Source organism: Sturnus vulgaris, chromosome 1 (genome assembly GCF_052056855.1).
Source record: "Sturnus vulgaris isolate bStuVul1 chromosome 1, bStuVul1.hap1, whole genome shotgun sequence".
NCBI lineage: Eukaryota > Metazoa > Chordata > Aves > Passeriformes > Sturnidae > Sturnus > Sturnus vulgaris.
Window position 1 is genome coordinate 10,372,563 of NC_142243.1, and position 133,883 is coordinate 10,506,445.

General features: G+C 40.9%; 3 protein-coding genes and 1 long non-coding RNA gene across 8 annotated transcripts; 2 read left to right on the top strand and 2 right to left on the bottom strand.

The window, feature by feature from the left end:
• Positions 1–6,495: 6,495 nt before the first annotated feature.
• On the bottom strand, positions 6,496–61,011 carry LARP4B (La ribonucleoprotein 4B). Of its 3 annotated transcripts, none has more exons than XM_014872256.2 (17): positions 60,870–61,011; positions 42,618–42,752; positions 31,384–31,531; positions 31,029–31,190; positions 28,960–29,041; positions 28,371–28,507; positions 26,921–27,024; positions 25,035–25,145; positions 24,475–24,528; positions 23,912–24,121; positions 20,835–20,941; positions 20,107–20,361; positions 18,702–18,747; positions 15,586–15,750; positions 11,630–11,751; positions 10,894–11,005; positions 6,496–10,349 (listed from the first exon to the last, which is right to left on the bottom strand). In XM_014872256.2, exons 2-17 carry the CDS (start codon positions 42,696–42,698, stop codon positions 10,068–10,070), a joined length of 2,178 nt encoding a protein of 725 aa, XP_014727742.1. In that variant the 5' UTR covers positions 42,699–42,752; positions 60,870–61,011; the 3' UTR covers positions 6,496–10,067. The 3 variants fall into 3 exon arrangements, with proteins under 3 accessions (XP_014727742.1, XP_014727740.2, XP_088015411.1); XM_014872254.2 differs by having other exon boundaries at positions 20,107–20,244; positions 60,870–61,010; XM_088159285.1 differs by lacking the exons at positions 42,618–42,752; positions 60,870–61,011 and adding an exon at positions 33,521–36,974.
• A 537-nt stretch (positions 61,012–61,548) lies between these two features.
• LOC148225071 (uncharacterized) lies at positions 61,549–72,223 on the top strand. Of its 2 annotated transcripts, none has more exons than XR_015801305.1 (3): positions 61,549–64,771; positions 65,942–66,152; positions 69,899–72,223. It is a non-coding gene; the product is annotated as an uncharacterized LOC148225071 (long non-coding RNA). The 2 variants fall into 2 exon arrangements; XR_015801311.1 differs by having other exon boundaries at positions 61,549–62,567.
• A 38,192-nt stretch (positions 72,224–110,415) lies between these two features.
• Positions 110,416–121,406, top strand: GTPBP4 (GTP binding protein 4). Its single transcript, XM_014872258.2, has 17 exons — positions 110,416–110,548; positions 111,213–111,383; positions 112,568–112,671; positions 112,749–112,885; positions 113,497–113,597; positions 113,978–114,070; positions 114,575–114,766; positions 114,852–114,917; positions 115,635–115,724; positions 116,126–116,236; positions 116,494–116,571; positions 116,680–116,731; positions 117,309–117,409; positions 118,279–118,476; positions 119,373–119,438; positions 120,525–120,659; positions 121,171–121,406. The coding sequence occupies exons 1-17, from the start codon at positions 110,501–110,503 to the stop codon at positions 121,321–121,323; spliced, it is 1,896 nt and encodes a 631-aa protein (XP_014727744.2). The 5' UTR covers positions 110,416–110,500; the 3' UTR covers positions 121,324–121,406.
• Positions 121,407–122,669: 1,263 nt separating this feature from the next.
• On the bottom strand, positions 122,670–128,609 carry IDI1 (isopentenyl-diphosphate delta isomerase 1). Of its 2 annotated transcripts, none has more exons than XM_014872260.2 (5): positions 128,495–128,609; positions 127,332–127,492; positions 126,261–126,353; positions 124,884–125,014; positions 122,670–124,336 (listed from the first exon to the last, which is right to left on the bottom strand). In XM_014872260.2, exons 1-5 carry the CDS (start codon positions 128,587–128,589, stop codon positions 124,019–124,021), a joined length of 798 nt encoding a protein of 265 aa, XP_014727746.2. In that variant the 5' UTR covers positions 128,590–128,609; the 3' UTR covers positions 122,670–124,018. The 2 variants fall into 2 exon arrangements, with proteins under 2 accessions (XP_014727746.2, XP_014727745.2); XM_014872259.2 differs by having other exon boundaries at positions 127,332–127,495.
• Positions 128,610–133,883: the final 5,274 nt, after the last annotated feature.

Below are 133,883 nucleotides of genomic sequence, written 5' to 3' on the forward strand. Positions count from 1 at the left end.
AATAAATGCCCCATATTGGTGCCAGCAGAGCTGGGCTGGTGGGGCCAGGGCAACCAGCCAGGCTGTGCAGCCTCCCCCCATCACTGGCCACGGCCCTGCTGGCACACAGGGCTGTAGAGAGCACCAAACCCCTCCTCACCCTCCTCATTCATTCTGAGGAACTGTAGCTTTATTCAGCTTTCCCCTGACTGTCCCTTCCTTTACCCCTGCTCACTGCTAGTTCAGACTCCTCCCCATGCCCCAGAGGAGCAGGGAGAAGAGCCAGAATGGTTGGCTGAAGCTGGACAAGGGAAGAGGCTGGGAAAAGGGTAATAAGGTCAGGACAACGCTGGACTAGACTGCTTGGGAAGGTAGTTTCCATTGTGGAAACAAAATGAATGCAACAAATAATCTGTCTGGCATTAAGGGAACAAAAGGAAGGCAACAGATTCATTTTCTGAAGGCCTTTCCAGAACTTTATTCCCTATTATACTGAGCAATCCATACTTTCAAAAATTTACTGTCTCATAATAGCAGCCACTGGTACTAGAAAAAACCCAAAGAAGTACTCATCAACCCAGAGGAGCAGTGATCAGGGTTATAAACAGCCTCTTTGTCTCACTTCAGACTTTGTCAGTATTACACAACCTCTTAGGAGAAACAGAGTTCTGAAATTTTTCATGTCTCTAGTTATGCAAAGGTGGAAGACAACTAGAATAATTCTTCTTTGCGTGGAAAAGTTCTGGAAGACAGACTGCAGCTCGAGTGTTGGCTCTGGTTTAGGGCCAATAAAACCAGCAAATTGGAGCCAATCCAGAGGATATCACCAAGGTATGGGGCTGGAGCACTCGCCCTGGGCAGGGAGGCTGAGGGAGCTGGCACTGGTCAGCATTGAGGTGGGATTATCTTGGGGAAATTTACCTGCAGCACCCTCTATACCTATGGGGAGCCATCTAGGAAACAGAGCCCAGATCTGTATAGCAAGGGAGAGGGAGAACAAGAGGGAGAAGGCACAAGGGTGTAAGGAGAAAGTTCTTCCCCAAAAGGGCAGTCAAACACCAGAGCAGATTGCCCAGAGAGGTTGTACAGTCTCTATCCTTGGAGGCTTTCAAAGCCCAAATGGATAATGCCCTAAGAAACCAGCTCTGATCCTCCTCTGAGCAAGATATTGAACCGAAGACCTTAGAATCACAGAATATTCCGAGCTGGAAGGGAGCCACAAGGATCATCAAGTCCAACTCTCAATGAAAGGCCCATGTGGGGATTGAACCCACTTCTTTGGCATTATTAGCACCATGGTCCTCATGAGATCCCTCCAGACCAGAACTCCTCTGTTTCTATAGTTTGTGCTGAATGGGAAAACTTTAGAAGCAAATAGAAAACCATTCCATGAGTTGCATCCACTTCCTGACAAAGACTGTCATAAAAAACACGCTGCTCACGTTTGTATTAATAAAGAATTGCATCACTTGGCCATTTGCACATATGAAATCAAGTTCACAGATCAAGTATTTGTCTATACAAGCAGTGTAAATGTGTGTCTTCACATTTCAACAGAGCTGAAGAGCTACTCAAGCAGATCCAAGACACAAAATTCAGCTGATCAAGATGCAGATGATCAGCTCTCCAGGCTCCATTGGCTATTGATCCAATCTCCATGGACCAAGCAGAAAATTCAATTTATGTACATCTGTAAGCTGAGTCCCAACTACTGCCTAGTGGTCTGTAACTTAATTTCTGCGTATTATATACACATCCTTTGCTCTTTCATTTTGTATTAGCAGACAACAGCCTAACACAATCCCCCATTTAAGTGTTTACAAGTCAAGAAGAATGTCTCCAACATCTTTTCTCTCCCCTCCAGGTTATTTGTACACACAGACAAGATCTCTCTGAACTGTCTCTTCTCCAGGATGAACAGTCCCAGCTCTCACACTCTCCTTGTTTGACAGATGCTCCAAATCCCTTCATCATCTTCAAAGCCCTTCACTGCACTCACTCCAATGTGTCCATAAGTTTTTTTGGACAGGGGAGCCCAGTGCTGGACCCAGCAGCCCAGGTGTGTCCTCACCAGTGCTGAGCAGAGGAGGATCATTGCCCCCTGACCTGCTGGCAATGCTCTGAGGGCTGCCCAGGATGTCACTGGCCTTCTGTACTAAGGGCATTGCTGTCTCATGTCCAACTTGTTGCTCACCCAGTGCCCCCAGGTCCTTTTCTATAAAGCTGTTTTTCCAGCTGTTTTCCACATCCCAGATGGTGCAAGGGGTTGTTCCTGCAGCAGAAGGTGAAGGATTTGGCATTTCCCTCTGTTGGACTCTGTAAGATTTCTGTTGATGCCCATTGTTCCAGCCTCGTGGAGGTCACCAACTCTACAACATCTAATACAACGAATCTTTGACAAACCATGGCCAGAAATATGGTAGACAATCAGCAATGCATCCTCTTACAGTTAAAGAGCAACCCTCAACAGAAATTACAACTTGAAGTTACAGGAAAAGGGGATTGCACACCTTATTTCAGGCAATTCTACATAATTTGATGCAGAAACAAAGTAGTGACTTTTCACACCAAACCGATGCTAATGTCTGCTGCATCCTTGGCTGTCAGAACCACTGAGACAGCAGCACCTGCTGAGGCTGAACAGTGAAGCACGAGGTGTGCTGCCTGCATGAGGTGTGTTGTATTTCCTTGCCTTCCCATTCCAGAACTCCTCTGTGTCAGAACTAAAAAGAGTTCCACAGAGCATATCTTGCCTTTTTTTTTTAATTTTCAAGCTCAATGTACATTAAACCTGGCAGATAACTTCCATGTGTCCAACCCAGTGTGGCTGCCTTCGGATGTCCTAGGCTGGGATGAAAGCATGGATCAGCACTCAGCATGGCAGCCAGTGTGGCTGAGTTTCCATCTCCATGGGAATCACCAGTTCAAATGAAAAGTAAAACAAAAAGGTTTATCTGAAACAGACTTTGCTACCAAGGAGGCATTTGTTTGGCAGTTCAAGCAGTAAAATCCACTAAGAAATCACTCTAGCAAATCTGTCACTTCAGTGTCCACTGTCTGAATCAACAAGTCTCTCCAACACTTATTGTCACAGCTTCAATGCAGGAATCCTCCCTCAGCACCAGCATGAGTCATCCCAGAGGAGATGGACACACTGCCAGTATGCAGGAATGACACAGACTCCAGCAAACACAGAAATGGAGAAAATATCACACAAATGCCACAAACCCAGCAACAACTGTAAATATTAAAAGATAGAGCATACCTTTTGAAATTTATTGTATACTTTATAGTTTTGAACACATACCGAGATAATCCTCGCCTGAGTACCAAATTTGCTTTACTGAGTGGGACAAAACATAAAACTCCAGCAAACTGAAATGTTCAAAATGCTGAGTCTATTGTATTTCTCAAAACAGGTGCAAGTCTTAGGAGCAAGGAGCTGCCATCTACCACAAGCAATGCAGCTCCCAAGAATAGAAAGCAATGAATCATTAGAAATGAAAAGGAGAATATAACGAGAGGGAAAATGACTTATAAATTTTACACATCCAATTTCTAAAGGAGAACAAGATCCTTGAGTAAGAAACTGCGTAGGTCAGGCCAGGCACAGACACCATGGATCCCAAGAAGCTTAATTTGGGAAAAAGGCCTTTTCCCCACAGTGCCTATTTAACTGCCCACCTTTGTTCCCATCACAAAATGCATCCTGCTGCCCTCTTGCAGGAGAGGCACCAGCTGCCCCCACCCCAAACAGGGCTGGCTTGTGGGGGCTGTGAGCCACTGCCATGGAGAGCTGGCTCTGGTCCATGCTGACACCCTAAACCTGAGCTAAGTACACTGCACTGGAGACAAAAGAGCAAAAGCGACAAGGCTTTCTTGTGTGAGCCACAACCTCTGAACTGTGGGTTCCTGGAAAACACCCCAGCTTTGGAGATGACAGCCTGGACCTGCTGCATCTCACTCACTCCTCTACCTGGGCCAACATCCCAAGCTGCATGGAGAGTGTGCATTGACTTTGTTTCGAGAGACATTAGACACATTTCATTGTGTATCAGTAATCACCCATACAGATTTCTTAGATCAGTCCAGCTTTAGCATGTTTTACAACACTAAATTCTTCCGTTTATTCCTCCTTCCTCAGAGCACCCTTAGCCACGGTAGATTTAGTGCTCTGCAGATGCTGCCTGCTTTCAGGAAATGGGATGTGAAGCCATCAGGATGGCTGCAGGATGGCTTCCACACCCTGCGTGCATAACATAGGCACACAGAACAATTTGCTCGTCAAACTGATGAGAATGTAGAGAAATTAGGGAGTGATTTTGTCTTCTGACTCCCTTCCCCAGCATGCACCCACCCCTTTTGCCCTCCATTTTGCAACAGTGAACTGCTCCCAAACCAGTTGTGACAAGGTGAACAAAAACCTTTAGCAGTCTATCGTAAGAGAAATTTAAGATTTAGCACAATTACAGCTTGTACATAATAATCAACACTTGAGCAGAAATTGGACCCTTTCTCCACTCCACTGTGAGAAAATGCTCAAAAATGACCAAGCTTGATGACTGGAGCCACATACACTGGAGGAAGCAAGGCAACATTTAAGCCAAGATTTCTGCCTTCCATTTGTCATATGCCAATTGTACCGACACTCAGTTTACTTTGGCTAATTGTAATACAATGTTCCTGCCAGGACCATCACCATGCCACTCTTCTCTGGCCATCAGCTGTATTCCTGTTCCTCCACTGTACTGCTGGTGTAAAAGCTGCTGACCTATTCCAAGGCCTCATTCTTGGGTACTTTTCAGAGCAGCCAGTGTGCAGATGTGAGGGAGCACACAGGCAGGATGGATGGCACAGCTGAGGCCAGCAGCTTCTTTGCAGCATTTCTGTGCTCGTTTGGCACAACAGTTCAGGAACTGTATTACATGTGCCACTTTCATAGGAAATAAATTTCTACCTGATCAGTTTACATTGGGCACTGAAATATATCCCAAGATGTATAGCCATGATGAGTGGAGGCTGCAGTAACTGAGCTACCATAACCAGATGGCACCAGGCTGTTACAGAGCTTCTTCTCTCAAAAGCAGAGATGAAGTGCATAATGTTGCTTTCATCTATACACCAGCAAAATTTGAAATTCAATCACTTTCCTGACTTAAATGGTTGCAGTCATAAAAGCTCAGAACAGGTTTTAATGTAAAGGTTTGTGAAGTAAAAGCATATTAGAAAACGTAAAACTTTGTGAACTCTTATTTTCTAAAGAAACCTTAGGATGAAAGCGTAATGAATCAGTTTCTGTGATAATAAGTAACTTTTGAATGCTCAAATGGCATGTAATTTTTTACATTCACTCTTTCTCATCATGCCCAAGAGGACACAAAACCATGTGTTTAGCATGAACATTGCTGCAGCCATTACTGAACATCACTTTTTATTGAGGAAAATCAGCATAAAGGGGACACTGCCTGCCCAGTTTTGTTGGGCAAACAAACAGATCCCCAATTTCTGTCAGAGCTGGGGTGGTCCTCCAGAGCCACTTTAGAATTATGGCAACATTGCTAACAAACTTCCATGCATTTTTACACATTAAGTGGTAGAAAACTTTGTCCCAAGAGCAGAACAGGATACTCCATGCTTAAGTGAAAATTGGTTGCCTTCAACTACTTGTAGCCCAGGTCATCACCAATGCCCAATGGTTAAGTAAATTTTCCAGCCTGGAGATGCTCACAGTGCCCAGTGTAGGTTGGTATTCCTGTGTTGACTTACTTTGCTGAGCAGACAGTAGTGAGGAAATAGGAGCAGTCTAATCTGTCCAGGAGCTTACAGAACAAACCACCAGCCTGGGGAATAATACTTCAGTACTTGCCAAGATGCATATAAACCACAGAAATTAGTATTTCCATGCTTACATCCATTGTTATACTTGGTCAGATATAGCTGCATTAGAGAAAAACCTCAACAAAATAAAACCAAAAAAAGGGGGTGGTGAGGTGTGTTTGAATTATTTCTAAAATGTTCTTCTATGTAGACAGATAATATCCCAGAAGCTCTTCCCTCCTAGATGTAAGACCTTCTTTGAGAACTTCCAAAAACAGCTGAAGCCAAAAATAATCCCAGGACATCTCGAGATTCAAGTGCCATGCAACTGAAGCACCAATCCAAACATTAAAATCCATATTCAGGACAAAGCCAATACCTTATCTAATAAATTGATGCAACCAGCAATGAACAGAACCTTCAGTAAACAACACATCAGCTTTTGTGTTTGCTTTAAAAAAGTTAACCAGTCATAGTTACCTCATAGAGAAAGACATTGCAGCCTTCAGAGCTAGGTCACAGGGGTTCTTGCTGCTGATACAGAGCCTTAGGTGATGGTTACAAGAGCTGTGTTGAACAGGAGAGTAAAAGGTATTTTTTTCCCAAAATTAGAAATATACAATTTCCAAAAATGGGAGCAAAAGACAAAAGGTAATGAAAAATACTGCTGAATAAATGTTTAATTAAAAAAATCAGGAATTCAACAGTGCCTAAATCTTTATTTTTCATAACCTACATATTTTTTTCAAATTAGACAGTTTTACATTTTATGACACAAAAGGAAACTTAAATTACTGATAGTTTACATGTAAGCTTGATTCCAGTCTTAATGGAAGAAGAACAAAAACAAAAACCCTCAAAAAGGCTCCCATATTACACTTCTACTTCGTGAATTGGCAGCTGTTAGGTCTCCTTAGAAATCTCGGATTGTCTGCTGCTATTAGTGTAATAGGTTACGAAGCACAAAACCCCTACCTGTAGCTGAAGGAGATACAGAGATAGGTGTGCACCATTACAGTCAGCTGTTGCTCCTGATACACTGCACCACTCTCCAACAAGGGCCTTTCCATGCCAACAGCTCAAGGTTTTAAAGGATAATGCAGCAACATCAAAAATTTGCCACTGCTCGCACATTTCTAAGTGACAGTGTCAAGGGCGGAGGGGGGGACTGATCTGAAATTACATTCAGTTTTGAAAGCAACCTTTTTTTGTTAAATTCCTGGAACAATCTCAGACCCCATTTTGACTTGTTTTCAAAATGAAAAGCATCACCACACAGTTCTAACAGGGTAAAATGCCAATTTTAATTACTGTATCCCTGAACCTTGAGCTCAGCTACTGCTTTTGGGAGGTTTTTCATTTTAAAAGCCATGTTTTAATTCCTCTCTGTATCGTAGCAACAGTCTGCATGCAACTTCACAACTCTACTCCGAAAACTCCATTTTGTCACTGAGTGGGGGGGGAAGAAATCTCAAAGCAAAATACAGTAAGGAGAAGTTGTATTGTATATTACACAGCGATTTGGCGTGTCACTTTTTAAAATAAAAAAAAAAAAGCTATAAAACCACATCAGAGGAAGGTTTAAACTTTAGATGCAACAGACTGTTGCTGGGTAAGCAGTAATTACAGTGTATTGACCTATCACAAATGGCAGCAGAATACATTAGAACAGCACAACACATCCCACTGGTCTCAACAGATCACCTCGGGTACCGGCTGAGCACCAGGACGAGCCGCTCGCAGCCGCTGGAAGGGACCACTTGCCACTGTTTGCAGCTGGTAAAGCCTTTCACTTGCAGCAGACAAACAAAATGAATCATACAGCTGGCCTAAACCATACACAAATCTAGCTACCGCTTTCACTGCTGCTGGGGAAAGGAGAAGGGGATACAAAATCCAATGACAGAAGTAGTTGAGCAGTTTTGGTGATGGTGTCGGGGTCCTATCTCCTCCCACAGCATTCACAAAGTGCGCTTTTTAAACAAGAAAAAAGTCAACAGACTCCACATGCCCTATTTTGACCAATTCTGCAGCATACAACAGGCTGGATTTACAATGCCAACTAGTTACCAATTGATGCTTGTAATAGGAAATTTATCAGGAGTCAATTTCTACAGTTACTTTACAGTTCTATGAACCATGCATTGATACTCTTGAAAGCAGACAAGTAAGCTTCAGTGTATATTTTTGCAGCAGTCAAGTTTTTCCCCAATTAGACTTGATTTTTATTAATGACTTAAAAATTACAGTTTGACTGCTGACATTCATTATTTACATTGCAGAACACTTTTGAATTGGTTAAACTGTTTGGTTTTAAAGGGACTTCAGGAAAACATTTGAGGGCTTTCAAATAAGACTTTCGTTCCATTTCCCTTTTGCAGTGAAGAGGCAGAGTCAGTTCAACACACCAGAATAAAATAAGAAAAAGAAAAAACAACAAATTAAAGTAATATTCAAACCACAACATTTAGTTTATCTACATCCAGCTCAACAGCAACATTTATAATATCAATAATTTTTATCAGATTTTTTTCTTTAGGGTACCTTTTTATATGTTCTGATTATTTACAACTGTACAAGCAAAGCACACACTTCCAAGTGCACATATTTAATACAGTATTGACTATTTGCATTTACAGGTTTTTCAACAATCTGAAAAAGATCAACTGTTTAAGATCTTTAAGGTATATTACAAAAACTGCTGCTAGTTCCTGTACTACAGTATGTTTACCCAGTAAGACCAGTGACAATAGATACATACTGTAACTGAGTAATTCTGTATGCCATTCATGCTAACCCTCCACGGGGTCAGACCTCATTAACTCTAAACTGTCTTGTACAAAAGTTAAGGCAAAGTCATTTTCAAGTTTAAATAAAATTCAAGTCTTTAAATATTGGATGGAAATAATTCTTTAAAAAAATCAGTTGTTTAAATAAACATTTTTGTGGAATAAACTGTACTGTCATAGTCAGCAGGAATGAGTTTTGTCTGAACTTCCTGCAGTTTCAACACTTAAAGAAAAGCTTTAGGCATTTTAAAACAAAAATAATTTATATTCAACTTTATTAGAAACTTGCTAATTTAGTGCATCCTTGTCCTTCAGAAAGCGCATCACTTCTAAAGTAAATAAGTGTGAGAAACCTCATCCCAGAGGTAAATATCAGGGATCTCTTCCTCCACCACACAAAACAAACACCATTATCTCACGTCTTGAAAAATTTAAATCTGTATGCCAATGCTTGTAGTTACAGGAAGATGTCAACACAAGGCTGACTAAGATATGAACTCTTTCAAAGAGCACTTGGGGCAGAGTTTTAAAAAAAGTCTACACAGAGCACAGGGGTAACCAGAATATACAGCGCTGACTCAGTTAACTCCCTTACAAGCACAGGGAAGCTAAGTTTATCACAAGAAGGCTACTCTGCTTTCTCCTGATAACATCCACTAACAGGCTTCACCACCATAGAAGCTCACAGACTTGATTCTTTCTATTCACAATGTGCTTTGTATCTGCAAATTATAACATCAGTTTTATTCTGGAGTGAGAAGATGGTTACTTGCTTGCAGTAAGTCAAAAAAGGAAATATTTCAGAAAGACTGCTATGGTGCCCTGTAGAATTAATTTTCAGTGTGCAAAACATCAAAAAAAGATTAAGTTTTTTAAAAATGCTAGAAACAGCTACTCATTTAACCTAAAAGTGCAAGTTCATTTGCTGACACTTAGTACAGTAGCCCAATAAAAAAAAAATCTTCAAGGTCACATACTAATTTGTAAAATATATCTACTTTCTTGCACTCTACACACTAGCTGCCGTTATCAGTCTTTTGGACACTTTAGATATGTACTTGCAGACCAGTTTATTAAAAATATTGCAGCAGCATGTTTCTGCTTAACAGTTTAGAAAAAACTCACTATACAGAGCTTGCACTCACACAGCCACAGAGAGGCTTAATAAAAAGTTGGTTTTTTTAAAGACAAATATTTTACACCTTGGAAAAAAAAAAAAAAAATCACACTAAGCTTCACCTCCAATTAAGCACCAATCTAAATGTAAGGTTTAGAACAACTATCCAGAAATACCCAGAAAAATAGAATGTTTGTTCAAGAGGGGAAAAAGTATTTCACAGAAAAATAACTTGCAGGCATTGTTACATGCCTTGTATCACTGCAAGCTCCTAACCAGCAACTCATTCTCAGGTATCTTAGTGGGAACATGGGTTTAATTTGTGGGAAACAGACCTCTTCTCAAATCCCTCCCAGGTGTTATTTTCACTGAGGAGATTTTGGAGGGGTACTCTGTTCTTTATTTAAGCGTTTGCCAACGGCTGGAGGGGATGATCTGCGTCCTGACTGTCTCCTCTGGTCTTTGGGTTGTCCAGGATGTGACTTTGCAGGAGGAGGTTCTCTGTTTTTCTCTATTGTTTCTGTGGGCTTTCTTTCTTCTTTCCCACATGCTACAGTGTTTGGCTTCTGTTCTTTCTGGGGTTGCAATGTAGGAGGATCCTTAGTTGTTCTCTGGCAAATTTCCGCATAACTAGGTTTTCGCAGTTCCTGGGAAATCAGAAATAAACAGGAGAGAGTTAAACAAAGCATCTTGAGAGAAAAAAAATACTTTTCTGAACAAAAAAGGATGAAGTCCTTGCCCCAAAAGTCTGCTGCACTTAAATATGCAGATGAGGGCTTGAGTATGAAGTTTACAGAAGCTGTATAGATAATAAAGCTGAAGAAAAGGTAATACGGTAAAATGTAAAACAGTATGCCAGAAAAATGGGGTACTGGCATAGGGAAAAATACCTCCCTTTTAAACTCTAAACCAGCTGAATAATACTCTGGTTTCAATATCAATATATGTATTAATACTTCTACCTCAAGGATACCACCAAGAAAAAGATTCAGATAAGGAGATTTCTTTTGCACTGTTAATTGCATAATTCTATCATGCAAGTAATCATGAAGCCCAATAAGCAAATTTGAAGCTGCTGGACAAATTCTAGGATGCTGAGCTCACATGATAAGGCAGCACTAGGAAGCAATAATTATTCTGTTAAATGCAAACTGGATCATTAAGCAAAAGTGAAGTAATAAAGTCACTTACTATGGCAGCCCCATTGACTTGTACCGATTTACATGCAGTACTCATTGTGGAAGAAGAAAGTCTTTCTGTACTCTGTGTCTCTCTCTGCTGTTTTTCCACAACTTTGGAGTCCCTGTAAGCATCCAGCAGGAAGCAAGGCTCATGAAAAGTGAAACTTCAGGATAGATGAATGGTTTAATAATAGATCTAAAAAGTTTGAGTATGACTGCAAGTAGTTATGGCTATAATTTGCCTAGCACATGATGACTAGCACTGCATTCAAAAATGCTATAAAAAAAAGAAAAAATATATTCTTCTGCAATGTAACACCACCTGTACTTTGTCATGTTCTACTAGCATTTAGTTACTCAGCTGTTTGATTTGCAGGCTCCAAATAAAGTGTTACCAAAAACATTTTTTATGGTATGGACATTAGTACTGCCCACAGGGCCATGGGTTTACTCTCCATGTTTCAAAGCTATCTAAATATAAAACAGTAAGGTATTCATTAAACTTCTACTCACAGAAACTAAACCACGACACTACATTCTCTTCTGCTAAATGGCTATTATGATTGAATCACTATTATGATATTGTTCAGAAATTAAGCTTTATTGCCTTTGCTACAAGTATAACAAAATATTACTTCTTTCATTGATTAAGATTTTAATAGCTATTTACATTGTTCTGTCTGATGAAAGAAAATGCAAATGTGATTCAGAGCAGAATAATTATACCCATGTAATTAAATGCTTACTCAGTAGGCTGGGGTGGCGAAGGAGACCTTTCAAAGGTCCTGGGCAATGTAGAAGAAACTGGTAACGGCTCTCGAGGAATTCCTGATGGAATAGTGTTTGTACTTGCATCCACATTAATGTTCTGAAGGAGGAAAAAAGGCACAGAAGGACAATCAAAATATCCAATTAATATGGTTTGCCTGAAAATTAGCACAACCAGGAAACAATTCAGTATGATTTATACTGGTAAATCGACTATAGGAAGGTACAGAAGGAGCCAATACATATATAGTAATGAATATGTTATTTTTTTCCTTTACATTTATTTAGAAACACAGACAAATAACACACTGTGGTTATTTCCAAATAAGTTATAAACTTCAGGTACCTTTGGAACATATCTGAATGACAAAATCACAAGATCATTAAGGTTAGAGAAGACCTTTAATCAATTGTCACCCTGTCAACTAGACCATAGCACTAAGTGCCACATCTGGTCATTCCTTGAACACTTCCTAGGGTGATGATTCCATCACTTCTCTGGGCGGCATGTTCCAACACTTAGCTTGCCTTTCAGTAAAAAACATTTTTCTTGACTTTCAACCTAAACCTCCCCTGGCACAGCTTGAGGCCATTTCCTCTCGTCCTGTCACTGGCTGCCTGGGAAAAGAGACCAACTCCACCTGGCTACAACCTCTGTGCAGGCAGCTGTAGGAGTGATAAGGTCTCCCCTGAGCCTCCTTTTCCCCAGGTTATACAACCCCAGTTCCCTTAGCTGCTCCTCATGACTTGTGCTTCAGACCCTTCACCAGCTTTGCTGCTCTTCTCTGGACATGCTCCAGCCCCTCAATGTCCTTCTTGTAGTGAGTGGCCCAGAACTGGACACAGGATTCCAGGTACAGCCTCACCAGTGTTAATCACAAAGGGACAATCACTGCCCTGGTCCTGCTGGCCACACTATTGCTGATCCAAGCCAGGATGTCACTGGCCTTCCTGGCTACCTGGACGCACCTGCCTCGTGTTCAGCTGCTGTTGACCAGCACCCCCAGGTCCTTTCCTGCAGGGCCACTTTCCAGCCATTCTGTCCCCAGCCTGTAGCACTGCCTGGGCTTGTTGTAACCCAAATGCGGGATCTGGCACTTGGCCTTATTGAACCTCACACAGTTGGCCTCAGCCCATCAACCCAGACTGTCCAGACCCCTCTGCAGACCTTTCCCTTCTTGCCCTCCGGCACCATCAACACTCCTGCCCAACTCAGTGCTGGCTGTGAACTTAGAGGGTGGTCCCAATCCCCTCATCCAGATGACCAATGAGGTTTTTAAACCAGGCCAGCCACAATACAGAGCCCTAGGGAATGCCACTAGTGACTGGACTTCTTTCCATATGGAAATTTTGCATGCTGGTGACAAATTAGGCTTTGACCTGTTCACATAACCACAGGCAGCCTATGAAGACAAAGTCTCTTAATGCTAAGCACTAAGAACTGTCTTCTTCAAAGCTCTACTTCTGCATCATCCTAATACAATGATTTGCTACCAAGTAAAAGGCTTTTTTCATAGCCCTCAAAAGGTTCTGTTAGTGCCAAGTGATACTGTGCTTCCAGATAAGTGCCAAATAGATTCAAGAGACATATATTAATTTAAATTGCCACAAAATAAGAAAAGACAACTGTGTATCCTGGAAAACATATCTCACATTCATAACCATTTTGTTTGTTTTAAAGGGTGCTATGTTTCTCGTATTGCTTCTGACCTGTCTCATTCTAAAAACTCTAAACCCCAAAGAGACTTAAGTATGCAGAAGGGAAGCAATGGGAGAACACAAGCTCAGAAGGAACAAGACAACCCTCCTTTTCCCCCAGCCAAGCCACCATTCAAAAGGACATAAACCCTAAGACTCTTATGGTCACTGTTAAAAAGGAAAATGGTATTTGATGGTGCTGTTTTAAAATCAGGCAGCAAAGACTACTGCAGTAGATCTAAGCCTGGTTTGATTCAAAGTAAAAGACTGCAAAAGGTAGATGTTTAGAAATAACAGAACAGCTTTTATAGTTTTATTAACTGTAATAGTGTGTGCAAAGGCTTGAAATTGCAAGCTGCTGAGCATTCTGGCCCAAGTGTATCAGAACTTGTAGGTACATAGTTAAATGTGAATAACTTCAAGTCAAGCAGACGTGCTTTTCCTTGCCCTTGATCTGAAAGTGCTGCACTTCCTAGTTACAAAATGGGATGATTATTACCTGCCATTCCCCAGAGCTACATCTAGAAGAGCATCACTAAGCAAAGAGCATAAAGATACGATACTTGCATAACAACTGCTGGAAATTATAGACCTTTAATCCCCTCAGCTTCTGTACATTGGACTTGCCCATCTATATAAAACAAGGGAAACACTGTATAACTCCATGTACCACCACATCAAGTGACATGGAAAAACACTGAGATCAAGGTGAAAAGCAGCCTGTATACATTGGCAAGACTGATATTAGCTCAAACAGCTTTGTAGCAGAACACAATCGTTCTCTGGTACCAGCTGCTGTTATCTTACTCTTTATTTAAATGCCAACAAGGAAAGGTAGCATAATCCCTTTCTTCCACACACTGATATGGAATAACTCCTGTACCCTGGAAAATAAAACTGGTAAATTGAAGGATGCTTTTTAATGTGACAGTGCACTGTAAGTATTATAAAGCCTCAGTGCCTGACTAATATGAAGACTGCCTCTAGAGGAGAGAAGTCCAAGTTCTTTACTGTAAGTATCAGACCTGTAATGGGGGAACAAAGGGTTTTCAGCTGCAGCATTAAAAGCAAGTGCTGGAATTGTACTTAAAACATCAAATACAGTAGTCAAAAACCACAAGTAACAGAGGTAAAATACTTCAAAATTAATAGATCTTAGCAAAGAACAGCCTACCATCTGTAGTACTGATTGACAGTAAGTTAAACACTGCTCTTACCATGGCTCTGAACTGCTTATTTCCCCTAAAAGCAATCGTGGAACATAGTTGCCCCTCCTACCACTTGCAGGAGACAGAGTAAATGGCTTGTCTATACAGTCACTGGCTTGGATGCAGGCTGCCGTGCTGCCTCCCCTGTTCTTTACCAGCAAACACCCTCTACCCACCCCTGACATGTAGGCACCAAAGAAAACATTCTAAACCCAGCCTATTGCAGGAGAAGACATGAGAGATTGTGGTGGTTCACCATGTCGCTTTGCACTGCTAATCCAGAGCTTAACTTCTTCAGTTGTGGTACAGCTAGAAAAACACAAGCTAAATTTGAGCTATCAAAAAAAGCCAATACAGACTTTCATAGCCCAGAGTGTTCCACAGTGCAGAGGGTTATGTGAGTCTTGCTGGAGGAGAACATACTGTCACTCACAGATGGCATGGCAGAGACAGTTCTAAGAATGAGATCTATGAAAAGCTACCGAACATTATTTTCAACTGCATCACTACTACATCTATACAGCAGTGGTTGCCAAGTTATTCTGGTGTATTTTTATCTTTCTGAGCAATATGACAACACTGGGACAGCTGGTTTTGGTAGCAGTTCTTGTTCCAGTTATGATGCCTAGTATATTGAGATTATGTAGGCAGTTTCTTTATTTGAGTGCTTAGAAATTTGTCTCTGTCACTTTAAAGTGTTTTATGTACAGCTCAAAAAGTCCTACTTTCAAGCAGGAGGAAATAATCTATCACATACTTTTCACCTGAGTCTATCAAAAAGCCTGAGGCAGTTATGAGCAGCAAGAGCATATTTTCTGATCTCTGCTATTAACATCTACTTATTATACTGGGGGCCATATTACACACCATTTCAAAGAGAATACCCAACAAATTCTAAGACATAAGTGAAGAATGCAGCAGCACATCATTTGACAGCTGCTAATTTTAAGGACATTTCTTACAATGTAAACCCACAAGAGGTTTGCAATTCTTTGTTTTCCCAACATAAATGAACATCCACTACTCACTCTTTCTTTTGACGTTCCTATTACCACGCTGGACAGTCTGTTTTCAAACAGGTCTTCAGTCTTTAAATTGCCAGCAGCCCCAGGTAATGGAGGAAAGCTAGATAATCCCAATTCAAAGCTGGGAGATGGAGGTTTTGGGGGTGGTGGAGACTGTGTTTGGCCTCTCTGGAATAGAAATATCATGTTGGGGTTGGTGCACTAGATGACAGAAAAGATATGCAACTCTAAATTGTATTTTGCATTAGCAAACCCCTGGAAAAGGCTCCCCCATCTCATTTCCCACAGAGTACCAAGGAACAGATAAATGCTTTTATTTTCCACTGTTGTCCTTAAAGTATTTAATTATTATTTAAATGTCATGGTATATACATCAGCTTTAGGGATACCAGCATAGTAAGAAGTTTTCTCACTGAGAAAACTGTCTGGTCTCTTCCTTGAGGACAGACACACTGACACAAAGGAAAACAGACTGGTTTATGTATCATGATATGGTGAAAATATAATGCCCACTTATGTACAGTTAGTAACAACCTAAATAAAAAGACAGGAGTCAACAAGAATCTTATTTTTAGATTTATGAAGAAAGGGCAAGACAGCACGCCTTGTATGTAGCACAGACAATAACAATTTATATCTAATTAGTATTAATCTATATTGTCCCTGTGAAAAAATACAAAGGTAAATGCCAAAACTACTTTTGAAACAGAGGCTTTCAAACTAAATCTAAGAATAAAATCTATGTCTCAAGCAAAAAAAAACACCTATGTGCTAAATGCAGCTATTTTGCACTACAGAGAGCAGTTCAGGAGTTTAAAGTACCAATGATTAAGATCACTTGTGAGAACTGCTGGTAAGGATTTGTAAATTATATTTACACAGGAAAAGTAAAACTCCTTTGTAATATGCTGTAACTGAAGTTACCAATTAACTTCACCTACATCATGTAAACAAAGAAGTTTTTCTTCAAAGAACTGTTTCTTGACTTTGCTGAGATGATCTCTGCTGCAAAATACCAAATACAAAGCAATCTTTGAAACAGTTCCTATTTTGAAAAGGTAAATACGAGTATATAGTCAAGATAGTGTGAATGTGAGAACAATGCTTCTGAACAAAAAGAACAGATGCAAGACTACCTTTGAGGCCTTTTCACAAACTACATGTAATGTGCAAAGAATTGTGTGTCAAGAGGGAAGTAGGGAAAGAAAAAATACAGAGACAAGAACAACTGCAACTCCCAGCACTGCTACTGACCCAGCATTACCCCCTGGAAGAATGCAATGGAGACTGCAAATCTCCAAAACTGAAGTCAGATGACCTGAGACTACACTTATCCAGCTCAAACTGCAAGAGGAACAACTCGAATTTTTAAAAGTCATTCTTCAAATCATAGCACTTGCTCTTCTTAAACGGGACTGAAGTTCTGCAACAGCAAATGCTTTTATGTTACATTTTAAGTTATACAGTTACATATTACTCTCAAAATACTAAGAGTGGCATTAACATCTTAAATTAGCAGGATGAGGAAGGACTTCAATGAATTTTAAGCTAACTGCATAAAATTTCACAAGTTAACTTCTTGTAGGTTCAGTACTTGGCTTATGTCTATAGCCTCAGAAACAATCTGATCAAAAAGTTTAATACTCTTTCATGCAAAAGTGCATACAACTCCATAATTTTTCCTTTAAAAAGAAAAATCTTAAGAATATACTGGTTTTAGTGGTGTCCTGTGTACACCATCTAATTGCTACACCATTACACAAGAAATAGAATACGGGATTCAATTAATTCCATAATCTAAAGAGGGAAAATTTTAATCTTTTGCTTCCAGGTACACTTCCTTGCAGTAGTGGGTGTGCAGCAGCTCTCACCTCTGCTGGACAGTGTCACTGGACACTACAGACTAAAGAGTCTTGGCCCAGAAGAGACTGGAAGGAACCTGGCTGCACAAGCTGCAATTACAGCCTGGTGCTGACAGAAGGGAATTGTGGTTCTCCAAAGAAATCACATCTACCAGCTTTTACATTCAAAGCTCAAATAATCTTTGCAGTCATCTCCATCAGAAGTGCTGCTCTGTTCAGAGAGGTGTCCAAGGTAATCCTTTTCACTCCAGTCACTCACACCTAACCTGCACATTTCCTTGTTCTTTTAAATACATTAAAAAGTTAGGAAAACTCTAAAAATTCAAGCAGCTCTGGAAAGGCAAAAGGAAGAAGCACTGGGAATCCTACATGCAATCTGGTCTCGCAGCCTCTGGGAAGTTTGATGAGAACTGAAAGCAATCAAAAGGAAGGAATCACTTGCTAAACTTTCCTGCTACTTTATCTAAGTTCACTCAGGCCACTCAACAGCAGGAGCCACAAACACATAAATGCAGTGATTCCAGATCTTTAGGAAAGTGTTATGGCTCATGCAATAGTGTTGCTTTATAATTGTAACATGAATAAGGAAATAACCTGGTTCAACTTCATGAATATGCCCTGTGTGCCAAAAATGAATTGCAAAGAAATGACTGTTTTTATCACATCAAATCTTAAATCCTACAAAAAGTGTTTTTTCTCTTCTACCCCTGGTGCAGCCTTTTCAAGTATCAAGTCTACTTTGGTATTAACCTTGAATTTCAGTATCCCAAAACTACAGTACTTTAATAGTGTTAGCATACCCTTACCAAGTGGCACTTGAAAAGGCATTTAAGAAAATGAACTGGCCACTTCATAATAAACATTTTATAACAAATATGTCTATACATTATGCCACAAGGAGCTATGAAATGTTCTTCACTGTCACCGTGATTGATAATGAAGTATCAAGTGTTTTGAACTTCAGTCGTTTAGCTATTCCTGAATGTGAACACTGGCATGTTGACAAAAATTGAGATGGAAAATTTTTGCTACTGTAAGAATAATTTTAACTTTTCCCTGACTTCTGCATTAATGGAAAGGCTTCTCTGATACCCAAATGCAGTAAACTCACATGACTAATGAGCTGTTGTCTTTAACCAGCTGTGATGTACAACTGCTTCTGCAGTAACTTATGTCACCTCCTACTCCACGTAATATCCACACTATTGCCTTGCTACCCTACTTTTATTAGAGACAAATAAGATCATGAACACTCACTGTAAACTTGTCCTCCCTTTTCTTTCGGTAGCCATATGAGTTTTTCCTATGGGAAAGAATACAGATATGAGAACCTTGCCTACAAATGGATGGAAAGCAGTTAACAAAAACAGGAGAAATTAATTCCAATTGCTATTTTGTCCATCTTCATTCTACACAGGTAATTAAGAAATGTTTTGGGAAAAATTCCTAGCAAGCTGTCATTAAAATAAAGGCATAGATCTTATGCAAGTCAGTGCAAGAATACACTGGTTACAAGTAATTCCTGTGTTAAAAGCATCTCAGTAGAGATTACATGTAAGGATTAGACAAAACATTACAGTATCTAAACAAGGGGGTTAGGAATTTTTGTATACCAATGCAACTTCTCAAATACAGCTAACTATTTTCAATCCAGGTAAGGCTCCTTCAAAACATTTTCAGCACTTTGCCGTCAGCCCTGCTTCAGGTAAAGCTCGTCCAAGCAGCACTGTAAAATTTGCAGAGCATTCTAATTCAGTTTCAATGTATTTTCTAAGTTTGTTTGACTTTTATTATTCTAAATGCATTCAATACTGAAATATCAATATATAAAGTATTGACTATTCCTGTACATTTTTGTAGTCTATAGTCTTAGCAATCTTGTTTCCCGAGTTCTTAATCATACTTTCATCCATTAGTTATAACACAATTTGGTAAATTAGATTTAGAAAAGTATTACAACCCTTGTACAAAATACCCATTTAATTTCACAATGATATAAGTCTAAAATAGGATCATCTGCAAAACACTTAAGTTATCTTCCAATTCAGTAAGTCACTCAGAATGTGATTTACTTGGAGTCATAAATACAGCCATTATCAAAGCTGCACAGTAATTTTATGAAGCACTTATTAGAACTGTATTTATAAATATACCAGTTGTCAGCTCCCCAGGTAGTTGGTTGTGGTTTTTGTTTGGTTGCTTTTAAAACAACACAATAGTTTCCTGTAGCAGTTTTTCCTCTCTCCATACCAATCCATCATCTTTGCTGTAATGTATGCCCAATTTGGTTAAAATTCTGATCCTTCAACTGAAAAAGTTAAGAATGAGCACTGCTAATGTACATTCAGGTGTACAATCTACAATGCTGAACAATGGAATTGGGCATAACTTCTTCAATTAAGTCAAACAAATAATACACAAAACCTTTCTTGCACCAAATGAATAAAGGATAGAGGATTACATCTTACAGATCTCAATCGTTCATCAGTTGCCAACAATGATTTTCATCTGTTAGGAAAGCATGCAAGATTTTAGGTTTGAGGAGAGAATCTGAGTTTAAGGCAGTACTGAGAACAGTAACAATACCACACCTCCATTAAAGAGAGCAGTTTAGAAGCAGCAGTACTTGGCTGCTCAGAGGACAGCCACGGAGCACACGCACCTTCCTCTCCCTAGCCCAGGGGACGAGTCAACGCTGCTCTGTTCCATCCGTCCAGTTCCCACTTCCCTCTTGGTGTAACTGGTGGTGGCACTCTGCACCCGTGTCCTGCTTTGTCCCGGCTGCCGTGTCTGTGGACTCCTGACGCCATTGATTAAACGATCAGCAGAAAAGTTGAATATTGTAGGACTGTCTAGAAGCCCAGGTCCCCTTTCTGCACTGGGTATTGTATGTCGTATATGTGACTTGCTAGGATTCCTATAAATTCAAAAGTCATTTCAACATACGCGCACTATCAGAGATCTTCTGAGGCCTAAGCCTATTCACAGAATTCAGAAGAAGCAAGATCTTCATTCCTTTATCACTTATTTAATTTATAAGAATGATCAACATTCATTGTAACAGGTCATGTGAATTATCAAAATTAACCTTTTCAACTAGACCTTTACTATATGAATAACCCTGCTGATGACATGTCACCTTTTAGAATACTTCAGCTGAATACCCTAAATCACAGAACAGACAAGTTCTCAGCTTTCAGACTGTCCATTTACATTTTGAAACACTACATCCATTAACATCAGAAGCACCATCTGCCCTTTGGCCTCACCTTCGGCACCAGGTTTAGTTTCACAAGTATTCTCAAGTTAGCTGGTGTTACTAAAATAAGCAGATGAAAACCCCATGTGCCAGATAATACAACAGTATTGTTAAAAGATAGATGAACTTGCCTGTTCCTGGGAGGATATTGTCTGAGTGTTGTCAGTGGAGAAGCAGCAGGCTTGAAGGTTGGAGATGTGAATCCATTGATAAATCCAGTATTTGGAAATGGTGTTACCTAAAAAAATGTATTGCATGCTCATCATTATAAACAAACTGAGTATTACTTTTCTTAACCCCGTATTTTATGTCATTCTGTGCAGGACAGTACTCAAAAGATTGTCTCAAACAGCAACAGAACATCTGTCTAGTGCCTTGTATCTAACTTACAAAATTTCTGAAAAAACCCCAAGCTTCTGTTGTCCTGAGAAGTCAGCCACTAGACATATTCAACTTATAGTTCAAGAAGACTGAAAAACATCAAGCCAAAATTCTTGGCTGCAAGTTAAATAGTTTTCCTCCTATTTCACACCATACTACACATGACTTTGGAGTACTGAGACACTACTTTGTCAGAGACTCTAGTCTCCACAGTCTGTAATTGTTTCCTTGTAACTGTATGTGAATTCCTCCCTAAAAAAACCCCAACAACTTCTTTTTAGTTCCTCATTTTACTTCCATGTGACATCTAAATAAAGCTTAAGAGAGTAAGTACATGTTAAGTGGAACTCTGATGCTTTTCAGATCTTACCACCTTATTCTATAAGTGAAACACGGCCTTCTTGTCTGAAGAAACAACATTAGCAAAACATTTTCTCGGGTGGGTGCATCAATGTCTTGTAGTAACAACAAGCCTCAAAACCCGAAGCATGTTCAAAGTAATTTCTCCAACCTCACTAGCACACTTTTGCTTTTTATTTAAATGTGTGAATTTCATTTAAGAAATGTTACTGTTAGCACCAGCAAATGCTTGCTTGTCTTCTCCCCTTGAAAATAACTACAGTGCAGAACAAGACTCTTTCTACATTCTATTAAATGATGAGAAACAGCTGGGATTAAGACTATTTGCTGTAAAGGTACATTTAAACTTGAAAAAGGCTTCTTGTGCAAGTTTTATCACTAATCAATGGAAAACAAAATTTAACACCAAAGCTGTCATATCAAACTACTGCTGGCCTAACCTAGCATGCACGACAGCAAAAGCTACCTCAGGCTTCACCAAAAGGCCATTAAAAAAGGCCTGTAACAAAGCTCCTTGAGGAACAAAGTTTCATCAAAATAATGCTTTGAAGTTAATGCTTTCTGGGTTAAGAGTTACAATATGAATGCTGCAAAATTCCATCAAAGCTAGTAAGCAACCACTGAACCTGAAAAATGAGAAGACACCGAACATTTAAGCGACCCTAACAATATTCAACTCTTCTTTCTTTATAATCATGTTATCCTTTTGGAGGGAAAAAAAAAATTCCCATTTTCCAGTAGTACCAAAAGCATCTCCACAGAAGTCAACTGGTTAAAACATACTTCTTTCTTTCAAATCTCTTTTTTTTCCCCGAACAGGAAAAACTAGATCTTTTCTCAAATACTATTGAGTACATGATGAAGAATGAGGTAGTTTTAGAATTCTGAGGACATGTGTTGCCATATTCAAGTTTCAGGTATGCCCACACTATTGGGATATTCAATCTCAAATTAGAGATGAGAGAAAGTAGGGTTTATGTTGAAGCAGAATAAGACACTTTGCTGTATTTTAACACAAGTCTCTACATGCAAACTGCAACCCTGTCTCATGAAAATAATTGCTGTGTCATGGTTCCTCATGGTCCCTGTTCTCCTCAAGTGATTTCTATTCAAATATAGCTCTTCCTACAAAAGAATCAAGAAACATCACGTTACAGTCATGTATATAAAATGCAGCTAACCAATGACAATACACTGCAAAACAGTGAAAAGCAAAGCGCAGACAGTTGATTTCCTGTTTTGACTAAGAAAAGTATGCCATCTTTAATGCTGGCAAACTCATGTCATCCCCAGAGGATAGGACTAGTAAGCTTTCTTGGATACAAAAAGTTACAGGATAACATCAGGTAGATACACAATATGCTGTGCTTGAACCTGTGGTTTATTAATATATGTCTTCTATACCGCTCCCATCCAGCCCCTTCAGTATCCCAGAGCAAGCCTGTGCAGTAGTCAGTCTTCGTTTATCTACAGGCAGATTCCCATCCATTGCTGTTTAAAAGGACAGCTTTCTCCTGGAATAACACTGCTCACTGTGTTACCTTGTCCCCTCCACATTCTTCATCCCCCCCCCAGAAAGCCTCCCCCTGCAAGGGCTCTGGTTCCCTTCACTGTGTGTGAAGTGTTTAGCATACCAACTTTTTAATTAGCTGTGGTTCTGTACAAAGGATGTTTGCTCAAGTTTGTTCAAGGACACTTTAATCCTCTGCCAAAAAAAACATCTAAAGAACTTCTAATTTTGAACATTGCTCCCCTCATTTCTTTGAGCTGCAAGTAAAGAAGCATCACCAGAGGGGAGAAAGAGGCTCCGGATAGGAAACTTGAGCCTCCCAGTCATTACAAGAAACTGTCAGTGCATTTGAAGGGTAACAAAGGCAAACTAAAAGGGGCCATGGTAATTCCAATGAGACTGTCACAATACCAAAGATGGAAGCAGCATTGCAGGATACATTAGATGTCTCATTAGAGTATTTAAGGATTTATTGCTACAACCCTAGCTTCAGGCCTTACCAACAGCTCTTTTAAAAAAGTAATTCAAAAAGCAATTTAAAAGTGATTTTTGTAATTAGCAAAAGCAATTTTACTTTTCATCACCAAAAGAGACATTACTATTGCACAGAAAATGTTCTGCTTTAAGAATATGCCAAACAGGGCAATTCAGCATGTTAACCTACAACCTAAATTCCTGCTAGAAGATCAAGATAACTTGGTATCTTGACAAGTCTTTACTAAAGAACTGCCTCAAAACCTGAAAGGTTTAAGAAGAGAATCACACTCCAGTTTGAGATCAGACACAATTTTCAAATAATCTGTCTTATATACTGTTGCAAGGATTTTGAAGGACTGTTTTTCAAGAACAATTGGAATCTTAAACTCCCTTCTTCAGGATAGGTATGCTTCTTACACCCCAGTAAGAAAATAATCAGCTTTGAAAAGAATACAACTGTTTCAGAATCAAGAGACTTACCAACGAAGGGTCAAGGTAGCTGTGCGTGGCTGACCAGGTCTGTGGGCCAATTAAGCTGTAGAGTGGGAAGTGCTGCTGGGGGCTGTATACTGGAGGTATGTAAAAGGATGTTGTGTAGCGCTGCTGCGTGTAGAGGTTCATATCCAGAGGTCTATATCCATTCTTTGGCAAAAATGTGTTTATAGCTATTGCCTTTGCTTTTATCCTTGCCTGCAAAGGAGATTAGATTCTTTATTACAGCAGCCCTTCAAATTAAGTCAAAATGGTTCAAATTAGCAGCTCTCAAACTTTTACTGGACACTTATCAGTCACTGCTTTGTCCTTCATGGACAGCAGGAACAGCTGAATGCTTCCCTGCTACCTGATGCTGGGCTGGATATACCACTGCCAGAAATGACAAAAAGGAGAAGTGAAGTAGTATGTGCTACATTTCTAAACCCATCTCCAGGTCAAATGCTGAGATTGGACCACTTAAATTTATATTAGAAATCACAGTGAGCACCACAAAATCCATGAACATACACACACACCCACCATCCCCAACATCATAAACCCCTATTTACCTTAATTGGTTTTCCTTGGAAAGTCTTCACTTCCTCTCTAAGGTATCTGTAAGCCTTTAAAAAAAAGAAAATGGTTAGATTTATCAAATGTAATTTAAATAAAGGAAACTTAAAAGTTTTGACAGGCTAAGCCTAACAATAATTCTTGGAGCGTCTGCTAATGTTACAGTATAGCAAACTCTCATACATCATCTGCATTTAGCAACATTTAACTTATCATTAAGTGCTTCAGTAGCATTAAAACAAGACTCTAACGGTTATGATTGAAGCATTTCAATTTGTCACCCAAAATATCAACACTCTCAGTACAAAAAAATCATAGCTTTAGTCAGGAAACCAGGATATGTGAACAAGATTAAAAAAAACCTTTTAAGTGTTATGTTTAATAGTTACTGAAAATTGGATACTACCTAAGAGGAAGCATTACTGTTTTTACAGTTTGGGGTATTTTTCTTTTTAAGTTGTTATACATTTGCAATAGAGTTTACAACCTGTCAATTCACCCTCCTATCATTCTTATTTATTTTTACATTCTAATATGCTTCAAAAAACAGCGTTACCTGCTGTGCATCAGCTTCCGATTCAAATGTGATGAACCAATTGTCATTATAGGCAAACTCACAGTTGATGAACTTAGGCAAATTGTCTCCTTTGAAAAGTGCTTCAACCTCCTGGGGAAAGGTGGGGGAGGTGAGAGGAGAAGGAAGGAGAGAAGAAAACATCAATGTAAAATGCAAAACTCTGACACTCCGAGAAAGAAAGACAGAAAGCACTGTTGGGCTTACAAAACAATGGAGTAGTTCAGAACACCTGCAGTAGTGTCAGCTCTCTCTGATCTCCCCCCACTGGAAGGAATTCAAACCAGAACTGTCTAAGGCCATACTGCAAGAGAGGTTTAGCTGGGAGCTATTTAGGCCACAGAAGACACTTAAGCTTGTCATCAAGTGCAGAAAGATGTCTATTTCTCCCCTGTCCCCAAAACCATGGAGCCACATGAAATCCCATGCATATGGCACAGGACAGGAAAGTACTGCCTTTCCATCAGAAACCTGCAGGTAAGCTTTAACTCAAATGTCTACAGATTCATGTATTTGAAACAAGGCTTATGTTACCTCAAACATAACTGGGTAGTTTCTCCAGAAAAAAACAAACCCTAGATTTTTAAATTTGTTTTAATTCATTTGCATATTGTTTTGTTTTGTCACAGATTTCAGGTGAGCAGCATTAAAAGGCAACACAACTTGAGAGGCCTTACAGCATCTTGGAATTTTGCTGCTTAAATAAAGCCTGACTCTGCTGTGCCAGAAAACATAGGCTATTAAATCTGGTTAGTTAAGTCTAGATTTTTCCAGCCTGACAAATTTAAACACAATGTATAAAGCATTTCACTGGAGAGAAACTCTTCTGAAAATAAAGACTCATCAGAACAGCGCTGTTGTCAAACATTAAGAGTGAACATCCAGCGCTAATATATCCAACCTGACGAACTGATGAGAGAAAGAAGATGTATGTAAAAAAAAAATCTACAATACTAAAAGTTAGGCAGTATTTGAAAGGCCACATTTCATTTGGAAAGTTAGAAGTAGCCACTATCTTTAAGCTATGTGGATAGCATATATCCAACTTCTTCCCTCCAATTCCTTTTAACATTTTTTTTCATGTTCCTGTTTATTAAGGCCACTTACTTCTTTGTTATCAGTTTCTAAACTGCAGTACTTCTGATTTTTGTATGATGGTTATTGAGAGAAGCAACTCTTGCAGAATCTTTAGTCTTCCTTGTGCAATTAAATAGAAGAGAAACTACAATATATACCCATCATCAAGAATCTGCACTTTATCCTCCTTTTTGAAAATTCAAGATTTTTTAATTGTGACTTCATAATTTTTTCTAATATTTCCATTAGTCATAGCCCCTGCTTCAACAGAGTGGCATTGAGTATCTTTCAAAAAATGAAGTTCTCCAGTCTTGCACTCATTCCACAAGCCAGTGGAGATCCTTAGTGACTTATTGACGCCTCTCACCTCAGCATTATGGAAACATTTACAAAGCTTTAACTACTTTACTTGAACAAGCTTCAAGGTGCAACAGTGGTATTTTCTAGTCGAAGACTTATCTTCTTTCATCTTTGTCTATTTATCCAAGGATCTGAGCACCAAGTGCATATAGGTAAGACAAAGTCCAAGAAAATGATTTATCAAAAGACAAAGACAGCACTATCAGTGTCCCAGCCCTCTGCAGAACTACAGGTTCTACCAGTCTTCCTATGAGCAACATGCTTCTATCAAAAATATTTCTTATCCAAACAAACACAATAAACTAAGTTTAAGTAGTGCTGTTAGAAACTAAGTGTAGTAAAAAATGTGAATTGCTTATTGAAATCTAGAAGACATCTAACTTCCAAGTCCTACGGGCAAAGTGTTCTTTACTGAACAAGGGAACACTTACTTCAATGGGAGTAGATTCAGGTACTTCACGTAAAATCACAATACAGCGATTCTGATTTGGCCGAACTTTTTCCCCCTTTTCATCCACCTGAACTAAAGGCAACGCTAGGAGAGAAAAGACAAGAATGCATTTTAGCTGTCAGCAAACCTAGCAGCTTAGCACTCCGAAAGATGCTGTGAACACAGACTTACAATGTAGAGACTCAAATATTTTTGAACATTAACAGACAATGTTTCTGTTCATAATTTACATGCCTGAAGAGCCCTTTCTAGTTTTTCACAAAACTTGTAGCTCTGGCCAAATTCAATCTGAGCTGAACTTTTCCATTTATAACTGCATTTCTACACACACCGGCAATGCCCTTGTAGCTCTCACCAGGTATTCATCTACTTTCCCATCTCTGGTATGTCTCTCTCTTGTTTTGAGCTGACTCAGAAGCACAGAGTTAAGCCAAGGGGGTCTCTTGATCCACCAACTTCCCTTACCTTTACAGGGGATTAAATATTTTCGTGCTTCCAGGAGAGAACTCCCAGCACTAGTATAGTTAAGTGCCTTTATCCTCCATGGAAACTTCCCACAGAATCCCTCCCAGCAGTGCTCTGAGCAAGCTGAAGTTTGTTCTTGCAAAATCTAAAACCTTAGAAATGCTCAGTGTGCTCAGCACGACCCCAAACGCCACAGTTCTGTGATTGCTGCAGCCAAGGCTTGCACTGGCTGAGACATTACAAAGCAGGTTTTCTTAGTTTCTGAGTAGTGAGTCCAGCAGTGCCTCATTCCTGGTCGGCACATCTAACACTTATATGGGGAAACAGCCCTCTGCACATTCCAGAAACTTGATGGATGACACGAGCTGCTGTATTGTTCTTCCAACAAATATCCAAACCATTGAAATCAACTGTAAGAACTAGGTTTGGCTGACCCAAAGCTCGCTTAAATGACACAAATATTGCTCTGTTGGCCTTATTGTCTTGGTTTAGGTCAGGAGCAGATGCAAAGTGTAAGATTCCCCCTTGGAAACAACTCCCAGGGTCTTGGCCCACAGGTACCCATAGAGCTTCCATGACTGATGCAGTTGATTTCTATACATTCAAGGTTCTCCTTAACAGAGTAAGACTCTTCCATCCTTTTTTCCCCATGTCTTTACAGAACAGTCTAGAGATATCCAACATGATCCTCCAGTCATGTGAGTTGTCCCACTACACCTTACAACTTAAAATTGTCATTTCCTATTTGCACAGATCTTTAATCAATAGCTGGAATACAGAGTAGCTGTGATAAAACTACAGTCCCATAACTGTGATGGTCTAAGATGCTTGGGCTACTTAATGCCATACAGAAAAATAATGGCATTTTACTGCAATACAATATGAAAGAAGAGATGAAAAATTCAGATTAATAGTTCTACACCAATAACCAAAATGCTTTCTAGCAATGAGGAACTTTTACTTACATCTCAGCACTTCAACAATCAAATCCATATCAGTACTGAGTTTCTTGACATGATCAAGGTTTGCTACTGTCATTATTGGCACATACTGATCACTGTCCATCTGTGATATAAGGTACATGTCACTGGCAAGATTTTCTCTGTTGGGAGAAAAAAATAAAAATAGGGAAATGTCACAGATTAACTTTTTCCAATAAACTTGAGACAAAAATTCATCACATGGTAGAAGGCAGATTCCTTCAGCATTTTTACTAATTAATGAAAATCACTGGCTTAAACAAAGCTTGCTAAATGGCTTTAAATTACTCAGTTTTAATTATGTCCAGTAAAAATCACAAAAATTCACCTGATCTGTAACTGCTTTTAACTACTCTCATTTCAAACCCATATATTTGCTAGTTCATGCATTAGGCACAGAGGTTTCAGATAAGCTTTAAGAGGCACATCAACACAACACCCTGAAATCTGTGGGTTACTTTTTCCAAATTCTCATCCTTTCCACTCAGTTTTAAGTAACAACTAAGGAATATATTAACCTACATCCCAAGTTGTTAGTCATCCTCCAGTTTGGTACATGTAGGTAAATACATACCTAGATAAACAGAATTCCAGTGTCTTTTTCAGTAATTCTCGTAAATCTTCCTGACCTTCTGGCTGCAACTGTTCGTTTCCACCTAATAATTAAAATATTTCAGATTAAAAAGTAGCTTTGTTATATTACACAATACCTATTTTAAACAAGCCATCATATCTATTAATGACTACATATCTAGTAAAATATTTTCAAATTCAATAGATGTTCATCGTGTATTAGTTACTAATCGACGAAATTGCACAGCAACATTTTTTATTTAAGACAGAAAAGAGAAACCATGTCTGACATTACTTGTTAACCTCTGTTCCCCAAATACATAAAAATCTGAAGCCCTTTTAGAAGAACAGTTACATGCACATCTCGAAGTAAATACTGAAGTGATCTGGCTTGTATAGATCTGTGCTCCATTCTCAGGAAAGTAACCAGTTTCTAGATGACAAAACCCTGACTAATTGGAACAATGCAATAGAGGCGCTCCACACTTCTGGTATCATTCTAAATTACCAACACATTAATTCAGAGGAGGTTTTCAAAAATCTAGTTATGAAATATCAGCAGATATCCAATCTACTAATAACAGATATATAATCAATTTACAATATTTTGGTTAAGAAGGCAAAATTAATTTCTTAATCATAAGTGGAAGTTGAAAAATTATCACATGGACAACACGAATTTCATGTTTCTTTCAGTTTAGACACAATATACCAGTGTAACATTTAGTAGCACATTCTTCATGTAAATATATATGTATGTAAATGTAAATTAGTTTTCTAGAAGTATTTCAGACCAACTATTGTCCTCTATATCCTTCCCTTCACTAACTTTCATCCTTTTATTCAGCTCTCCTTAGCCTTTCTTCTTCCTAGACGTCTAATTTTCTTGCATCATGCTGTCCTTCACGAGTTCTACTCTGACGAAGAGAACACCAACACCTGAGCAATACATGTATCATGTTCTAACCCTATTTCCTTTCCCTGTCTCCTCTTTCTTGTCCAAAACCTGGCAAGGACCAAAATTATATGCATTTAAAAAATAATTATTAAGAAATTAAAAATCAGATTTCAGACTTGGGATCATGTGCCACACTATTCATCAAAAGGAACAGACCTGACCGGCTGTTCAGCTCTTTATAACACTATCAGACTCTTGTTAAAAGTTAACTATTTTGGACACACAAAGGATACACTGGTAAGTTCCAGCACTACTCTGAAGAATGCTGTTCCCTTCTAGAGTGTGAGGCACCATTAATACAATCTGTTGTTTGTCAGCTAGTTATTATTTAATATTCCCCAACAGTATCCTTAAGGAAAAGGGTACTTGCTTTTAAATATAAGCAAAGATGATGCCACAACAATGTCTGATTTCAGCTGCCTTGATTTCCAGCTATTATGGATGCTACTGGTAATTTTAAATACAAAATCAGCTAAGCACAATGAACAGACCTGTTGTGAATCTCAAGAAACACCCATCACATTTTCCTCTCCTTCCCATCCCTCATCTCAGTTCAAGTAGTTATCCTACACGCATCTTGCAGACCTTCTGTCCCATTCAATGAAATATAAGCTTGATGAATCTCTATGCTAGTTTCCAGAAGCTTCTTAAAACTTACCATCTGGTATAGACTACAGCTACTAATAGTTGCACTGAAGAGAAATCCTGGAAGTTCATTAAATAAGAATGTGAAGAAGTTAAGACTAAAATGTTGCTTATTTCAGCATTTTGAGTACAAAATGAGTCTTTCCCCAAATTATCATTACTACTTGAGATACAAACTGTATGTGCATCTCAACTCAGTACCTGACCCAACTATAAACACACATTTGTTTGATTCTGTGCAGCAGCTTGTAAGATTTAAACCAGGAGGAGACTGGTCTTGAAACATGTCCAAGTTTGACTGCAAAAGAGGCAGGAATTCCTAGGGTCTGTTTAAAGACTGCATATATTGAACGAGAAAATGGGAATAGTCCAGGGGACTTTTTTTTGTTTTTCAGATGCTCACTGTTCAACTCAAAATAAATGTTCAGTTTGTTTCTAAGTCCAAGCTCATCTTAGCTTTCTCTTACCTGTCTGGGTGGTTTCATGCATAGACTCATACTCGGAATGATCGAGAGTCAAAGGGTTCATATCCGTGTGCTCTGAGCCGGGAACAGCTGGGGACGGCTCCGGCAGCTCTGTCAGCACCGCATTCTGATGCTTTTTGTCACCATCGCCATTGGCATCCAGTCCTGCAGCACACATCACAAACACACTCCAGGAGTGCTCTTTCTAATCACAGTAACGCCATACTTAAAACTATATCTGAAATAAAGGTGCTTACATACTTGCTTTCAACTTTTTTAACAGAAAATTAAAATTGAGACAGTGCTGCACCAAATTTTACCTTCTGCTTGAGCAACAGCCAGAAACTCTTATTCATACCTTCTTTACAAGAATCTGGAGGCTGGTCAGGTATTTCTTCCCACGTTTTGCTCACACTACCATCAGTGGCACCACTTGCTTCCAAGTGTAACATATGATTTCCCCACACCTTTGCATTGGGGTTTAACTCGGAAACCTTGGTTGACTCCTGAAAAAGTAAATTGATTATGCATTTTGGGGATGCACAGCAGGCATCTGGTGCACAGACACAATCAGTTTCAAATAACAGTATCAGACTGTCTGTTTTTACTGTCATGCAGATTTTACTGTCATAAGATTTTACTGTCATGTTTTTTCACACCTGAATATATTAACTGATTTTCCACAGTCATTTCAGGTACAAACACAACTGAATTGAGGTACACAGTATTCATTTCTTGATTAAGAACCACCCGAAAAGGCTATCCAAGCAAAGCAAATGACAACAAACATTTCATTCTTTGCCTTTGACAGACTAACTTAGCCTGTTCTTGGCCTAGACTTCAGGCAGTTCTAGTTCTCTAATGTACATGTCTACTTGATGTTGATTATATTTCTATTGTATCTGTTCCTGCAAAATAATATCAAAAACCCCATAAAACAAAACAAAACAAAACCAAACCAAACCAAAAAAATCAAGAAAATACAAAAGTACAGGGATTCTTCTGAAATTATATAAACATATAAGTTTTAATGAAACATTATGGAAAATTGAAAGCAATAAGATGTGCATGACAACTTCAGTTATTACTTCTAAAGGAGGAACAGAGCATTAGGACAGCAAGGACAACTAACCAGATCCAGTTAAATAATCTCAAAATAATCTTATTTAAACTGGATTGGAAATGGACACATTTAATGATTACATATGGTTATATACAACCATCACACAAACGGCTACATCTGTGTTTCAGAGATTGTTCTCCACAGTGTAAACATCTACTATAATACTTTTTAGGGTAACATGAGACTTGTTTTGCTAATGTTTGAGCAAAATGCATTGAATTATTCCCTACCAAGAATATATTTCAAGTGTTTTAATGTAATTACACTGGGAAAGAACATTGCTCATGATAAGACACACTAAAAAAGCTTATTAAAAATTTTCTTTCTGAATTTACAGATGCTAGGAACATTACAGTGTTTAAAGACAGGCACTCCAAAACCCCACGAAGCTTTAAATCTTCTTAAACACATGCATTCAAATACTTATTATCACAGTGCATAGAAAATATATCCAGAAAATAGAAAAAGTCTTTTAAAATTTCACTTAAACACATCTCTTGAATGACAGAGAAGACTTACAAAAAGTAAAAGTGTTTGACATAACTACTTGCATAGAAAGGATTCAAAGATGACAGCAAGATCCATCAGTTTCCATTTTTAATATAAGAAGTCCCCCCAGGAGACAGCAAACAGCTTGAGTACAATCCACTGCCCACACTGCAAGTGCTGGGCAAGGTCAGAGCAGCTGTTCCAACACAGCCGGGGAGGGGAACAATTTCAGGGAAGCTCAGCAGGGAAGGAAAAGGATCAGCAGCTGCTACAGGTTAACTTCTGCAGAGTGGGTAAGGCTGGAAGGGACCACTGGAGATCATCCAGTCTGACCTCCCCACCTGTGCAGGGTGCAGAGAGCACCTCAGGAAACAGTTTTGTTTGTTTCTTAGCCCAGCTAGCCAAGATCCAGCCTAGCTCTTTCCTCTCACTTCTCCTGCAGCCACTCCTCTCTACAGCACTACTCACCTCCAGAAGTGAGCAAAAGATTTCCTAATTGCTACCAAACAAGAACTTCAGGAAATCCACAAACATTTCTTCCTATATGAAGTTAAAGAGCACTAGGAACAGTTTGTAGCAAGCTTCCTTTCTGCACACTGTTTATCTTAAGCTGGAACTGAGAATCTGCAATCAAGTTACTTCACCAATGATTGAACTTTCACACAAAGTAAACAGAACAAAAAAAAAACCAAACCAATATTCAGCAAAATTTTTGACTTCTGCATTCTGTACAGCATTTGGTTTTCCAAAGGAAAGGGAGTCATCAGGTTCAGGACAAAATAACATCTATTTAACTAATGAAACCACAGTTTGACTTGGCTTGGTCAAACTTCCAGCTTCAGCCTCAAGCTTTAAGAGCAAATCACTTCTGCAGAATACTTACAAGTTCATCTTTATTGTGCCATCCCCACGTACCAGCATATTCTGGTGCTAGCAGCTGATATGGGTATGTTTCCACTGCATATGAAGCACTTGTTAAATTTTCAGGCTCATTCTGGAAGTTTTCGTTAACTATACATAGTGTGTCATTCTTCATGGTATCCTTAGAAGCTGCATTATTCCATAAAAAGCCCACTAGATATTCACCATTACCAGAAGGAACTGCATCAGAAAGCAGCTGATTTGTTCCATCAGCACTGCCAGTCTGCAGATTAATGAAACGTGACCACATTTCGACGTGGGGATTTTGTCTGTCCACATCATAGGAGTGCTTCTGGTCACTTGATCCATCTTCCATCAGACCTAACACGCACTGCTCTCTGCCTTGCTGAAACCCTGCTGCACCAGGAGAGGCACTGGGTATTTCATAGGAAGGAGTAGCAGCATATTTGTCTACCTGCTTTGGGTCAACACAAACTCCAAGCTCTTTGTTTGAGAAAATCTTGTGATCTGGCTGCATCTGTTCCCAGCTTGTGGTCAAGTCATTCATCTGAGTATTTAATATGTAACTGGTGTTTTTCAGTTCAGTAGTCTTGGCTTGCAGCTGCTTCAAATTCCCCCTGGTAAAAGGTTCTAGATTCTCAGCTGATAAACCAAAACCAGAGAGGTTCTCCTTTGTGTGGATGCTGACACACTGGTTTACTTCACTATCCTGAAGATTACATTCATTTATACCACACATGCTTTTTTCATGAGTTTCTGATCTTTCTTCAGTAAAAGGCCCAACAGAAACTCGAGTGTTTCCAACTTCTGACTCTGGACTCGCACAGTGACACAACTCAGGCTCTTCTGCTGGTTTGTGATGCTCATGAGAACATGCATTTTGACACAATAAAGGCAAAAAGTTATGGTCTTTATTTAAGGGTTTATTGGCATCTTCCAGATTATTAGTGGCATCTTTTAATTTTACACTCCTGTACATACAACTGTCCATGGCTGCAGGTATAGTGGAGTCAGAGGGAGCATTCTGACTGTCAGCCAAGCCTTTACTGCAATTGAAGATGCTTTTATCACAATCAACAATGTTAGCATCCAGATTCCGTTTTACATTTTCTGCCTTGTTATCAATAGACTCATTTAGTTGGCCTTCAAATTTTGTCTGTTCTACAGATTCTACTACACGCCCAGCTATTTTGGTTGACTCAGTCTCTGCACTCCATTGATTTTCCACTGTGTGGAAGGAACATACCTCCTGTTGTTCATCTTGTCTGCTGTTCATGTCTATTTTATTCATATGCTCACATTCCACAGACACAGAAGAGACACTGGTTTTATCATTTGAATTTGAATATTTGCATAATTTACTTTTATTCTCTAGTGACTCTTGTGAAACCTGACACTCTAGGCTGTTTTCCTTTGGGAACATTTCATCTGTGCTTGGATTATGTGCATGAGATGTCACAGTGACATCATTTACTCCTGATGTAGTTCTGCTCAAGTTACCTGCTTCCTCAAGCAAGTCACGTTTTAGTTCAGTGGCACTCGCACAGGTATCTTCCTCCACACCACTGTGGACTGCAGCTTCAGATGATACCCTTTTTTCAGTGCAGCCCTTAATGCGAGTTTGAAAATCAGAACCTTCCATCAGGTTTAGCTGTGTTTCAGGCATGTTCAAAGCTTCACAGCTATGCAAAACTGTACCTGTGCATTCCTCTCCCTCTTTCAAGGATTCTTCAAAACTGCTGTGATGTTCACTAGAGTCTGGTGAAAATGTTTGGCTATCACCATATGTTCTTTCAAGTGTTTTCTTTTCCACATTTGAGTCTACCTTACTTTCTGGCTCTAGAAAGCAGACTTGTTCATCAAGTTTTTCTACATTGTCCATTTCATGGAACTCTAATGATGGTTTTAAGTTACCCCCCATGTCGTCTACCATCTGGTTAGTATTTATTTGCTCTGTAGCACTTAAAGGATGCCTAGCTAAAGGCATCAGTGATACAACAGCAGAATGATTACTTCCCTCAGTTTTTCCTGAATTAGATACTCCAGTATTTAACAATACACTGGAAATATGATCCCTGTTTTTCACCTTTTCTGTGTTAGGGCTGTATTGGTCCTCTCCAGCAGCATCCACATGTTTTATGGAATCACAAGCTGTATGCAGCGGTTCATTCCAACTGGCAGCACTACCCATGGTATATACCTCCTCTTGCTGATTCTCAGGGATGATTTCATCAGGCACTTTTGCTCTTAAGACATCTGTTACTGTACTGTCAGTATTTAGCCTATGCACCTGACAGCTGTCAGTCATTAAGTTATCAAAAGAACACTGGATGTCTAGGCTACAATATTCCTTTGTATCTTTTTTCTCCATGTTTGATCTAGTCTCTTTTCTATACTTAAACAGTTCTTTTTGTGAATTAAACTTAGCTTCCCCTTGTGCCAATTGCTGCATTGGAAACGCCTTCCCTCTGTCTAGAGGTCGTGCCATGGTGCACATTCCTTCATCAGTAACAGCTGAGTTATCTATGTCTGCTGCAGTCTCTTTATGCACAGTAGCTGGCACCTCTTCATCCCCTTTCAGATCTTCGGCATCTACAACACAAATGCTATAAAACTCCTTGTCTTTCACATTTTGACTGTTGTCTACATCAAGACAGGAAAATGTTGGAGACATCTCTGTACATGAACTCCAAACTTTCTGTAAGCTGTCACTCCTGCTGTCTTCAACATTTACTGTTGTTTCATTTTGCCTTGAATGGTCACATGAAACTGTATAATCCTCCAGAGAATTTCTATTTAAGGAAATTTCACTCTGTAAGCCTTTGTCTATGATATCTGGTACACGTGAATTAGAAATACGATCAAACAAGCAATGCTCTTGTGCAGCTACATTTCCATTATTAATATTGCTATAATTACTTTCTATATTGTTCACACACTGACCATTACTATTAGGTTTTTTAGGTGCTCTTTTTTTAATAATCTTATCTTTCTTTTCTTCACTTCTCTGCAGATTTCCGTACGTACCAGAGACTTTCAAGAGGTGACTAAAGGAATTAAAGAAGTTAAAAGGTCTGCCATAAGTCCTCCTAGGGCTCCCACGGGGAGTATTCCCCATGCTGTTATATGACGAATATTTTGCTTTTCTACCCCAAAAGCCAGATTTAGAATCTGATGCTGCGCAATCATCACTACAAACTTGTTCAATGCCGACTGTGGCAGCTTCCCCGTTAACTGTCCTTCCCACTGTATGCAGGTCCTGGCTTTCCACAGTTCCAAAAATTGAAGATAAAGTTTTACTTATCCTTGACTTTGGTGCTTCCTCTTCCACAGATTTTTGTAACAAGCTGGTTTTCTCCTCACTCGTGCTGTTACTCAATTCTTTACTGAAGCAGCAGCCCATGTTTAATAAGTAGTGTCAGAGGGTCTTCTCATTGCAAATCACCTTCCTCTTTACTCTAACTTTCTATGGCTACTGAGGAGACAAGCCAGCACCCAACTGCCAAAAATAGCACACTTTCAAACCATGCAAGGGTTCATATGTCATTGCCACTCAAAGTCCAGATCCCAGTTGCTGAGCAATGTTTCAGTATTTCATCATATACACTGTAATATTCAAGCCAAATACGCCTTCTAATGAGATTGCAGTCTGTTTAGGAGTATTACAAACTTCTATTGTTTAATTTCCTAAAAAGTTTTGTTCATCCAAATCGTTAAAATATTTAAATGACATCTTTCACAATGCCCATATGTGCCAGAAACTACTTGTTTTCACATTTAATACAACTCCCACCTTCTATACAAGGATAAATGCATTCTGACTTTACATGTTTAAATCTGATGTGTAGCTCAAACACATTTTGCACCATTTTCTCCTTCTCCTCCCTTCCCCCAGAGCTGAACCTACACCACAATTACTTCTTTAGGAAAAACAGGCTAAAGATAGATAAGACCTCATGTATTCCATTGAGCAGTCATTGTACATTATCAGAAGCTAATTCTGTTCCAAGCCTTTTTTTAAAATTTGTTATCTGCATGAAAAAAAAAGAATACATAACTCCTCAGTGACTTACAGCACCGAAGGGGGCCTCAAGATCATTTACCCACCTCATGGTACTGCGACAGGATTAATTATATTTAATCTCAGAAAAAAGCTGTCTATGCTTTTACTAAAAACCCAGAAATATTTAAAAAGTACTTTGACTGAATGCTATTCCTTCCGAAAGTCCACCCTCAGTATAGTTTTCATTGTGGTACATATATAGACTCCTACTGACCTTGTAACAACTAAATCATTTTTATACACATGTATTTACATATTGAAATTCTTCTATTACTGCAAGTTCTTATAGTTGCTAATAAAAAGTGGTTCTGTTTCTTCAAATATAAAAGCCCAATAAAAAAGCTGAAAATACCCAGCAATCTTTTTCTGCTCTAAACAGTTGTTCTTCTTTGCCTTTCCATTACCTCAGATGGCTCAGACCTTCTCTCAAATTCATTGCTATTATTTCAGATTTCCCCCATACTTCAAAGAGCTTACAGAGTGTACAGCTACAGTGCCACTCTACTCTGTTACTTAAAAGATACTGAAAGTATGTAAGAGTGTAAGACAAGACAGACCCTTAAACTCGATTTCAAATGTGCTTTCAGACAAACATTGAACTCAGTGCTATTTTTCCATTAGCTGGGCACCTTACGGCAACTAATATCCCACTAACTCTGACCATAAAAGACTGCTGAATTGGCTAAAAAGTACATCCCCTCTTCAGCAAGTCTGCTTTGAAATTGTAAGGTAAGATCAGAGGAAAACTACCCTCCCCCCGCCCCTTATCCAACCCAGGAAGACTCCAAGTGCCTGCAGCTACTCTGTTCCTAAGGATAGGAAGTCTGATGCATCATTGCTGCCATCTGCTGCATTTTTTTAAATTCTCCCCTGGGACAAAGTTATTCAACATGCTTGGATCCAGACTGAAAACTACGCCAAGTCACTCCTCTCTTTAGCATTCCCTGGAACTGAGAACAGGGAAAGGGGGAGGGAGTTACTTATAATAGTTTTTTTGAAGAAATGCCATGAGCAAACAATTTAACTGTTTTTAATGTCAACTTAAAGTCACAGTAATTACTTAAAAACTTCACAACTATTCAGAAAACTCCCTTATCAGGTAAACAAATAGCAAGATTTTTCCCTTTGTGATTTAACCATTACTAACTCGTGCTTTCTAGAGAGGAGCTAAGTGTCTTTAAGAGACAGACCAGGGCAAAGTCCACTTTTCCAGTGCCTTAACAACCACTTCTCCTATCAACTAAGAAAAGAGGTGAAGCAGTTCAGGCAAGCAGAAACTTATTCCAGTTTCCCCATACCCTTCTCATGTACCAAGGCACATTTTGTACTTGTTCCTTTGTTTTTATCTTCGGGTTCCAGGGATAATTTCTATTTTAAAGCAGCTACAGTGCACATTCATTAAGTCAAATTTCTCAATACTATTTATTGTGGGATCACAACATTAAAAAAAAAAAAAAAAAAAAAAGGGGTCAACATGGATTTAGGCAGAAAATGCCACTCTTGTTATGCTACATCACTCGAGGCACTTTCTGGCTAAGCTTAACACTGCCACCGACTTGAAAAGCACTTAACAGAGTTCATGCTCTACTACTTCCGACCACAGCTCAACCAGGGAGTAAATTTTGTTATTTTGATTTGTTTTTTTCCTTTATTCATGCATATTTTAGCTCTGGTGTATTTCTCATCTGCTCAAAGCCTAAACAGGTTTTCTGTCTGCATGAAACAAAAATGCTCTGAAGCAGCAGTTTCACAACCTGAACAATTACTTTATTAAAACAGGTATTTAGTCCTATGTTCTGCACACACCTACACAGAAAGAAAGAAGTCAACATGCTTATTAACTAGAGTATACTTACCCATCTTTCATTTCTTCACATACCTATTCTTTGCCAAGAGTAAGGGTTTATCCCAGATATAGCCTTATAGGCCTAGGTTTAAAAACATAATCTAGATTTAAAGTTACAATAACACAGGCCAAAACAGTCCTTACAACCTACCAAAAATCTAACTTCCTTTATTCTTTTTCTGCAATAAAGAAATGCAATTGTAATAAGTCCTGAAGAAACAGTGATTATGCTGCACTCCCAGGCCACACCTGATGCCATGCCCATCACCAGTTAAGGGAACAGAGAAGAACAGCATCCCAACAGACATTGCAGTGACACTACTGCAGGCTTCTGGAAACAGCTGGTCAAATTGCCCAACTTTCCCTCCAACAGATCACGGTTAATGGACTGCTAAGAGTTGAAGTACACATTCTACACATTGAAATAATTAATCATAAACATCAGAAGTAATCTACATGTATAAAACTATTCTTACGGCCTAAATCTAGAATATCATGCTAGAAAGAGCAAACACCAATAAGTATTGAGCCTTCATGATGCTGATACTGTACATGTTGAGTTTAAAGTCTAATTCTCCCATTTCTTGCTTAAAGCTAGTTGTGATCCCTTGAATTATTAAATATCACCTACTCATTATACAGACTGCTGCTTCACATTAAATTGGCACACACTGCATGTAATACTGTGTGTTGTCAAATGATCTGAGGATTATATGGTATACTGAATTTTCACTGAGCACATGGCCCTGCATTAATCTAGTAAACCTGATTTCCTCAGTTCCTTTTCACTCTGAGCCTTATTCTTGAATGGGCTGCAAAAGGATTTTTTAACAACATAATCCAGCAGCAATAAGCCTGAGACATTCTTTTATAGCACTTCCTAAGAAAAAAATTTTTGGGAAGTACAATTAAGTGCTATCTTTCATGAATTTGTTGTTTTTCCCTTGCTTAGAACAACAGTATGATTGAATTTGTATTTACAGTACCTGTAAGTATTGACAAAAATCAGTGTACCACACAGATTTGAATTCCCATTAACAGAAACCCATAGCAGCAAGTGGTAATTAATCAGCTAGGGAAAGAACGGGTGATGCTAATATTGCAATCACACAGCAAGTTTAAATGGCCTCACTGTAATATCCTGCACTGGAACACACATTTGCAGAACTTGTTGCTGCTTGATGACAAGAATCTCATCTAAAGACACTTTCAAATTTCCAAATCAGGTCTTCCATTTGACTAATCAAGGAAACAAAATTCTTTGGTCCTTGGAAAGTGCTCTGAGAGGCCACACATTCAAATGTGAGCATGGCAGAGGAAGAGTTTAGGCTCAACAAGCAAGGAAAAAGACTGTGCATACCTTTAGCACTAAAGGTCAGCTAAATCCTGTCTGGCAGAGACAGGACATAGAAACTACCTCCACCATGGGATTTGCACCTTGGCCTCTTCCCTCAGAGCAACCTAATTTCTTCTATCTGCAAAGAGTTACTATTGAAAAGGAAACACAGAAGTGAGTTAAAATGGAGTGAACCACTTCTTAAACACTGACTTCCCTGGGTCCAGTCTAACAAGGGCATTCTCAGAAAGAGTAATTGTCAATCAGGATACAAACAGTCTATTGGCAGATGTCACCTGAAGTGATATCTGCCCACTTTTAGGTTAAAGAAGTTGAAAAAATAGCACATTTAACTCCCGAAGCTAAGAAAACCATTGAAGTTAAGAATCTGCTGGTATCCTCTAAGCTATGTACCTCTAATGTATAAGCTACTAATAACAAGAAATCCATGAAGATCCTCAAGATGCCAATTTCCTTCAAACTACTTGTGTGCAAAATTCTGCTGTTAAATACCACTAAAATCAGCCAAACTGGTTGTGTTGGAAATGAACCATACTAGATTTGTCACTGATCTACATTATGCTTTAAATAGCATTGTTTCATATCTACTTCAATGCAGAAGAAAAGTCTGTCTCTCACACTCTGAAAAATGTTAGTGAACTGTGTATCTTTAAGCAGCAACCCTGAGAAGTGATTTCTGAAGGGTTCCATCACAACATCAAAACCTTCATTTTAATTTAGTCACTACTGATTACCTATTCAACATTACTCACAGTAGAATGTCTTCAGTTTTGTTCTTGTCAAACAATAGAATGACTAAGTTGATAGAAAAATTTAGTTATTGTTCAAAGAGAAAACAAAAATACTTTATATAACCTATATATTATATTATATAGTAGATATTAGATATTTCCGATTAAGAACTAGCATACCTATTTTTACAGGAAAACAGGCTGTATTTTTTCCTCTACTATCAAATAAATAAAAATTCATATCTGAGAGATGTAAAACAGAGAACTCAGAATAAAAAAGGGGGGTAGAGGAACAACAAAAAGTGCACCAGCTTGCTTAGAAATGAAAAGCACGAGTTTTTCAGAAAGCTTGGAGCAAGCAGTAAGAAGCAAAGTTGAAAGCAGGAAATATCTCCTGCTCAGCATAGCACAAGCAAAGTTCCTGGCAAAACATACACCGAAACCAAACTCTTCAAGATGTCCCAAGAGGAAACATTCCTCCCAATATACAGTTAACACAGACAATAATTTGAATATATTTGAATAAAAATCAAGTCTTCAATCTTCTTGAAGACGTATGTAACATTTACTGCAACATATATGCATACAGTACCAAAAGCATCCCATCCAGCCACTTACTGGATCCTGCACAGCAGCACAGTAACAGCAGCACGTGCCTCTTGGCAGAACTGACTGAGCAAAATTCCTGTTACAGATTGCCAATTCCTGCTCATGTGGGTTTGTGCTTTTTTCAATTACACATACATACAAAGTGCATTCCCTGCATTTTCTTCACATGGTAAGGTGTGAGCAAGAATCTAATTCAAGATTGGTGATACCATTCGTGCATAGCCTAAAAAGCCCTGTCCCTTAAACTGCAAACTGCCATATCTTGCATATGTAAATCCCCACACAGGGCTGAAGCAAAGTTAAGTTGAGGTTCCTAATCAGTCTAGAGAATTAACCACCTCCAACAGCTCTGTTCTGGCTGTTTCATGATGCAATGCTGTCTGTCAGCCAACTGTCTTCTAAAATGTTCTGACCTACAATTTTGATTAAGACACAGAAAACACTGTTTCATATAACACTAATACCAGGGGAACATGCAATTATAATACTCACTAGATGAGAACCGTCCTTAACTTCTTGTACTTGCTGCACCTGCGGTTCAGCCACAACTTTAGTGTCCTGATCAGAAGTCATGAGCTGTCTGCTTTTTGGCTGCTCACAGAGAACTTTACTGGTCACCTTTGTAAGCTGCAGAAATAAGAAGACAAAAGATTTGTAAGTTGTTGTTGAAATTCCCAAGAACCCGCAGCTGCTCCAGGCACGCCACCCTGATTCAGACCAAAGGTCCAAAGAACTTCCACACAATATGGGATTATGCATCCAGAGAAAACATAAAATGAGGATAAAGCCACCTTGCAGATACACTCAGCTCCCAGTCATTGGCTGCCTTGGGATTACAGATGAACACTTGCCACAGCACAGGGAAATTCCACTGGGAAAGTTTCTCTTGATTCTCACCTTAATTATTCAGACTGCATTTCAAACCCTGACTTCTTCATATCACCTGGCAGGCTCCACTCACTAAGAAGCATTTACAAAGAAGTCACAAACTAATCCTTCTTCTATAACTACTTTGATAGTCACTTTATCTTTGCAAAATTTAAGAAGCATGTTACAACAGTTCTGCTAGACTAGTGATGCTCAATCAGTTCTGCTCTATCATCCCAAAATCTTATTTTATTTGATTAAACAAGTAAAAAACTCAGTAGAAAGTCTGACAGTGACATGGCTTTGAAATCTGATGCTATTATTTAATAATGTTATTTTTAAAAGTCTTCAAAAAACAATAAAAGCTAATTTAAAGCATGAAGTCTCAAAGTAAATACTGAGGTATGAAAATCAAGCTTTTTAATTTTTTATTTTCTAAAAAGATGTAAAATGCTTTGTTTTTTATTCATATGGAAATTCCATATTGGATCTGTAACAATGCATGAGAGAGATTTATTGCCTTCAAGCTGGTGATACCAAACATGCAATCTCCTTAAAATGAAAACATAAAGCAGCACATGGAAATTAATGTTATTGTCCCATTCTTTAGGAACATAAGCTCCTTTTAGGCTACCTTGACTCCAAGACTAGAGTTAAGAAGACCTTCTTTCAGTCTAGGGCATTATGGCCCTCCATGGAATCTCCTTTCCACTGTATTTTAAAGTGAACAAAAGCAAATGCCAAATACAACTGACTGGATATATTCCAAAATTTTCAAAGAATTTGAAAAGAAAATTATTACGTTCAGCTATGAACTGATACAAGCACCTGTATTACAGGATTATGCAAAAGATATTTTGTACATACAGTTGAGGAATCAAATATACTGACATCCCCAAGAAGATAAACATTTCAGCTTTTCATGAACAGTTGCTTATCACCTCGTGCTATTGATGTAAAGCCAGCACGAAAAATATGTTTTCAAAAGAAACACATGTACTGTGTCCTTGTCATATTCTCAGAAATTTCTTTTCCTAACACTCTGTCTCTCAGCTTGGAATAGAAACTACTTAAGGAAGAAACGGCACAGACAAAAAAAAACCACATTAAACTAAAAAATTACACTACCCCTCACATAATGTTACACACAAATATACTCACAGGTTATGTAACAAAGTTTGGAATTCATCCAAGATGTTTATATTCCATAAAATAGCCAAAAATCATCTTCAGGATGAAAGCAATCTTTCAACAGCAGTACGAAATAGCCCAACTCTGTGTTGCTCAAAGCCATGCACAGAAAGATGTGGGCACACTAACACTGTGTAAAGTGTATAAGCTTCTTGGAGAACACTTCTGTTCATGTTTTTTTTAAAGAAACGGTGTTTAGCCTTTCAAAATTATTAATTTTTTTTTCTAAAAGGAGCCAAAGACTCCTTACTCATTTCATGTTCACTGTATGTAACCTCCACTGCTGCTCATACTAACCTTGGGCATACAATTTAGCTCAGATTCACAAGCTAAAGACTACTTTACAGAATGACAAATACGTTTCAGTCAGCAATGGTAGTATCTACTCAGCATTTTGATCCCCAAATCAATGTTAAGGTACCTCTTTGGTACTTCTGTCACCTACTTATCTCACATATTCCCATTCCCTTCAGCCTGTCCAGAGCCATGCTGCCATCTCTTCTATCCTCTGGTACATAGTGTTAGCACCAGAGCTTTGTAAATCTATGGATAAAGGAAGGGAAACAGCTATGACCATGTGAATTGGTCTAACAAAAAGTAAAGTTCCACTACATAAATATCCATTAAAATGCTAGCTGACTGGCCATCAAGCACAAAATACCCAGCTAAATCATTAATTCCAGCTGAGGATAGACAAGTTTTCAGCCAACCTGACAACACACAACTGCAATGTGCACACTGCAACTTCAAATTGCTTGGGCAAGTCACCAGCAATTAGAACAGCATATCATTCTACTGCTTTTCAGAAGTCCCTTAGATGAGATTATGCAAGATGCTTATCACAGGCCAGGTCTAGATTGAAGCTCTAGGTAACTTGGTTTGCACTACTCAGACTAATAATCATATTCTCATTAGATACATGGATTTGTTGTGATACACACCATACTAATAACACTCACCTTGTAAACAAATTCTTTTTAGTAATTATAATGTCAAACTCATTTATTTAAGTTGAATTCTGACCACTAGGGATCAAAACGGCACTCCAAACAACAGTGATAATTTGTTTGAAGGGGATAAAACCTGCTTTCCAAGCCCACAATTTTAACAACAATCAGCCTTTGCCTTTCTGCAAATGGGCAAGCCATAAAAGATCCCAAACACGGAGGGAGCTTCTGTTGCAATTTTCTTCACTTAATACATCCCACTGCACAAGTTTGCAAGATGTCAAGTGCTCAGCTGCAAAATCCCACTGGTTGTGAGATACTTCAAAATGACTTCACACGCAGGGCTGTTCGGGAAAGTTAATACCACCTTTTCTACTGTAGAGCTGCCACTTATTGGACTCCTAGAGAACAAAAGCTGCATGACTGCAGGCTCCCACGGCTACAGTGTCAGAGAATACAAGGGCTGTAGAAAATGCAGCAATACTTCAGAAAAAGAAAACCAATAAAAATCATGGAATGTTAAAAGCTCTCCATAGGATATGTTTTAGCATATTTTCCATTAGTATTGATATATATCTTCATATAAAAGCTTATTTATACAAACCACAATCAATAGCTGGTAATTCTAGAAACCAGAGGTGTGGATTCACTGTTTGAAAGAGTTTATCAGTTGAATTAGTGACAAGTTAAATGCAGCATTTTAATGCAGCAATAAAAATTATCATCCAACTGAAGAGTTAACTTGTCCATGACTTCAAAAGATAGGGTTTACCAGTCAGCAGTTCAATGTATCTTTGCATAAATAAATGTTGCAGCAATAAGCAGGAGACATTGAAGAGAAAAATGCAAGTTGGCAAACCCGTTTGGAATAGAGATAGCACTACCTACAGCAGAACACTGAGCTAACACAATCAAATGACAATTTTTTCATCACAGAATCACAGAGCAGTTTTTTAGTTGAAAAGGGCCTTTTGAAGGTCATTTAGTTCAACTCCTCTGCAAGAAGCAGGGAAATCTTCAACTAGATCCGATTGCTCAGAGTTCAGTCCAACCTGACCTTGAATGTTTCCAGGGATAGTGCATCCACCACCTCTCTGGGCAACCTGTGCCAATGTTTCACTGATTTAGAAGCACCCATTAATTTCAATTCTGCAAATGCATATAGTAAATCACTGTATCCTTCTGGCTTGCCATTTGGTCATCATAGTCAAGTTCAGGAACTTGAGAGTAACTCTGCTCTTGACTCTACTACAGACAGTCAAATACTTATTTCGACAACTACCTATCCCCCAAGAGGAACCACCTAGATTTTATTGAGACTTGTCAAAAACAGTGGTTTGTAAAAACGTAAGACAGAAGTTTAAAATAAAGGAAAACAGATTTCTTTAGAAACGGCACAATATTCAACCATGCTTGCTTTCCTCGAAGCTGTAATATACTGCTCCATCTGCAAAACAACTAATTGCAACAGCAAGGGCAAGAGTGCCTTATTACTCGTTTTCTCATTAGTTTGAGGGCGATGGGGCAGTCACTCTTCACTTGTACAGATCTGTCCCTGTGGACACCTGGTGAGTGGTTAACCTGAGGAGTTACAAGAATATTTTCAGGAGGGACTGAGACCATCTGGTCAAGCAACATGGTATTTCAGCCTACTGGTTTCACTCTGCAACATCCACAACCACCTTCACAAAAAGAAAGATAGGGGTTTGTTTAGTGGGGAGGAGTTGATTTTTATTTTTTTTTTTATTTGAGGTTTTTGAGAGGTTTTTTTGGGCGGTTTTACTGTTTTGGTTTTTTGAAAGTTGACAGCATGGTTGTTTACTGTCAAGTACTTTCCAAACCATCTGGTTATAAGAATCCCACCATTTCAAAAGATACCAGATACAAACCAGCCCACAGGATGACTATACAGATAAGTGCACACAACCACATGATCACTCTTGCCTGGATGCCAAGCCAAGCAGAGCTGGAATTGCTCTCATCCAAAAGCTACACGTGTGTGTTAATGTGGTGCCCACATCAGACTAACCTTTACACTGCATTTTAGTGCCAGTTTAGGTATCTTAGTATGGGCAGAGTCAATGTGCAACTGTCTGAAGGTATTTATAAACACACTGCATCCACATGCACCACAGCCTTGCAAATAGTCTGGAAAAGACATCTATCTCCTTGACTGTTACACAGCAATCAAAACCCCTACTGCTCTTGCTGACCTCCCCAAAAACCTCCCTGGAGTGTAGCCCCCAATCCTCCTGCTTTCATTAGTAGACATCTCCAATTTTTCTAATTCATATTCAAAGTGTGCTTTTCTGCAGTCTGTTGCACTGTCTAGAGTTACTACAGTCTGAGTAGCAGCATGCGTTCTCTCAACCAAATCAGTCACACAGATCTGTTATTTAAAAACATGCAAAACCCCAAACAATGCTCTAGGGCTGAGATCTTGCCTGCCAACTTTCAGCCCAGAGTAATCAGCCCTTAAAAAGAGATTTATAAATGCAAGTGCTGACAACTAACTTTCACCCTGCAAACACCATAAAACAAAAAAAGCTCACTAGAATAAAAGAATTTTTCACTGCTCTTCCAGTAAGTACAAACAAAAATAGATTTGAGTTTGGCTTTGTGCGGAATTCTTCCTAGCAAACATTTTAGAAACTTTAAACACAGATTAAGATAAAAGTTTTCACAAGGCTAATACAGAAATACACTTCAGTAACATGAGAAAGCTTAAAATGTTTTCCAAACAGAGGTGCATTGCTTAACTTGAGCCTCGTAACAAACTTCCAGCTGCAGGCCAGAAATCCTCTTTCTACTGTGAGAGACAATGTACTTTCTCACCATCTGCCACACACTTGTGTACCCAGAGGACCGCGACACTACAGCAGAGGTAATCAGAGCTACCACTGACCTCAGCTCTGAAAAGTTTTAGCACCTGCTGAAGACATCACATAGACATTTATATGAGAAACAAAAGATGCCTTTTCCAAAAAGATGCTACAATTTTAATACATTAGCTCCTCTTTAAACGAAGTTTAACTTTTCTTTATTAGTTTCACCAGCATTGTGAATAGCCAAAGCATATGTATCATGTCAAGAGTTAATCATGTTCTCAGTCCCAGTAAAGGTGCCAACTCAGACACAGGATATATGGTTAGGCTTATACAGCCTCATCAAGAAAAACTGGAAAAACCCCTGAAAGGCTAGAAGTATACCTCTTAGTGTTATAAGCACTAATACAAACTTTCAATTTTCATCAGGTGTTGTTTGAAAATACTTTCAAAAAAAGATTTCACCTGTTAGAGTTGACCTATCATCCTGCTGCATGGGGTACATGTTACCACTCTGTAGTTTAGTAACATCATCCAAGCTGTATCATACCCACAGAGAAAACTTGTGACAGAACTCAGGCGTTTCCATCTTTCCTTCAAAGCAGAAAATCAGTTTTTTAACAGAACAGATTTGACAAGCAATCTAGCTTTTAAAGGATGGCATCATTTAAAACAAAATATACTGTGAAGAAGTTCCATTACCACAGTAGATAAAATAGCTGTGGAATGAGAAATCTAACAACACCAAAAGCATATCTGTTTGTGGCAATCTCCACAATCATCACTGCGCCTACATCAGTTGTAAAATCTCTATTACACAACAGCAATTAAAAAGCTGACATGAGATAAATATTTAGTCACAGCATGTGTCTACAGAAGTCTTGAATGCACAACTATTAAAAATCATCACAAGATTCTCAATTCGTTTAACTGCTGATTAGCTAAACAGTTGGGGAAGAGGTTGAAAATTCACCTCTGGAGCTTAGTGTTTAGACCCAGCAATTTATGCAAGTCTGTCAGATGAAGATTTCAAGGTATACAAGCATCCAATGTACATGCCAGCATGGTGGCTGGAAAGTTAGATTACAAAAGCCCGAGCAAAGAACCATAGGATTTGTTTCAGTTTTCCTTCCTGCCAAGAAAATGACTTATGCCCCAGCCCTTTCCAGAATAATGCAACTTCTGGGTTCCTGAAGAGGAACACAGACATAAGCATTGGGGGCAAACCTACAACAGTACACTTGGCAGACTCAAGGCACTTCAAAATACACAAGGCAATCAGGTGTTAGCAAGAAATACAGTGTCAGAAGAACTTAAAACTTAATGCTATACTTTTTTAACATCCTTCAACAGAAAACACAAGCACAAGTAATTTAGAGCTGCTGCTGCATCTACTTCACGAGGTTTTTTTTAAATCTCTTCTGTTGTTTATAGGGTTGACAGCCTCCAAAATTGTTCCGCAATTCTATTAATTATCTCTTCAAATTATCCCTTTAAGAAAAGCTGAAATAGTAAATCTTGCTATTTGAAAGGAATGCTGCATTTTCTTTATTTAAAGATCTATGAAACATTTCTGTGTGAGGCTTCCCAAGCAATTCACAACTCTCATCACTTACTGAGCATTCTCCCTCACACAGAAACCTATGCAATGAAGAGTACACTAGAACTGATTACTCTGCAAGTCTGGAAATCCAGATCATTACAGTAATTAGCCATCCAAAAGATGCCAAGCAGCACGTTACTAAACAAAGGTGATAAAGTACCAAAGAAACCTGATACTGGTACATGATAAGCACTCTGTACAGAGGCATACGAAAAACTCTTTCAGTGAAGAGCAAGAAAAATGGGAAGAGGATAAAGTTACAGTCTTACTCACCATCTCAAACAAGAAGATGATGTCAACAGTGCACAGAAGATAACAGGATGACCTCCACCAACAAAAAATTATGATTATCATTTTTGTATCTAGCCTTTTATGCACTGTATTTCAAATATATGTGCTTAACAAAAAATGAAATAATTTCACTACACTCAATGGTGTCGCAAAGAATTTCTGCAACCCTCCTGCATGCCAAGAAGCTTCACATGCAGTCACTATCTGATGTGCACTCAAACATCACTCCAGAGATGGACTAAGAAGCCTGTGGATCACATTCTCCTCAGTAATGCAATAAACCAGATGTTTAATGGTATATACACTTACCATTTAAGAACACTAGGAGTGCCTACTAAGCAGGAATAAGCCACTGGGAAGAAATTTTTACGCCTGATAAGAATGTCATGTGCCTTGAAGACAAGAGTGATTGTGTCATGAGCAGTTTTCAGTTTGCTTATGGCTTGTTCTCCGTTTTCAAGTCTGAAGCAGCACTCTCCTGACTGCAGGCTGAAGCACATTACATTAAGAAACCCAACTCATTAATTAACAGGAGTTGCTTCATATTGCACATCCATCACAAACCCACAAGCTTGTTTTCCTCACTGTAAGTGGACTAACAGCACACACCCTGCAGGTTATTCATAAAGATGTATACTTAATTTCTATTATAACTATCGTGTTAGATAAGATATTTATCAGATGATGATTTCAAAAGTACCACACTTAATTAAAATTCATCTCTTGACTCTGATTTGTGCATTTTCTAAGAAATCCCTCAAATAGCAGAGTTAAATTGTTAGCAGCTCAGCCAAATCATGAAAAATTCTGAAAAGTGGAATGCTATATAAATTAATTATGAACATAGTTCTCCACAACCTCGTTCTCTCTTGATAAGCTGAATGTAGAATCACATCCTTATATTCATTACCAAAGCCTACAAAAAGCAGAAAACATCTCACATTGAATGAAAAAGGTTTTAAAAGTTTCTAAAGAAAGAGATCGTGAATTTGTTACTCAAGTAGATTATGTAAGTACCTCAGAATATAATATAATGATTAATGATTTTCCACTAAAATGCTCCATCACTTTCCCTCCCTTATATTTGTGAGCATTTCACTTCCTACCTCCCAGCTCTGGCATGACTTTTTACTTCTTCAGGACAGAAAACATCACTGGCAAGAACAGAATTTTAATAAATTTGAACACCCCATTCCCAGTTAAACAGAGAACTACACAGGAGTTGCCTCACATGCACTTTACTTCTGTGACCACCAGAAGAGCAGTGGAGGAGAGAGGATTCAAGGTGAATGCCTGGTGGCGTTAATCCTTCTGTCCTGCTCTAGGAAATTAGAGGAGCAGAGCACTGCAAACCAAGTCCTTCAGTTCTGAGTGGAAGTGAACAGCTTAAGTCCACATAACTCTGCTTCTGCTGTTATAAAACATCACAGGTAGTTTCTAAGACCAATTTAAAAAACCCAAAAAACCCCCAAAAATAAAAAAGCAAAGTAAAGGCTACAGTAACATATCTGCAGGACCTTCACAACAGAAACCCCAGCAGATTGCAGCACATTGCCTGTACTGAATTAAAGAGTGAAAGGACAGGCCAGTGCAAGCCACTGCTCTTCTGCACTGAAGTAATCAGAAAACTAATGAAGTCTAAATACAGGGCAAACAATGCTTTAGCTACAGAATGACAAGCTTGGAGTTGGATCCCACACTCTGCACAGCATATCAGCCTCTGCCTCCAAACTACATTTGAAATACATTTGTTAAATAAGCCTAACCATAGAGGCAGACTAATTTTTCCTATAATCTAAAACCAGCCAGTCTAAATAATGACTAAGAATATAAATCCCCTTATATTTATGCCTAATATGGGTTAAGAGAAACTGCAGGATGTGATGGAAGCACCCTCCTTCTACAAGATTTTTTCATTAATTAATATATTCTAATAGTTGATTAGGTTCTCATAAGAGCATAGGCATCACCTATTATACTAACCCACTGCTCACATTAATTTCTTCTAACACTCCCATCCACTTGCATTTACCTGTTACACTTGCCTAAGCTACAAGGCAACAGCCTGTGCTTGCAGTGTCCAGTGCTGCAGGATTCTGATCTGCAAACACAAGTCACAGCTGAGGCGATACTAAGTAAAGTCTCGGTATTTTTACTAATATGCATAAATTTAACTGCTAAAATTGTTTACTTTCTGCACAAATATTAATTCTAGATGCTTTGGAGTGATCTTTGATAGGCTAATTGCATTTTCTCTGAAAGTCAAAGCTTCTCAATAACTTCAGAGATCTTTATGCCAACAAATTAGCTGGGAGACTGTTCCAGGTTTTTAATGTAATACCAATATTTAATATCAAATACTGCACACTGATCCAAAAATTAATTATCATTTCACACAAATGTTAAATGATGGGGAAAAATTATGTAAAGCATCACAAAAATATATTTCTAAGTTTTAGCACCATCAAATACAAAACCTGGCCTAAATCAACTATCACCATCCATGTTCCTTGCTTGCACTAATGTGACGTAAGTCAAAAACTGCACAACACTTCTATACACACAGAAAGCAGAAGAGCAATTGATTAAAAACAGTACATTGAACTGGTGAGAAAATTCAAGCTTGCCCTGGAGTAGACAGGGCAAGAGCAAATACCTGTTAGCACTAATGACTGGATTTCACAAAATATTGCTCATTCCTGTATTATTTTTAAATAGTCAATACAGAACACTACATGGTAGCTTAAACTCGAACTCTTAAAAAAGGCCTGTATTGTTCTTTCCCATAGCCAACCAAAACACTTCAATAAGAGATTAACATGACTATCAGAAAACAGATCTATGATCTACTTCATTCAAACTATTCTTTATTTTGACAGACATCTTATTTCCAGCAGGTAAGTTTACTTTGGCACTCTGGACACCAAGTCTGTCTCATCCTACCATACCTTCTCTGAATTCATGCACATATGAGGAATTATTATGCAAAGATAATATCTTGCATAAGAATGTATTTTCTTTGTTTCCCTTCCTTCCCCACATAACTGGCCTGCTCTCACATAACCAATGAAGTAAGGGGGGGTTTTGGTGTTTGCCTTTCTTTAAAGTAGAGATTGAAAGGAAGTACGAGATTAATTTTCCTATTCCTCTGCTGAAGGAAGCAACAGTTAATCATGCTAAGAGCTCACACAGAGCAGTGAAGTTTACAGAGACTGTTGCACTTTCACTATGAGAGACAGTTCCAGGCTAAGACAAACTGACTCCTGACTTGGAGTGAAAACTAGAAAGATACTGAACTTTGCTGGGTAACATACTCACCAGCATCTCAGCATGTCAGGCTCACTGTAAGTGGACCTGTCATTTCATAAATTCTGTTTGTTTAACAAACCAACTGCCAGTTCTTCAGTATTTTACTAGTTGCTTCAAGTTTTTAAAGCCAAGAGGCAGCAACTGATGGTCTACTTGGCTTTACCCAGTTCTTCAAAGAAAAACTAAATCTTCAAATGCTGTAACACATGATGAGGTCCCAGGAGGTTTAGCACTTGCTTAGAAGGAACAAGTAAAATATTGTGCATGAAGAGTGTCAGTTTGGCAATGCTGGGAACAACGAACTTCCTTGTTTCAATTACTGAATGTTCCTCCTCACGATTTACCAATACCAACTCTACGTTTTCCGCATTCTTCACTACACTGCTAACCAGAGTGGCTGAGGCACTCTCAGCCTGCCTCTGACTCTGGTGGGACACTTGGCAAAGGTAAAGGAAACAACTAACCCAGCTCTGCTGGGCAGGGTTTTATGAACATCATCTTCCTCAGAAAAATTTCGAAGCTGGTAGAAGCAAATGCATTATTTCATGATGAAAGACAAGATTAAAAACACCACTTGAAGCTATAGGGTTAATATTTAGTGCCGTTCCAAGGGTGAGGTTAGAAGTCTGGCCTTGTTTAACAGATCTTAATAGTCTTATCTTAGAATATTGCTGTTACTTGGATTCCACATTTCAAGTCTGCAATCAGTGTTGCACTTAAGCAAGAGGAGGTCAAAAGCTGCATTTGGAATTTCCAGGACCCTTAATATTTTTAGTACTTTGAATTATTATTTAAGACACACACATAGCTTTAAAGCCAATTTGCCAAGTTCTTTTTTCGTTTGCCATGACATTCTGCGACCATACAATACACTCTTAATTCAGGGAAGCAAAAATCTAACACCAAGGATCTCAAATTCAAATGCACACAGAACTAGAATTCTGGAAAAGATTTGATGCAAACCAATGGGACAACCATCAAAGTGCTCCTGGAATATATCTTCCCTCACAACAGGCCTGAGTAAACCAAGAGAGAAAAGGATCTACACCTACATAAAGTCCAAGTGAGAGGCATATATAACCAAATAAGACGTTGATAATGCCAGTGATAAGCAAAAAGGTACAGTGACAATTTTTGTCCCAATACGAATGCACACAGCAATCCTTGACAATGCAAAGAGTATTTCAGTAAACAGTCATGCAGCAAAACAAACAGCTTGGGATGAACTCCCCTCAAGCTCTGGGGTTTAGTTTTTTTGGGGTGTTTTTTCAGATGACTTGAAACGCATTCATTGACCTAAAATGTTAGTTTAAGTTTTGAAACATGTTCAGGACCAAATCTAAAATGAAATTTAGCTACTTACAGAAGAAGCATCATTTAACTTTAAGGTTTTGTAAAAGAAAAGGAAGCTAATATTTTTAACAATGATATTTCATTAACCTCTTCGTCAAAAATAGAATTTAACCCCAATAATCCAGTCATTTAAATATTACTTCCTCTTTTAATGAAAGCTACTATCCTCCATTACAAGCTTCACCGAAACCAGAAGCAACTCTTGCTTAGTTTTAAAACACTGTATGAAAGACTATCACCTCTTGGATGCACATTTGTTCAGAGTTAAGGCACCCCACCTTGCTAGAGTATCACTGCAATCAAAACTACTGGTAATTCAGGTTTTGACTCACAGTTAAAGGATGGACTGCCAATATTTCAGCTTGGATTTAACGACAATAATCCTTCCTTGCAAGTCAAAATAACTGGGCACAGATCCTTCTAAAAATTCCACTGATTCCTTGAATCCAGGCAGTTAGAAAACACAATGCTAACTAAGAAAATTGCAATCATAAAAAATAGACTATAAGCTAAGCTGCAACATATGTTCATTAAAAAGAGTCCCTTCCCTTCTTTACAGCATAATTTTTTGGACATTTATTATGAAGAATTGGACAAGAAGCTTTAAATGTGAGCAGGGACACAAACCCAAGATCCGGGAGACATGCCAATGTAGACAATGATATTCTGACCAAATTGTTTGCCTTGCTGCTTTAAACAGCAACATGGTGACCATTTTCTGTCCCCATCCGTCGGGCAGCAACAAATTGAATGGGCATGAAACTGAGATAAGACTGCAAATTCTGCACATACAGGTAGCTCAGCACTTACAGGAACCGTGCCCCAGTACATTCTTCACTTTTGCTCTACTTTTTAATTTCTAAAACAAGAATCAGAAACCAGGAGGATACATCCAAACATTTGAGCATAAACCCTCAGCACTAGGGTATGAAAAAGCAAACTACTTTGGACATTGGCCTGTTGATTCATCAGTTCTTTGTTTGAACAACAGTCAGAGTCAGACTCTGTTGTGGGGCAACCTGTGACAGCATCACAACCTGTGAAAATACGCATATGGATACCAACAGTGACCGAAAACAAAACCATAAAGCTGCCAAGAGACATCACTGTAAAGCTTTCAAACCTTTCATTAAGTTTCTGCCAAATGAGATTTATGAAATTATTTTTTTCCTCAACGTAGTTACTATTTAACTAATATTTTGTTTCTCAGGTTTCTCTGTCAGATCACTGGGATCCTGTAATTATAAAATACTTTACTTGAAAACAGACTGCAGAACATTAGATCTGCTGAGAAACACTGATGAACACTTTCAACAGAATAAAAGAAATCTACGGTGTTTTAAGCAAGTTTGCAATTCCACTAACATGACAGATGGAAGTCCGCCTTACGAATAGTACAAATGAAGTATTCACCATTGCTGCTTACTTCCAGAAGTCAGGAGGGAAGGGTCAATATGAGGCCGAGAGGGAATTTACCCATCCAAAGGGAAAATACTGTTTAGATACTTGTGCCAAAAACCACAAGAAATCTAAAAGCAAAATAAGGTGATACAGTATTTAGACTTCCAAAAAGCCCAGCACAAGTTTTAGATAAAATAACTCTATGCACTTCACACTGAAAACTCAGTGTATTCGTGAACATATTGCATGTGAAATTCTGATACCATCTGAAGGTGTAATTTCCGAAGTCTGTATTGCCAGTATTTGCTGTTTTCAATAATCAAAGTGATATTGGCGTTTTAGAGAAGAATCCCTAACAGATAAAGCAATTGTGTCCAATTCATCACAGGCTACCACAGCAGACAGATGCCTGTACACTTCTATAGGCACCTATATTTCTACGTTCAACAGTCCAGAACTCAAAGTTGTTTATACCTGCCACAACCTTAAATACACGTACACTGAAGTTGATACATCTGTGAACACAGAGGCAATCCAGAGTAAACCTTTACTGTAGGATATGCTCTCTGGGACACCAGCTCCTTACATGCCAACAGCCTTATGAGAATAACAACAGAGCTGCTGGAAGTGCAGAGGTGGCAATCCATTCAGCTTATGAACAACTGATTCCTTTTGTATTACATCATTCAACTACCCATTAAGGAGCTGGACTGACAGGATCCAGAATACGCATAGCCCAGCCCTCCATGGTAAACGAGAGCGTTGAAAAGATTAAGATTCAAAGAAATTGGTGATTCATCAGGGTGTCAAAACAGCACTTCCCCAATTCCCGGCAATGTTCTAGGCCAAGCAGCTAGCCACATATTAGTAACCTCTGTCAGACTTCCAATTTTGGAGTTAATTGCTGTTCCTGAAACACATACCCAGACACAAAATACCTGCAGCAGCACACATCACAGTATGAACACTGTCACGGCTATCCTAATCGCACATTTAATGCTGTATTATAGTCACACCTAATTTAAGCACTCCAAAGTACCTTTGTTCTCTGCAGGTATTGCTCTGCAGCATCTGCTTCCGAATGGAGGGGCACCCTCCTTTAGAAAGGGGATGGAACAGCTACACACACAGATGTGAAAGACCAATGATTTCATAAATCCTTGGCTCCATCACATCACCAAAATTTAAGTACCACCAGCTGGGAACCAATTAACAGAAATTGTTTCTATCTTGCAATACTTTTATAGAACTTGAGTAGATGAATGGGTGGAACAGAAATCAACTGCTGGTCTCCTGTTCCTAACAAGTTCCTCAAACTTGTTGGTTGTAGACATATCTTTATCATTAGACAGTCAAAGTCATATGCTTAAAGAAAAGAAACAGATTGTTGGAATAGCAACGGGTCTTCTTCACTTATCCAGTACTTACAGTACAAAAACACTTCTTGACCAGGTGAAATATCACTCAGTTTTATATTCAGAGAAGTTGCTTAAGAGTGAGATTTTTGTGTTTCATCATGACGATACACTACCCTTGAGTTTAGCACAGAGGAGTTAATGCACAGGAAAAGAAAACAGAGCTTTCCCAATGCATTAGCTTGAAAATGCAAATACAGTTAGAACTGGTGCCTTTGACAAAGCACAACGTAAGTTCAGGGGAAGAGTGTGTGTGCGTGTCTTCTCTTTTATGAGGGATCACAAACTTTGAAACAGTGCTAGTTTTAAGTTTTACATCACTTTCCTCTCCATAATTCAATTACTGTCTTCCGTGGTAAAATCCACCCATCTAGATCTTGTATATGGACTAAAATCATAATATTGATTTCAGCATGTGCAGGCTTTGCTTTCAGAACAACATTGCTCAAACAGCTTTCCAGGGCCTTTACTACAAGAGTAGCTTTTATTCTCATCTTCTACACAGCTCTCCACACACCATTGCCTCTTTCAAAACTGCAGGGAGAGGGTTAATTTTCTTCCTTACAACGTCCTGTTTTGTAACATCCTGTCCTTCCTACTCATACCTGTGTGCCCATTCTGAATGTAAATGCACGAGACTTCCAATACTCCTGTTAGCTGAGTGTCACTGATTACATGAAGGAAATAAAATGCAGCCGGAGATTATTTTCTACAGTTATGTCTAAGACTTAGACAAACCTGTTGTCCAAAAATGTCATTTTGCTAGCAAATGCTTAGAGGAACAGGGAACTTCGCAAACCACACTCATTACGTCTTACATCATGTAAGTTTCTCATATGTGTGCATACATGCACATACACACAAATCACACTCCCAAAGCTCAATATTCTCCAGACTCTAGAATATGTTTCTTTGCTTGCTTCAACTCTTTCTGCCAGTGACAGCCCTCCTGACACTGCATTTGTGAGCTACCTCCACAGCCACCTTTGCACCTCCAAGACAAGAGTGCTCTTCTTCAAGATCAATGAGGCTGCGGCCCTTGCAAGCCCTGCTCCTTCCAACACAGGCACAAGAAAAGGCAAGTCAAGTGCTTTATGTGCTTATTTGTGTGCCTTACCTGTTAATTTACAAGAATGTGAATGCCTGATGAATATATATAGACACCATGGAATTAAACATTAATAGTGCTGAAGGTCCTAAAAGCCACCTAGTTTAAAAAAAAATCAAACTGATGGAACACATCTACACCTAACTACTTAGCTTTTTCTAACTCATTTTTTGCTACCTTTAAGCTGTCACTTTATATTTGTCATGCACTGTGGTCACAAACATGCCTTTTCCGTGTCTAGCATGTGCATTTTGTGAGGTAATGTAATAAATATTTAACAAAGAGTTTATATTACCATGCCAATTAAGCTCTCAACTGATTTAAAGCCAAAGCTGCTGTGAGATATGAGACTTAATAAGAGACGCAGCAACAGATCAGTACAGAACATGCAGATTACACAAACCTGGCTGTATTGACTTTGCATTTCAGTAAATAAACCAAGGATTTAACTTCACTCTAATCGAAATAAATCATCAGAAACTGCCTACGTGGTTTCTGTACGTCTCAAAGAAACAAAAACCCCCAAACAAAATCCCCAAGCCCCCATAACTGCCTCCAGTTCCAGATCTTCGGTTTTGCTCTATAATGAAACAGATTTAAGACACAGCCCCATATCTAAGCAATATATATAATAAATACGTATCAGTCATTCCTACTTTCTATGTGTATATTGGCATTAAAGCCAGCCACAAAAAGCAACCTAGTCAGCATATACTTGTGCTGGCACCTTTATTCCCCCACAGTTTTTGCGTATAAATGGGTAAAAAAAAACCCAACAGAAACAATTACAAGGTAATTCAATCTAACCCAGAACACTGTGTGTGCTTAAGAACCCAACTACTTACAATTATTTATTAAGGAATATCTAAGAGATCAAATGCTTTCAATTGATTCAAGCAAACTTTTATCTCTGTTTGAATAAAGATTTTTTCCCAAAATGTAAGACCAATTAAATGCAGGAACAATTGTGGCTTCCATATAAAGAGCATACACACATAAACGACAACACATCTAGAAGAATAAAATTTTCTATAGACATTGTACACAAAATATATACTACTTTTTATATGTGTATTATCAGGCCTCGGCCTAGTTTTCACCTCCTTTTCATTTCCCACAAAAAAAAATTTAAAAATATAAAAAATATCAATACTGTTGTAATAGCTAGAGTGATTAAGCTGATTAGCTTCATATCTTGAGAACTGACTTGAAGAAATGCTTACAAATCAGCAGGGAGAAGTGAAAGTTCAACTGATAAAAAGTTACCAGACCAGAATCAAAACCCAAGAGTTGTGAAATCCTAGCAAGTCGAAAAAAAAATACAACATGCTTTGACCTTTGAGAATTTATCCAGTCTGTAAAAACCATATAAGTTTGACATGAAACTCCAACCACAAGACAGACCTTCCAATAGGAATCCTTGAGGCAGTACTTAAAAAAGATTCCTTCTCCAGTTTTACTAAGGATTCAGAGGCCGACAAAACTAGGCCAGAGACAAGATGCAGAATCGGAAGCCAGAATTCCCATGGTTTTACCCCAACAGTGACTCAAGTTTAAACAGTGGTTTTGAAACCAGCTCTCTCTCTCTGTGGCCACAGGCAAGTCTTAACCACTCTGCCTCAATTCGCTTACCTGCAGAATAAAAATAATTATACTTATCTGCCACACAGGAATCTCATACAACAAACACTGTTTGGCAAGTGCACATCTGTTTAAACTGTGGACAAAGCTACGTAGTAATTTTGAGCACCTGGACAAACTGAAACTGAGAGTGAAAACAACTTCGCTGAAGCAGCTACCGAAGGCCCAACAACAACAAAATCCTGGGGGCAACGCAGCGTCCGTGTGCTCCCGCAGGTACTGCTGTGCAGCCCGGGCGCACCCCCGGCCCGCCGGCAATTCACCTGCTCAGGACACGGCTCGCGTGGAAAGTCAGCGACGTGCCCGGCGCGATGGGCCGGGGGCTGGCACCGCCTGCTACTCCGGAGGGTGCCAGCCGCCCATCCGCCCCGGCCGGGCAGCCGGGAAGGCTCCAGGCGGGTCCCCCCGGCGCTCGCCCCTTCCCGCTAGCCCCGCGGCACACGCGGCTCTCCCGCAAGGCCCCGTCGGCGCGGGGGCAAAGCTCACCCGCTGTGCCCGGGGCGGCGAGGCCGCAGTGCGGGAGCGGCCCCGGCGGCTCGCCCGCCCTACCCCCGCCACCACCGCGGCCCCGAGCCGGGATCCTCCTCCTCCCTCCCGTCTCTCCCCCGGGAACCGCCTCGGGTGGGAAGATGGCGGCTCCGGCCGCCTCCCCGGTGCGAGGGGGCGGCGGAGCGGGTGGTGTCGCTCCCCCTTCGGCCCCGCCATCCCCCCGCACCGGGAGATGCGGGTGCGGAACGGCCCCGGCGGGCGCCGCCGCCCGGAGGGCGCGGGCCGGGCGGCCCCTCGCACTCACCTGTCACCAACAGCCGCCGCCGCCCTCGGGCCGGGGCTCGGCACGGGGGACACGGGCGGGCACGGGGAGAGGGGGGGGCTCCGCCGGCGCGGGGCCTTTCACTCCTGTCGGGTTCCCGCGGGCGCCGGGGCCTCTCGCCGCGCCGCCGCCGCCGCCGGGGCCTCGCCGCCGGATGCCGTAAGGAGGAGAGCGGAGTGCGGGGCGGGGCCGAGGGGGCGCGGGCGGCGGCAGCGCCGGGGGCGGGCGGGGCGGGGGGGGCGCGGGGGGGCGGCGGCGGCTCCGGGCCCGAAACGTCTCCGAGCCGAGACTCAACCACCCGCTCGCATGAGAGACCCGCTTCCGGCTCCCGGCGGAAGTCCCGCCCCCGCCGGCAGAAGGGATTGGCCGGCGCCGCTCGGCCGGGCGCCGCCGCGCGTGGATTGGCGGAGCGGGGAAGGGGGGAGGGGGCCCCGGCGCGCGCGCGGCGTGTGACGCGCGGAGCGGCGCGTGAGGCGCCTGACGTCAGCCGCCGCGAAGGGGCGCGCGGGGGTGGGGCCGGCGCCGCCCGCCCCCCCCGCTCCCTCCCCCGGAGGCGTTTTGTCCCTTCGCAGTCGCCGTACTCCCGCCGGGAACTGGCGGGAAAGGAGCCGGGAGTAGGAAGAGAAGGGGGAAGGGAAGAGAAAGGAAAGGGGAGGGAGAAGGAAGGGAAGGAGGAAGGAAGGGAAGGGCGGGTCACGTCTGAGGTCGCGAAAGCGATGCCTCTTGTCCCGCTGTGTCCGCGTGTGTCGGGGGCAGTGTCCAGCCGGCCCCGGGCAGCGCGGCGGCGCCGGGCGGTGTTTCGGGCCAGGGACGGAGTGGGCCTGAGGCAGTGCCTGAGTCCGGCGGGGCCTCACCCAGGGCTGCGGGGGTGCGAGCACGTCCAGGGCTGTGCCTTGACACCGGGCACGTTGTCGCTTTCTGCAACGCTGGAAGCAACGGGAGGGACCAAGTGCTTGTGTAAAATTACCTTACCGCAGAGTGTCCCAGCTTCTGTGGAGCAAAACTGAGCAGTCGTGGCTCAAACGTGATAAATTTAAATAGGAAAATTTTAGGAGAAAAGTGTTTAATGAAAGAGCCTTGTGTTTCATGTGGGTTATGAAACCTGGAGAGTTTTGTCTCATAGAATCACAGAATGGTTTGTCTTGGAAGGCACCTTAAACATCATTGAGTTCTGCCCCTCCTGCTACGGGCAGGGAGACCTTCCACTAGTCCAGGTTGCTCCAAGCCTCATTCAGCCTGGCCTTTAACACTTCCAGAGACGGAGCATCCACAGCTTCTCTAGCAAATATGTTCCAGTGCCTCACCAGCTTCACACTATTCATTTCACAAAGGAGGAGAAGGCAGAGGAAGCAAAAGGCTGAGAAAAAATCCTGGGAGGACAAGGGCTGCAGCAGGAAGGCAGGATTGTTTTATTCAGCAAAACACGCAGTGCTTGCTTCCAACAGCAAGTTCCAGTCCCCACAGAATGGCTCCTCTCTGCCGCTGCCAAGGCTTGACAAGCAAAGGAGCTGCTGGGAAGTATGTGCGTTTTGTTTTAAGGTGCTTGCTTCCTCCTAGGCTGGAGAATGTCAGGCTGGATTGAACAACGTGCATGGGAAGAAAAGGGAATGCACAGAGAGGCAGGCACAGAGGGGCAAGCACAGGATGTTCTGTTTGGAACATGAGCGACTTTTGCCAGAGGTAAAGTCTCTGTTGGACTCTCCCAACTTCTCAGCCTGAAACTCTTGCTCTTCCCAAGCTGGGGAATAGAGTAAATCTTCAGTTATATAAAACTGCAGTGAGCCCCACAAGATTCAAGACCAAAGAGCCAGACAAATCTTGTCAAACAGTTCTAGTTATTTAGTACAGATCATCTATTTTTAACTACAGTTAATTAGGCAAAAGGAAAAGCTCTGCTTTCCTCTTGGGACTTAGGGAGGGAAAAAAAAGTCTAAAAGGATCATCTTCCAGGGCTGCTCCCAGTCCTCATCTTGTCTTCTATTTCAGGTGTGGCAAAACTACATCACATTACAGCCAGTTGTCAATAGTTGTCAATGCCTTGCTGCCTATCTGCATCTCAGAAATTAATCCAGATAGGATAATACAGTTTTTAATCCTTACTGATAAGATTCATATCCCTACCTTCCAGGTGTCTGCTAGAAATTCCCACAGAGACAATACAGCAATTAGAAGACCTATTTTAAGGACACCCCAGCACTCTTTGGAATGGTTTTTGGTGCAGTTTTAATTTCTTGATGTTACTGTATTGTTCAAAATCCCTTGCTAGTAGGGGCAATAAAGAACATCCGAGTGCCTGGAATGAGCTGAGACCCTACTGGACACAGAGCTTTGCTGTTCATTGAGGGAAGTGCATCTCAGTGCTCACTCTTGGGCAAACAAGAGGATATTTTCCATAGTGAGTTGTTTCACTTTTGCAGAATTGTCATGAGGAAAAAGCCCTGAGCAGAGGAAGATGGATAGGCTAGAGCTTGGTCAGGAAAAGGAATAAACCACCTTTGAGAGAGGGTGTTCAGAAGGACAGACAGTACCTCAAGCAGTGCAGGGAGTGTTATTGATCCATTTGGTGATCACCACATAGCTGCTGTATAAACAATTACTTAGAAGTCTAAAACAGTGGACAAAACTGCTGTTCCTAATTTTTAAAAAGTTTATTTTGTAAAGGAGTTTAATATTATTTTGCTTTTTAATGCCAGATCATTTCTCAGCAGACTCCAGTACTTGTCAAGAAAAGGAAAAAAAAAAAAAGGTCTGATTTTAAACTTTCAAATGTCGTAAGTCCCGTTATATCCTTGTTCTTGAGGGGCCTCAAAATTCCTTATCTCTTTAGGCATGCAGTTTTCACATCTCGCCAGGCTGTATTCCCATCCAAACCTTGGTGAAATACTTTTTCTGGAAAGTAATATGAGTTTTCTACCTGACTGAGCCCCTTCTGATCCTCACTGTGAGGAATGTAGAACTTAATCTCTAAAAATTCTTACATTTTTGTAATGGCACACTGCTGAGATCAAAGAGGTTTGATGTTTTCCTTGGTACCCTGGTAACTGAGGAGCGTGTACCCAGATAGGAGTGAAATGTTACAGATTGACTGTGGATGATGTGTGTGGTAGTAGAAACTACTCCTGTTTCTTCAACATCTCAGCAGTCAGGAGAGAGGGTGCACCTCTGAAGGAGCAATGTCCATGAATAATTGGACCATTAGTCCAGAAAAATCAAGCAAGATTAGACTAACTAATTGTTTTTACCTTGATCTGTGGTCAATCAGATATAGAAAGGACTATGTAAGTTACTTCTCAGTATGTTAGTGATATATTCTTAAAATTACTTTTTAGTCTGGAGAAGAGGAGTCTCAGGAGGAACCTCATTGCTGTCTAAAACTCCCTGACAGGAGGTTATAGCCAGGTCAGGGGCAGTCTCTTCTGTCAAAACTCAAGTGAAAGGATGAGAGGGAATGGCCATTATTGTGCCAGGGGAAGTTCAGCTTAGATATTAGAAAAAAAATGTTCACTGGAAGAGTGGTCAGACATTGGAATGAGCTGCCCAGTGGGGCAGTCTTGGAAATCTTTGGAAGTCTTTGGAAGTGTTCAAGAGGTGCTTGGATGTGGCACTTGGGGATATGGTTTGGGGTTAGGGTTATGCAAGTGCTGAGTTGATGGCTGGACTAGGTGTTCTTGAAGGTCTCTTCCAGCCTTGATGAATCTTTTATTCTGTGATTCTGTAAGTTTTTTAATTAAGATTCCTAGTTCAGGGAGGGGGGGGGTAGGAAGCCTTTGATATATTTAAGAAGATGACTCTGTACAAAGAGGAATAGCAAATAATGCAGTATTCCTGGAAGCTAAACCTGGAACTGAGCAGTCAGAAAATCAAACCCTCAAAAGTCACTGGAGGTACTGAAACACTTGTGCTTTACAGTCTTTATGATTTTCTATCAATATAATAAAAAGGATAATATTTGCTTTCTCACAAGAGCATAGAGGATTAATTCATTGAGGTTTGTGAAGCACTTGGGTGGTGTGATAAAAACTTCCACTAATACAGAGCTAGATTTCTGCTTTGTAAGGAAGTTCCTGGTTTGGACTGCCTTTTTGTTTCTTTGTTTGCTTGTTTGTGAGTTTGTTTTTCTGTTGTTTTATGTTTATTTTTACTCCTTTGAAACACACTCTGATAAAATATTTTACCTTCAGGTCTATGGGATAAGGCTTCATGAATCACTAGTATTTAAGAATTGCTGACCTGGAAGACTTGCCAAAAGTCACAAACTACTTAGTACTCTGCAATTCTGTGAGACCTTATGAGCCAAGTAGTTTTTTACGATTCCTGAAGCTATTACCCAGCTTTGCAGGAAGAGAGGTATTTGAAAACCTAAGATACTAAATGATGGTACTCAATGGGCTATTCCTGTCATAAAACTTTAATAGAATCCTGTAACCAGTCTCTATTGCATGGATTTGATGAGTGGCATTTTAAATATATATATTATTTCTACATCAGTATCTTTCATAAGTCACAAGTAAATTTATGGGTGTGTCAAAGACAGTCCTTGTTCCAAGTAGACCATCTCAACAGTCAATGTGGAAGAGATTAAGAGAAACTAAATAATCCTTCCAAAGGGAGGGGAAACTAAGATTAAATGACCTGCTTAAAAGATTATACAAGACAGGCATATGTAAGTTTCAGCTCCATGTGGTATCCTGTAGTTTAGTGAAATGTTCAGGCTTCCTTTGTAGCTAAGTGAAAATTAATTATCAGGTGAACTGATGAAAGTCCATTATTGATCAGATAGATTTATGATCCCTCTTACACCATGCATCTCTAACTGAAGGAATGATCCAGGTTCAGATGAGGCAGAACAGAGATATGTTCCAGTATAACTTTTCTTCTTGTCTGGTGTTTAATGGCATACTCTTCACTTTCTCAGCTAAGTGCAGATGTGTAATACAGAGTGTTGAGTCTTGATAAAAGTAGGTGATAATTTGGATCTGTTTCTCTTCTACTTGAACAATCATTTTTAACACTGTGGCGAGGCTATCATGAGACAATTTCTTAATTATATCCAGGGCCAAAATCCAGCTGGACTGCAGTGAAATCCTGATGCCCAGACAGCAGCACTGAGTGCTCACACGTGGTTGACAACACGAACATGTGCACTTTGTGTGTTTCTTGGATCAGCTGCTGTTTGATATCAAACCTTCTAAAGTGCTGCTGTAGAACCAGTTCAAACAATGCCACACTCAGCAGATTTTCCTTCTGGCGTTATCCCTGCATCAGGTGAGTCTGATTTCTTTAAGACACAGAGACCATTTTAAAATAAGGCTGTAGTGTGAGTGCAAGCTCTCGTTAACCCTGGAGTTTCATGAACACCCTGTAAAAAAGTCTAAGCTGTAGATGGTTCATAAACATTAAAACTGTTGTTAACAGCAGCTGATTGCCAGCTTTCAGGAGGTGGTTTAACAGTAATTATTACTGTTACTTGAGCATAATCACAAATCTGAAAATTGTCATTCTGTTTCATGGACTTTGCATTACCATAAAACTGACTGGTGCACAGGCCTTACTCTGTCTACAGGTAGCAGGTCTGTAGCAGGGTCAAGACTTGAAACCAGATCTTGCATATTCTGGGTTTGAGCAATATTCTGTCTTTGATTTAGTTATTGTTAATCTGTGACATATTTATTTCTATAGCCTGGGCCCATTTTTAGAAGCTAATTAAACCTTAATGAAAAACTGTATAATTTGTACATTTTCTGTCCGAGTAAAAAATCTAAGATTCTCTTAGCAGTAAGAATGTTAGCAATTTTCTGCCTTTGTACCTATTTTCATCATTCTATCACTGTTGTTTCTGAACACTTCCCAACAGTTTTTAAATATCATTATATCTCCTGTGTGAAGTATGAGTGTATTTATCTCCTGTTAACAGGTGGCAAACTAAGGCATGAAGATGTTTGAGTTCTGTGTTGTAACAGGTCCCATGCAGAAGTTGTATATGCTCTGAAAAATTATTATAATTTTGTTCTCTGTCCTCTTAAGCACTATGCTAAGATTCTGTGGGATCATATATACATAACTTTTATTCCCTAAACTTCCATTTTCAAACATGAGTATCTTTAATTGTATTTTCTGCTCATGTTCTTAAAGATTTTAAGATTCTCTGTCTCTATAGCATGTCTGTGTGTGTGTTTGGATGCAATTTTAATTCTCTCATTCTCAATTATGTTGGACATCTGTGAGGAAAATTCCAGTAAATTGTCGTGCCCCTAATGAATTAATTGCAAAGCTATGAAAATAAAATGTTTCTTGTTGTAGAAGGAATATATTGGATAAAGCATAATAGTGAGCTGGGATGAAATGTTGAAAGATAGTAACTTAAATACTCAAGACTTGAAAAATAAGCATATACCCTCTATAGAAACGTATTTGTGGCATCTCTGTCTCCAGTTTTCAGGAATAACGTACTCCTTGCTTGGAATTAGCATTTTGTTTGGCAATTTGTTAATTTAGCATCAGATAGACAGTTTAATATGACCCTCCCATCATAGCAGAATATTATGTACAAGAAGACCAAACACAGAATTCAAGAAGTGTCTCTTTTTTGAGGTTAATATTCAGGCCAAGTGAAATATTAATTACAAAGATTTATTTCTAAAGCAACACTTTTACCTAAAGTGATATCACTAAATATAATGGCATTAACATAGAACACAATATAAATGACAGAACTCTCCTAAATTTTTAATTTACTTGAAGAAATGTGTTTTTTTCCCACTTTAAATCTACATCAAATATCTCTTTGTGACACAGAAATCCTCCTCAAATTTCTTGTGTAGCCTGTATGATCCATGTGATATTGCTTCAACTGGGAAACTTCAGGTTCTCCTTCATCTGTTTCACTATAAAATATATTCAACAGTGGGCATAAATTTATCCTGACACCACAAAAGAAAACTTCTGCAGGCTGCTATTTCATCTGTGTATTGGATAGAAGACAGGTTATGTAGAGGAAAATGGCAAAAGTTTCAGATTTATAATAAAGAACTTGATGGAGACTGGTAAATAGATGAAATTCAGACCCATTTTAGTGTTTCAAATGGCATAAAAGAGTGACTTAATGGTTGAAAAAATAATTTGTACTACTATGGTCTGGTTGTAGGGTCTGAGAGATGCTTTTATGTCAAAATGCTGGATATGGGTATAGTTGGCTGAAAGTAATTTAACACTTGTTGCTTTTTAGGGTCAGTGTGGCTCAGGATAGAAAGGAGTCTATCCAAAAACCCTTGCAGGGCTAGTGATTCCCAGGTGCTCTCTAGTCCTTTGAGACCACCAGCAGCTGGTGTAGCTGGGAAAGGACTTCCCAGGCCATGCCAAAAACAGTGGAGTTGCAAATTGTCTCTGGTAGCAGTGCAACACTTCTTCATGTGCACTAAAACTGCTCAGTGCAAGCAAGGAGACCATCCATGTATCCCTTTGCCAAGTACTGGATGTACAGTGCCTGACACTTCATTTCCCTGTCCCTCAAGATGGTTGTTCCTGGCCTTGACTGTTTTTTTACATGGCTTTGAGAACTGAGCTAAGCTACTGCTTATAATGAAACATACCCAACAAAAGGCATCTCTTGAGAGTTTTACACCTTATGGCTGGATTAGGAGGTTACATTTCTCTTAGTGATGGAAAAAGTACTTTTCCTAGAAGGTGTGACTGGGGAGGATAGCAGCAAAGGTGACAGGAAAACTCTGGTTGTTGTATTCATCAGTGAGGACTGAAGGACTCCTTGGTTTGTTTCTTTTCACATATCCTTTTGAATTAGGGGCTTACTGCTTCTGAAACTGTAGGGCTCAAGGTGATTATTAGATAAGTCAAAAAAGGGTGTCATTGTTTCCATGCTGCAATGTTTAAAGGATAATTCTCTTGTAGATCTCCTCTACTCTGCTGTATAAATGAAAAAACTAACAGCTTGTGCATTACAAATAAGAATCTCGTGAAAACAGGGTCTGCAGTCACTGAGAATTGATAACATTCAGTCCTAAGAAGCTCAGATAATTCTTGAATACTTTAAAATAATTAAGTAATTTAATGGTGAATTTTACCTATACCTGCACATATACCTCAAGATCGATGTTTTTGGGGGCATTTTAGAGAGGCCCACTAGCCTCTGTCTACTCTCTGATAAACTGACACCAAGTTCCCTGTAATTCTAAGGAAAGGAGCAAAAAAAGGACAGAGAAGAGCTGGTTGTCTCTGAGCTGCTTTAAGACCCTTGCCCTTGTCACCTGTGGTGGAGGAACAGAGTGGCTTTGAGTCTTGCATTGGGTGAGCTGAGTTTGTAAATAGTTGGGAATTGCTGTACATCATAGCTACTGGGGGCTTATCTGTGTTAAAGAAACTCTGCTGTCTTGTCTCCAGTTATTTTATGCCCATAATTTACAGATACAGTGTAACACATACCCACCCTCATCAGGTTTTTTGGTGTATTGCTCCTGCTCTGCAAAAAGCAGGCAGGCCCTCAGGGAGCAAAGCAAGATTTCCACAAGAAAAGACCATCAGGTGCTGATATTCTGTAAATCACGTCTGATTGTTCTTTGCACCTCTTCCCCTCAGTCAAAGAAGACAACTAGTCTTTGGAGGCCTGTAAAAAAATTACTCCATGCTCCTGAATCCTAGAAATTGTCAAGATCATCTATTTAATACAGCCCTATGAATCCTCTTCCCTCTGGCAGAGCCTTTTTCCATGACGTGAGGATTCATTTCTGGTTTTCAGCCAGCAGGATCCCAGTAAGAGGGACAGTTTTCACACTTGTTATTTTCTAGTTCTCAGAAAGATAACGTAATTAGATCTTGTTCAAGAAGTCACAATGCTTTCTTCTCATTTCATGCTTCAAGTAGTGATGTAGGCATCTCAAACATGTTCTGTACCAGAGGGCCTTGATCCTCAAGATGTTTTTCGGGAAAGCATTTTCCTTTATAAACTACTGTTGCTCTCATAAAAATTTCTGATTGATCTGTTTCCTCATCTAACACAGAGCTTTTGTGGAGGCTGCTGGTTACTTCAAGACACAAAGAGAGCTCCTGCTGAAGCAACTATCCCTGAGAAGGCAGGGGGTTAGAGTTTATTCCTTCTGTCTTGCCAGTGCTTCCTTGACTCACCTGCGATGCTGACATCAACACCAACTCTCTCCACTTCCAAATGATGATGGTAACACTTAATTTCAGGCAGCTAGCTTGCTTGAAAACCTGCTATCTTTCTCTCAGTGAAGTTTTCCCCTTCTTAGGATGTTGCGGGTTTTTTCCATCACATTGATGGATCTTATCTTTAGTCCATGCCTTACTTCTCCCTGCTAAGTCTGTATACATGGCTGCAAGCAGGCAGAAAGGAGTGTTTGCTGTTTCATTAGTACTTGTAGCTCCTGCCCAATTAATGGAATCACCTAGAAGGAGAAATGCAGGTTTTTAAGTCATCCACAGGTCAAGCACTTGGTGGCAATGGATTAAGTCTGGAGCTGAAGCTCCAGAGTACCCAGGCTGCCCAAACAATTTTTGCTGCCCAGGAAACAAGGATGAGATGAAGGCACAGCTGAGTACCAGACTGAGAGCTGTGGCCACCCCTGAGTGGATCATGTGTGCCAGATTTTGGGAGTGGAATGACCTGTAAAGGGAGTGGAGGAAACCCACATGAATGGTGACTAGAGATGTCTCATTGTGACCTACTGACACATATGTTAGACATCTAAACTGAGCATACCTACTTAAGTGTGGGGAAATCCCTGTGCACTTCAAGGTACACATAAAAACTGTATCATTTATGCAGAGTTTTTGTGCAATGTCAGATCTAACTTCCCCTTGGGTGTAAGAGAGAAAATAGAAAACTGTTTTAAAGGGAAAAGAAAAAAGCAGTTTGTACTATAGGAAGTCTGAATAGCAAGCTCCAGCTGAGTGATTCACTCAGCTGAGTACAACATGTAAAGTACAGTGTCAGGGAAATTACAGAGCTTTCTCTCCTGGTGGCAGGCAGCCATGGTTGTTACTGGCATGGTCAGCTAACACAGGCTTTGGACATAAACTTAATATTCGTCCTTCTGGTATTACTACAGATGGATAAAATCACTGTGAAAACTACCCAGTAGTGAAAAATACATGTTTATATCGTTTTTCTCTCCTTAATCTGGTGAGGTCAGGTCTGAGCTGTGGCTGGGAGCATGTCTGGTGGCTTCAGTGACATGTGCAGGTGGCTCAGTGTTCACTGGACAAATACATCAGGAAGTTCTCTGCATCACAGCCAGGCTGTCTGGGACAGGCCAATGCCCAGATGAGACAAATGCCGTGTGACCTACACATCCAAGACATGTTTTCTTAACAGTTACTTTCTGAAACAGAAGAAGAGTATTTCCCTCCAACCTCCTGTGTCTCTTCTGTGTTTGAAGAGAGGAAAGCTCTGAGGGTACAGCTGTGGAATCTGAATAGGAGATAACAGTGCAAATGTGTGTACTGATTTTTAATACAAACCCCTGATTTTCAATACACAATGATTTTTTAAAAAAGCTTAATGCTGCCTGTGATGCCTTTTGCATTTCTAGTGCCTCTTCTCCTGCATGTGGCACAGCAGCAGCATGTTTTGATGTCTGCTATAATATGGGTAATACTTGCATATGACTATATGTTTCTGATTTTTATGAAACTGAGTTATGAGGGGGGGTATCCTGAAGAGGTAACTCAAATTATATTTTTAAATGAATGGTAGAGGTGATCTTGTATCTGAGAAAGTATGTCCATGGATTCTGTGAAGTGAGTTGGATGGCAGATAGAGGTGAGCTGGATGATATGAATAGGATAATGGTGAGTGATGTCCTGAGACTCACAGCAGGACTGATGGTCCCAGGAAATCCAGAGGAGGTCCTGAGAAGCCAGTGGGAAAACTACCTGCTGGCACATGGTCCAGCCTGGAGGAAAATCAACTAAGAAGAACGGAGGCAAAATGGATGAATGTGACCTGCCTTGCTTTATAGACCACTAGGGAAAGAAAGGCCTTGTATGTCTCTGTTGATAATCCAGCACCAAGCTTGGGAGAGACACCTGAACCAATGGTATATAAGCAGATGGAAGTTATAAACATGAAAGAGAATCTTAAATAGAATTAAATGAAGATATCAAATTATGTAAAGTCCAATCTTTCTACTGAGAAATACAAATTGCAATGAGAAACAGGAAGGGGGGAAAATAATTTGTAGTTTGAAATGAAGCATTTGTAGTTTGATTAGTTGTTCGGGGTTTTTTTAATTGAAAAAATACTCTTTAATTGAAAAGCATATAATTGTAAAAAATAAACAGAGTAGAATAAAAAAAAATTTTGCTTCTCCTGACTTTGTCACTCTTAGCTCTTTTGCTCACCAATTTTCTCTCTTGTTTTAAACTCCCAGCATCTTGTTTTATAATTACATTGTGAGTTCTTCAGGGCAGCAGCTATATTCAGATATGAAGCAGTAAACAGCCTGCAGCAGTAAATACTTATCTTGATTGGCACCACTGAGCAGTATAAACACTATGTAAGTAATGAGAAAGTCTGAGAGGTGCTGAGTCCTGAATAAACACTGTTCCTTTTCAGCAGCTTACATTATAGTGGAATTCAAACAGTGCACAAAACTACGTCAGTGCATTGGCTAAAGGCAGACTGGATGCTGCTTGGAGGTATGGAAAGTCATGAAGAGCTGGGTGAGCCCCATGATGTCCTCTGGGAGAAAAGATTTGGAACTTGAGCCAAGCTTCCCATCTTTTAGGAAGGAAAAAAAACCAACAGTTGTCTTCTTTTGTGACATTCAGGAAGGATGAAACGTCTGTGTGTAAGATAGATCCAAACTCCCATCATAGGCAGGAAACCTGAAGATCTATCCTGCTGACTGCTTCAGTTGTCTACAGTTATTTATTTAGCACCATTTGAGATATCCTGTAATAGGCCCCGATTTCCAGCTGCCACTTGGGAGGGAGAAAGGTCATGTTTAATATTTGGCAATTCTGTGCAAATATCTTGGATACCAGAAGCAAAGCTGGCACTAGACATCTGAGTTTAGCCAGCTAGTTGGTATGCCAAGATATCTGCTGTGGGGTGAAGTAGGCAGGTCTCTGGACTGCACTGACAGTAACAGAAGCCTGGACATCCAATCCACATGTGGACACCTCCTAGGTCTCCTAACCTGCAAGGGGAATATTATTGTCCTTAAAGATGTGTCCCAAGACAAGACTTTGCCTTGTGTCCTTTAACATAATACATTACAAATTGATTGATGCTAACACTGTGGAAGTTCTTTAACCTCTTTTTAAAAATGAGGGGTCTTACATGCAACTCCAGCTCCACTTTGAGAATGTGACCTTCAGTCCTGCACTGAGCAAGTGTGGTGGCTCTGCAGAGCTGGGCAGAGCCCAGGCAGGCAGCGTGCACCCTGGGCTGGCTCACACTGCAGGCATGGGGTGCTGCCAGAGCACCAGGCTGGGCAGAGGGACCTCACAGGCACAACCATGTTAATGAAAATGCATTACACTTTTTTTTTCCCTTTTTTTTTACCTCAGAAATTATTTCCTTCTGAGTATGTGGATTTACTGCAGCAATAACTACTGTTTGCTTACATGTTTGTACAAGAGAAGCACAAGGAGCCCCTAGTGTCTGACAAGGACGCTGTGGCAAAACAAATTAAAAATAGAGACAGAAAGCCAGAGTGCAGAGAGAGGTTATTATGCTAAGGATGACAATGGCCCTCTGAGACAAGTCTGAGGTCTTCTGAGGTTTGACTCAATACTTCAACAACAACAAAAAAAATGTCCATGTGTGATATCGAAAACTTGTATTTGGCTGGAGCCTGAAATCTGTTGGTGTTTATAGATACGTGCATATGGAGAAAAGAAACAGTCCTTGACTGCAAAAGGCTACACCATGAGGTGTAATCAGACAGGAAATAAGAAGGATATTTAAGATCACCGGTATTTTGTGTCAGTGTTGGAGCAGGACAGATGGACTGTCTCTGTATCCCCAGATGTTCTTAAAGAGAGAAGGAACTGACTACAACTGAGAGTTTTTTTATCTGAAAGTCAGTACCAGTATGTTTTTTCACTTAATATAAATAAAGAAAAAGAAGGGTTTGTTCTGCTTCACTAGAGCAAAAAAAAAAAGCACAATAGAGTTCCATTCAGGCACACAAATAGCAACTGTCCTGTGACTTCTCTATTTAAATGGGTATCCATGGTGAGATCTGCTCTCAGTAGATGGCTGCAGAGCAGTGCTGTGGTTCACACTGCAGGCAGGGAGGAAAAGGCATCTGAAAAATCCCCCTTGCAATGAATGAATGAAGAAATGCAACAGGATATCAAGTGTCTGGTGCATCACGTTGCAAAACATGATGCCTGTGTTCTCCACCACTGCTTTACTGTCCCTTCACACTGCTTTTCCAGGCCCATTCCAATTGAATGTATTCTGTACTTGCAGGCACAGCCCTGACCAACAGTTGGTACGTAAATAGGTGTAAAAACTGCAGCATCACGAGGGGCTTCCTTGCCAGGCTGCATTCCTTGTTTGCTTTCTTCTTTCAGCGTTGGTAGTAGGGATTAGTAATCTGCTCTATGATAGCTGAGCCTGGACCAGACCCCTCCAGGGTCTTGCCCTGCTCAGAGCACACAAGGATGACCTGGTGCTGTAGGAACCAGTGCAGATGTCTGCTGGGCAAGTGGCCTCTAGCCGCAAAAGGAAAAGAGGAGCTGGGGACAAGATTGCTGGACTTCTTGAACCACTTCTTTTCTGGGGAGAATGGCAGACCTGCCTAAAATTCAAGATATTTCTGGTATGGCATCAATGCTATTTATAGGAGGGATCTATGAAATAAAAGTAAAAATCAGCTAAAGAAGTCTGAGCAAATGAATGATGACTTCCCGGTGCTGGAATAATTATTACAATTGAAGATTATAAAGCAGTCTTGCCAAATACAAGCTTTGAAAAGTAGCACCTTATAACTTCAGAATAACCCAAAATTGGGTTGAGTTAAATGCAAAAATATTATCCTTGGGCTGTTATTTGTATTCTGCATTTAAATACTGAGGGTTCACACTTTTCAGATCTTACCAGCTAGAAAGTGTCATGTATCATTTAAAAGTGTTATATTCTGCTAGTAAGTTGAATGTAAAATCCTCTTACAGATCATGACATTCACTGTAAAATTATTAGCAATGCTAATGGCTGATACAAATTGTAAGATATTGATACACGAGTGTTAATGCATTGAATTCCATCAAAAGCAGTAAAAAAGCTGTTCCTGACTTAGGGACACAGATCTGACCTATACGTTTTTAAAAGGTTACACCTAAGTGCTAAAAATGGAAAATATTAATAAAAATGGAATCTCTCTTTGCTGTCATCCAGGCCCCCAGAAGCCCCCAAAGCTTTTGAATATACCTTTTACCCCTTATTGTCTTATTTTGCTTCCATGTCCAGCCTGGAAGGAGATTCATGAGTAAGCATTTGGTTTATTCAAATCAAGTCAAGAGTTAGGTGCTAACTCCAGCTGCTACCAATACAGCAGCCATTGAAATGTGAAAGCACTGTTCAAAAGACCTAATTTTGAAAGTCTTTTCCTGTGAAATCCAGCCACCTTTTGAAATCAGACTTTCACTGTCTACCCTAAACCAACCAAATGTTACAAAATCTGGAAAAGCAGCTAAGGAATCCTGCTGGTGCAGAATTATTATCTTGCATAGCTTCTCTTTTATGTGTCAGGGCATGCCAGGGTAGGTGTTTGTGGTGTGCCATGGTCCTCGCTGTTCTTTAGGTCTGTGCTCAGTGTGGTCTCCATGGACCGGCTGCCCTTTTATTTGTGTAGCAAGTGTGTGAAAAGGCAGAGCTCAGCAGTGCTGGCAACAAGGACTAGACAGGAGGAACAAAATCAGACGTCTGGGGTTCTGCAAGGGAGAGGCAGGCAAGGTTTATCAGGAGGTGGAGGCAAACCAAAGCAGGCAGGGGTTGCTGCTGGTGCAGTCCTGAGGAAGGGCATGGGTGTGACAGCAAACCCAGCCAGGTGCCAGATGGGGCTGCACTGGGGAGGTGCAGGCAATGCCCGCTGGTTTTGATCTGTGCTAGGGAAGCAGATGCCTGTAAGAGTCAGAAGCAAACTTTTGTGGTTTCCAAATGCTCATATATAGCATTCTAGCAAGTTGGAGCAGATGGCAGGTCTGACTACCCTGGGCCCCATTTCTGGGCAGCAGCCGCAAACCCTTCAAGCCTCTTTGAAGAATGGTGTGGGTATGCCTGCTTAAGGAATGGCATTCCGGGATTTCCTGCTCCCTTCCACTGTCTCTGTCTAGGTTTTGTGGCACGCTCAGCACTCTGGAACACGTGCCCAGTGCTGGTGCCACAGTCTGGGAACACTCCCCCTGAGCTGCCCTGGCAATCCCGTATGCCCAGGTTGTTCAGTAGGGGTAGGATGGGTGTGGCTCCAAGTCAGAGGAGTTACTCTGCTTCTCAGGTGGAGACGTGTGAGAGCAGACATAGCTGGACTGTTTGAATGCCTTCCAGAAGATAAATCATCTGTGAGCACTGCTGCAGTGAGCTCAACAAGCTCAACAAAAAGTAGGGCACAGCTGATTTTCCATCACCATTCACTTACAGTAGCAGAGTAGAAGATGTTTCAGAACAACCTTGGTCACTGACTGGGAGGATCTCACAGCCAAGGGTCACCACCAAATGCATCCACCTTCCCAGTGTGGCCGAGGGCTGAGACAAGCAACACAAGTTTTGTGGCACCTGACTATTCCTCTAGAGCAGCCAAAATATACACTCTTTTCCTTTTGCAGTTTGAGAGGACTTGTATGGAGGAGGTGGAATTGGAAGCAGGGTTTGACCTTATTATGCATGTAGCTTACACAGAAACCTACAGCGTTAAAGGGGTTTTTAAACTTTGCTCATTAGCTTGTAGAAAATCCGTGTGCAACCACAGAGCTATTCTTAGGCAAATATTGTCTTCTCAAGTGAGCCTTCTTAGGTTCTCCAGCTGATGGACTGGAGAATATATCTTTCATGGTGTATTATGTGTATCTTTGTCTTTGGAGACAACTGAAGCTGAATTTGTCTATCTTACTAGCCATGTGGCAAGTAAACCCTGTGCTTGGCTTTTGTACAGGTGTCCATCACAGACAAAAAGGGAAAGGAAGGAAAAGGCAAGAAGAACCTGTCAGAAGAATTGAAGGGGAAGCTGGAGGCAGTCCTGGTCAGTCCCCCTTAACAAAGTCCCATTTTGGGTGACTTGAACTGGCAGGTGAGGGCACTTCACTCCGAGGCTTGCACAGAGTTTGGGGCTTTGGCAGTTTTCTGGAGGTTCGCCAGTGAAACTGACTCTGACAGAAGGAGATGAAAAGCAACTCAAATGGACAAAGCTGCAAATGAAGTAATAGGAAAATAAAGCGATGAGAAGAGGAAAGCACCTCTGAAAGCTGGCAAGTAGAAAATTAATTTCAACCTGAAACTGCCACTTTGCCAGGATGAAATCAGAGAAGTTCTCTCAGGAAATAAGCAAAATGCTCAGAAATCCAGGTTTCAACAGTGAAGTTCAACGTGAGCTGCAAATGCCTCAGGGAAATGGCAGGCAGATCAGCAAATAACGAATTACAGAACTGAAGTCAGGATGTAATAAAAGCCTCAGTACCCCTTTGAGATAATATTTGCTTTTACCTGGAGAGGTTCCTGAGAGGGTTGTGGGAACTTGAAAGAAAGTACTAGCTCCAAAATTGCAAACCTCAGAAGCAGGAAGAAAATAATTGCCTCCCAAAGAAACACGTAGGTAAGAAGATGCCTCCGCTGGGAGAGGTCAAGTCAGTAACAACCATGTCTTTAGTCATCACTGAAATCCTGAAATCAGAAAGGCGGTCATGCAAGACAAAAAAGAATTGCTTTAAGGGCTGAAATATTTTTCTCTATATTAAAGGTGAGACCAAGCCGTGAAGTACAGCTCTGACTTGATCTCCGGATCCAAAATTCTCAAAAGATTGGATTTGGGTTTTTCTGGCTGGGCAAATTCATCTGGATCTCTCAGAGTTTGGTAGTGTTTAGTTCTTCGGGTCTTTATGTCTCAGGTTTTGCTCCAGACCTAGACAGGTGTGTAAAATCCTCCACAGAACAGAACCAAGAGTAGATTTGAGGCACATGTATTTTGTGTTGTCATGCACCAGCTCTGAAGAGTCAGGACATTGTTCCATTGTCACTGTGCCTGTGCTCATCCTGCTTTTTGTTGAATGTGGTAGCACCACACAGTTGGTGCTAGCATTGCAAGTGTAGCTCTTGCATCTATAACTACAGGGATACTAATCACGGTGAAGACTAGTAAGCTTTTGGGGCTGGGGACATAGATGGAAAGCTCTCCTTACCAAACCCTGCACTCATCAGCTAATCTCATGTTGCTGAGACACAGTTATTTCTTGGAGGCTTCACCATGGGAAGCCACACTACAGGGTGCCATGGGGACAGGAGGAACCACTCACCATCTGTCCCCCTCCACTTCCTCATGTGGGGACTCAATCCTGAACCACGACCATTTTGGGCTCCTCTAATTCCTCTTGTGTGTTAAACAAAGGGAGGGATGCTGCTGGTAAGGAAGCAGGAAGGGTTGGAGGGAAGGGCAGTTTGTGTTCCCTCAGAGAAGCACAGGAGGGAGGAGCCATGTGTTCACAGTGGCTCAGAGCACAGCCACACTCAGCACTGCTGGCTGGGACATGTAACTGGTATTACAGGTAGTACTACTGGTGCTGCAGGTACTATTAGTGCCTATTAGCTGTGGTGTTGTTTGGTACCGTGTCCTTTCAGTCACAGCCCTACAGGATGTCACCTGTCACTCTGCAAAGCCTCTGATGTGCAGGCAGGTTTTGCTCCTGTGGGCAGCCTGGCATGCAGCTGCCTGCTCCTCCACACTCCCTTGCTCATGGCAGCACACCACAGCATCCTTTTGAGGATCATACTGGGATATTGCACTCCTGAAGAGCTGCAGCCCAGGCCTCCCATGGGGGATGGAATGCTGGAAGCCACTGAGTTGTTGCAAGAGGATGCCAAGGAATCCTTATGGTGATTCCTGTATGTGGAGGGGCGAAAGCTGCCATGGCCAATATACTCCTGAAAGTGTATGAGCAATGATGGAGAGGGAAGGGGTGGCATGGAGGGGGAAGTAGGTGAGAGGTCAGAATATGTAGATGGAAAGCTCCAAAACTGGAGAGTTGTTTTCTGGAATGTCCTCCTCATCAATTCCTTCATTTTGTTGAAGGACAATAAGCCTATCTTCTAGGTGAATTTTAACTTTATTGGGTAAAGATTTCCTGTCTTTTTGATAAATTCTGCCAAAAATGTCAGTGTACAACAGCAGCACAGTCTTGCATGTTCATAGATCCTTTACAGTTTGCCTTTACCATGGCTGGTTTCAGACACATAGGAAGGACCTCTTTTCTACCTTCTCTTACCAGAGGGTTTTGTCCAGGCATACCCAGGCACTTTGTGTTCTCAGACAATAAGCTGCAATATCCAGAGATTTCAGTCAAAGGTCAAGGTCCTGTTGTGCAAGGCAGGATATTTTTCCCAGAAGTTAGTTCCTGCCCTGCAGAAGTTCCAGAGACAAAAGAAGACTGTTGCCCAGCTGACGACAGAGAAGTAGAAGACACTGGTGAGACTTATAATTAGTCTAATGAGGATCAATCAGATGACAGCAGCTGCCTAAGCATTGTTCAGGTCATTTTATGGGCATTACAGCAACAGCATGGCTGTAAAGAGAAATGATAGGGATATTAAGCAGTGACTACTTTCAGGACAGGCTTTTTCCACTCATGAGTGCAGGTTTATGAAATAAAGTATAGAGTAACAGCAATTAATTGGGATATACCCAAAATGCATGCTGCCTGTTTATTGAGTGCTGCAATCTCGCAATTAATGCTCACCTAGTGCCTTAGTAAGGCCCTGATTCCTGTGCACACATTCAATATAATTATCCCCATTTATACTTTTTCTTCGTGAAGTACAAAAGTGAACCAAAATTTGGTCTTTCTAGGTCCAGAAAATAAAGGCACAGAATCAATTCTATTGCTAGAGGAGAATGCTAACCATTGGAATTACCTGCTATTCACAAGCAACTTTTTAAAAACCCAAATCCTTCTGGGGAGAATCCATCCAAATTTCTCACAATGGTTTCTAGAACATCCAGCTACTCACCTCTGCTTTACATTCATTGCCACTGAGCAGCAAGTATGTCCTGTGAGTAGTTTTTCACTCTGCAGTCTCTCCATGTCCATACATAATTTTTCAAGGGTGAGGTTTTTTCCAATAAGGAAGGAATGTTCATGCACAAATGGCAGTAGGTTGAAACGTGCGTTGAGCCAACCTGGAACTTGTGGTTTAATAATCCCTTAAGACATTAACTAGGAAGGGACATTGCCTTCTGTATGTTGTATAAAACTTAAAAGACACCGAGGGAGGGATATGAATTCATTATTCATGCATTATTCAGCACTCATTATTCTTTCCCCTTTGTTAAAAACTGCACAAGCGTCTGAGCTCAGTCTGGTCAATGAAGTTCAATCAGTACTGGCAGTAGACCTCAGAGCACATGTTGGCTGACCAGTGCTGGTGTCTGCTCTGGGAGAGCTGAATCCCCCCTCCCCAGTAAGCTGGTGGACATACATGTTCAGTGATACAGCTGCCTGTGAGCTGAACTGAAACCGTGCATTAGAAGTTGTGTACTGTCAGCAGGTCAGAGAAACAATGTGCTCATGGAACTTTTATCTCTGCTGCTGCTAAGCTCACTGTAGAGAGGCTATGAAGAAACAAACTCACAGGCCATGAAAAGCTGAAAATTATGTTGTATGTAAATGAAAGGTCATTTGCCTGTGTTTGGGATGAAAGTCCCAGACCTGCTATAGCTAATTCTTAGAAAGAATGGTAACTTGTGAATTTTTCATATGTCTATTTCCAGGATTAGTGCATCACTTAATTTATTCTCTATGTGATATGAAGAGGTTAAAGAGATGCAGCATAAAGGCATGCAAAAAGCCACACTCTCTATCCAGATATATTAATAGTTATCTATTAATAGATTATGTTACATGCAAATATGCTTGATGCTAATATAATTTAGCTAAATTACAAGCAATAAATACTGTTCTCTAAGGCACAGGAAATACATTCAAAACTAGTTTATGTTTTAATAGGTTTCTTGTGTGCTTGATAGATTTAAAGTTAGATAATCCACATACCTGACACAGTTTAAGCAACTAAGGCAAAGGAAAATATGAAAAACTTCTCAGCATTGCTTCGTTGGAACCACAAGAATACTTTTCTGAAATCACAATGCCTCTTCTAATATTCACTCTCAGTACATTTTTATACCCAATTTTTTTTTCTCGTATGTGCAATCTAATACCAAATCTGACCGAAATGAGAAAAACCTATTAAGCACAGTGGCTAAGCAGTTAAAAATGTCATTCAACAATTTGCCAGGTCACTGTCACAAATATGTTGCTAGGTGACTGCAGATGTTATCAGCCACTAAAATACATGCATTTTCCAGATGTATTCATTAAATCTCTTTTTGTTGAGTGATTCTGTGGTACAATGAAATTGAAAGCCTTATTAAGGACCTAAATATTTTTAAATATATAATGTAATCTGAATTATATTGAAAACTTTTATTTGTTGTGTAAGTGGAGGAAAGGGTTCCAAATATGGGAAATTTGACTACGGGTTTCTAGAGATTCAGCTCCCTAGAAACTGCAATTTTATACTATTCTCTTGGGTTTTGTAACTTCTGTGCATACCTAATGCTCACATTCTGCATCTAATTATTCTACAGCTGATCCCTGTTAATTGGCATTTCTATCAGCTAGTGATATGACTCATTAACCCTTTGGAAAGCAGTCTTTCAAAAGTTAATAACCATAAAGTTTGAAACTTCAGGCTGACGTAATACCCAGTCATAAAAACACATGAACTTCAGGCAGTTTCAGATGTCATTCTGGGACCTGATTGTATCAGTCACACAGAGTTCACCACACAGGTCAAGACCCCAGATTTGGGCTGGTTTTCCAGGTTCCTGTTCCTGGCAGTGGCAATGTCATCCATGCAGAGTTGGTCTCTCTATCAAAGTGAGCCAGAAGAGCTGCCAAACTCCTGGCAGTGTGCCCTGGTGACATTGGAAATGACTAGGGCACACATTTAGGTACTGAGCTCAGATATAAAAACCTGTTTTAAAGGGTTCTAATCTGCAAGCTGACTCCACATTTCAAATAATGGGGGCAATAATTGGATACAGCTATCTTTTACAGTGCAAGTCAGATACTCGGATTCATTCTGGCCTCAGTATCTACAAATGTACATTGAGTAGATATGAGGCAGGGTTCAAAGAATGTGCTACTTATTGCATTTTTCCTAGAGCTTTGAACTGTAACATCTGTGTGCTCCGTGGTTCAATGTTCATCTGGAATGATCGAGAGATTACTCGGAGTGGTTTGGCAGGGACTTGCAAGATCACACTTTTCAGCTCAGACCAGCCTGCATCAAAGATATTTACACGTGCATGGATTTAAGTGTAAACTGTCCAGAGAGAATAATGTGCTAGTGTTAAATCCAAAATTATCTTCTCTGGCTCAGGGAGTTCCTGGGCCACGAGTGATGGCAGACTGAGTATTTACTTTGAGAAAATACTGCTATTTATTATTTTTCTGCATTCAGCAAATTTTTCCCTAGGCATCCACTTTTGGCCACATATCAGAGGTGAAATGCTGCACCAGATGAATCTTGACCTGGTCTCTGTGGCCAGTTTTATGTTCTTAGGCCTGTGCAGCACTGACTCCTTTGTCACTCTACATGATTTCTAGCAGCATGGGGAGTTCATGTCATTGGTCTCCAGGGGGTAGTGATAGGTAGAGAAGGAAAATATCGCAGGATAAATCCTTAAACTTTCTGACAAAGCTGAAGGGAGGGGAGCAGTTTGTGAGTTTTATGGTTACTGTAGGTGTATTTTTTAAGTGCGGTTTAAATAGTTGTATGTATTATGCCTCAGCTAAGTGTCTTTTACCACATAAAAAAAAAGTTTAGACAACATTTAGTGTTCTCTGTTCTGAAAGAGTAAGGTAGCATTTCACAGTCTGTCTGCTGCAGGTTGTGCTGTCATGCCATTGCTCCAGGGAGAAGTGATATTGGAGGAGATTCATTGTTCTTCCTCTCAGCTTCACTGGCATCAGCTAATGAAAGAGGAGACAGTGGCCATGAGCTATGGCTTGGGATGTTGACTGGACTGTGTGACCTCTGGAGATCCCTTCCAATCAACATTCCTGCAGGCCTACACTCACCTGAATCAGTAACTCAAGGCAGCTATTCCAGAGCTTCTCAAATGGCTTCACACATTTATGTGATGGCAGCAGCATCGTGCCCCCTCATCAGCAAAATTAAAAGAGAGTGATGCAGCTGAACTGGCTGTTTGACAATTCACCAACCAAGCAGGTGGATATAATCCACACCCTTTGAGATAATCTGGCATATTTGACCTGCTCTTCAGATGTCACTTCAGAAGGACCTGTGTCTATTATAGATTCTGTGTCATTTTGAAGGGCGTGATTCTACCCCTTCTGCTCTGCTTTTGTGAGATCCCACCTGAAGTGTTGTGAGCAGTTCTGGTGTCCCTGTTGCCTGGAAAGGCTGACCTGGAACAGAGACTAGGCAGAGGAAAAGGAATAACATAGGTATTTATTGAAAGGATACACTTTGGGCAGTGCAAGATTACCCAAATCAAATCCAAGTCACTAGTCTTTACACTTTTATAAATTTTGGTTCATCTGCATATTGGGGTCAATTGTCCAACCACAGCCTCAGGCTAAGAAGCCTCAGCCCCCTGCCTTGTCCCCTTTCCCTCACCATTGTTTGTGCTTTTTGGGTACTGGGTGTCCTTGATTCTCTAGGTGGAAAGGGATTGTTTTGTCTGACTACCCTGTGAAGAGAACCTACTAACACCTAACATGAAGTTTCAGAGTTACCCACTAAGCAGCAGAGATTCTGAAAAAATATAAAAGCTAAAACCCAGGCATCATTCCCAACATCAGAAGGACATGGAACTGTTGGAATAAATCCAGAGGAGGGTCATGGAGTTGATAAGAGCACTGGAGCACCTCCCCTGTAAAGACAGACTGACAAAGGTGGGGCTGTTCTGCCCAAAGAAGACAAGGTTTGAGTGAAGACCTCATGGCAGCCTACCAGTATCTAAAGGGGATCTACTGGGAAGCTGGGACTCTTGACCAGGAACTTCAGTGATAGGACAAGGAGTAGTGGGTACAAATTGAAAGAAGAGAAATTTAGGTTGGATATTAAATGTGGTTAGACAACAGAATAAATGGGCTGCCCAGGGAGGTTGTGGATGTCCTAAACCCAGTGTTCAAGGCAGGGTTGGATAGGGCCTTCAGCACCCTGCTCTAGTGGGAGGTGTCCCTGCCCCTGGCAGGGGGGCTTGGGACTAGATGGTCCTTAAGGTCCATTTCAAACCCTTATCATTCTATGAGTATCTCACGTGTCCAGAGATCATCTCCAATGACAGACACGCTTGTCTTTAGGAAACTGAATCAAGCCTTGGATGTCTCCTGAGGTGAACAGAAGCAATTTTGCTTTTTCATCTGCAGCACAGAAGATGTCAGGATATTCTCAGCGGCCTGTTCACCTCAAATAATCATTCTCTGCAAGGCTGTGGTTAGTAGCTTTAGCTTGCAGAATCCCAGCACCAGGTCAAAAAAACACCCAAGCGCTCCAATGCACAAATGATGATCTGGGATAAAGCCCTGCTGTCAGATTACATTTGTTCAACAACTGCAGTTGCCTAACCAGGACCACAGGTCAGGCTCATGAGCATGGTAGCTCATTTACACGTTTGGGTTTTGCCTTGTTCTTTCTACTGTCACTCAAAGTGGAGCTGGGCGGAGGAACCGCGCCTGCCAGCGTTTCGGGGAGAAGCCACCCGTCATCAGTTCCCATGGGCAGGGTGACACAGCCTGGATCCCACTCCCACTGATGTTCTAGCAAGGGACCCTCAGTGCTGAAAGGGTGCCACAAGGCCAAGCACAGAAGGATGAGCCCTAGGGACAGCAAAGAGGTCTCTAAAGTTAAAATTACTTAAATCAATTGTTACTCAAGTGCAATTGCTGTACCTTCCTTGTGGCATTTCCCAGAAGCCTGAATACCCTTGCTTTGCTCAGTACAGACAGTAGAATATCTTAAATAAAATATATTCCTATTGACATTTTCTTTTAATGCAATGTCAGAAGTTTCCAGAAAGATGCTTGAACTGTAGAAATTTAAGTCAATATTACTTAAATTTAAAATTAATTCTCTGTTTTGAATTTGAGCAATCGATTGCCCTGATCTTGGAATAAAAGTTCCAAAGAGAGCTTCCCACAACATGACGTGGAAGGATAGAGATGTGCTCCACCCACTGGAGATGGAGGGAGTACTGTAGGTAGAGCCAGCCTGTTTCCCTAGAAATCCAACCACCTGAAACTTGGCTGTGCTCTCAGAACACTGCAGCCACTGCCAAGGTCCTCTCTGCATATTTAAATTTACACCAACTCTGTGTTGTGACAAAGTGCCAAGCACTGATGGGAACCTTCTGTCTCCAGTAAGAATTTTGGACACATAATAACAACAAAGGATTAATATAGCTTTGCTTGAAAGCAGAATTTAAATGAGGTTATTTAGGAAAAAGCAATCTTATTTCTTTGAAATACTATTTCATTTTATGAAAATACAATGAATTAACATTTATCTGGAATTTTTTTTTTAATTTCACGACTACTTTTTAGCATTTCCAGACTGAATAATACTTTCTAAAATATATTTATTCTGGAATGAGCTTTTGCAGGTTTGAGTGATAGACTCAATCAATAAACTGACTGTGTATGTTTAAAAACAAGAACAAGGAAAACAACAGTAACAGTGGTAGTAATAATAATAGAAATGAACCCAACTTAATTCTGAATAAACTGAAATTGTGGAAAAACTCAGTTTTACATTTTGTCTTTGTTTATGACATGTACAGAAGTTTCTGATGCATCATTTGATCCTTACAAACTACTTCAGTATACTGAGATTTAAAGGGATCTGTTTAGTTTATCCTTGGTTTGAGAGTCAGTTTGATTATAGCACATAAACATTATCAGAGGAACAAAACACTGTAAACTAAGAGCTGTTTAATCTAACAGAGACAAGATCAACACAGGGAAAAAATTAAGATGTAAAGCTTTATTAACAATGAATACTATTTAAACAACACATGCAGATGAGATCACAACAGATTACCCAATGAAAATGATGTCTTCTCCATTGATTTTTGTCTTCAAACAGGCACTTGAATGTCAAGGTGATGGTGAGCTCTCCTGCAGTAGTCTTGTCTCTAGACCACTCTGTGAGACTGAGGGAGATCTGAGAAAACCTGCCCTGGGGGAAAAGACCAGAACACTAAATTTTCCTCTTCTCCTAACATGATTCCCTAATCACCATTGAGCAATTATCCCTTTCCCTTTGCTCTAAAAGGAAAGCAAGTGATAATGTAGATTGACTTAAATGGCTAATAATTATTCAGAGATGTACAGTCAACAAGAGTTTCCCTAAATTAAGCAGACTGGATCCTGCTGTGATATAAACACTCTTCTTGACCAAGGCTTTAGTATTTCTCCCTTGAATTCAGCTTTGCTCAGTCTTCCAAAGAGGCTGCACATAACAGCACCTCTGACTGGCAGCCTGGTACATTTAAAATAAACTTTGTTATTGGTGGGTTGTTGTAGCTGTCACAGAATTTTTAAAAGTTACATTTTCCTACAGCCCACTAGAGAGATCTTAAATCATTAAAATAATGCGTGGTGTGTTTGTTTATTTATTTATAAAGGACATATTAATTGCAGTTTAATGGACCAGCAAATTTTGCTGTTTCAAAATAAAAGTGCATAACTGTTGAATATGCTTTCTAAAGCTGTTGCACTGGCACCTGCTGTTCAGAGTGTTAATACTTTGATATTATAATATTAAATATTAATATAATATACAAGATAATAAAAAAACAAGTTAAATTAACTCTCCAGTGTTAATGTACATTGCACACACACATGGGCACCCCAATTGGTTCATTTTGGATGAGGCCATGACTGTATAAACAGAGACATTTCAGAGAAATGTATTCACTGGTTTATCTTCAGCACAAAGCACCAAATAATGAGGAGCTAATATTTTGATTTTTCACATGAAGCACTGCAGTGCAGTCCCACTCATTCCAAGATTGGTGCTGAGAGGAGTGAGCCAGCTCTTACAGGATATACCTCCCTTGCTGTGTGTGGTTCATGGTGCTCCTCAGAAGCCTGCACATTCTTGCTTTTCTTAGAATGGATGTTGAGTTATCTTTATTAAAGTGCACTCCTACTGAGATCACTTTTAATGCAATGGTGGAAGTTTCCAAAAAGACATTTAAGCTGTAGGAATCTGTGGGAGTAGCAATGCTTAAGGACTAAACCTTTCTAGTGTGCCACTAACAAAGTGCTTCACTTTCTACATAGCCTGTGCTCTTACCAAGGGCCATTTTGTATCACTGAAAATAAACAGAGTAATTCTTATTCATGAAGCCTGTTTTGCTGACCTCATTCCTAATGACTTTGGACATAATGCAATAAACTTTCGTCACTTCCACTGTGCAGGAGCTGTGCTCTCCAGCATTCCTATCACCTCTGTGCATCAGGTGAATTTGATTTTCCTGTAGGCTTTACTTATCCACATTTTGTTGTCCCTGAGCCTGATGCAGCCTGAGTGGCACAAGGCTGGCTTTGGGAGGATGTGTGGCCCATGTGAAAGGCTGAAAACAGGACAGCAAGGCAAGGTTTGAGTTTGAGGGATGCTGGTGAGTTGGTTTGGAGCACGGATTGATGAGGAGAAGTAGGCTGTGTTAATGGGAAGGGACACGGTGGTTCCAAGGTTCACAGGAAGCTGCAAAGTGTGGGATTGGAGGCATTTATTGTCCTGTCGTACTGATGCTATGCTAGAGAGAACATAAACTTGGAGCACAGGATGGAGTAACTGGTATTTGTTTTGTTTTTGTGTTTTTACTTCGTTTGTCCTGTCTACACATGTCTAGCCTCAAATTCCAAACCACGATTTAATCTCTTCTCCTCTGGAGCCCTTGGAGGTAGAAAACAAAGTTGTGGTAAATCATATCATTAGACTTTAATAGCCAATATACAGCAAGTAACATTTTTTCCTCCCAAGGGAGTTATTTAATGTTTAATGAAAATACCAATTTGCATAATTCACTTGCAGTATAAAGGTCACCAGCAGTCTGTCACCAGGATAGCAGGGTAATTACTTAAGATAACTATCTTCCGTTGACAAAAGAATGTTAATTTGTTGAAAAGGACTATTTAAAATGATTGTATTTTAATTATTATATCATCTTTATTCTATTTTTAAGAATGTCAGAACTTCTGCCGCAGAGCTCTCAAAGCTGTGTATCACTTTCTCAAAGGCAGTGGGTGTTGAGACCAGGCAGACCAGGTTTCTCTATCAGCTGGTAGATGAATGGCAAAAATATCCATAAATATGAGAAGTCTGAGGGAACCTGAGTGATGGACCAACCTAGAAGGTGTCTGGGTCAAAGATACAGTGCTCCCACAACTGTCCCCTCTCTGCTGGGATCAGGAAGACCCTGATGGTCATACTCCATCACCAAAACCTCTTTGTTCACAAATAAAATATTATCCAAATAAGGGCCTTTGTTTTAAAGCTGTGGTCTAAGAGAAAACAGAGAGTGGTTCTTAGTAAAGCACAACTCAGCTAAGCACTGGACACCTGCTGAGCCTGACAAAGCCCAGCCAAGGCTTGGACATCATGGCATTCATGTGGGAGGAAGCAGATCATGGAAATCTCTGCTGGGACAGTGTGTGGAGGCCAGGACTGATCCTGACAGCTGCACACCATAGGCTGCTTTGGGCCAGGGGCCACCACCACGCCCAGAACGTTTGCCAGTGATATCCAAAACTGGCATCCAGCTGCCAGCTGTGCTGGAGCACCCTGCATTCCCAGGGGAATATGTGTCAGAACCAGCCTGTAACAGGGACTTCCCAAATTGTGAGTCTGTGCCATGTAGCCCCAGTCACACAGGAGTATTCCTGGTGCTGGAGCAAATGGTGTCACTTTGCATCTCAGAGTGCATTGTCCTGCTTCTCTGCAGAGATTCCCATCAGGGCCATCAGCAGGGCTTGTAGAGATGACTCAACCTAACAGACTTCTTTCCCCATTCACTGTAAAGCCGGGAGGATTTCTCTCTTATCCTATAGGTGCATCACCATAAGGGTGTCTTTAGTACAGGGAAGTGACCCTGAGTGAGTGACACACTGTTTGCAGAGGGACAAACCTACTTTTGCAACTCAGCACAATAGACCAAAACCACACTATGTTTCATTTAATAATTATTCCTGCACAAAGCTTTCAAATAATAAGTACTAACGTATTTTAAACCTGAGCAAGCTAAACATTTAATTTACTATTCACCTGACACCACTTTAGTTCATTAAAACCTCTGCAGCATTGGAGAAGGTGAAGAGGGCAATATGATTAAGATAGTGTGATTAGGGCAAGGCAAGGGTTTCTCTCAGCTCAGAGTTGAGGGAATCTTGTTCTTTCCTTCAAAGACAGCAGGGCTGGTTCTCCTTTGCTGGGCCAGGATGGAGCTCCAGGCACCAGGTTTCCCTGCCTCTTGGGAACTCTGCAAGGTGATGCTTTGGGGATAAGCCTTGCACTGCACAGAATGACCCCAGCTGTTTACCTACATGTCACCAGAGTAGTATTTTTAAGGGATATGGTATTGATAACTCAGCTCGCCTCTGCTACGATTTAGAAGGCATCTAATTGCGTTTATACAAATAATTATATACATGTATATATATTTTAATGTTAGTTGCCACTGTGAAATAGAGTAGATGTACCAACTTTATTAATAAAATCCTGGCAGCTATGAAAAGTTAGGGGATGCCAGCCTGTGCCACAGCAGCAGCAGCAGTGAGTGCCTGCAGGTGTTAGGGCTGATGTCCTGGTCTGGCCTCAGTCTGACCCCATCCCCAGGGAGGTGTCCAGTGCCCAGGGCTGGGGCTGTTCCTGCTCCCCTCCCAGTCCTGCTTCCTCCCAGGCTTCTGAGGCACCACACAGAGCCAAGAGCTGAATGTGCAATTTCTGTAAAATCTGTCTTCTGCTTGCATTTATTCACAGAACTTCTTTTTCCACCTCCTCACAAATCAAGACCCAGGAAAACAGTATAAGATTCAGTGGTGGATTTCGGCAGATTTCTAGTCTGAGGCTTCTCTGCTCTGCAAGCCCTCCACCCCCTATGATGAGCCAGGGTATGACCATTCCAGGTTCCCAGCTACTGGAAGCCATCTCATTTGAAATCTGTGGCTGGTCACTTCTGCTTTGAATTTAGGTTCTGTGTGATTTCCCAATGCAGAACTCTCATTAAAGAGAACTGGAGTGCAATAAAAACAGGCTTTAGGGGAGCAGCCTGTCCAGTCATTCAGGAGGTTCCTTATAGGATTATTTTCTTAATACACAAATGCATGTAAATAGTCACTAGTGGCTTTTTGGTATCCTTCCTAAGAGTAGCCAATAGCAGACATACAGAAGAGAGCTTTCCAGTAACAGACATATGGAAGAGCTTCCCTACAGCAGCATTTCCACACAGTATCCCAGCTTTAAGCTATCTGAAGTTTAGGCCTCCTTAAAACCACAAGTGGCATATTTGTCTTAAAAAAAAAATTAATGTAACACAGCATCTAAAAATAATCCCATGGAGTCATACATTCTCTTGCTCCTCAGTTATTTGAATCACTGCAGCTGACTCCACAGTGTCATAAAACACATTTTGAGAACGAAAAATATCCAAAAATTTCCTAGAGCGAAATACTTAAAAATAAACACAATCTCTCACTCTGAAAGGCACATACCTAAGTCATGTTGTTTCAGAAAGTGCTGAAGGCTCTGGATGAGGAAGTTCTGGCCACTCCTTGGTGCCCAGAGGCCACACATGGCCAGAGCTCTGGGCACCCCACCAGCTTGTGTACAACTCAGCCTGCATCAGCTCTTACTCACAGTTGTTTTTCCACATGAGCTCAAAACCCGAAAACAATTGAACTTCTAAAAACCTGATTATTCTCCAAAACTGAGATCTGGGTTAAAGTCCCATGTGTGCTAACAGAGGGGCAGTGCATCAGCACAGGGCTCAGAGCAAACAGCAAAAGTGCTGCTGGGGGACCAGAGCCATCCCTACTATAACAATCCTCCCACAGCCAAGAAAATTTACTCTAGCTGGCAATGAGCAGGAGGCTGGGAAATTGTCTTCACTGGTGCTACACATTTTTCCCCTTTTCAACCAATAGTTTAAAGGAGACACGGGGGAATGACTGGACCCCAAATACTCTGTTGACTGAATCAACAAATAGGCAAGCCCTGTTGTTCATATTCTGCTGCTCAGGTGGTTTTTGGTAGCCCCTAAAATGACAAGACTCATCTCCAAAATGCTCAAATTGTTAAAAATAACAATATCCTGTTCTTATATACTACAATTCATACTAATTTTATTTGGGAGTATATGCAGGAAAAGAGGTTAAACCAAGCCCTGGATTTAGGCACGCGATTTTTCTTTGACTACAAAAAGGAAAAGGCTGAGACACCTTCATTTAGGTGGCTTTGATTCATCCCGCGGCGCTAGCTCTGAACCGGCTGTGCACGGTCATCCCCGCGTGTGACAAAGACTCCGGAGCGCCCGGAGCGGAGTCTGTACCCGGGGACTGAGGCACCCGGCTTTGCTTTGGGAAGCGCTGCCCTCAGAGAACGCAGCTTCTCAAACAGAACCATCAGCGACTGCTGGAACAAAACCTGTCGGCAAGGTGCTCGTGGGGAAAGGGAGGCAGCAGTCACAGAGCACCCATCTCCTGCTCCACCCCTTCGCACTAATGATGTGGCCTGAAAGCTCATCCCTTAATTAGCCCGGAAATAAATTACACTGGCTCCTCCTGGCGGCTGCTCCCAGCGGGCTGGCACGCACGGCTGGGGATGTTTGGGATGAGCTCTCTCAGCCCGGGGCTGTGCGGTCTGTGGAGCTGCCAGCGAACCCCCCCGGCTGTGTCTGTCACCAGCACTCGCTGTGCCCGTGTCCTCCTTGGGGCTCTGCTGCTCATGGTCACAATGTCCCCAGCCCCGCGGGGGGATGGCTGTGAGCTGTGCCAGGTGCTGCTTCTCAAGGGACATTCCTGGTGTGCGCTGCTGGGACTCAGCCCTGCGCATCCAGCTCCAGAAGGAAAACTGGAATAGCACAGCTGAAAAGCTCGCTGGTGCAGGGGGTACCACACAGAGCCCAATAATAAAGGAAAGCAGCTGGATTAGGAATTGAGCCAGCTTGTGTTCCCTAAGCCTACCCAGCACTCATTTTTGGAGCGGAACAATTCCCCTCTGCAGCACAGAGGAACCAGCGTCTCCCCCGGGGGGTTTGGGCAGGTCAGAGGACACTCTGCACTTTCATGGTAAAATTTGAATAAGTATTCTGCATGGAAACAGGCCTAGTGACTGAGCTTGCTGGCAGGCTAGCCTGGAGACCTGGCTGCGTTTGCAGGACTGTGGTTATAATTATTGTCACCATTACTTGCATCAAGAATTACAACCACATGAATTTGGAGCCTCATCACTTTTAGTCAGTGCTTTTAAGCTGCCTCTCTCTTATGCATGCCCAGTGGTTTTCTTGACCTATTTTTGGACAGTGAGGAATTATTTACTTTTATATACAGACTTCCCAGTTAACCATGATAATACACTAAACACGAGGCTAGGAGGAACAGGAGTAATACACCTGGCACTCTCACCCTGACTGTACAACAACTTAACAAGGAGCAGCCCTGGATGTAACTCTGACTAGTGTTACAGAAATCCATCATACTGAAAATGCTGGTGCCACAAAATACAGAAAGGGGATGAGGATTACCTCAGGCTATGCATTGTCAGATATTCTGTATGGTAGAAATTCACACAAGCCAGAACTTTTTACAGGTGTGAGATATGAGACCTCTACCAGTTCCCTCTTCATCCCTCTCTTTCCTGACAGCTGAAGTGTTGAATGGTATCAAAGGAATACCTAGTTCTCAGGGAGAAATCATATAAATGCCCAGTGGTGCATTTATATGTTTCAGGAACAGGAAAAGTTATGTGGTTTATAGTTAAACAAAAGGATCTGTGTTCTCCATTTCCTCTGTGTGTTCATCTGTAGCTCCAGTGTAAGGGCTATAGAAGCAGATCTTATATAGAGCTCACATTTGGGCTTCAGACTCAACCCTGTTCTGCTAAGCCCCAGTAAACATCCATTCATGGGTACCTTTGAGCCCCAATACTTTATCATCTCCGTGGACAGACACAGCTGAGGAGCACAGTGACACAAGAGAAGCCAGAGGACATCAGAGTTTTCAACAAGTAAAAAACCAAACAACCACAACTGCAACAAAAAAAACCCAGACAAGACTCCCCTCTTCCATCAAGAATGAGAAAAAGGAACAGCTGAAGCAAAAAAAAAAAAAAGTAGAAGAATGTATACATGTAGTGACACATCTCCTGTATTTTTCTCAGTTTGGCCATCAGGTGAGGGACGAAACTAAAATGTATAAAAGAAAGAAGGTTTGAAATAATTTGGATCTATATTTTAATGGGGTGAATGTAATTTAAACATGCAAATATGAACAGCCAGAGGGTTGCCCCCGGGAGCTGGGTGAATATGTAAAGCACAGCATCCCATGGATGCTACAGGAGTGAACACCTCTTCAGGTGTGAGTAACACCTCACCTCTGTGAGGAACATAAGCGTGGGCAGCCCGGGTCAGACTAAAACTCTATCCAGCCTTGCACGCTGCCTCTTTTATTGTTCCATAGCAGATTTCCAGAAGAGCTTGTGAGAACAAGATAATGTGCAGCTTTGCCTTCCTGAATTGAATATACTGTGGCCCAGCCTCCAGCACTGCGCAGCTCAGGGACCTTCTGAGCCAGAGGTGGTGTCTTTACATTCAGCAGTTGCTCATGGACATTTGGCTGAGTCTGTTCTCCCAGAGCATGAATCCACGCTGTTCAGGGAGTGCAGCTGTGCCAGCTCACCAAGCAATGCCCCACTGGTGATGCTGTCCTAGATAAGTGACATGTGCTATATTTTCCCTTTATCTAGGCTACAAAGTCAGTGTGAAATTTGTATAAAATGCAACACAGGAAAAAAGGAGAAGATTATTTCTATAGGTGGAAAGACTTTGAAGGTGACAGTACTATATTTCTTTAAGACTGACTTTGTGTTTGTTCCTGCAGTGCCCATTATGAGAAGATCATACAGTATGTTGGGAATAGCTCTGTGCTGTAAAAGATCTCTCTTTCTCTAAAACATATCTGTGTGTAGTTCCCTTCTCCATATTTAAAGCAAATGGTCCTTTTTCATATAATTGTTGCGTGGAGTCAGAGGCAAATATTGATAGATAGTGACAGAGTTTAATTTATTTTTTTGGTGAAGATTGATTTTTCTTGGGTTTCGACAGCACTGGCTGCCTTCCCAGAAGCGTTTCTGAATTTATCACTGCTGGGTGCCAAACTGAGATGGAAAAAACAGCTTTTAAATACAAAACCTCTCAAACTAGGGGGACATTTCAGCTTGGTGAAGTTCTGGCCATAACCCCGAGTGCCACAGGGTAAGGACAGCTGAGAGAAATTGAGGCAGTGATTTATTTAACAGTGTCAATGGAGGGAGAACAGCCTTAGAGAGGGATGCCCATCTGCCATGGGGTAATTACTTCTCACTCCTAACTTTTGGTTCATGCTGAAGATCATTTCCTTCTCTGTCACAGTTGTGTCTAGGCACTGAGTGAAAGAAATGAGAGTGTGAACTGAGACAGACTTGCCCATCTGCAGTACTTTGCAGTATTCCAACACTCAGAGCCACTGTGGGAATCCAGCTGCTCAAATCGTTGATGGGCAGAAGTTTCACTGCCTGGCAGAGGAAAGCTCCTGGCCTTGCTTTTTGAGCCTTCCTGCTGACCAACCTCGTGGGTTTTAATAGCTCCCTTCTGATGGCAGTGCCTGCAGAGGGCAGGGTGAAGCCCACTGCTGAGGCATGGAGAGGTGACATTCCCTGGAGGCACACCGGGATGCAGCTGCTGCTGTGACACGTGTGATTGTCACCATCACTGGAGGTGTACATTGTACACAGCTGAGCTCAGCCATGGTGCTCCTCTGGTGAAGTACAGCTGCTCTATCTTCTCTTAGTATCACCCTACAAGGCAAATCAGGAGCCAAGGCAAAGCAAGCTGAATTTTGTACTAAACTGGAAAGGTTACATACTTTTATCGACTTCATCAGACTGGACTCAGAGTGAAGATATTTGGGTTTTGTGCCAGGGTCTGTGGTGGATGGCTCAGGCTGCCAACAGCAGTCCATGTAAGCACCATTGCACCATTCAACTGGTGAAGTTACCACGGCTTCTCTCTGTGTAAAACCCCTTGTAGCAGCTACTCCCTGTTGGACTCATCTGGCTGGGCAAGCTGTCAGCACATCCTTCATGAAGGGGTTGCAGCAGGGAGGATGAGGAACAAACAGAAGTAGAGACAAGAGGTTGTAGAGCAGTGTCAGGAGAAACGCCCTTTTCCATCGCAAGAAGATCAAGGCAGTTAACAAAAAGTCTAGGCACCCGAAAAAATCAAACCAAGCTCCACTTCCCAGTCTGCTCAGAGATCCTCCCCTCCCTGCAGCAATGCGGCAGAGCCTCTCACTCCCTCTAACGTTAAAACAATGCTTCATTTAAAAGAAAAGGAATTCCGATTGTTCTGATCTCTGGTTTTCACCGCCTCAGGGAAAATGGAATGCCCCTCTCACTGCCCAGGTGGGAAAGTAAAAGCCCACATACCAAGTTCTTTCCCAGTCCTTTTCCTTTGCAATGAGCTCTGGTTCTGGTGAGCCCAGCTTCCCCTGGGACAGGAGAGGTCTGAGTGCTGGCAGGGGAACTTGGTGTCTCCTCTCAGTGAGAAGCATCTCCCAGCTCATTCATTCGGGTTGAAGAGGAGAAATTCTCTTTTTACCAAGGATCTCGCCTCTCTGAAGACTCTTTATAATTAATTCTGTTCCTCTCTGAGCTTGGCAGCAGTGGCTGGTGCTGTGAAGCACAGCAGCCTTCACTGATAAGCCCTGCACTATGCATATCTTCCTTCCTTTTAATGCTTTCTATCAGGAAAGCACCAATTTGTATTTCCTATAGAAATTGCTCCTGGCTGCCAGGTTAGATGGGCTTTTCTCTGACAGAAGTGGAGGTGTAGTGAAATGTTTCTGCCCTTCTTCCGTGGCATCAAAGGCAGCAGCATGTAATGCAGAAAAAGGACAAAGGGGGAGGCAGCCACTGGTTCCCCACTTTTCCTGCCAAGCAAAGGTGCCATGGACGAGCCTCCCTTTCCCTTTGCCCTTCCCAGCAGATGGTCCTTCTGAGTGAGCACAGGAGTGCCACAATGCCACTTTTCCTATTGTCCCAGTGTTAGGTTCTAGCATTCAATTTTCAGTTTTGACAGCACTCTATTTTAAAGGAAGCACATTACTGCTTTAAATCTCTGCCTTGGTGATGGGAGCTGCAGACCCTACTGGTCCCTTTGAGGGGAATACAAGACATTCCTCATACTGAAAGGACTGGGATGTGTTTCTGGTTTGAACTAACAGTGTGCTGGGTGGATTTCATCACATATGGAGGGGAAAGAAGTCTGTAATCCCACATCTTATATTGCACAAAGGCTTAGGTCCTACTGTGGTGCTCTTCACAGCATAATAACATATTGAAGAAGGTCTGAGGAGCTCAGGTTGAGCACAGAGAGGTTTCTCTTCCCATCTAGCTAAATTCTAAAGCACGGGGTAAGATTTCAGCTGTTTAGGTAACAAATACATTTTCTGTATAAAAAGCCCCAATGGCTTGCCTATGCACTAGAGGACACCTTTGGGCAGGTTTAAAACTGTACAACATGTCCTAATGCTTCAGAAATAATCTAAAAATAGTATATACAAGAGAATAGGAATAAAGAGATAGCAACACACTGCAATACCAAAGCACCTTTCAAAAAATTCATCCTGGGCATAATCTCTTAAATTTCTTAAAATGTAACCTCAGGAGCTAGCATTAAGAGGGATAATAATTCCCTAGCTATATCAGAGCAGAACAAGTTCACAAGCAAAAAATCATTAAGGAAAACTCTTTGGTAAACTACAGTAAAAATGACTGGAGGGATTCACACCTGTGCCCTTGAGATGTGTCAGTTCTCTGAAAACCTAATAGAGAGTTTAGTGTACACAGAAACAGAAATAGCAAAGAGAAATCACAGTAAAACCAGGACTTCTCTTTAATTTGTACTGCTCTCTTAGTTCTTCTTGATACATATTTTACCTAAATCTTAAGAATTTAGCACCTGACCATGCTGGTTTTGTCAGGGCCATGGGATATGGAAGCTCCAGGAAATGTCCAACTAAAACCTACTTCCAGTGTGCAAAAAACAAAACAAATGGTGCTGGTTAACCTCTAGGGTCCATCAGATTGCTGTGAGGGCACTGACATGATGTTTCTGAAGATTCATTTAGTTATCAGCATAGGTTGTTTTGTCACTATTTCATTTCTGTTGAAGACAATCTTCTGGAATGGGCTGTGTATGTTCAGAGAGTTCCACTCAAGGTGTCATGGTCCATCCAGCTGATCTCATCCTATCTGCACACACCTATAGCCCAGAAACTTCTCCTCGGAGCAGAGCTTCACTTCCATTCACTTCCAGATTCCTTTAGACTAATCAAGTGATAAAAAGCACTTTAGCTTAACTGATTCTCACACTCATCCAGTGTCCATCTCTCTTAGACATAACTTAGCAGGGAATGTATTCAACACATACAGAATTTAAAGTAAAAACATCTAGAATCCAGTGTTGTTGACTGGAAAACACTGTACTCATCTTCCAGCTGCTTCCAATTACAAATACGTGTTATGAAATGTCCATTTATTTAGGCATTGCAGGTCACTTGACAGGGAAGATGAATGATGTCATCAGAATTCCTTTTATTTTTTTCTGGATGAGGGGTGTGGTATTCCTGACATTAATATGCATCCATTGTGCAAGATCCCTTTATAGGAATATTTTGATTTGAACTTGAAAACAGACAAAATCACCACTGTCATGATTGCTCCTGCAGGAATTCATTTTAATTGGGCTTTTGTCGTGAGAACAGTGAAAAGTGACACTGAAATTTAAGAATTTACTTTAACTTTTAACCATATCCAGAATTTAAATTGAGATCTCCCATATGGAAAAAAAAAAAAAAGAAAAATCTCTAGGATATTGTATTGCCCACTCCATTATGAGGTAGTTAATAATTAAAAACATGCTGCAGTTCCTTTTATGAATTCATAATGTGGAGATGAAGGATTACTGCAAGTTGTAATTTGACATACAATAATCTTGACTGTATTTCAGTTATTTGCTAGCAAAGCTTAATTTCCTTTCTCAATTTTGATGATACAAAGAAAGAATTAACATCAGATGTTTCCTCTGCACTTGCACAATTCTGAAGGGCCTTCATTTAAAAGAAAATAAAATTGCACACAGTTTGCTAGAGTACCTCTCCAAAGCCCATCTTTTGTGTTACACAACAGAGCTCATCATCCCTGGGGACAGCCCATGACTGGCTGCCTTGGGGCTGCTGCTGCCCTTGTGATGGATGGCATCCCTGCAGACCTTGGGAACACCCTCTGATCCATCACAACTCCCGGGGGGTGGATGGCCTGCAGTTTCCTAATGCAGTGTTATTATATTTATGTCCCCAGACACTGCCCCCAGCACCTAACCCTGGGTACAGCCAGGAGCTCTTCTCCCAGATGTGTTTTTACCTGCTCCTGCAGCAGCTCAAGGCCCAGCCAAGCTGAGCTCAGGAGCAGCTGGCACAGAAATTCCTGCCCAGCAGCTTCCCGGGAGGGAAGAGTGCAGACAAATAAATGAATTCTGGGGTTAGCAAGAGAGCATGGTTTTCTCAGGGGCACTTTCTGTGCTGGCTGTCACAAAGAAGCCATTCCCTAGATTGAAGCAGTAAAGGAAGAAACACTGAAGCAGCTGGATAACACAGTTGGACTCTGGAAACTCCCAGGGGATGGGTACAGTGCACCATTGTGTCCCAGCCCCTAGGACAGCACAGCCCATCAGCAGTGCCTTCCTTGCACAGAAGTTCCACTTACACAGAGGAGGGCACATCACAGGTAACTACATCTAAAGCCATTAGGGTTTTGTGGGCTCCAACTGGTGTCCTGGTTTCCACCTGTGCACTTACACCAAGCCTGGGCTGACAGGAGGGATCCCTTGGCTGTGCCCAGGGATTGACAGGCACCCTGCAGTGCCCAGACCATGTGCTGGACCATGTGTGGACCCGGCTGTGGCTGTGGCATTGATCTCCCAAGGCCTGTGAGTGACACATGTGGGGCACATCTGTGCTGGTACACTGAACAGTGCCAGGGAATGTACCCAGCCACTGCACCTACATCATTTCTGATGGATGGCCCAAAGCATGGCTTTAGATGTGCAAGGCAGTCCTCTCCCAAGCCCAGTGCTTCTGCCCCATGAGCTGGACATGTGCTCTTAGCCAATATTTCCAAGTCTACTTCCAAGGATGGTGGGGAGGAGGAGGATAGGAGCTGCCTGTAAATGGGGTAACTGCACCACCTAATTAGTGGCTTCTCTTCTTTTTCTTCTGCCTTCACTCAGAGTCAGGATTAAAAACAAGGAGACAAATTTCTCATGTTCAGACTTGGTTGTTTATTAAATCTTGTCTAAAGTGTAGAGAGTTCTGCAACACTTCTAGCTACCAGCTCAAAGTAAGCAAAATGGAGCTGAATCTAGCTAGTTATAAGGTCTTTTAAAGCTATACAGTCCAATAGAGAACTAACACCTATATTATTTATACTTTTGACCCAATAACCAAACTCCTGTGACCCACAGTGCAGCACTAACTGTCCAGCCAGAAACTACTACCTGAAACAATGAAGAAGAAGGAAGACAGAAAGAGACAACACCCAAAAACCTCCATCTTGTCCCATGCCTACCACTATATTCTAAAAACCTCAAATTCAAAACCCTTCACCATGTGAAATCACACACTTCTATTTAACGACACACCCATGATTCTAACTCCATCATTCAAATTTGGAAGCCTTCTCCAAGGCCTCAAGCCAAAAGCAGTGTTCTCCTGGGGGTCAGTGTCAGAAAGCACAGAAAGCTCAAACCTCCCAGGTTTCTGGGTTCCAACACCTGCCTGGTTCTCTCTTTCCCTCCCCTCTCTTCAGCTGCCATAGTGAGTGAAGAATCTGAAATGGTAGATGTCTGTCATTAGTAAAGGGCTGGCATGCAGTCCTAACTGCAAAAGGTTCCAGATCATGTGAGGTACCAACAAGGTCTCCCAAGAACTATGTGTGGTTTGTCACAAAAGCTGGCATTTCTGGCTGCAGCCAAGGACTGGTTTCTGAATTTCCAAGTCTGCATACAGCTTCCAACACCTTTAATGCAAAACAGCACTGCTCAGTTGTAAAATGCTGTCTGTACTTTATGTGTCTGCTATTTCTTCATATTGCTGCTGGCAAATCTTCTCGCCAAAGAAGCTGTGGGTACAAGCATGGTCCTTGCAGATGTTGACCAAGGCAGGCACAGCTGGTTCCTAGCTAGCCAGATGTGGCTTTTTGCAGTGTAACTCTGAATGTGAAGCATGTAGATAATGGGGTAATGTATGTGGGACTCATCTCCAGGCTACATGGAAGAGCTTCTCTCCATCAGTAACTTGTCTCACTTCCAACAAAATGCCAGTGACTGGATGTCTCAGGATCAGATCTCTGCATCCCATGCACAGGATCCTTCATGATCCTTGGTGTTAACAGAGTGAAAGCAGCAGTAACTGAGCACCAGCTACTGCTCTGTCTGCACACTGCTGTCTGTGGGAGCTCGTGCTTTGGGTCAGACCACAGGCAAACAGGAGCACTGCATCCCCTACAGCTCCATCACAATCCCCTTGTCTCTGGAGCCCTCTGTTGTATCTCCTGTTGGGCTGTCTGGATATGTGCTATTACTTGAGAATTATTTGAGCACTTAATATGTTGCAAAGGTTAATTAATTAGGGTGGGGGTTTTTTTAAGTTGGGAAAATAAAAAGTGCTGTGTAAGTGTTCCTAAGTATTATCATGTATTATAGAATAATGGTTCACAACCTCAGGTTTTTTCCAGGTACTTCTTTACAGCTTTAACTTCCTATCTTTGTAGCACACAACTTTCAATTACCAATACTAGTTCAGTAGACCATGTATCAAATGGTAATTCTCAAAACATGTGAGAAATAAATTCTAAAGGCTAGGAATGCTTTGTCATTATAAAACTATGTATGTTTTAATATGTAATTTGTTATATAACATATAAGACATATACATTATCACATATGTATGTATTATAAACAGATATACATGTGTGTAAGCATATATGTATGCATGCATAGGGACTATATGATAAATAGTAATTATTCACAGACGATGTTGTGATAATATACCCCTGAGAAATAACATGCAGGTCCCTTTAAATTCACAACATCTGTGTTTCTGACACTGCCTTAGTATCAATGATTCATAGCAAATTCGAGATTGTATAGTAAATTATACACATTAAATCAGTTACCATCATAGTTTGTTATCAAAAGCTCTTCTGGATTTATTATGGACTATTATTTCAAGAACTGTGTAGACATACAGGTACTGCTGAAAGGTTCTCTATCAGCACAGTGACAAGGCGACCTTGTAAAGATCCAGTCAGAAACTGGTAAGGAAAGGGCTTTAATTTCCTCTGTCACACGGATACAAATGGCATCTTTTCACAGTACAGTGTGTTTGTGTGCCATATGCAAATACAGGAGAAGCAACAGTGAAGGAAAGCCCAAAATGCTCACTACCAAGTCCCATTTATGTCTGAGTTTTGTTAATTTCATGGCTAAGAAAAAATACTGCTAGGACATCCTCATTGAGCAAGAATGAATGAAATGTTAAAAAAATTAATTCTGAAAATAATGAGTGGTTCTACAGCCATGTAATTAGCAGGTATTTTTAGTTTTTCTTCAGAATGAATGCCAGGCAGCATCCATGTGATTGACAAGGACAATGCTGGTGTGAATGACGTATGGATCTATATAGGCAGGACTGAAAGATGTAAAAAGAAAGGGTTTGTGATGGCTGGGGAGACTGGCAGCTGAAGGGCTGTGGGAGAGGGAGGTCAATGACTAGAAAGTAATGAAAATACAAAATTAAAATAGTGGAACATAGGCTTGTTTGGTGGCCCTGTGTTCAGAGGAGGGAAGCTCCTGCCATCCGAGGGAGCCTGTTTTGAATCAGGAGAAATGTTCTGTCTTTTCTCACCTCTGTGGCTGCAAGAATAGGGAACTGCAGAACTATTGTTGGCTGGCTAAAAACCTGCAGCCTGCAGCCAGTCTTACATGCTCTGGCTTAGGGCAGCACTGGTGGCCTGAAATGGTAGAGTGACTTGCAGAGCCAAAACCCAGTGATGCTGGCAGACAGGTGATCCTTTGGTGGGACCTGCACCAGGGAACACAACTGACTCGCGTTCCAGTACTTGGATAACCAGCAATTGCAACCTAGAAACATGAGGTGACCCGCACATGAGGTCCTGGGACCACCCACAGAAGTTAGGTCCATAAAAAATGAGTCAATTAGGGCAAATGGTAACAGTATCAGTAGCTCAAAATACAGCACTTGGCAAAAAACATTATTGCTGTGCCTTACACTGAAACCAATAGATCCAGCAGAATGCCATAAATCTTCTCTGCAACTACTCCGAGATTTGCAGTGCTGTTTTTGGCAGCATGACCACACTGTGACTCCAAAGCCCCACCTGCTGAGCTGACACTGTACAGAGCTTTCCCAGCTGCCATCTTCATCAAATATTGTTTTATCTACTCGCAGCTCCTTGGCTTTTTCAACGGGTTTAGCAATATCAGGGTGATATTTTTAAAATGTCATTGCTAATACATTTTAACTACACGGTGACAAAGATTTAGTATTATTATAAAACCTGAAACCTGCTATCTTCAGTGTAGCAAAGTGAGGATGAAGGCATTACTTTTGGAAAGGACATCAGCTTCATTTCCAATTTTATGTCAAAAATACATCTGTAGATAAAGTTTATGTCATAGCTGATTGCAGGCACATTTAGATGTCATACTGCTCATTTGCCAGACAAAACAAAATAGGCATCTAAGTACAATAAAATGTGCCTGGAATTATATGTGCCAACAAAAATGACACCTGCAGATGTCAAGTGGAAACATCTAAGAACACTTGAAATCGTTTCCAAGCATGTGAAGCTTGAAAAAAGTAGGACATGAATATCTACTGTGAGTACAAATCACATCCTGCTTCTACCCTTGGAGAAAAACCCACTCAGTAATCTTGAATCCTTTTGATTTTTATGTTTCTGGATCTTAAAGTCTTTTAAGCCTTAAACAAGATAAATAAAATAATAATTAAATAAATCTTAATATAGTCTTCTTCTGTGTTACTTTCCAACACTCCTGTCATTGTTTGTTCCTTTTTTCTTCTTTTTTTTTCTTCCTTTCCTCTCTCTCTCACATGGTAAATCCTGCCTGGCTGATTCCTCCAGTCACTATTCAGGGAAGGTTCACAGAAGTGCTTAGCCTTTTGTGAGTGCAGTTTAACCCTTAGTGCCAATGACTCCCACACCTTGGGCCTCTATGTCAAGAGCCTCTGATCACAAGGAGTGTCAGTGAGGTCTCTGCCAACACTCCTTTTTCCATGGAGCTACCATGAGTCATGAATGGGTCAGCAGCCTAGGATGTAAAGTAATTTAAAATGAGGATGACAACTGAAAATTAGAAAGTGAGCTAGTGGAACACAAAAATAACTCTTTTGCACCTGAGAGTGAGGCAAGAGCCCACCATTCCCCTCTTGAGGAGCTGCCCAGGGCCACACTGTGCACTGTGAGCACTTTCTTCCAGTAAAGGAAGCATGGACATGGCTGGTTTTGAAAATGTAACCCACTGGTGCCACTGTGTCGGGGCCAGAGCATTGACAAGGCTGACATGAGGCACTATTTTTGCCGAAGAATTACCTATTCCTTAAAGCATGACAAAACCCTGCCAGCTCAAAGACTGTGTCCATATTCAGAAAGATTAGCAAAGCAACCCTTTCCTGACCATAAGAATCACCAAACTTCAGATGGTTCCAGGGGATTTTTTCTTTTTTTTTTTTTTTTTTTTAGCATCAGGAATGTATAGTGTAGGAGCTGTCAGTATGATCTGCTGAGGCTCTCCACTCTTTCAGTTTGGCTGTCAACTCCTCGGGGAAGGGAGGGTGAGACAAGATGCTTCAGAAGCTCCACTTGGGGCTCTTTAAGTCTTTTAGAGGACTCTCCCAGCCTGTGTTCTTGGCTGAATGCCCGAAGAAGACACAGGAGAAGGGGGTCCCTGCACAAGGCCACCCTGGCAGACTCCTGCAAGGGGCTGCCACACACAGAGCAAATTCTCCACTCACCGTTGCTGTTCTCTGTCATGCTGCCATGGCAAATCATGGAACAAAAGGACATACTCTCTCATCCCCATTTTGGTAAAGCTGTCTCTTCCCCCAATAACCATAAAAACGTGGTGTGTCTTTAGCGTACTTCCTTAAACAACTTCAAAGTTTTCCCAGGATTACACAGTAACTACAGCTATTAATATTGCATTCCTGAGTGTGTTCCTAAGTGTGTCTCAGCCATTTTCTGAGATGTATTAGATGGCATTACTCTTCTGGGGCAGTATTGTCACTCTCCAAAGCTCTTTGATCCATCACCGTGCATGCCCTTTGTAATGATAATTTAGCAAGAGAGTCTGATACTTAATAATTCAATTTTGGAACTTCGCCTTTGTGTGTGATGTGCCTTTTGTGTGCTGATATGAAATGGCACCATTTCAAAATAAAATTGTGCTCCTGATATTTCAGATACTGCAGATAAGTGTAAGCAGTATTGCCTGTTTATAGCTTTATTTACTGTATTTAATTTAATACTTCTGGGCCGGTAGTTCAGAGATCGATGAAGTCTGATGAAGCCAGGAGGAGTTGCTAGAGAAGAAGCAATAGTTTTTTGTATCTGCCTGTGAGGTTTGGAAACCTCCGGGTGCTCTTAGGCACCCACACTGTCAGGTTATGCTCTTCTTTAAAAAGCCAAGCAACTTAATAGTTGCTATAAAGTTATTTATTACAGAAGCACATCAGTCTCAAAGGCAAAAACAAAGCAAAGCAATGGCATAAAAGCAATGGCATAAAAGCAATGGCAAAGCTGCAGTGGCAAAATGCAATGACAAAATGCACGTGGCATAAAGCCATGGCATAGAGCCCCAGCTCTCCCTGATGCATGCTCTTTTATAGAAACTTCCCAACAAGCTAAAGACACAAACTCAAACCACTACTTCTTAACCTGTTGGAATTCTAGTTTCTTAGCACGCCAGGCTATGTATAAACTATGTACATGGCTTATCTTGTTCTAACTGAAAAATGTAAGCAATATTCTTAACTACAACTCTATTATGTCTGAAGCTAGGTTCTTAGAGCCTCTAAGGAAACACTAATATGTTTTTTCAACCTTCACTAGAACATGTACTACTTCTCAGGTATCTCTAAGACCTTTTACTTAATGAAATCCCTTAAAACTTATTATTTACTTACTTACTTACTTGCTCCATCTTCTCACTTACTCATTCCATCTACTCACTTACTCATTCCATCCAAAGGCTTTAATTCAATCCCTGCACTCTGATCTCTCTCTGAAGGACTCAGAGACACCCCTGACTTACTGACTCCAACACCTGCCATCTACCAGTGTTCCTTGGCCCTGACCTCTTGCATCCAATTTACAGAGCAAAAGGTTAGGGAAGATGCCAGCTCTCTTTGGGGCCATGTCTTTTCATTATGATGACCAGAGTGGGACTGACTAATTTTCTCCAACTTGGCTACTGACATAGAGGAGATTTTCAAAACCAAGAAATTAAACTGAAGCAAAATTGCTTCCAGAAATACCATTTTCTGACTAGCCTGTTAGTTGGCTTTTAAGTTGCTGAAATCAAAACGTGAGGTGGACTGTGCATTGCTGCCAGACCAACAGGTTATCAAATAACCCCTCTGAAAAGCTTTCTTCTGTTATGGAAACAGAAGGAGGGGAAGGAAGCTGGGGAAGGGTCTGGAGCACAAGTCATATAAGGAACAGCTGAGGGAGCTGGGGGTGTTTAGCCTGAACAAAAGGGGGCTTAGGGGTGACCTCACTCTCTACAACTGCCTGAAAGGAGGCTGCAGCCAGGTCAGTCTCTTCTCCCAGACAATCAGCAACAGGAGAAGAGGGCATGGCCACATGCTGTGCCCATTGAGGTTTAGGTTGGACATTGGGAGGAATCTCTTCACAGAAAGGGTGATTAGACATTGGAATGTGCTGCCCAGGGAGGTGGTAGAGTCATGGTCCCTGGAAGTGTTTAAGCAAAGACTGGATGTGGCACTCAGTGGCATGTGTGGTTGACATGGTGATGTGGGTCACAGGTTGGATTCAGTGGTCTCAGAGGTCTTTTCCAACCTAATTGATTCTGTGATTCTGTAATGCCACATCTAGTCACAAAACAAATTCCTGCATGTGTTCTGCAGAAGCATTTCTTACAGAGGAATGCTTGGGTTGCTCCCTGGGCCTTGTCCATTCTTGCACCTATTTTTGCAAGTTCCTCTCTGGCTGAATGGCACAGCACATGGTCTGAGCCTTGCTGGTGCCATTAGTTACCCTTGTACAACGTACAAGAATAATTTTGTGTTGTTCAATTTCAAATTTATATGAATTACAGTCTACTAGAATGGTGAAATGGAGAATAAGTGTTACAAGCCAGAAATTTATCATAAATACGAATGAGAATGTCTGAGTGTAGAAAACCAGCTGGGATAAGGAATTTTCTAGTCCAAAAGAAACATAACTTGACATAGTCTTACTTCTCCTGACTTCTGAAATTGATGCCTTAGGTTTTAGCTTTTATATTTTTCAGATTCTCTGCTGCTTAGTGTGTAACTCTGAAACTTCATGTTAGGTGTTAGTAGGTTCTCTTCACAGGGTAGTCAGACAAAACAATCCCTTTCCACCTAGAGAATCAAGGACACCCAGTACCCAAAGAGCAGAAAGGTGAAGGGAAGGAGGCAAGCCAGGGGCTGAGACTTCATAGCCTGAGGCTTTGGTTGGACAATTAACCCCAATATGTAGATGACCCCAAAACTTATAAAAGTGTAAAGTCTCGTGACTGGGATCCGTTTTGGATTTGACTTGGGTGTAGCCCTGGCCAGGCTTTTGCACTGCCCAAAGTGTATCCTTTCAATAAATACCTATTTTGTTCCTTTTGCTCTGTCTAGTCTCTGTTCCATGTCAGCCTTTCCATCAAAACAAGAGGACACAACACCTAGAATGGTACCCAAGTTTTCTCTTGAAAACTGTCCAAGAAAGTGTAATGTACAGGCAGTGAGAGAGCAGGGGTACCAGGGCCTACTCCTGGATAATCTGAATGTTGAGGATTAGTTTCATGGGGGGTGCACAGGGCATGTCTGCATGTGAGTCTGGAGTACCTGCAATGGGTATGTGGGGGCTCACACCTAAAAGTGCCATGGACTGGGGAAGGCTGGGTCTGCTGATCCCAGCTGCTGGGCAGTCTGAGGGTCTCAGGCCACCTTGTGGAAGGATATTTCCAGAAACTGGGGAAATGTGGGGATATACTTACAGAAAAGCTCCTTCTAATCCATAAAATTATGTATTTGCAGGCAAAATGCAATATAAATATAGTGTGAAGTCAAATCTCACTGCTCAAGAATGCTTCAAGAAGGCAGACAGAAGTGGTCATATCAAAATGTTTAGGAAGCTTCAGAATGGGGCATCTGTAGCCCCACAGTGAGACCAGAGACAGGAATGTCTCTAAGAGCATGTTTATGATCCAATAGTGCTCATACAGTCATTACTGAAGTTAATTACTGGAAAGGATTAACTACCATCTGGCTGATAAAATTAATTCTTACTTTTCAAATACCTGACAAATTTCCATTGCACTGGACAGCTGTTTGGAGCATTTCAGCAAAACCAGCAGCACAGTTAAATAAAGGAAAGTAAAAAGAGTTATGCATTTAAATTTCTAGTACTGTAGAAAAACGTGTAGACACAGATTAACACATAGCTAAATTCTGTCAAGTGAAAAATGTCATGTTTTGTGTGGAGAGAAAAAGCCCAAATCAGTGTGGAAGACATGGGAATTTCTAATTTTTAATCTAATTTGCCTCCCAAAGTGTATCAAGTAATTTGTAATTTATTTAAAACTTATGTGCATGCCAGCTTACCAATACTGTGAAGTGGATAGATGTTGGAGTCAGTAAGACTCATGCAGGTAGACATGCAGACTGCAGTGCCTATATTCAGGTATCTTATATATTTGAATCTCTTGTTTGCTGAAGATACACAAAAACACCTAGAGCACAAGGTACAGTCAAGTTCATAAACTGCTCCAGAATTCACTCGTGCTTTGTCTTTATGTGAAAGGATTTACAATTATGAGACAAATCACTGAAAGTTACTATGAAAAAAAAAAGAAATTAAGGGAAAAAAGTCAAGAGGGAAGTAAGAATGTGTGTTTGGGGTTAGGAATTCATCAGCCTGAGGGAGATGAGGCTGCTGTAGCCCATGGCCTCAGCTGAAAGGAAGACTGAGTATGCACCTGAGTGTGCACCTGCACACACTCCCAGTCCAGATATTCCTGTGCATGTATCTACCCACACAGAACCTTGACACTTGGATCATTCTGGCTCTTTGGAGCCCCTGCTCACCCAGCTGCCCTCACACACATATATAGAATGGTTTGGGTTGGAAGGGACCTCAAAGATCATCTCCTTCCAACCCTCTGCCATGGGGAGGGACACCTTCCACTAGACCAGGTTGTTCAAAGACCCATTCAACCCAGCCTTGAACAGTGCCAGGGATGGGGCAGCCACAGCTTCTCCAAACAACCTGTTCTGGGTCTCATCGCCCTCACAGTGAGGAATTTGTTTCTAATATATAACTTAAATTTCCCTTTTTTCAGTTTGCACCCATTACTCCTTGTCCTATCACTTGCTCACAAAGAGTCCCTGTCTGGCTTTGCTGTAGACTCCCTTCAGACACTGGAAATTTGCTATGAGGTTTCCACACAGCCTTCTCTGAACAGCCCCAAGTTTCTCAGCCTGCTGAGTATGTGTGTAAACATGTCTATGTACACTGACACACAGTGTGCATGCACCATGGTCCCTCCAGCTCCTGGCACCCCAGAAACTTGGCCACCATGGATCTCTGCTTCTTTTCCTGTGGCAGACACTTGACTTCATACTCACAGGAACAGAACAGAGAGCCCCCTCAATCTGGAAAGTGGTCAGGAATGGAGTTTAGTAAAAAGGGCAGACTGTAGTGATAGGATGTGCAGAGTATGATCAGACATTTGTAGTGACCATGGTGTGCTACCAGCCTCTTTTATCCCCTTTTCTCTCCATTTCCCCACACATTCCCTCCCTTATCCACATTAATCCCTTGCTCTTCGTAGCTTTGATCCTTCCTCTAAACATCCCATATATCTTTCAAGACATTCTCTGAGACATGACATTCTTCAATAAAGACACTGAGGTGCTGAATTGTGTCCAGAGAAGGGTTATGGAGCAGCCGGCTGGGGCTCGGGCAACAAGTGACAGGACAATAGGACATAGTTTCAATTTGTGCCAGGGGAAGTTTAGATTGGATATTAGGAAGAATTTCTTCAGAGAAAGGATGATCAGACATTGGAGCAGGCTCAGAGAGGTGGTGGGGTCACGGTCCCGCCAAGTGTTCAAGGAAAGACCTCGGGATGTGGCAAAGTGGCATTTAGTTGGCATAGTGGTGTTAGGACTCAACGACCTCAGAGGTATTCTCTAACCTAACTGACTCTGTGATTCCGTGATTGCTGCACAATCCCAAGGTGTTTTTCCAGGTATCCCATGGGTGACCCAGAGCTGTCCCTGCAGACTCATCTGGTGGGAGCCTCTCCTGGCCCACAGCACTGGCTACTAGCTGCGATAGTCTGGGGAAGAGCCACTCGTGGACCCCTTGGCACCGGTAAGGCTTTCGGGGTCCCTTCCCCCATCCTCATTCTCCGCTCCTTCGTGCTATTGGAAATCAGCCTCTCGACCCTACGGGGCACAAGCCATATCTGCCCCGAATGATCACAGCAAGGAGCCAGCGCTACAACCCTGATGATGGTCAAGCGCTTCTCTTGAAAGACTCAGACTCAACCTCAAGCGCCTTCTCCCCTTCTGCCTTGTCTCACTCCCTCCGTCCCTCCCTCTCTCCCCCCCCACTCCCTCCCTCCCGCCCTCCCGGGCCGGATGCGCTGAGGTCTCGCGAGAACCCGGGGCCTGCTCCCTTTCCGGCGCGTGGCGCGGCGGTGGCGGTGGCCATGGCGCTCTACAACTTCAAGAAGATCACGGTGGTTCCGTCTGCCAAGGTACGGCCGCGCTTCTCCGTTCCTGCCACTGCCGTCAGTGCCCTCCGCACCGGGATATCCCTCCCGTTCCTCCCGCTCGGCGGCTTCCAAGCACCGCGCTGCCTTCCTGCCCCTTCCGCGGTGCCGGCGTGGTGTCGGCCTTTGCCTCCCCCCTCTTCCCGCGGGAGCCGTGGACTCGCCCTTGGCTGGTGCTGTTGCTGCTGCGCCCGGCGGCCCGTACCATGTACAGTGTCGGGGGGGTCCTGTCAGGGGACCCTGAGCAGCGATCCTGAGGCTGCGCTTCTCCCTGCCGGGGTGTCGGGGTGGCCCCCACAAAAATCCCTCCTGTTTTCCAAACCTGCGTCATACCGTAACTCATCGCAGCATTTTTCTTCAAAATAAAGTCCTCTGCCAGTAGGAGGAAGGGATTTTAAATTAAGAATGATGAGGAACTCCCCGCAGGGCTTGGGCTGGCTGGGGCGGCTGGGCCGGGGGCAGCCCGCGGTCCACTGATACAGAAATTGGGCAGGGAATGTGCAAACTGCTTATTTCTGCCTGCCTTAAAACATACGTGTCAAATTATGGATGCACGTAACTCGTCTGCGTGCTCCTCCACCAAAATAAAATTATTGCCTTTTCAAGAACTTGACATTTGGTGTAATTAATCATGTTTCCTCGATTGCAGGACTTCATAGACTTGACATTGTCAAAGACTCAGCGAAAGACCCCAACTGTCATTCATAAACATTATCAAATCCATCGGATTCGACATTTTTATATGCGAAAAGTCAAATATACTCAACAAAATTACCATGACAGACTCACTCAGATCTTAACCGATTTCCCGAAATTAGATGTAAGTGTTTTCTCATTTGCTGATTTCTCTGTGTAGACAGTTTGTCTGATTTCAAGTAGATTTTACTGTGAGTAGTAGGCAAAACCTGTACTGCAAAAGTAGTATGTTCCTATGAAGAACAGAAGTCAAAGTTGTGCCCGTGGATGGTTATTAAAGGCTGGATTTTATAAGCTTTTAGCTAATCAGATATGTTTGCCAGAAGGTGCTTTTAAATGAAGACAAAATGTGGGGATTTTTAAGTATGTTGTGTTTGCCTATTTCTTCTTTGTGTTTGCATATGGAAATTGTGCTTATGTTGAGTCTTCCCTAGGAAATACCCAGAAATATAATGGATCTGTATAAAATATAAATATGATACATGTAAAATATATCATATTGCTTTTCCATCTTCAGGAGTTAATTTGACAACATAAATGTTGTCCTCAGCCCCATAAAGGGTCTCTTCAGAAATAGGGTATTAACTTCCAACAGCTGCAACTGGATCCATGTACCCAGTGGGACTTTTTTTATGGGCAGTTTTTGCTCAGACTGAAATTATTCATCTATTAAATTAATTTTTTGGTGATTTCATATCCAGTGGGTGTTGCTCCAGAATTCTCAGAAATGTCTTCTGGGGGATTTTTTTAACGTCACATGGTGAAATTTCTTCAGGTAAATACATAACTAGCTGAAATACTCTGCTTAAAAGATTTGTACCAGACATGCCACTTCCTTGAAAAGATAAGGATTTATTTGGGCATTGAAGAAACTCTTTTTGTCCAGGCTTGTATAGAATTTAATGCAGCACTCAAAAAAATAAAGGGATTAATGGTATTGCTGTGTTTCTGCTATAATATGAATTTCCTTTTAGAGGCAATTTCTGTTGGCTTCTTGCAGTTTTTTACTTGGAAAAAAGAGACCTTGAAGTTGTAATATGAAGTATTTTGGAAAGCAAAAGATCAAATGGAAACTCTCTATTAATAAGTCAAAGATATATTTGCAGAAGAAAATCAGAGCAATTAATATTCATGCATTTAATGACCAAGCATATTATTTTTCTTTCATAAAATAGCAATGAAAATTGTTTGGCTTTTAGTGTAATTTGTGCTGCTGTACTGGAGTAAAAAAAGGACTTATATTGTGTGCAAGAAATAGTCATCTTAGAGTGAGCAAATATGAGACTGAACATTATGCTTTTGTTTTAGGATATTCATCCTTTTTATGCGGACCTGATGAACGTTCTGTATGACAAAGATCACTACAAGCTGGCGTTGGGGCAGATCAATATTGCCAAGAACCTGATTGACAAGTAAGGGGCATTGATTTGTCTGTTTTTGCACGTGCCTGGTGGATTGTTGGCTGAACCCTGCTCTCCTGTGCCCGCAGTGTTGCCAAGGACTACGTGCGGCTGATGAAGTACGGCGACTCTCTGTACCGCTGCAAGCAGCTCAAACGGGCCGCCCTGGGACGCATGTGCACCATCATCAAGAGACAGAAACAGAGCCTGGAGTATTTGGAGCAAGGTGGGTGTTACATCTGGGCTGAAAAAGGCACGTGAATTGGATATAACGTTGGATACAGTGTTGGATATGACGCTTAGTAGCAGTGAGAAGAACGCGTTTAGGACAGGTTACAGACCCAGGAAACACAGGAACAGTTTTGAAATCCCCAAATGCCTAGTGTTTATTTTCATCAAAATAGTTTTCTCTTTGAATATTTATGAAATTTTATTGTATTACTAACAGTGATAAAACTTTTTCTTTGTTTAAAAGTCACAGGCATGCTTTTACTTGCCATTCTTTTCACTAACATGCATGTGAAAAATGTTGTTAAAGATTTTGCAGACATTACTCGTTACTTCGGAATTATTATTACTTCAGGTTATGTTGCCTGATGTGGTGGAGTCATTCTAGCTATAAGACAGTAGTCTTCATTTCTTAAATATTTATGACATTTTATTTTTATTTTATTATACTTGTGGAGTCTGCAAACTATTACATGCTTTCATAAATTATCATATTATATCAGAAATGTTACTAATTTTTATGTAAACAATTCAGCATATGTATTGTTTTTCCATCTCAGTAAAACTTAAATTATCGGAGATACTTAAAAAACCTTTTCAACATTTCAGTGCGACAGCATTTGTCTCGTTTGCCAACCATTGATCCCAATACACGAACTCTTCTGCTGTGTGGCTACCCAAATGTTGGGAAATCCAGCTTTATAAATAAGGTATGTGAGTGATTTTTCCATAAATAATATTGAGGTACAATTTAATTAAAATAAGGTGACTTCGAAACAATTTGATATAGTTGTGGCAGTGTCCAATGTGAGCAGTATCAAGTTCAAATGTATGAGTAAAGGTTGAATGAAATTCCTGGAGAAATAAATGGAAAATTATGATATATTTCACTCTTAAAAATCCTTATCTTTTCCAAAATAGCATCCCATTAGCATATTTTCTGATAGACAAATACTTTCAGAGAAGCTAGAGTAACCAATTTTTAGCTCTTTTTTTTTCCTCTGTAGCAAAGTGAGTGTATTATAATTAGGATATACTACCTGCACCTTCAGGAAATTTTGAATTGAATGTGACTAAATCTTGTTTTAAGGTTACAAGAGCAGATGTAGAAGTGCAGCCTTATGCCTTTACCACGAAATCTCTCTTTGTGGGTCATATGGATTATAGGTATCTACGTTGGCAGGTAAGAACTGTTACTGTTTTGCATTTTCTTGAAAGAGTCAGCTCCTTATAGCCCGATTTGCCTTTTTGCCACGGGAGTTGCATTTTTGTGTCTTGATGAGACATGCTGTGTCTGACAGCTGCTGTGCAAGGTGCAGTGTGCCAAGTGAGGGCAGCAGTCAAAACCTGTTCTAAAAATGTGCATGCATGGGTCTGTTTTTGGTTGGAGGGAAGATGGGAAATGGAATTACTGACTAAAGCCTGATCACTTTTTATCACTTTCACATTCTGGGCCGAGTAGGGGGCAGCATTTTCCTTTCTTCTGCAATACTTGGGAGTGTTGGCTATGAAACCTCATTCTTCTCCCATTTTTACCTTTTTAGTTCTCAGTTGAGCAGAGCTCACAGTCCTATTTGTGACTGAAAGGAAAAGCTGTCGCTGTCTTAAAAAAGACAATATCGAACAATCAAGCACGTACTCTGCAATAGCTGATCAGTAACACCTGGCTTAATGATGTTAATTTTAGGTAGTAGACACTCCTGGTATTTTGGATCACCCCCTGGAGGACAGGAACACCATCGAGATGCAGGCTATCACTGCCCTGGCACATCTGCGTGCTGCTGTGCTCTATGTGATGGATGTGTCTGAGCAGTGTGGGCATAGCCTGGAGGAGCAGGTGGAGCTCTTCAGAAATATTAAGCCATTGTTTGCTAACAAGGTGAGTCCTATTCACATTATTAACAAAACCCAGGGGTTTAAAGCATGGCAACTTGAATTCAGATTTTTTTTTGCCTTTTTATCAGCCACTTATAATCGTTGCAAACAAATGTGATGTGAAGAGGATTTCAGAACTTCCTGAAGAGAGTCAGGTTAGGATACTTCTCTTACCTCTTTGTCTTCTGATGTTTATGAAAATACTGTGCGTGCATTGTGGATGGTTATAATTTTTATTGGGCAAAAATTTTTACATGATAATTTCTTTATTGAACTGCTGTAATAGTGCAGTGGAAGGTAGCTTTGCAGGTCTCGACCCCATCTTTCTTTAGTACTGTCTAATGTAGTCTGTGCCTGAATATTGTAAATGCCAAACAGAAGGCAGGTTCTTAATGGTTTCAGTAATCTCTGGTGGTGTGAGAACTTTCAATTACTGCTGTAATTGGAAGTTAAACCATGGCTTTACTCAATAATCCTTTCAGTGACAGTTAGACACAGTGAGCTCTAGACTGAGAGGTGTCACTGAACAGCTGCAATAAAAAGTCCTGCAGGCTTAATTCGATTGTATCTGCAGGTTAAAGCGCATAGAATTCGTGTTTCTCTCACTCCTTTCTTTTCCACTTTATGGGTCATATATAGGTACCTTTTAGAAAGTAGTTATTAGCTTATAAAAGAAGACAGAGATTAAATGGAAGTATAATTGTAAACTTCCTGTCATCTTTTTAGAAACACCTTCTAATAAAATACTATGTATTGATTTTGTATTGATAAAATTGTATGTATTGATATTGGATTAAGATTTCTGGTCTTAATGTATTGGTATATTAGAAAATGAACAGGATGTCATTATTTGGGTAATTTTTCAATTTTAGAAAATATTTGAAGCTTTTGAAGCAGAAGGATTTTCCGTAATAGAGACAAGTACGCTAACTGAAGAAGGTGTAATCCAAGTTAAAACAGAGGTAGGTGCATTCTCTTTGTTTCATCCCAAATGAACAGCTGACATTTTGCTTCACTTGTATGAGTTTAATCTCAGTTAAAACTTCATTATAGTGATAAACTTTAAAAATGTTTTCCTTCTTGTGCCTCAGTTAGTTTTGGTGAAAGTGGAAAATAGTGTCATAATATTTTTTTAATTGTGATTTTTTTTTCTGAGTCCTGTTTAAAAAATATATATCTGCATATTCATCTTCCCATGATGGTTTTAATGTAAAATAATTTGATGCTTTCTTGAGAGTTAGAGGTATAAGACAAAAAGAGAATAAGATGTGAAGCCAGAAATTTGGGATTGAATGCCTGCAGTGTCATTTGCTGTGTCTGAAAGGCTTTGTTCCTCACCTGACATTGTCATGTGCACTTTCAGGCCTGTGACAGACTGTTGGCCCATCGTGTTGATACTAAAATGAAAGGAAACAAAGTGAATGAAGTACTGAATAGATTACACTTGGCCATGCCAACCAAAAGAGATAACAAGGTAGGCTACGTGTTTACACTATTTAATGTATTTCCCAGTACTTCTTCAGTAGGATAAGAATTCTGTCATTGTTAATCTGTGAACAGATTCATATGATGAAGTTTTCTAATTTATTATCTGTAAGTGCCTTTCCTGGTGGGAGCTTGGGATTTTGTATTTTTCAGAAATACATTACATTGGAGCTGGTGATTTATAGCAGTGTAAAAAAATTGATGTGAACTTCTTTTCCCTTTTTTATTGGGGTGGATTTATTCCAGGAGCGACTGCCTTTTATACCTGACGGAGTAGTAGCTCGTAAGAAACGGATGGAAGTGGACACTCCCAAGAGGAAATTGGTAAGTGGCATCTCTAAATTAGGAAATCAGCAGCTGGATTTTAAATTTGCTGTGTTAGTCCATAGCTTCTAAATTAGATGGTATCTAAAGCCATGTATGTCTTTGCAGGAGAGAGATATTGAACTTGAAATGGGAGATGATTATATTTTGGATCTGCAGAGTAAGTATTAGATAAGAATTGGTATTACCGTTTTTATTACTAAACAGGAAAGCATGGCTATTTCAGCCTTAAGGGGGAATACCTAAGCCTGACTCCTTTCAACTAATTGCCAGTGCCACCATTTCTTTGCATACTATCCTTCTGTTCCAGAACTGGTGATCTTTAGTGATGTGTTTTGTGATGTCACTCAGTTGCTTCCCATTTTGGTGTCACAGACATGAAACAGCTGGTCTGATTATTCAAGTGGGTTTTTTTCTTTCCATTCTGTATTGTAGTACTTCATTAATTTTTGATGCTCTCTTTGTTAAGTATCAACATGAGGGGGAGCAGCATATATTGTGTTTCAGCTGGGTATTTGTTGCCTGGCATGTCTTGGGGCAGGGGGTCATGCCATAACTGAACAATCTTTGGCAGTAGGATGGAGATCAGAAATATTTGTGAATATAGAAGGGGTGCTGCCAAATTCTTAGGGGTAGGGCACTTCTTTTGTGTGTGTGTTCTGAGTGTTGTTTTTTGTCATGGAACTTTATTTGAAATTAATTTTTATCTCTTTATCAACTTCTGTTGTATTTTTAAGAATACTGGGACTTAATGAACTCATCTGAGAAATATGATAAGATTCCAGAGATATGGGAAGGCCATAATATACTTGACTACATTGATCCTGATATAATGAGAGTGAGTTTTCCATTTTTTGCTTTACATTTTTCTTTCTTCTTTATCTCTTATTTGTTTAATGTCAGTTACTATTTGTAGATTAAAAACAATGTATCATGAGAACCTGTTCTTTTTTGCATTGTCTGCACTTGTCATGGGAAAAGATACTATTTTTTAAATGTTCAAGGACAGAATTTCAGAAGAATGGAAAATTGCTTCACCTTGCCAGAATGATGGTGATCTTATCTGTTCCATTCTAAAATATGAGGTTTGCACTAGAAGTTATATTTCTTTGTTCTTTGACACAGCTACAGGAATGTCGCTATCAGACTTTATGTATTTTTAATAATATGAAATTCATCCATCAGATTTATGTCTATGGAGGAAATTGACTGAATGCTCAATTTGTAACATTTTTATTTCATAATCACTGTTTGGCTTTCCTGCTGGTTGTTAAGGAGGAGTGGTGAGTGCAGCCCAAGGAGCCTGCCAGTTATGCAGTTGAGTTCCTGTGAATTGCTGATATTCTGGACTCATGCTAAATGTCAGAAGACAAGGGTTTTTCAGAGTCTGTTTCCAGAAATGGCACAGCAAGCACAGCTCACAGGACAGTACAGCTGCTCTCACACACTGGGCAGCTTTGGGCAGCCACACAAATTTAGCCAAGTGATAATGTGGAGTGATGGAGCTAGTCTGCACAGCAGTGTGTTCATGAGTTCACAGTAATCTTATCACCAGCTCCATTAGGTGTGGCTCAGTGTGATTATCAGGTAATTTAGTTCCTTCTTTGAAGGGTCTGTATGTGTCATGGCCCAGGACCATGTACAAATGTAATACTGAGGATCATAAGTCAAGGATCTGATCTCCATTTTACCTCTTTAAAATCTAAGAAACTGGAAGAATTGGAGAAAGAAGAAGAGCTGAGAGAAGCTGCTGGAGAATATGACAGTGAACCAGAAAGTGAAGATGAAGAAATGATGGAAATCAGACAATTGGCAAGACGGATCCGAGAAAAGAAGAAACTGAAAATCCTGCAGTCAAAGGAAAAAGACGTTCATGGTCCAAGGATGCCTAGAACAGCTAAAAAGGTGAGTATAGAGCATGTTCTGTAAAAACATGATCTGTAAAAAAATCTTGCTGCTATGTAACAACATCACAACATCATGAAAGCATGTATCATTGTTAGGTAGTGGAACTGGGGGATTTTGCTCATACTTGGCCCCTTCACTGCTGCTTCCTTCTGTTCTCCCAGGAGTTCTGGTCGCTGCTTAGCTGAGGAGAGATAGTCGCCCTTTTTTTTTTTTTTTTTTTTTTGTGTCACATAAGTGTGTCCTGTGTAAAACACTATATATATTACAGAAAAGGTTTTTAATAATATGATTCGGTTTGTTTAACTAGGTTGTTGCATTGTATATTATCTGTTTGCTCAAAATTCAAATAATTATAAGAATTAGGTAATTACTTGAAATCACAATCATGCAAAATCTGTTCTGGGTTCTGGAGAAGGTGATGTGTCTTTTTGGTAGCCAGGTTTCACTCTTTCTGATGACAGTCTCCTCTGACCAGTCCAGAACAATTGCAAAGTAATAAACTGATAATTAGACATTTTGAGAAAATGAATCTAACTGCTGTTGCCCCCAGGATCTCGTACCTTCTCCAGAGCATGTGCCTTTTGGGAGAAAAGAAAACATTTTTGACCCAACTACCTCTCCTTGTCAGCTTCCCCCCAGAAAGGCAAACTAATTATAAGATCTTTAGGAAATGCTGGGCCATTGCAGTCCTTTGAAGCAGAATTTATGGGTGCAAAAAAATAAGTTGCAAAAAATGAAATATGAAGGTAGGATGTCAGTGACCTGCTTGTAGATGTGATAAAGCCAGAAATATATAGTGAATAGAATGGACTTGTGGTGGTATATTGAGACAAAAAGTAAGGTGAATGGATTTTTTTTGAAAGAAACATGTTTTCTTAACTGTGTTTTTACAGGTCCAGAGGAAGGTGTTAGAGAAAGAAATGACTGATCTTGGACTTGACATGACTAATAAAGATGATGTAAGTTTTCGCTAATTAAACATAATATTTATCTAAAAGAGACTTAAATTTGTTTGAGCACAGTTGAAATGCTTATTATAGTTAGCACAAGAAACATCTATTAAGGATGAATTAGGAAGTGCAAATTAGGCAGTTGGTACTGGAAATTTTTGAGTAATGTGATCAAAACAGGTTGGATAAACTGAAAAACTAGCATTTATTAAGAGTCATATATACATGTACACTGCTTTCTTGGAATTTGTGTAGGATTCAAGAACAGACTTGGCTAAGCATACTTCTTAATTTTCAAGTCTGCTTTGTTGGATGAGACTCTACTATGTCAGAAATAGTGACAGATCAGGTGTATCTTTTTATAGTTCGTTAATTCCATGAGCTGTATTTGAAGTTTTTGAGGGCAGCTGGCATCTTTAAATGTAAGGCAGATAAAGTATTTCATCAGAGACTGGCCTTCAGGAGACATTTTATTTTAACAGAAATTAAAAAAAACCCGCAAAACATTTTGTACACAAATCCAGCAGTATTACAGCTCCCTGGATCTTGATATCTCTTAATTGTTTAGCTAAACAAGGAGTTAGGAACTGTCAACATTACACATCTGAAGCAAGCATTTATGGTTCCCAAAGCTGCCATGCCATGCTGATATGTAGGAGCAATGTAGGAATGTAATACTTCTGCTATAACATGATCAATCTTCATGTCTGAAATTCTCTAGGGCTTTGCCCAGTACACAGAACACTAATCAGGGTAGGTTTCACCATGGCTATTTTGCTGTTGCAAAATTGCTTAAGTGTTGCTGTCCATTAATTTGTATCTTTTTATTGCTTACTTATGATTCTACTCCACCCAAAGAAAAAAAGAAAAAGCCAATTAGTAATTGTGGAGGAAAAAACAGTAATATTCAGTGAAGTTTGAGTGTTCCTGTAGGACAGAGAGGCAGTGACCAACAGCTGTCAAGATCTTTACGTAACTATGAAATAACCAATATGATTTATCACAGAAATCCGCTTCCTCTTTTTGCTGTTACTCTGATTAGAAACGAGCTGATTGTTTCTGGCTTTAAAGGTGAAATGATATTTCCAATTTCAGGCACATTATGTGAGAAGGTCACGCAGCAGCACGAGGAAACGTAAACGGGATGAGTCTGAAACCCCCAGGTCGGTGTCGCGCAGTCGCAGCTGCTCTCGCACACCACGGGACGTGTCTGGCCTTCGGGATGAAAAGGTTTGTTATTTATCTGTAGTTACTTGTTTGCCAGCTAAACCAGCATGACTGTACCTAAACCAGCTCCTGGGAAACTTCAGAGTAGGCTGGTTATGTTTGTCCAGAGTTTTGTGTTTGGTCTCCCTGCAGCTTCATCATCTTTTCATTTGGACTCTATGTTTCTCTACTTCCTTCTTACAAATAATGTGTAATAATACAGACCAAGGAAGTACATTTGAATTCTTGCCTCTAAATGCAAGTCTGAAGGAAGAATTCTGCAAACTGTGGAGTTCCACCTTTAGTAAGTGAGGAATTCCAGGGATAGCATGATCCTGTGTTAGTGTACTGGAAAGTTTTGCTAAGGAGGGTTGGTGTCACTTTGATAGTGTCGCAGTGATACTGCTCTAGAGTTGGTGTTAATGTCCTTGATAAAACCATCCAGCTTAGTGGGTTTTTTTGAAGGTAAAGCTTGTTACCTGAGTTACTGAGGAAGTTACTCTGCATATTTGTTTGTTTGTTTCTTTTTAAATAGATGGTGAAGAAGGTCAAGGTCATGGCAAAGAAAGCTCAAAAGAAAATGAATCGCCTGGGCAGGAAAGGAGAGGCAGACAGGCATATATTTAACTTGAAGCCAAAACATCTGCTGGCTGGGAAGAGAAAATCTGGTAAAACACAGAGAAGATAAGCAGGCTTCTGAATCAAAATTAAAAACTAATCAAAAATCAAGAAATTAAATTTAAAATCAAAATTAAATTTTATTAAAACTAATTTCTAGCCCTGTCATCCTTTTTGGTCATACTCGGTGTTTAAGTGTGTGTTTTATATTAGTGGTTAAGATACTTCAAGTTCAGTATTTCAGTACCTTGATGTTGCAGTTCCCAGCAATACCATGAGAAAGTTCTCAATTCTAGTGGCAGAAACCATTTATAAACAGACATAAAAAACTTCCTTTCATATTTTTATTCCTGACTTTCATGTATCAGTAAAGTGTTTATATTTCTATACAAAAGTAATTAAAATGAGGTTAAATGTGAACACTTCGTTAAACTATCATTAATTAAAAATGCCTGGGTTCAGTAAGGTTTGGATTGCTGCATGCAAGTAATCCTTTATGATGAGTTTATGTTGCTGGTGAAGGCTGAAATGGGTGGGGAAGTAACAGGAGAGCATCAAGAACTACACAACGTTCATGTTTCTGCACTGAGCAATGCTGCCACTACTAAGATAAAAGGTGACTGGAGGAGAAACTGCAGTTCTAATACTGACCTGGCACCTGTACTAGCCTAAAACAGCAGGGGCAGGGAAGGTTACACCTTATAACTTTGAATATTTCAGACACATAGAGAATGAGGATCCGACTGAAATTTTGTGCCAAGCACATGCTAGTCATCCTTGCCTTAGTAAGACATTTTCTCTTCAGGATCTGATAGACAAAATTCTGTATCTGCTCAAGGCAAAATATATTGTCAAATGTGAAATATTTCCTTTTTGTCCCTATTTGGTCAATGGTTATATAGAAGTTTGTAAAATGATACATATTAAATGTGTTGCTTGAACAGTACACTTCAAATCCACATTGAAAACTAACATACACTCCCAAAAATATAAGGGGGAAGAAAGAACCCTCATTTTTGAACTGTTCAGATGTCAGCTTTTGCATCATGTGTAAATCTATAGAGTTTCTCTCATCTCCTTTATGTAATAAATGCAGAATTGTATACTACCTAATGCATACTGTAATGCTGCAAAGAAGACCAATGACAAGAAATTTTTGAGGGACGTTGAGGAAGTGTTAAGCAAAACTTCTTTCAGCTTCCGTGTACACACAACTTCTACTTCAGGATCTGCTTTGCCAGCTTTTGCTCCAAGCTGAAGTAGAAAAACAGAACTTCTTTGCAGTAGATCTGTGCCCTGCTCTCATCATGCTGCTTCAGTGGTGTTTTATGGGCAGGGTGGTGCTTAGAGTGTGGCAATGACAGAGATTATTCTCCTTATGGCTTCATGTCTGGAAAGAAAACAACAGTCCAAGGGTTTAGGCAAGGTGTTTTAATTGCAAAGTTAGATTTAAAAAATACTTGAGAACTTCTCCATTGCCTTCAGCTGGGTAAAATAGCTGATTGCACTGAATTCAAGACAGCTGCTACATCACATCACTGTTCCCTCACCTGATACTATTTGCTTTAAAACAATACATCAGTTCTGGCCAATACACAACAAACTTGGCTCTAAAACCTCCAAGTGTTGAACCACTCCAGGTGCTGGTACGTGGAAGCTTCAGTGCTGCAGTCACAACTGGGATGAGAAAGAGAAACCTTGACCACTGGAAAAAGTTGATTTTACCCCAAATCCAGACACAATTGTTATAACCATGTTTACTTGTAATGATAAGTGGTTTGATAAACATCATATTTCATCAGACTCTGGGAGAACTTATAAAATTGAAGCACCCTTGAGTCTGTCTTACTGAAAAAAGCCTCCTAAGTTACTAGCAATTGATTGACCGCAAGATCAAAAAGGATTAGTTCTGGTACAATTTCTAATTAACTGACATCAAGACCCAGTGTAAGCCTACAAATTGTCAGTCTTGAATTTTGGGGTTCAGTGGGTTTGAGTTGTCTGGGAATGACTTACAGGAAAAGAAGAAAAGCTCTTGTATCAAAATGCCTTTGCATATCCTGTCTCCAAAGACAGACTACTGACATTAGACAGATTACATTTACATTTGCTGTAATTAACCATTTTTAAAATTTGAGATGTCCAGTAGTCAGCCATCAACTAATCAAAAAAGCCTGGTGGGGAGAAAATCCCCAAACACTGTTTATTATCTAAAGCTTTAACACATATGTCAGCACTTCAAAGTCAAACTTACTCCACATAGGCAATCCAATTACTTAAGCTTTTATGGGTTTGGTTAATTATAGAGTACAGTAGCTGAAGAGATTTGCTTTTTGCAATTATAAGTAATCCTGATTACTTTGAATTGTTTTTTCCTTCTGGCAATCGGTCTTCTCAACATCACAGCAGATCCCACAGTCATGCCCAGTCCTCCTGCCTGAGCTAGGCAGGAGGTGCCCGGGCTCCCTCCCAGCTGTGCAGGGCACACACGGGCTAAGCATCTTTCACAGGCAATGGAGGAAGAGGAACCCAGGAGCTTCTTGTTCCTGTTAACCATTTTACATGAGATCGTAACAGGCCCAAGAGAACCAAGGATGAGGGGGAAGAGGTGACAAAGACAGAATAAAAAAACATGGGCTATGACAACATCTGTATAAACTAAACATGCTCCATCTGGGTCAATTCTCTGCACTTAAGTCATGATTTATCAGTGTTAATGAGACAACACATCATTGCTAGCCTTCAGCACCTTTTATCCCACATATTTACATTCGGTGTATTTTTTCATGCTCAACAAATTTGTTCAAGTTATTCAAGTTATCCCACCACTTAAAAAGAAAGGTCTCTGCTATCAGCTTGAACCATGGAGTAATCTTAACTTCATTCCTGGCAGCTTTGTCCAAGAGCTGTTTCAGTTCTTTCTGTGTCACGTAGCAGTAGCTTTGGATCTCGTTGGGGTCGGGATTCAGTGTAACATCCTTCTGCACAAATAAGATATAGTCTATCTCATGTTCTCCCCAGATCCCATCAGACTTGGCCTTGTAGTGAATTCGTGTCAGGTAGGAGATTTCTTCTGGAGTTACCTACAACCAGAACACTTGTCAGAAGTGCTGCCAGACCAGAAGAACTGCACTGCTGGGCATTGCAGTACAATTTATCAACTATTATCCTCTTCCTTAGAAATTACTTGTTCCCAAGTGTACAACTGCAATGCACTTTTTCACTAAGAATTACTAGGAAAAAGTAATTTAAAACAGTTTGATGGTATGAATTGCACAGCATTTCTCTAGCCAGACTCACCCTGAAATACCTGGAGTGTATTTCTCCTATATAGTATGTTTTAAATAATGTTTACCAGACTTTATTGCACACTTGCTGAGCATTGGTGAACACAAACGCTTGCACCTACCCCTCACCTCCCAAGGAAAAGACAACTACTTGAAGCCAAGGTCAGAACCATGTACTGACAGACCAAGTGTAACCCTGCCCTCCAGGGATCTTTGGAAATTCACTCAGTTCTCTGCTTTTCCAAAGTTCATTTTTAGGTTAGAGGCTGACTCTGTCTGCCAGACGTGGTCTGTAAACTGGCAAACGCTGGCAAGAGTTCCTGTTTTCCCCTCCTTCCTTTACCTGCTCCATGGGAATTCCCAACTCTGCTTTCAGTCGTCTCTGTGCTGCTCTCCGAACACCAATGGCATCATTTTCTTCCAGTTCCAGTGGATGGCTTAGAGGATGACTGCAACAAGTGTTGGTAAAACAATCTGCAAAAAGTTTGGATCAGTCAATTTTTGACACTTAGAAAGATCTGGGGAAAAAACCACAATACCAAAACTCCCCAGACACAAAGGGCAGTTACTCAACACATCACAGCTTCACTTCTCTTTTGCAGAGAAGGGCCACAGAAAGAGGACACTTACACCTCTTATTTCCCTTGACATACTTTGCACTGGGATTTGCTTATGCCAAGCACTACTTTGCAGGCTAGTGTTTGATACACATGAGGACAGGCATTTTTATCCCCAACACATCTACTTAGAGAGCCAGTCTATAACAACCTTGTTTATCTCTCAAATGCTAATTAAAATTACTTTTGGGAGTTTATATGTAACAGGATAATGAAAGTATTCCCAGAGCTTCAAGAACAGCTGGCACTAAGCAGAAGTAAATACAAAGTTTATAGCTTTGTTTAAAGGACAACCAATCCATACTCGTTTCAACCTTTTGTCTATAAAAGTTGAGCTCAAAAGCATCTAAAATAGAGTTAGAATATCTACAAACCACATTTGAGCATTTTGACTGGTTAGCAGAAACAAAAAAATTAAAACAACGTCTGAAGTAAAGATTCCCTTGGAAAAAAGGAAAAGGTCTTCCTTCCTCAAGTTGGAAACATTTGATTTTGTTTTCCATTGAAAATTCTTCAACAGACAACTTCATGCTCCCTCCAGCATGCCTCATGTAAGCTATTTCTATTTGATTCCCCTCCTTATTTGTATGCCTCTCCATTTGCACTTGACAGTCATAGTTCAGTAGTGTTCAAAAGTCATGCACTGCATGGTTTGGCCATACAACCTCACCTCTGGCAGAGTTAAAGAAGTGTTTGTTAAGATAACAAAGGTCCACAGATCTCCCAAGCACCAGGGCTCTGCTGCACATCAGCTTTTACCAGTGGAATGGGACACTCCACAGCCACCAGGGTAATTTCTTCAACTCCAATAAATGTCTTGCAGCAGAGGGGGTAAACACCACACCCTCTGCCTTTGCATGACAGGATCAAACACGTCAGGGAACAACCATTTCCCAAGAATATATATAATAATACATGAGTGTTCCCATTATCTTACTTCACCCACAAGATATCTTGAACACTCAAGAGTTTTGGAAATATGTCCTCTCCAAAGTAGTAAATTCTAAAACCTCAGAATGAGTTACACTGCAGGATTGGATTGACATAATTTTTTAAAATGTTAATCTAAATAAGACATATAAATACAATGTTTCAATACTAACCTGGAAATGTAATTTTTGCATTTGACCTTTGCTGCAGCAACAATTTATTTTCTGTATTAAATAAGAAAACACTGAAAGCTCGGTGCAGTAAACCTAAAAATAAAATAAACAACAAAACGGAGATATTTAATAGAAGAGAAATAAACATATGAAGACAGTAAAGGGCTTATAACAGCCTCATTTTTACATAATCCAAATTAAAATTAATATATGTTAAAAAACAGGGATTTGTTATATAGCTCAAGAGCTATTAATCCAGGTTTCTATATCAGCTTATGCAAAATATTAAATTAGAAGAGTTCCTAGGACAAAAATGCAACAGAAAAGGTCTTCTAAACTCAATCAGTTCACCATTCTGAATGTGTACATTTGGGCAAGCTTCCTAGGACAGCTTGGCACACATAAATTTACAATAAAAAAGAGAGAACTCAAAAATTCCTAAGAAACTGTATGGAATTTCAAGACCCTTTAAGAACCGCAAAAGTAGAAGGAAAATAGCTCCATTAAAAAGAGTAATTGCTGTTTTCTTCACCTTTTGAGTCTGTTATTCCTCACTTTTCAGGAAGATGATTTCCCCAGGTACAGAAAAAGGGGTCACACACTACCAAGGGAGACTGTTGAATCTGACCAACCTCAAGTAAACCCAAAATCAATTAAACCTTTCCTATTAGCAGTGTTTGAAGTAAAACTCTGGGGGAACTACTTTAAAATGAAAACCTTTTCTACTTGAAAATAACTCAGCAAAGAAGCAAACACCATTCTTTAGGAAATGCTACATAGAATCAGGTATACATAATAGGAAAAAATACTTTATCTTGAAAATGTGATTAAAAATATTTATCAAGCTTTTACGTGCAATCACACATTTCTGTCCTTTGCAATTGCCTCCAATTGAGTGTTCCTCCATTCTACAGAATTTTAACAGTAAATATTTTAGGCTGAGGATGAAGGGCCTGTGGGAAGATATGGATCTGGTTTGATCCAGCACTCACCTGAGATTAAAGCTTTTCATGACTATGCTTCTGAGAATATTTAATCAACTTAATGGTTCAATTAGAAGATAAGACATACCTTTGTCAATGTTTTCATTCAAATGACAGTTTTTCTTGGTCTCTGCTCCAATCTTATTGTCATTTTCATCAATAAGAATGCACATCTCTGCCAGGAGCTGCACCTGCTGCTCATCCAGGTGATCTGTGTTGACTTCAGGCATCGTGATGGTAGCACACGTTCTACTGAAGACAGACAATGAAGAGTCATTCACTAAAAACAACATTCATAAGGTTCTGGGCACTGTCAGAAATAACCTAATGGCTTGTTTCTCTTATATGGTGTAAATCACACACCAATTTTATTTTGAGTGGGTTTACATGCCTTTAGGTTCCTGAAATTTCTTACACACAATACAAATCACATAGCAACACTTGGCAGCTGCTTGAAACATTTTTATTCCTCAGGAAGCCCTTGCAGCAGCTGCTGCAGGACAGCCATGCTGAGCCTAACATTTTTATGGGCTGTCAGTGGCAGGAATTCCAGTTCCAAATTTCAAGCTGTGCACCACCAACTCTGGCTACATTTATAACGCCGGGCATCCTGTGCCCGAGGATTTCTCCTCTCCACACCTCTTTAAAGGCTCGCTTTAAACAGGGTTTCAAACCCGAGGCACCTCCAAAGCAACACCTGCCCTGCCCCGAGCCTCTGCTCCAAAGAATCCCTGAATGGGTCGGGCTGGAAGGGACCACAGGGGGCCCTCCCTGCTCCATCTGGGTCATCCCAGAGCACATGGCACAGGATTGCATTCAGACAGTGCTGGAGTATCCCCAGGCAGGGAGGCTCCACACCGCCTGTTCCAGTGCACGGTCACCTACAGTGAAGGAGTTCTTCCTCACGCTCAGGTGCAAATTCCCGTGCATCAGTTCCTGCCCCTTGTCTCCTGTCTTATTGCTCAGCAATGAGGACCATCCCCTTGGCACTCTCCCACAGATATTTATAGATACTAATGATGCCTCCTCTCAGCTGTCTCTCCTCGAGGCTGAACAGACCCAGCTCCCTCAGCCTTTGCCTCTGAGAGATGCGCCAGTCCCTTCACGACCCTCGCTGCCTTCCGACAGACCCGCTCCGGGAGGTCTCCCTGGTACGGAGGAGTCCATAACCGGACACAGAGCTCCGGATACGCCTCGGCAGGGCTGAGGGGCAGGGTGGCAGCCCTGGCCCGCCCGGCAGTCCCCGCTCACCTCGCTGTCCGTGCGCTCGGCGCCCGCCGCTCTGCCCTCACACCGGGGCCGCTCCGAGGGGCCGCGCTCCCGGCCCGGAGCAGCGCGCGCCACATCTCTCGTCACACCCCGCCCGCCAATGGCGCCGCCGCCCGGCGCTGACGTCACCGCATCGCCCGATCGCCCCACTGCGGCGCGGGGGGTGGTGCCAGCAGTGACAGATGGGACAGGCGGAGAGCGCGGCCAATCGCGACACAGGCCCGGAGAGGCACTGGCCAATAGAAACAGGGAGAAGCGACGAGCTGGCCAATGGGAGAGAGGCCTCGCGGTGGGCGGGGCGAGCGGCGGTGCCCACCGGCGGCGCGGGATCGGATCGGGATGGGGGTCGCGATCGGAGTTGGGGTCCCTGAGCAGGGAGAATCCTTTTGCGTCTGAGGGTAACCGGGAATCACAGAACCAATGAGACTGTAAAAGGTCCAGCCTATGACCGGACCCTGTCAACCACTGAGTGCCAGCCGCATCCAGTCTTTGCTTAAACTCCTCCAGGGACCGTGGCTCCACCACCTCCCTGGGCAGCACATTCCAATGTCTAAAGATTGAACATTTCTAGCATTCAGCGCTGCTTACTGTCTTTTCTTTCAGCCACGAAAACCGAAGGACCGTGCCCAAGTACCGGCTCCGACAAATGTGCCAGTGTTTGTGACAAGCAGTTCCAGCATGGAATGTCTGCTCGCTTCTGGGAGTGTTCCGGGTGGCGGCCATAGGCCCTGCACTGCAGAGTCACAGGGCTTTTTGGCAATTTCATCCTGGATTTTCTTTGACCCGCAGTAGCATCCTTAGAGCTGGAGAGGTTCAGCGTGTGCCGCACAGATCCCAGCCCGTGGCACCGGCAATGGGGGAATCCTGGCTCCCCTCCTGCACTGACAGCTGCAGCCGGTGGGAAGCAGCTCCTGTGCCAGTCAAGTTCTGAAATTGCCTGACTCAGTGAGCTCTTGAGGGGCAGAGAAAGAAACACATTTTCTGGATAGGAATGGAGCTCAGGCAGGATGTCAAGATTAACCGGTCAGATAGCAGAGTTAAGATATGCACAGATAACAAACTAGAAAAACTTCAATACCAACCTCTAGAAACTTCACACCACCATAGCTAAATACCTTCTCAGCAAGACTTCTGCTGTCTTATTGCTCGTCCACAGATTTGGGTTTATGAATGGATGCCATAAAAAACCTAGAAATTACATTTAATTGGTCGTGGAGGCATGGCTCGCTTTGATTCCCTCTCAGCTCAAGTCCCAGCATTTCAGTCTGGCTTGCTTAATTTTTCCTGTGAACAGGACAGATGGTCTGTTACTTTGTGATATCATTAACAGCATAAATGTTCAAATGAACAGTTAATATTTTACAAGGGGAGTGGGTTATCTTACAGCATTCTTCTGTGTGGAGCTTGCTGAAAGGAAGAAGAGTGAAGGTGATTTGAGTGAAAGCCACTTAAATCCAGCAGAGCATCAAAAGTGGGGGAAAAAAAAGAAGGTTGTAGCAATGTGTTGACTGCTACACACCCTTTTAACTACATAAAACATAACATAAAAATATTACAATTCATGTTAATATTGTGTTATTAATTAATGAACTACAAATTTAATATTATCACAAAAATGTTGATAATAAATATATACTCTCAGAAAGGATGGAAATGTACACAGGTTTCTTTTTATTGAGTTTACTTTTCATTAGTTTACAGATTACTTATTGCTGAGTCACTGGCTAAAACACAGTAACTGGAGACTGAGCTTTGAAGAAATACTGAGAACATCCTTCACCACATTGATCACTTGCTCGTTTTATTATTCCAGATTAAAAAAAACCTAAACTGTAATTTTTTTTCTATAATTTTCCTAAAGTAACAAAACAAGTTACACAGATCTATTAAAAAACCCAAAAAAACTACTGAGATGGAAATACAAACCAGCATTTCATATGATGATTACAGAGTTAACAAGCAGCTCTCCTGTGAGTGAAGCTCTTTTAGAATAGAAACTACTCGCCTGGGAGGCAGAGATGTGTCTGTGCCTGGAGGTCAGCTGGCATGGGACATTAGCAGGTGTACACAGTGACCTTCAGGCTACACAGCAGAGGGAAACCAGGAAAAATGTCCTTATAGACAACAGAGAAAAGAGGCTTTTCTTCCTAGTAATAACTACTGAAAACAGGCACTTTAGAACCTGACAGTCAGAAACAATTACGCTTCCTGTCTTGCACAGACAAATAAAGCACTTCATCTGAGTCAATGCTCTTGAGCAGCAAGAAGTGACAACAAGTCCTGGTGGATAATGAGACAAAACAAACCATGTTCACAAAACAAACAAGAGAGAGACTTCTGAAGCCTTTAACCACATACTTTCAGAATCAGGTGTTTTATGTCACCTGTATCTTTTCTTTTGCTCCCCTCCAGACTTGCTCTGCGCCTTCAAAGCTCTTTGTGTTGAAAATGAAGCATGCTAATTTTTGTAATGGTATGCACTTCACTGGAACCTCAGAACTCCCACTCCATCCTGCATAAACAGAATGCCTGGAGGGACATATAGATGCTTTTGAGACTTGATTTTTGGATGTTCTGAAGTCTGCTGTCTGTTTTCAAACACCTAACGAGGGAAAAACAGTGTCTTGTAACACCTGGGAAGTCTTTCATTCACCTGAAAATCCAATCAACTGGAAGCCACTGACAGACTTTTGGTGTCTACTAAGAGAATGGGAAGTGCAACCCCCACCAAACTGAAGGAAAACCTTTTAATTTTCCAGCAAGTTAAACAAGATCATGACAAGCTACAAGAAGATATAACTGCTGAACAAACCTGGGATTTGACCCCAGCCTAGAATAAACTCCTGAAAAATGCTTGCCCTCAGTTTTCAGATTTGCCAAGGAAAATTAACGGGCTTCTTTCCCCCCTTTCACGTCCAAACTTCTTCTTTTTCAGCTTCCTGTTAACTTGCTCTGATGTTTAAGACTTCCACTTCACCTTTCTCAGCTACAGAGCTATCCTTGTTCCTGGTCTCCCTAGAGAATTCCTCTTGTGAGTCCTTTCCTGCCTGGAGCCACAGCTCTTCAGAAAATATTTGTATAAATGATCCACTCATGTGCTGAACGAAAAACAACCAGGGTTTTATCTGAAATGAGAGGTAAATGCTTCCCAGTCTTAACTAATCTGATGTTCCCTTGACTCTTCTTAAAAGGCCTCTTTCAGGGAAGTGGGTTGGCTTCAGCTCGCTTCAGAGAAGACAGGTGTCTTTGTAGTAAGAATGTAATACATATATGCTAAATATATAAGTAGGATGTTGTATTTGCATTTTGTTCTGCTATCTCAAGCTGATGGAAAGAGTGCTATGATGGATGGCTTCCAAATGTTTTTATACAGCATAAGGTGAATGAATAATGGTATAGGAAGCCACTCTTCTAGGAAGGAGTTATTAAGAGATTTCCTATATGAATCGAGAAATAACCCCTGTGTCCTTTTCTCCCTTAGATTTTTTTGGTTGGTTGGTTTGGTTTTGCTTTTATTTCTTTTGGTTTGAGCTCTGGACAGAAGGCTTTGCCTTTTCCTGCTACATTTACAGGTTTGAAAAATGTTAATTTGGGAGGTTCAGCTATTATTCTGTTGTTATTATTCTGTGCTGTTGCTGATTTCCCAAGCCTTCTATCCTGTCTTTTCAAGTCCAGCCATGGGTGCAGAAATAGATTTGTCCAGAAAACCTAAATTTTGCCACTTTGTTTACTGTATGCTTATTTAAAAATCTTCTTAGCTGTTGAAAAGATGCTGACTAGTACTGACCCGTTTCCCTAGGCTCCTGCATTGCTATCTGTGTCTCTTGTTTTGTATCAGGTAGTTTGTGAAAAGCAGGTCAGTCTTTTGTTCTGTGCTTGCTCCTATACATTACACACTGCCTACTACTCTTGCAGTGCCGTGACAAAACCAAACCAGTAGCAGAGGGAGAGTGACAACTTGTCATTCTCTTCTCATGAAAAAGCAACTGCATCCATACAGGGCCTGTTAATTTTCAAGTGAGGCAGCCTGTACCAAGGAAAAAGTTGTTTAAGCTCATCTTTCCTCATTTCAGTATTTTGCATTTCTTCTGGTAAAAAAATGGTTGTCTCTGTAATGCATCCTGATCCTAGGGAGTGTGCTGCTCCAGAGGAGAAGAAAGCTGCCAGGTGTTCTCCCCAGGAAATCTCTAATGTGGATCTTTGTAATCCTGCTGGACATATTTTTCCTTCATATATATATAGCTAAAATTGTAACAGTACAGTAGTGTTATATTAGGGTAAAGTAATTTTGGTAGGGATTATGAGGCTTAAAAATGTCTAGTTAGAAACTGAACAGCTGAGAACTCGAATTGTCACTTGGTTAAGATGGCTGAGCCACCCACAACTGCACCAACTCTAAAGAGAATTTAAAGCACTGAACTGGGGCATTTGGTCGGGCTGTATTCAGGCTTCCTTCTGGGCACCTCTGTTCAATCTCTTGTCCCTCTCCTTTTGCCTGTGCAGTCTCTCCTCTTTTCCCTTCCTTAAAGCCATTTAGCTATTTAGTTTGCTCCCTTTTAGTGGCTTTGAAGAAGGGAATAGGCTAAAATTATGGGATGTTCTCAACCATTTAGGCTGGTGGTTTTGACCTCCAATAATGAGAAATATGCTAGTAAATAGGTAAACCACTATTTTTGTTGCTGTTTAATACAGCTTAAAGACATGACTGCATAGAAGTGAGTAGAAAGGAAAAAAATGAGAACTGCAGGCAGACTAGGAGTTGGGAAGCACATTAAAAGAAAATGTAATATTTCCAGCCCTCACTGGCACATGTTCTTCTGGCCTTTTTACAGACCTCTTCTAAGGCAGTTAAGATAATCTCTGCCGGAAGAGAGAAAATAATTAGGCAAAGGCCTCTTTTGACTTTCACTATCTGCTATAATGAATAAGAATTTTAGGTGGAGTTTTATTCAAAGTATTAATCAGCAGACGAATTAATCACATTTCAATTACGCGTTGTAGGCTTCAGAGTGAACAGCCTACTGGCAGAACGTCGTGGTTAGCTTTGATGTGCTGCCTCTGTCACTCCGTCTGCAGACACAGTAGAAAAACTCCACATTCGGTATCTCCCAGCCCTTCTGTATTAAAAAATTATGGAATTCCAGTGGTGTTTCAGCAAAGTTTCATCTCCCTCGTCAGTCCGCCTGATTCAGTGTTACTGGAGGTAATTGACTAACTAAGGCAGCAGCAGTTTTAATCGGAAACAGTAACGGTAAATGAACACAGTGTTACCCCGAGGGAGCCCGGTCGGGACGGACACACCTCCTCTCTTTAACCTCCAGCTCGACGGTGACCCGGGCAGCAGCGCGGCTGCCTGGCCGAGGACAGGGGT

Excerpts from the sequence above, each read along its gene's own strand:
- GTPBP4 (XM_014872258.2), top strand. The coding sequence starts at position 110,501 with ATGGCGCTCTACAACTTCAAGAAGATCACGGTGGTTCCGTCTGCCAAG. Across the intron at positions 114,767-114,851 it reads AGCCATTGTTTGCTAACAAG|CCACTTATAATCGTTGCAAA; the intron begins GTGAGTCCTATT and ends CCTTTTTATCAG. Across the intron at positions 118,477-119,372 it reads TGCCTAGAACAGCTAAAAAG|GTCCAGAGGAAGGTGTTAGA; the intron begins GTGAGTATAGAG and ends GTGTTTTTACAG.
- LARP4B (XM_088159285.1), bottom strand. The coding sequence starts at position 36,922 with ATGGGCTGCTGCTTCAGTAAAGAATTGAGTAACAGCACGAGTGAGGAG. Across the intron at positions 31,532-33,520 it reads GGCACAATAAAGATGAACTT|GAGTCAACCAAGGTTTCCGA; the intron begins GTAAGTATTCTG and ends TTACTTTTTCAG. Across the intron at positions 24,122-24,474 it reads TCCAAGGAAAACCAATTAAG|GCAAGGATAAAAGCAAAGGC; the intron begins GTAAATAGGGGT and ends TCTCCTTTGCAG.
- IDI1 (XM_014872259.2), bottom strand. The coding sequence starts at position 128,589 with ATGTGGCGCGCGCTGCTCCGGGCCGGGAGCGCGGCCCCTCGGAGCGGC. Across the intron at positions 126,354-127,331 it reads GAATGAAAACATTGACAAAG|GTTTACTGCACCGAGCTTTC; the intron begins GTATGTCTTATC and ends TTTTATTTTTAG. Across the intron at positions 125,015-126,260 it reads TGCAAAAATTACATTTCCAG|ATTGTTTTACCAACACTTGT; the intron begins GTTAGTATTGAA and ends AACTTTTTGCAG.